Source organism: Pongo abelii, chromosome 2 (genome assembly GCF_028885655.2).
Source record: "Pongo abelii isolate AG06213 chromosome 2, NHGRI_mPonAbe1-v2.0_pri, whole genome shotgun sequence".
Classification (NCBI taxonomy): domain Eukaryota; kingdom Metazoa; phylum Chordata; class Mammalia; order Primates; family Hominidae; genus Pongo; species Pongo abelii.
In genome coordinates this window covers 91,115,964-91,260,142 of record NC_085928.1, presented here as the reverse complement: position 1 = coordinate 91,260,142, position 144,179 = coordinate 91,115,964, and the positions used below count along the sequence as shown (strand labels likewise).

At 38.4% G+C, this 144,179-nt stretch overlaps 2 pseudogenes; both read right to left on the bottom strand.

Annotated features, from left to right (window-relative positions):
* Positions 1-36,763: 36,763 nt before the first annotated feature.
* Positions 36,764-131,652, bottom strand: LOC112132652 (keratin, type II cytoskeletal 8-like; annotated as a pseudogene).
* A 1,734-nt stretch (positions 131,653-133,386) lies between these two features.
* On the bottom strand, positions 133,387-133,617 carry LOC112132571 (ubiquitin-like protein 5; annotated as a pseudogene).
* Positions 133,618-144,179: the final 10,562 nt, after the last annotated feature.

The window sequence follows — 144,179 nt, the reverse complement described above, 5'->3', positions numbered from 1 at the left end:
TTTTGGAATGGTCGATAATTGTCAACAGAAAACTGGAACACAAGAGACAACATGGCCATCAAGAAGCATCCTTAGGAATGGAAGTCATGATGTTCATGGGACCAAAGTGCTATCAAACAGGACTTTTTTTTTTTATAAAGGCAAGAGTTAAACAAACAAATAGAAAACAAATTAACAAAAACCATCAGAATAATCAGAATAGAACTGGGAATCTGGTTGCCAGACCTGGAAGTATGTTTAACGGCCACTGGTCAGAACTCTCTCTCTAACAGGAGAGAAAACCACCCAAAGAGTTGGTGCTGTGAGGGAAATAGATCCTGTTTTGGAGCCAGGACATCTAAATCTGTATTGATATGTATAAAATAACAAGGCAGTAGAGCATAGTGGTTAAGAGCTGGAGCCTGAAGATCAGCCAGACCTGGGCTCAGGTCTTTAACCGTATTAGCTGAATGATCTTTAAAAACTCTCTTCACTATCCTAAACCTCAGTTCCCCATCTGCAAAATTTAGACACCAATATTCACTTTATAGATTTAATTTCAGGATTAGATGAGAAAAATTAGCACTTAATATATTGCCTGATGCACAGTAAGCATTCTATATTTTAATTATTATGTTAAAATAATTGTGTTAATCATTATATTCAAAGCCACATTGCAAACTCTAGAATGTGAGATAACTTTCAATAAACAAGACAACAATATTGTATGATGGAGCAGAATAAGAATTCCAGCTAATATTCATTAATATGCACATTTGCCATGCACTGGGCTATGTTCTTTAGAGGAATTACCTCCCTTAATCATCACAACAACCTTAAGTGTCAGGTTTCATTATTATCCCATTTAAAAGGAAGAAACTGAAGCATTAAAATTGTAGGTACTATGGTGAAGGTCACACAAAGATTAAGTGGTAATCAGACTCCAGAGCAATAGCTCTTAATTACTCTGCCATATTGTGTTTCCCTGTTGGATACATTCCCTTTCAGTTGTGAGGTACGGAGTCCCCTTTCAGGTCAAGTCAGCCCCATATAACACTAGCAGTATGGTTGGTGGCCCTGCAGAAACATGAGGTCTTTCAGAGTTATCACATTGAGGTGTAGAGCAGGTAACTCTCCTAATATATGTAATAGAATGGTTGAAAGAAAGACATGACTGAACATGGAATGAAGACAGATTTATTTTGGTTCCCCATGAGTGATTCAGCATTTTCAAGGTGAATTTAATATGGAGAATGTTGCCAATTCCCTTTCATTGAAGACCTGGTGCCTGAGGCCAAAATCACTTAAGTGAGTCAGGAAAATTTGTCCTTATCATTTTGCATTGGATGTGCCTTTTAAGGATGGAATTGGTCTCTCACTTTGATCTTTGGCTCAGGCTGCCTCAGATGGCTTTTGAAGTATCCTCAGTGTACATTCCACTTTCTGTCCTGGAGGTGAGTACATTTTTCTGGCAGTCAAAAATATTCACTAGACCCTCACTGCTCAAAGTGTAGTCCGTGGGCCAGCAACATCAGCATTTCTGGAGAGCTTGTAAGACATGCAGAGTTTCAAGGTCCTGCCCCAGACCTACTGACTCAGAATTTGCATTTAAACAGTATCTTTAGATGAATTTGATACACACTAAGCTTTGAAAAGCACTGTTCTAGACAAATATTTATTGAAAAGCTTCCATGTGTGATATACTTTTCTAGATTTTTGAGGAGGCCAAGAAACTTTCTGGAATCATAGGGGAGGGTGTACAAGAATCAGGTAAAAAAAAATTCCAGTTCTTAATAAATGTTATGGAGAAAATAAAACAGAGAGGCTGAGGCTTCTGGGAAGGTTTGTTTAGAATTATCAGGAAGGGCTAAGAGATATCATTTGATCTGAGATCTGAATTTCATTCCCTGAATATAAGGGAAGAGGATGCAAAACCTAAGAGGCAAGAATGAGCCTGAAGTGTCTTGAGAACTGAAAGGAGGTCTGGGTAGTGAATGAGAGCAGAAGTAATAGAAATTGAGGTCATTCAATTCAACAATTAACGAAACACACATTATGCACTAGGAGCTCTCCTAGGTGCTGAATAGATTGCAGTCAACAAAACGAAGATCCTGTCCTCATAAAGGCTACATCATAGTAGTTGAACCAGGTAAGTAACAAATGTGAAAATATTCTACAGCAACTAAAGCAGGATACGAGGATAGAGAGTGATGGGAGGAGTCTTATCTTAGGGAAGGAGTTGGCAAATTATGGTCCACAGGCCATTTACAGTTGGTCTCCTGTTTTTGTAAATAAAATTTTATTAGAACATAGCCAATTGGAAATCATGTATTTACACATTGTCTATAACTGCTTTCATACAACAATGGCAGAGCTGAGTAGTTGTGGCAGAGATAGTATGGCCCTCAAAGCCTAACATATTGACTGTCTGGCTCTTCACAGAAAAAGTTTGCGGACCTCTGTCTTAAGGGATAAAGAGCATCCACTGGGGATGGGGAAGTGAAAGGGGATGGCTCTTTGAGAAAACAATAGCTGAGTAGAAAGGTAGTCAGGACTCAGATCAAATAGGACCTTTTAAGTTATGGTGAGGAGTTTGGGTTTTAAGTGTCACAGAATATCATTGGGTAGTTTTAAACAGGGAGTAAAATGACCTAATTTACTTTTAAGGGCTCACTAAGCAGTTCTAAACTACTTGAGTTGCTGCCAATTTTCAGCCAACAAAGGCACCTGGAGATAAGTGCCTAGGTGTTTCCCCTTTGATCTTGGTTCTCTCTAGATGACATGGATTTTTGGCCAGAGTAAGAACCAAAAGACACTCAATGCAGAGGCGACAGTCCCCTTTCCCACCCTTGTGTTTTCTAATAGCATTATGATAAACAGGGCTTTAAACAATTCCTTATGAGTGACTGATTTGGAACAATTCTTTGAAAGGGACATGGTAATTGAGCCCCAACTCATGTCTACAGAGAAACAAAGCTGCCTTGTTTTTAGCTTAATGCTATGATTACTTTTGCATGTCTTGGCTGCATTTATTCATTCATCTATTCAACAAATATTTATTGAGGGCCTATTATGGACAAGGCCCTGTACTTGGCAATGTAGATGAAAGGGCTATCTTAAAAAGGTCTTATTAAGTGTTGCCAGAAAGTTTGAGGAAGTAGCTGTAGGAGAAGTTGCCAGGTGACTACAACATTTTGAGGGATGAAAGAAATGTAGATTTTCTAAAAGGATTATGGGTTTTATATGTTTTTAAAAAATAGAGGTTGAAAGGGAATGTAATTGAAACCTTTCCAATCCCAAAAGGCATGGGTTCCTTTAACAAATCTAGGAATATTATAATGAGGGTCACCCAATAGGATAAGATGCTAAGAGTTCACATGGCTGACATGCAGCACTTAGCATTTTTCAGATACTGGAAAATGAATTGACTGATTACATCTTCACAATAATTCCATTAGTAAGTATTATTATTATAAGGATGATTAAACAGAAACATAAAAAATTTAAGTGCCTTTTCCAAGATCACACAGCTTATAATGGTAACTTCAGGACTGGAAACCAGGTGTGTTTGACCCGAGCTGATATAAAACGTTCCTCATTCAACTTTCATATCCTAGCCAAGATTTCCAGATTAAAAAAAAAAAAAAAGATTTGGAGCCTGGGGAGGGGAGGAACTGGAAGTATTATACTTAATTTTTAAAGCTGATTTTTAAGAAGACAACCGTCTTCCTCTACAGCTCTCCTCTTGGTACCTTTAACAGGGAATGAATTTTGGCATGATGTGCAAATCTTTATACTGTGTGGCAAAGGGAAGTTAGCTGCGTATGAATCACTACATTCTCTGGCTCACAATTAAAAATCCAAGCAGTAAAATTCCTCCTGTTGACCCAGCTAAAGGTAACTGGTGGGTACATGCCAACTCTAGGTATATTATTTACAAAAAATAATGTACAAAACATTAATAAATGTGATGAAAAAATTTGAGAAGCTAATGAATAACAAAGCTAGCTAAAATGTGTTGACTAGTTAATATGATGTCAGCGTTGTTCTAAATGCACTATGTGCATTACGTGCAACAATTCTAAGAATTATTTATTACTGTCGTGCCTGTTTTCAAGATGAAAGAACTGAGGATTAGAGGCACTGATCATGTAACTCAGAATCAGGTGACAGAATCAGGGCTTACCCCCACCTCTGCTGAATGCAAACAAAGCTAAGGCCCTTAAGCACTCTCTGTTGGACCAGTGTTGTAATTCTCTATGCTGCTGACTGCCTATTTAATCCATAGACGTATGCCAATCTGAGTTTTCAACCTTTACTCCAACTGACCTGCCAAATCCTTGGCAAGGGGGTCAAGAAAACTCAGATAAAGTGGGTTAATCTCTCTGATGTGCAACTCCTGATCAGTAGCTCCTGATACGCCTTCAGTGGTGAACTGGAACAAAGCTGACCTTTCTGTCAGTGAATTGGAAAATGAGTCAGCCTGAATTACACTCCAGAGGAGGCGATGCCCATTGCAACTCCAGATAGAGCAAGACATAAATAGGGAAAAGCAGCTTGATTAATTTTAGCCATACCATTTTTGTTAATGATGAGTTATGTTAGTGACCACAGAGAAAGAAGAGGTAGCATCTTTTATAGCTAAGCAATAAATAAACCTTTGTAAAATCCATCTTTATGGCCTCCCTTTATAAGGGTTTTATGTGATTGATGTAATGATAAATTTATACGAATTGGCTGATCCATTCTTTTATCCATCCAACCAATATTTATTAAGCTCTATGAACTATGTTCTTGTTTAATATTCTACTTCATCCAGGTCAGTGGTTTTCCAAGTATGGTCCTCAGACCAGTAGCATCAACATTACCTGAGAACTTGTCAAAAATGCAGAAACTCAGACTCACCCAAGACTATTAGAATCTAGAGGTGGGGTTTTGCAATCTGTGTTTTTACAAGCCCTGCAATTGATTATGATGCATATTAGTTCACTGATGTAGGAAACTCTTATGCCAGAAAGAATCCCCTAACCATCCTCTTCTCTTCAATTCTAAATGAATCTCTTGAAGGCAAGACCTTTTTCTCCAGATCATTGCTGGGTCTCCAGTGCCTAGCACAAGACTGGGCTCAATCTATGCTCTCAAAACTATTTATGCTGAATGAATGAATAAAGAAAGACACAGAGTTACAGATATGTTGAGGACTCTCTGTTTGATCCATCCGGTTTCATGATTTGTAGAGAGGAGACACAAGAGCAGAGAGCTGGAAGGACTTGGTTAAGATATCAACAAAATCATCAAACACATTAGGGTCCCCAGTACAAGCCTAATGCCAATGAACAGAGGATGTAGATGACTTTATTTATTACCCCTCCTTGCTTTTGGAGTTTGACACTGTGACCTAAGCCTTTTTAGAGAAATTCAGCAAGATTTTCAAAATAAACACTTTGGTCATGATTTATGATTAAATAAAGGGCTGTGACATTGAAGCTTCTAGCCATCTGTTTGTCTTACATTTCTACTGAGGACAAAGTAAGTGGTGATGTGCTTTATGTACCATAAGAGAAAACTTCTTAGAGAAGAAAAAAAAAAATCTTCCAACAATGAAAAAAGTAACAGGCTGTTTATGAGGCTCACCTATTCATTCATTCATTTATTTATTATTTTATTTACACATTAACTTAACAATATTTAGTGAGCATCCACTATGTTCCAGGCATTGTGCCAGGTGATGGAGATACATTGGTGAAAAAGACAACCACAAAAAGTGATTAGTTGCAATTAGACAAAATCCTATAAAGGAATATTATATGGTTCTGTGAAGTTTTGTAATATGGGGAACTAAGCTATTCTGGAAAGGTTAGAGAGGCTACCCTGGGGAATATTTAGTCTGGGGCCTGAAGGATGAGTTGGAGTCAGTGAACTAATCAATGTCCTTTTATTTGAAACATTATAAGTGTTCTCATCAGGATGGCTTATCTGGGTTAGAAGGAAGTTATAGGCAGAAAGGAATTTGAGGCAAAGGCAAAGTTTGCCATCTGAGCTTTTAGATTTTTCTGGTTACAGCAGTCAGAGGGAGTGAGAACTAAAGGCAGGATGTGGGCCAAGGTTAGTGCATCTTTTGTTTGTTTATAAAGGCAAATCTTGGCATAATGACCATGGTCAAATAATCAATAGCCACATTTTTAAGAGACAGAGTGTGCTGTGAAAGATAAAGATGATTTGCTTTGACTTTCTATGTCAGCCGGCGCCTTGGTTATCAAAGGTGCCTGGGGACAAAGATATGAGCATACAGACCTGTTCTGGAAATCCACAAAGTCTAGATTCTGCAGAGATCTTGCTTTATTTATTTACTTCAGAGCAAGAGTGTTAAGAGAGGCAGAGGAAATAATAAAGGGGAGGGAAGAAAGCCTAATTTTCTCATACTTCTGGTGAAAGACAGACTAGAAAAAAGATTATAATAATTATGCTCAGGAAAGCATGTGGTATTGACAGAGAATAGGACTGGAAGTGGAATGGTACTGTTTTCAGATTCAACTGAAGCATTGTGCAGTTTCTAGAATCCTGGTGCCAGTAACTCAGCTCATTATTGTACACACTGTGTTATTCCTGGGGTCAAATGGAACCCAATATAATTCTAGGCAATTAATACCTGTTACAATAGAATTTGACCATAATATGGTCATGTCCTGTGTACCAGTACTACAATTATTCAAGAAGGTTATGTGAGTATTTGTTTGCACTTAAAATTAGTGATAACTTTATAATTAGGGATAATCTTGTAACCACTGCAGTGTAGACAGGTGAGTGTTATGGTCAGGAGACAGGCTGAATTTAATTGACAAGAAAATGTTTAGCTTCTTCTTTTTTTTTTTTTATTTATTTTATTTATTTATTTATTTTCATTTTTATTATTATTATTATTATTATTATACTTTAGGTTTTATGGTACATGTGCGCAATGTGCAGGTAAGTTACATATGTATACATGTGCCATGTTGGTGCGCTGCACCCACCAACTCGTCATCTAGCATTAGGTATATCTCCCAATGCTATCCTTCCCCCCTCCCCCCACCCCACAACAGTCCCCGAAGTGTGATGTTCCCCTTCCTGTGTCCATGTGTTCTCATTGTTCAATTCCCACCTATGAGTGAGAATATGCGGTGTTTGGTTTTTTGTTCTTGCGATAGTTTACTGAGAATGATGATTTCCAATTTCATCCATGTCCCTACAAAGGACATGAACTCATCGTTTTTTATGGCTGCATAGTATTCCATGGTGTAGATGTGCCACATTTTCTTAATCCAGTCTATCATTGTTGGACATTTGGGTTGGTTCCAAGTCTTTGCTATTGTGAATAATGCGGCAATAAACATACGTGTGCATGTGTCTTTATAGCAGCATGATTTATAGTCCTTTGGGTATATACCCAGTAACGGGATGGCTGGGTCGAATGGAATTTCTAGTTCTAGATCCCTGAGGAATTGCCACACTGACTTCCACAAGGGTTGAACTAGTTTACAGTCCCACCAACAGTGTAAAAGTCTTCCTGTTTCTCCACATCCTCTCCAGCACCTGTTGTTTCCTGACTTTTTAATGATTGCCATTCTAACTGGTGTGAGATGGTATCTCATTGTGGTTTTGATTTGCATTTCTCTGATGGCCAGTGATGGTGAGCATTTTTTCATGTGTTTTTTGGCTGCATAAATGTCTTCTTTTGAGAAGTGTCTGTTCATGTCCTTCACCCACTTTTTGATGGGGCTGTTTGTTTTTTTCTTGTAAATTTGTTGGAGTTCATTGTAGATTCTGGATATTAGCCCTTTGTCAGATGAGTACGTTGCGAAAATTTTCTCCCATTTTGTAGGTTGCCTGTTCACTCTGATGGTAGTTTCCTTTGCTGTGCAGAAGCTCTTTAGTTTCATTAGATCCCATTTGTCAATTTTGGCTTTTGTTGCCATTGCTTTTGGTGTTTTAGACATGAAGTCCTTGCCCATGCCTATGTCCTGAATGGTAATGCCTAGGTTTTCTTCTAGGGTTTTTATGGTTTCAGGTCTAACATTTAAGTCTTTAATCCATCTTGAATTGATTTTTGTATAAGGTGTAAGGAAGGGATCCAGTTTCAGCTTTCTACATGTGGCTAGCCAGTTTTCCCAGCACCATTTATTAAATAGGGAATCCTTTCCCCATTTCTTGTTTTTGTCAGGTTTGTCAAAGATCAGATAGTTGTAGATATGTGGCATTATTTCTGACGGCTCTGTTCTGTTCCATTGATCTATATCTCTGTTTTGGTACCAGTACCATGCCGTTTTGGTTACTGTAGCCTTGTAGTATAGTTTGAAGTCAGGTAGTGTGATGCCTCCAGCTTTGTTCTTTTGGCTTAGGATTGACTTGGCGATGCGGGCTCTTTTTTGGTTCCATATGAACTTTAAAGTAGTTTTTTCCAATTCTGTGAAGAAAGTCATGGGTAGCTTGATGGGGATGGCATTGAATCTGTAAATTACCTTGGGAAGGATGGCCATTTTCATGATATTGATTCTTCCTACCCATGAGCATGGAATGTTCTTCCATTTGTTTGTATCCTCTTTTATTTCCTTGAGCAGTGGTTTGTAGTTCTCCTTGAAGAGGTCTTTCACATCCCTTGTAAGTTGGATTCCTAGGTATTTTATTCTCTTTGAAGCAATTGTGAATGGGAGTTCACTCATGATTTGGCTCTCTGTTTGTCTGTTATTGATGTATAAGAATGCTTGTGATTTTTGCACATTGATTTTGTATCCTGAGACTTTGCTGAAGTTGCTTATCAGCTTAAGGAGATTTTGGGCTGAGACAATGGGGTTTTCTAGATATACTATCATGTCATCTGCAAACAGGGACAATTTGACTTCCTCTTTTCCTAATTGAATACCCTTGATTTCCTTCTCCTGCCTAATTGCCCTGGCCAGAACTTCCAACACTATGTTGAATAGAAGTGGTGAGAGAGGGCATCCCTGTCTTGTGCCAGTTTTCAAAGGGAATGCTTCCAGTTTTTGCCCATTCAGTATGATATTGGCTGTGGGTTTGTCATAAATAGCTCTTATTATTTTGAGATACGTCCCATCAATTCCTAATTTATTGAGAGTTTTTAGCATGAAGGGTTGTTGAATTTTGTCAAAGGCCTTTTCTGCATCTATTGAGATAATCATGTGGTTTTTGTCTTTGGTTCTGTTTATATGCTGGATTACATTTATTGATTTGCGTATATTGAACCAGCCTTGCATCCCAGGGATGAAGCCCACTTGATCATGGTGGATAAGCTTTTTGATGTGCTGCTGGATTCTGTTTCCCAGTATTTTATTGAGGATTTTTGCATCAATGTTCATCAAGGATATTGGTCTAAAATTCTCTTTTTTGGTTGTGTCTCTGCCCGGCTTTGGTATCAGGATGATGCTGGCCTCATAAAATGAGTTAGGGAGGATTCCCTCTTTTTCTATTGATTGGAATAGTTTCAGAAGGAATGGTACCGGCTCCTCCTTGTACCTCTGGTAGAATTCGGCTGTGAACCCATCTGGTCCTGGACTTTTTTTGGTTGGTAAGCTATTGATTATTGCCACAATTTCAGCTCCTGTTATTGGTCTATTCAGAGATTCAACTTCTTCCTGGTTTAGTCTTGGGAGGGTGTATGTGTCGAGGAATTTATCCATTTCTTCTAGATTTTCTAGTTTATTTGCATAGAGGTATTTATAGTATTCTCTGATGGTAGTTTGTATTTCTGTGGGATCAGTGGTGATATCCCCGTTATCATTTTTTATTGCATCTATTTGATTCTTCTCTCTTTTTTTCTTTATTAATCTTGCTAGCAGTCTATCAATTTTGTTGATCCTTTCAAAAAACCAGCTCCTGGATTCATTTATTTTTTGAAGGGTTTTTTGTGTCTCTATTTCCTTCAGTTCTGCTCTGATTTTAGTTATTTCTTGCCTTCTGCTAGCTTTTGAATGTGTTTGCTCTTGCTTTTCTAGTTCTTTTAATTGTGATGTTAGGGTGTCAATTTTGGATCTTTCCTGCTTTCTCTTGTGGGCATTTAGTGCTATAAATTTCCCTCTACACACTGCTTTGAATGCATCCCAGAGATTCTGGTATGTTGTGTCTTGGTTCTCGTTGGTTTCAAAGAACATCTTTATTTCTGCCTTCATTTCGTTATGTACCCAGTAGTCATTCAGGAGCAGGTTGTTCAGTTTCCATGTAGTTGAGCGGTTTTGAGTGAGATTCTTAATCCTGAGTTCTAGTTTGATTGCACTGTGATCTGAGAGACAGTTTGTTACAATTTCTGTTCTTTTACATTTATTGAGGAGAGCTTTACTTCCAAGTATATGGTCAATTTTGGAATAGGTGTGGTGTGGTGCTGAAAAAAATGTATATTCTGTTGATTTGGGGTGGAGAGTTCTGTAGATGTCTATTAGGTCCGCTTGGTGCAGAGCTGAGTTCAATTCCTGGGTATCCTTGTTGACTTTCTGTCTCGTTGATCTGTCTAATGTTGACAGTGGGGTGTTAAAGTCTCCCATTATTAATGTGTGGGAGTCTAAGTCTCTTTGTAGGTCACTCAGGACTTGCTTTATTAATCTGGGTGCTCCTGTATTGGGTGCATATATATTTAGGATAGTTAGCTCTTCTTGTTGAATTAATCCCTTTACCATTATGTAATGGCCTTCTTTGTCTCTTTTGATCTTTGTTGGTTTAAAGTCTGTTTTATCAGAGACTAGGATTGCAACCCCTGCCTTTTTTTGTTTTCCATTTGCTTGGTAGATCTTCCTTCATCCTTTTATTTTGAGCCTATGTGTGTCTCTGCACGTGAGACGGGTTTCCTGAATACAGCACACTGATGGGTCTTGAGTCTTTATCCAATTTGCCAGTCTGTGTCTTTTAATTGGAGCATTTAGTCCATTTACATTTAAAGTTAATATTGTTATGTGTGAATTTGATCCTGTCATTATGATGTTAGCTGGATATTTTGCTCATTAGTTGATGCAGTCTCTTCCTAGTCTCGATGGTCTTTACATTTCGGTATGATTTTGCAGTGGCTGGTACCGGTTGTGCCTTTCCATGTTTAGCGCTTCCTTCAGGAGCTCTTTTAGGGCAGGCCTGGTGGTGACAAAATCTCTCAGCATTTGCTTGTCTGTAAAGTATTTTATTTCTCCTTCACTTATGAAGCTTAGTTTGGCAGGATATGAAATTCTGGGTTGAAAATTCTTTTCTTTAAGAATGTTGAATATTGGCCCCCACTCTCTTCTGGCTTGTAGGGTTTCTGCCGAGAGATCCGCTGTTAGTCTGATGGGCTTCCCTTTGATGGTAACCCGACCTTTCTCTCTGGCTGCCCTTAACATTTTTTCCTTCATTTCAACTTTGGTGAATCTGACAATTATGTGTCTTGGAGTTGCTCTTCTCGAGGAGTATCTTTGTGGCGTTCTCTGTATTTCCTGAATCTGAATGTTGGCCTGCCTTGCTAGATTGGGGAAGTTCTCCTGGATAATATCCTGCAGAGTGTTTTCCAACTTGTTTCCATTCTCCCCATCACTTTCAGGTACACCAATCAGACGTAGATTTGGTCTTTTCACATAGTCCCACATTTCTTGGAGGCTTTGCTCGTTTCTTTTTATTCTTTTTTCTCTGAACTTCCCTTCTCGCTTCATTTCATTCATTTCATCTTCCAGGGCTGATACCCTTTCTTCCATTTGATCGCATCGGCTCCTGAGGCTTCTGCATTCTTCACGTAGTTCTCGAGCCTTGGTTTTCAGCTCCATCAGCTCCTTTAAGCACTTCTCTGTATTGGTTATTCTAGTTATACATTCTTCTAAATTTTTTTCAAAGTTTTCAACTTCTTTGCCTTTGGTTTGAATATCCTCCCGTAGCTCAGAGTAATTTGATCGTCTGAAGCCTTCTTCTCTCAGCTCGTCAAAGTCATTCTCCGTCCAGCTTTGTTCCGTTGCTGGTGAGGAACTGCGTTCCTTTGGAGGAGGAGAGGTACTCTGGTTTTTAGAGTTTCCAGTTTTTCTGCTCTGTTTTTTCCCCATCTTTGTGGTTTTATCTACTTTTGGTCTTTGATGATGGTGATGTACAGATGGGTTTTTGGTGTGGATGTCCTTTCTGTTAGTTTTCCTTCTAACAGACAGAACCCTCAGCTGCAGGTCTGTTGGAGTACCTGGCTGGCCGTGTGAGGTGTCAGTCTGCCCCTGCTGGGGGGTGCCTCCCAGTTAGGCTGCTCTGGGGTCAGGGGTCAGGGACCCACTTGAGGAGGCAGTCAGCCCGTTCTCAGATCTCCAGCTGCGTGCTGGGAGAACCACTGCTCTCCTCACAGCTGTCAGACAGGGACATTTAAGTCTGCAGAGGTTACTGCTGTCTTTTTGTTTGTCTGTGCCCTGCCCCCAGAGGTGGAGCCTACAGAGGCAGGCAGGCCTCCTTGAGCTGTGGTGGGCTCCACCCAGTTCAAGCTTCCAGGCTGCTTTGTTTACCTAAGCGAGCCTGGGCAATGGCGGGCGCCCCTCCCCCAGCCTCGCTGCCGACTTGCTGTTTGATCTCAGACTGCTGTGCTAGCAATCAGCGAGACTCCATGGGCATAGGACCCTCTGAGCCAGGTGCGGGCTATACTCTCCTGGGGCACCGTTTCCCAAGCCCGTCGGAAAAGCACAGTATTCGGGTGGGAGTGGCCCGATTTTCCAGGTGCCGTCTGTCACCCCTGGAAGGGGAACTCCCTGACCCCTTGCGCTTCCCGAGTGAGGCAATGCCTCGCCCCTGCTTCGGCTGGCGCACGGTGCACTCACCCACTGACCTGCGCCCGCTGTCTGGCACTCCCTAGTGAGATGAACACGGTACCTCAGATGGAAATGCAGAAATCACCCGTCTTCTGCGTCGCTCGCGCTGGGAGCTGTAGACCGGAGTTGTTCCTATTCGGCCATCTTGGCTCCTCCCCCTTATGTTTAGCTTCTTGAAGGCAAGGATGATAGGTTTTTATTTTCTGTGTCTTTTACACCCAGAACACTGGTTGGCACTTTGGAGGCAGAGAATTTGGAAGAGGAAAGCATGGTGGGCAGGGTGAAGAAAGAGGAAGAAAAGGAAGGAAGGAAGAAAGGGAGGAAAGAAAGCTGATCTGAGCTCTAGACAAGTGGTTCTCAATTCTGGCTACATATTAGAATCACCTAGGGAGTTTTCTGTTTTAGTTTGTAGAGTATAACACACACAAACAGAAGTACCCACATTGTCAGTGTGCAGCTTGATTGACACATCACAAGAAACAGAACACCACTGGCATCTCAGAAGCTCCTTGTGTGTCCCTTTCCAGTCACTACCCCAAGTAAAGGATAACTACTCTCTGGAATTCCAACACTACATATGACTTTTGGCTGTTTCTGAAATTTATGTCACTGCCGTAATCAGAATATATTCTTTGGTGTCTGGCTTCTTTCACTCGACGTTATGTTTGAGATTTGTTCATTTTGTTGTGTGTAATATTAGCATATTTATTCTCATTGTTTATAGTGTTCCTATGTGTGAGTATAAAACGTATCCATTCTACTCTTGATAGGCAGGGAATTGGTTCCTTCTCCATTTTTGACTGTTTTGAATAGTACTGTGGTGAATATTTTTGGGCATGTCTTTTGGTGTACATAGGGACATTTGTATTGGGGATGTATTTCTGTTGGGAGTGGAATTTCTAGGTCACAGGGCATGTATGTGTTCGGCTTTAATAGATATTGGCAGTTACTTTTCCAAAGTGGTTGTACCACAGTACATGTGTACTTCCAGTGTGTAAGAGTTTCACTTGCTCCATATCTTGTTCATACTTGGTTTTGCATGTCTGTCATTGTCATCATTTTGGTAGGTGTGTTACTAGTATTGCTTGGTAGTTTTAAGGTGCATTTGCCTGATGATTAATGAAGTTGAGTACCTTTTCCTGTGCCTATTGATCATTTGTTTAACCGCTGTTTCAAAATCATTACTCTAGTCTTTTGTCCAACATTCCTTAGAGATTTTTGTCTTTTTCTTCTTGATTTGTAGGAGTTCTTAATACATTGTGAATATAAGTCTTTGTTGGATATATGTATTGTAAATCTCCTCTCTCACTCTAAGACTTGTTTTTTCACTTAATGCTATATTATGACGAAAGGACGTTCTTAATTTTTAATATAATCTTCATCAGATTTTTCCTTTCCGGTAGAGCTTTTAGTGTATATACATGAAATTTTTACCTATTCTAAGGTCATAGATATATGATCTTACCTTTTTTCCCCCCAAAACTTTATTATTCTACCTTCTTTATTTAGATATGCAATCCATTTGGGACTACCATTTGTTTATAGTAATCAAGTTGGGGTCAAGATACATTTATATTTTCCATTGGGATGTCCAGTTGACCTAGCTTCATTTACCTTTCCCAACTGTACTGTAGTATTTTTTCATCAAAAATCAGGTGACTAATTATGTGTGGGGTTGTTTCTGGACTCTGTATTCTGTTCCATCTTTCATTTCATATATCCTTGCACCAATACCTACCACACTGGCTTAACTATTATAGATTGATAATAGGTTTTGTTATATAAGTAAGTGTAAGTCCTACAGATTTGTTCTTCTTCTAGACTGTCTTGGTTATGCTTAGATCTTTGCATTTCATTCTGATTTCATCATCATCTTGTCAGTTTATGCCAAAAACAACATACTGAGATTTTAAATTGGGATTACATTGAATATATAGATCAGTTTGGGAGAACTGACAACTTGGAATATTGTCTTCTTTGTATTCATATACATGGCATATTTACTTAGGTTTTCTCGTATAATGTTTTATAGTTTTTAGTGGTAAACAGTCTTGTGCAGCTTTTGTTAGATTTATTCTTTGGTATTTGATACATTTGATGCTACTAAATGGTACCTGGGTTGCTTTTTAAAAATGCCAATGCTTATGCCATGTGGTCTAAAGATTCTTATATAATTTGCTTTAGTATTGTAATACACAGCCAAGTTTTGAGTACTTCTGTTGTAGATGTACCTTTTTGCTTGCTTAGGCAAATCAGTTGACCCTTGGAGCTATCATTTTATTATTTAAAAACATGCAATAAGATTATCTGCCTCACCAGTTCAAGAATATTCTGCTTTTAATTTGATGCTGAATGTAAAACTCAGAAGCATTATAATTTGACCTAGATGCTTTATTTTTAATGGTAGATGACAAAATTAACTTTATTTATAACATATGGTAAAACTGAACTAATTTGAAGTTGATTTGATCACATTAGCCTGAGGCCTCAAAACTCTGAAGAGTAAAAATAGCAGTCATCAAGACTATGTGACTTTTTCCCTTACTCATAAGCAGCCCCTCCTATGTTTCATAGGCCCTGTTTATGCTTATGTTCTAAACAATTCTAACTAGCTTGGTTATCAGAATTTCCAGACTTCAACATAATAGAAAGGGCAAGAAGAATAGTATAAAAGCAAGACCACCAGAGATAAACCCATAAACATCAGAAAAGCAACTGTGACAGAAACAGCAAAGACAAAAGAGCTTAAAAAATAGAAGGCTGGGGCCATTTGGTGTAAGTGTAGGAGCAAAATGCATCAGGGACATAACATTGGAGAGGATTATTTTATTACACACAGTTTTATATCTAGTTATCAGTATTTAAGCCTCAAATTAGCACCAAAAAAAATGCTGTGTGCTTTTTTCAAAGATGGCAGAAAAATGAGTAACATATTTCAAAGAATTTTCAAAAAGAATAACTAAGGTAGAATTTTGGCTTTTCTGCTATCTGAAAAATACACTAAAATGGTATTGCTCATCTCCTGGAAATATTAGACAAATGATATTTTCATTTACCACCTCTTATTGGGTAAAGAGATAAGCCCTTTCAAACCTGTCTCATTCTATTACATGTTATGAGAAGATGCTATTAAATACCACCTGTACAGCTCTATGGTGCGTGTGCGCGCGTGTGTGTGTGTGTGCGTGTGTGTGTGTGGAGGAGGTGGAGGGAGGACATCTGAAGTCATCTCTTGAAGAGTGAGTGTCCCAGATTTAACCCTTTTCTTTATAGCCTTATTTGTCATTTAGATGGTTTCGACTTAATGGTTATGATCTTGCCTGACTCATTCATTTGATTTCCCTATGTTGTCTTCAGAAGCAAATTTGGAAGCAGAATATTTCCATGGGAAACTGAATTATTTTTCCCTGGAGCTGCATTTCACCAATTTCTGCTCCAATACCTCTATACCAAATTCTAAAACAGAATGATCGATACTGCTTCTTATCTGTAAAATTAGACTCCATGAAGCCATTATTTACCACATAAGAAGCCAGAGCACATATTTGCTCACATTGAGATAAACTAACCCCAGATAAAAGTCCCCCACAATATCTGGGAAAATCCCAGGGATCTGGCTGACAGATGTTGCTTTGTGCCTACAAATAACAAACACATCTGCAAGAGCCAGACCTTTGAGCATTTCTCTGCTTGAAATCAGCAAACACTAATTCAGTCAACAAATATTTATTCAGCTATCTGCTCTGTGTCTGAGGCTGGAGATAGACATCTGGTCAACCGAATCATGGCTCTGACCTATAGGCCTATGAGAATGGGTTGCCAATTACCACATTGTAAAAGTTTCCCAGTATTAGCATTACAAAGAAATCTACTCAACATTGGGGTTGCTCTATTTGCTGATTGAAAGAAGCCTAGTGCCTTAGAAGAATTGAGATATGGTTCCTCAAAAGGTTTTCTTAACTGTAATTTGGGATGGCAAGTGGCATATTACTGAAAGCCATCTGGTTTTGTGGCTATGATCACAGACTCTGGAGCATGACTCCTGGGTTCTGGTCTCAGCACTAGCACTACCACCTACTAGCTGTGTGGTTGTCTGTCCATTTATAAACTTCTTTGGTTCTCGGTTTTCTCATCTATCAAATGGGAGTAACATTAATACCTTCTTCATAGTTTGTTGCTAAAATGAGTAAATGAGTTAATATATGTAAAGCATTTATGCAAGTGCCTGGTTCTTAACAAGCTATCACACGCAGTGGCATAGGGGTGGGAGAGGCTGTGGATGTGATATGGCCCAGGGGTGGGGAGAAGTATTTGATTGGTAACACTGTTTGGAATTTCTGATGCTCGATGATAAGAAATAGCAGGCTGATTTTAGTCCAGTTCATCATTGTTTTTAAATTCCTCACAGGCAACACACCCTCTTAGTGCCAGCACCTGGGCAGTCTGTACCCGTTTCCCCCAGCCCCCCAACACTAGGTCCATCAGGACCATTTCTCCATTTAAAGAAGTTGTTTTCTCCATATTTATCATCAAAATCTGTGGCCTTTAAATTATAGGTTGGTGACTATGCATAAAAAATTGCTTCAATAACTGACACTCACTAAACATTTTCTATGTGCCAGGCATGGTGTGAATTTCTTTAAATGCTCTATTTCATTGAATCCTAACATAATTTTTATGAGGCAGATAACTCATAATCCCCATTTTACAGATGAGGAAACTGAAGCCATAAAGCAGGATTTTTCCAACCTTGGCAATATTGACATTTTGGACTGGATGATTATTTGCTATGGAGGCTGTCTTGTGGATTGTAGGATGTTTAGCAGCATCTCTGGCATCTACCCACAAGATACTAGATTGTGACAGACTGTCAGCTGTGAAAACAAAAAATGTCTCCAGATATTATCAAATGTTTCCCGACAGTAGGGGAAAGGGGGGTAGTAAACCCCATTCCTCACTCCGTTAGAGAACCACTGTTATAAAGGATAAGTAGCTTCTCCATCTTCTCTCAGCTAGAAAACAAGAGAATTAGGTTTTAATTCAGGCAGTTTTAACTATATGTACTATTACACTCTCATTCAGAGCAGTGGGGTCTCAAATTGTTGTCCTGAGACCAGAAGCATCAGCATCTCCTAGTATTGGAACTGTGAATTCTTGAGTCTTGCCTCAAACATATTGAATTAGAAATTCTGAGGGCAGGATCCAGCTCCAAGTGATTCTGAAATATGCTAAAGTTTGAGAACCACTGGTGCAGTTCAATGTTTCTCAACGTTGGCTTTACATTAGAATCACCTGGGGTAGCTTTAAAAAACACTGATCTTCAGACCTTATTCCAGACCAGCTGATCAGAATCCCTGGTGTTGGACCAAGATAATCAATGTCTTCAGGGTTTTTTTTTTTTTTTTTAATTTTTAAGCTCCTCCTGGTAATTGTAATGCGTAGCCATAGTTGAGAGTCATTGGTCTTGTGGGAAAAGTACTGTCTGTTCAGGACCAGGGCTTCCAGTCTCCATCCAAATCAATCTTGGACAATATTCTTACACTTTCTGGGCTGTAGTTTCCTCATCTTTAATATCAAGGCGCTGGATTAGATGCTTCTTTCATTTTCTGGCTTACATTCCCAGGTGCTAAACTCCTTGTATTTTAAATGATTAATCATCTCCATCTGATAGTGACCCTGGATAAATTGCTTATTCTTTTTGTGCTTTGATATTTTCATCTGTAACTGAAGAAATACTGGTGTTGATTTAAAAAAAAAAGTATATAACTAAGACAGACAGAATTCTGACCAAGAAAGCACAAAAGAGATGAGACTTCTTGTTCTGTGGTTTGGTGCTCTGCAACTGACTGAATTACAGAGCAAGTGGTCTGGTTCTTTTAGCTCTGCCTGCGTGGGCTTGATGTGGGCAACATGACAGTTGGTACTGTGCCACCCAAGAGATTCAGAGGAGATTTTATAAAAACAAACACAAAACCTCGTCTGTAGGCAGTCCGGGTAGACTATGCTGTTCCGGGTGGGGCAATAGCTATTATCCTGGATAAATATTCCTATAGGAATCTTAGATAGGAGCAGATGACAGAGATCCACACCCCAATCCCTAAAATACTGAGGTGTTGTCCTAGGCAACCTGGTTAAGATTTCTTCCTTTTACATTTGTCTGATGCCCTCTATTTTTCCTTCTCAAGATGTTCATGTAGTGAGAAATTGGGCTGTATGGATGCAATGCCAAAAGAAAGAAATGAATGGAAGCCGTTTTCATTGTATTCTTGAGAAAGAGATGAAATAAAAAGGGAGACAATGGAGTAAGGGAAGGCCCATGTAGGTTCACATTGGCTTTTTCATTTCTTCCTTTAAATAAAAACATAACCAGAGCTAATGTTCTCATATACTGCTAAAGGAAATTCATTTCCAACAACGGAATAACAGTAGAAACTCTGCAGAGGCAGTGCCCAAACTTATGTGCATGAGAATCTCCTAAAAAGCTTGACAAAATAAAAGTCTCAGCTTTCCCCAGAAATTCCATTTTAACAAGTGTCTAAAGCTTTCTGAGGCTTCAGTCTGAGGAACACTTCTCTAAAACCACTTTTCTATGAAAATGTTATCATTGCAAATATTATATTGCATTGGTAATTTAAGTGACCTATAATTTCCACCTATGTGACCCTGGATGAATAGCTTCCCTTCTTTGTGACTTGGTTTTCTCATCTGTAAACTAGAGAGAAATATTGGTGTTGGCAAAGAGCATATGGCTTGGCAAGAGAATTGAAACTTTTTTAGTCTTTCTCCTTTATTAGCTCCTTAGCTACCTGGTGGCAAGAACTAGATCGTACGCTGGTAAATAGCTGGCACTTTAGACATGTTTGCCAAATGAGTGAATGGACAAATTCTTGTATGAATGAATGAATAAAAATGATGGGATGGCAGAAGCCTTAGAGCACTTTTTTTCCCCCTTGGCTAAAGCATGTCATCAAGATTTCCAAATTGTATTAAAGTTACTAGCCCACGTACTTTACCAGCTCACCTTCCTAGAGAATCCAGATAATGAACACTATCCTTTGCTTTCTTTGAAAAACCTGTTTTTATTTTACAGATCACAGTGGTGAACAATTCTTAGTAATAGTGACCTGATCATATATTAATAGACATGAAATTATTAGACTCCTGAGATACGTAAAGTTCTTAGTTCACACGTCCCAGGCAACCAATTACACATTTTTTTCTTGCTTTAAAATAGGTGATTTAAAAAGCAAGTATGGTTGAAAAGCTACTCTTTCATTGGTATATCTCAGTCTTTTAACTCTACCCTCTGATGCAACCATCACATTTTCCTTTTTTATAGCAATACATTTAAAAGTGTGTGTATGGAATACTACTTGGCAATAAAAAAGGAACTGACTGCAAATGCGCACAGCTTGGATGGATCTCAAGGAAATAATGCTGAGTTTTAAAAGTCAGTCTGAGAAAGTTACCTATTGTATGATTTCATATATTTAGCATTCTTAAAATGGCAAAAGTATAGAGATGGAGAGTATATTAGTGGTTGCCAGGTGTTAGGAAGATGAGAAGGGAGGGAGGTGGCTATGGCTATGCAAGAGGTAGCATGAAGAATCTTTACAATATTGTAAACTCTTCTGTATCTTGACTGTGGCAGTAGTTATATGAATCAACACAGATGATAAAATTGCATAGAAGAAAATATACATCCACATACATAAATGAGTATATGTAAAACTGGTGAAACCAGAATAATATGTATTGATTATATCAATACCAATTTCCTGGTTGTGTTATTGTACTACATAGAAACATAAGATGTTACCGTTGGAGGAAAATTGGGGAAGGATATACAGGATCTCTCTGGATTACTTTTTACAACTGCATATGAATTATTTTGAATTATCTCAAAATGTATATATGTGTTATGTACATGTCTATTTATGTATATCTGTATGTATACACACAATACACGCATATAAAGTAAACCCCATTTACGCAATTGCCTTAAGAAAACAGAATGTCATTACACCTCTAATGGGTCTTCATCCTTCTCCCTGATGCCGGTTTCCCTTCCTCACGTCCAAGAGAAAACACTATTCTGAATCTTGTGGTTTTCATTCTCTTGTTTAAAAATAAAAATAATTTTAACACATGTATGTACAGGAAAGATTTTACCAGTATAGCTTGAAATAATAAAAAGCTGGACATAATACAAATGTCCACCAAAAAGAAAATAACTAGTAAGTTGTAGTCAATTCATACAAAGGAAAACTAGGCACTAGTGAAATAAACTACAATTATATGAATCAACAAGGGTGAATCTCAAAAATATAATTTTGGGTAAGAAAACTAGTAGCAGAAATATATCCGTATGATTCCATTTATATAAAGTATAAAACCTGTGTGCAGCCAAAAATATTGTTTAGGATAAGCCATATTGCAATTTTACTTTAGAAACTGAATTATCAAAACTCTGCAGCTTTGGAGGAATGTGGGAGAATTGGATCAATTATCTTTAGGATGATCATGGAAGTGTCATATATATGGCTTTTAGAATTTTTCTCCTAGTGACCCTGGTTTTATTTTTAGAATTGGCTTCACTTCACTACAGAATGATTTGAAGTGGAAATGGTGTAATTTCTTCCATTTCTGAGAAGTCATTTGAAAGATAGTGCTGGTTGCCACTTGAAATTTTCTTTACTTGTTCCAGAGTGATAAAAAAATCACCCAAAGTTCATCTCACTGGATGGCTTGAAGAGTATCTTTTTATTTTGGAGAGGAACTGAGAACCTAGGTAACACATCATGTGGACTATGTCAATGCTAATATCAGTCACTATTATGTGAGCAAGATCTAGCTAGTACAGATGCTGATATGCATTGGTACAATTTTAAAAAATCATCAGTTGGTTTGTCTTTTTCAATATCAGCCTTTTTCGTTCCTCTGAGGATGTGTATTTCTGGGGCTATGACTACCTTGAGGGTTAATAATATAACAGAAACACTAGTAGGGGACTCATTACTATTCTAAAGACTTTACATATATTGGCTTACTTAATCCTCACAACAACCCTGTGGGGAACGTGAGGCTTATGCTCAAGATCAACACAGCCAGCTAGGGGCAGAGCTAGGATTTAACCCCAGGCTGGCTGTGCTCACAACAGTTATAGTCAACTATCTATACAAAGCTAAAGACATATTTGTGTGTTTAATGTGTAGACATTTTAAAAGAGATAATGGAAGAAGTCACTCTAAATGGTGAACAATCTGAAACATATATTTAACACACACTACTTTATAATTCTTCAGTTCATTTAGCTCACTCTCTTTTAAAATTGTTTTTAATTTTTGTGGGTACATAGTAGGTGTATATATTTATGTGGTACATGAGATGTTTAGATACAGCATGCAATATCTAATACAGGCATGCACATCACGGAAGATGGGGTATCTATCCCCTCAAGTATTTACCCTTTGTGTTATGAACAATCCAATTTTACTTTTAGTTATTTTAAAATGTACAAATAGTTATTGACTGTAGTTATCCTGTTGTGCAATCAATAGTAGGCCTGATTCATTCTTCCTATTTTTTTGTACCCATTAACTATCCCCACCCCCTCCCATCCCCCTACTACCCTCTCCAGCCTCTAGTAATCGTCTTTCTACTCTTTATCTCCATGAGTTCGATTGTTTTGATTTTTAAATCCCACAAATAAGTGAGAACATGCAATGTTTGTCTTTCTGTGCCTGGCTTATTTCACTTAGCATAACGACCTCCAGTTCTATCTATGTTGTTGCAAATGACTGAATCTCATTTTTTATGGCTGAATAATGCTCTACTGTACATAAGTACCAAATTTTCTTTATCCATTCATCTGTTGATGAACACTTAGGTTGCTTCCAATTTTTGGCTATTGTGAACAGAGCTGCAATAAATATGGGAGTATAGGTATTTCTTTGATATACTGAGTTCCTTTCTTTTGGGTATATACCCAGCATTGGAATTGCTGGATCATACAGTAGCTGTTATTTCTAGTTTTTTTGAGGAACCTCCAAACTGTTTTTCATAGTAGTTTGTACTAATTTACATTTCCACAAACAGTGTACAAAGGTTCCCTTTTCTCCACATCCTCGACAGCATTTGTTATTGCCTGTCTTTTGGATATAAGCCATTTTAACTGGGGTGAGATGATATCACATTGTAGTTTTGATTTGCAATTCTCTGATGATCAATGATATTCAACAATTTTTCTTGTGTCTGTTTGCCATTTGTATGTCTTGTTTTGAGAAATGTCTATTCAAATCTTTTGCCCATTTTTTGATTGGATTATTAGATTTTTTTCCCTGTAGAGTTGTCTGAGCTCCTTATATATTCTGGTTATTAATCCCTTGCCAGATGGATAATTTGCAAACATTTTCTCCCATTCTGTGGGTTGTCTCTTCACTTTGTTGATTGTATCCTTTGTTGTGCAGAAGCTTTTTAACTTAATATGATCCAATTTGTCTATTTTTGCTTTGGTTGCCTGTGCTTGTGGGATTTTGCTCAAGAATCTTTGCCCAGATCAATGTCCTGGAGATTTTCCCCAATATTTTCTTGTAGTAGTTTCATAGTTTGAGATACTAAATATAAGTCTTTAGTACATTTTGATTTTATTTTTGTATATTGTGATAGGTAGGGGTCTAGTTTCATTCTTCCGCCTATGGATATTCAGTTTTCCCAGAACCATTTATTGAAGAGACTGTCTTTTCCCCAGTTTATGTTCTTGGCACCTTTGTAAAACATGAGTTCACTGTAGGTGTCTGAATTTGTTTCTAGGTTCTCTATTAGTTCCATTGGTCTATGTGTCTATTTTTATGCCAGTACCATGCTGTTTTGGTTATTATAGCTCTCTAGTATAATTTGAAGTCAGGTAATGTGATTCCTCCAGTTTTGTTCTTTTTGCTCACAATAGCTTTTGCTATTCTGGGTCTTTTATGATTCCATATAAATTTTAGGATTGTTCTTTTCTAATTCTATGAAGAATGTCATTGGTATTTTGATAGGGATTTCACTGAATCTGTAGGTTGCTTTGGTAGTATGGACATCTTAACAATATTGATTTTTCCAATCCATGAACATAGAATATTTTTCCATTTCTTAGTGTCCTCTTCAATTTCTTTCATCAGTGTTCTATAGTTTTCATTATACAAATCTTTCACTTCTTTGGTTAATTCCTAGGTATTTAATTTTATTTGCAGTATTTAAGTGGTATTTATATTTGTGAAGATGAAGCAGGAAGGTTTGCTAACTAGAGCTGTTTTCTTATAATCTCACTAGACTTGGCTTCCCTAGGCAGAAACAAAATCATTATAAAATTGATCCTTAAAAAGCTCATGGGAAAAAAAGATCTTTAATGAGCACCTATGACAAGAAGCAACAGTAGTCAGGAATCTCTGTTTTTAACAAGTACCTTTCCTCTGACCCTGCCCAATTAATATGCTTAGTTATAGTTAAGAGCAATATGTCAGTTAATTGTGCTTCCCAAAGAGAGATCCTTGAATGGCCAGAGCCAGAGTCATCTAAGGTGCTTGTTAAAACATACTTTCCTGGGCCTCCTGAGTCAGATTCTCTTAAGAACTCTCACATGGGAGGATCACTCTTTTAGAACAAGCTCCATCTTCAGATGGGGAGGTGTGGTGAGAAATAGTCCCCATCTATGAGCAGAGTAGGGACAGGGTGTATAGTACTAGTAATACAGACATTTTCTTTATTCCAATTGAGATTGATTACCTTTTTATTGGCCTCAAAATTTTTTCACCTGTGAAATGCCAGTTACTTCATTATACCAGGTTCTATTAGCTTATTTGAAATGGCAGATGTTATATATTTTGTATTCAGCATCTGGTAAATATTTATTGAGCATGTACTATGGTGCCAGAGGCAGTTCCAGGTACTGGAAATACAACAGTAAAAAATGGCAAGTTTCCCACTGTCCTGAATGTCTATTCTATTGGCTTGTGGGGAACAGACAATAAAGTACAAAATAAATGCTGTAATATTAGACTTTCATAAGTACAATAATGGAAATTATCTCAACATAATGAGCAAAAAGTAACTAGTGCAAAGGGAATAGTTTGTTTGCTGAAACCAATCATAGCAAGTGCCTTTGGAGACAAAGTTTGGTTGAACAAGCCTGCAACTAGATAGATAGATAGTAGATAGATAGATATAGATATTTCAAATCGCTTTGCCCAGGACTGTGCTACAAAATGGGAAATAATTAAAAACATGAAAAACCAAGGTGTCTATTTTCTGAGTTATTCAGATTGAGTTGAGACATGCAACGTTTGTGTATAAGTTTAAGGTGGTTTGAATGGCAGGATTGAACAGCGTGTACTAGAACTTTGGTTCAGAATATAGTGTTGCTATGAACTAAAACAATCGGGTATAGTCTAAGTGATGATTTGACTAAAATCAGAGTTTTAATCAGGATTTTCCTCCATTAACAGGATGAAAATGCATAGGAAGAATATTCTAGGAAGAGAAAAAAGACAACATGAGCAGAGAGACCATGAGCATGGAGTGCCACCGTGCAGCACTGCACACGGTGGAAGGGTGTGGGAAAAGGGAAACAGGAGCGTTTCATGCTCTCTTCACTTTTTGTTTGACTCCCCATCCTGTCTTATTTCTCTCTTTTTTTCTTTAAGTATTTTTTCTTTCTTTTTTTTTTTTTTTCCAGAGGCAGGGTCTCACTCTGTCACCTAGGCTGGAGTGCAGTGGCGTGATCATGGCTTACGGCAGCCTCAAACACCTGGACTCAAGTGATCCTCCTGCCTCAGCCTCCCAAGTAGCTGAAACTATAGGCTACTCCCAGCCACTGCTCATTGCTAATATTTAGTGTATTTTGTTGTTGTTGTTGTAGAGATGGAGCCTCACAATGTTGCCCAGGCTGGTCTCAAACTCCTAGCCTCAAGCAATCCTCCGCCTCAACTTCCCAAACTTCTGGGATTAAAGGTGTGAGCCACTGTGTATGGCCTTTTATTTCTCATCTTGCTTTTCTGCTTACTCAAGGCATCAAATGGGGCATTACTAATAAAATATACCTTTCTGAAGTGATGAAAAGAAAACAAATTTCTCTTAAATGTGAAGGTAATTCTCTTTCATTTCATCTCACCTGTAGTGCAAACAGCCTAGAATTTGGGGATAGATTCTAACTTAGGCCCTTCTGTTTCTGGGATGTGTGGCCTTGTGAGTGTTTTCTTTTTACCTCTTGGAATCTCACTTAATTCATCTGTAAATGGGAATTAATATTTTCCTTGGATCACTGGTAGGATTGAACACATTCATGTTATGACTGTTCAAAATTTGCCACAAACACTAACTTTTCTACTGGTGAGATTTATTCATTTATAAATTTATTGCTGGAGGCCATTCTTCTCCAACCTCTCTGTTCAGTTTTGTTCTTCCAAGTCTTACTTATCTCTGTTTCTTTGGCAGAGAATCTGCTAAATACATGATAGATGGCCATGTGATGCTTAATGAATAAATGAACAAATGGAGTAGGACCACCCTGAACTCTTGTTTCTATGGAGAAGATCTGAGAGAAGATTGTGAGTTGTTGTACTTCTTCATGGGTCCCAGTTACCCATTAGTCTTTTTTTTTAATCTGTAAAATCACATTAGGCCTCTGATTACCATTCCTGCTATAATGTTGCAAAACGGCTTCCAGGTCGTTGGCTGGGAGAAAATAACAGAACTCGGCTTCAAGTCCTATGAAAAAAAAAAAGCTCTGAACAGATTCTAACGGTGTTTTATGACATTATTTCTTCCATTGTATACTGTTTTCTGTATCCTTGCTAATATGTATTGGTTAAAAGTGTCTCAAAAGAGTAGTGAGAAGAAAAAAATGAAATCATTCTAGAGTATGTCTCTTACAGAAAAAGAGACAGAGCAGTGGGAGGAGAGTAAGATAATCAGATATGAAATAAAGCAATTTGGACAAGGGACAATAAGGGAAAAGAAAAAGAAAGAACATTACAGTAGTAGGGACAAAGGAGAAATTTATGGAAAATGTTCCTTTGTCAGTTCTAAGACTCTCAGGCCCCTGAGGGAGGTTCTGAATTCTTTTTGCCTGAATGTTAAGATGAGGAGACCTAGTTTTATTTCCTGGCTAGAAGGCTATATAGGATTCTTAGGGTTGTACGGCACTGTCTGTTCAAATGATGCAACCACCAGCAGTGACATGGTCTCCTCTGAATCACCACCTGCTAGGCACCTAAGTTGTGCTTGCTTGCCTCCAATGGTGTGGAGCTCGCTATGCACAGCAGAGACCCATTTTGTACTTGTTCTTCCCTATACAGAACTGCAATCTGTTTCTCTGTCATTTCTACTTGCCAGGATCCTATGCAAACGCCAATGCTTACTGTTGGGTGACCTTGGGAACGTGATATAATCAAAGTCAGTTTTCTCACCTCTAAGACTGGGATAATAGTATCTAGTTCATTCAGTTTGGGTAAGAAATAAATGAAAACAGCCCATGTCAAACAATGAGCACCCCCAGGTCCTTACATGTTTTTTCTTCTATAGATTACCATTTTCTCACCAATCTGAAAGTCTTTTTGTTAATCTCCCATCCTTCCAAAATTCTTCTCAGTTTTCAGATTTTATCAAAATTATTTGGTGACCATCCCCCTACATCTCTCACCTAATCTTTGCATAACCTACACATGGAACTCACAGAGTTTCAAGAATGCCAAAGGATGTAGTTCACCTGATGCATTGGTTCAGGTTCCCTGCTATTAAGTTAAAAGTCTAAGTGCTGCTTGTCCCTTGCCATCCAGGTCCACAAATCCAATGAAGCCCTAAGATCATTTGGGTAAGTTACCAGTGATTTCAGAGAAACATATAGAGTGAGATCTAGCTGCTCAATAGCCTAAGTTCATATTTTATCTACTTATTTTATTTACATACTTTTAATCTTATTTTGTTAGAAAAGCAATACACAATTACTGAAGAAAAATGAGAAAATAAAGATGAACAAAATATCCAACTTATATAAAATATCCTTATATAATTGTTTTAGAACTATTGCTTATTTTCCTCCAGAATTTTTTCCCATTTGATATACAAATAGAAAATGTGTTTTATAACTCGAGATTATGTTAAACAAACAGATGAATAAATCTTCTGTTTGACTCAGCCATATATTTTGAAAGTTTTTGAAGTTCGATGTCACCATTGTCTATTGTTGGCCAACTAGGATTACAATTTTTTGATTTTATACACAACATCACAGTGAACATTCTTGTACATATATCTCTCTGCATTTGGATGACTATTACCTTAGAGCAAATTTCTTTATGTGGGACTGGTGGGTCTAAATGTATATATACGTATGCGGGAGTTTTTTGTCTATTAATTCATATTGACAAATTGACACCAAGAAAGGACACATCTACATCTACACAGTTTACAGATGTGCTTATTTTCTCATATATTCTATGACTGTGTATTACTAAATAAAAAGAACTTAAAACCATGCCTCACACAATAAATGTTAGCTACTGTGGTTACTGTCATTATTATTCTATTACTGTTGTTTTCTTGATGTTGTCATTATTTTCCATTTCTTCCCAGTGAATATCCTGTGTTTTAATTAAAATGGATTATTTGCTTTTTCTTGGAAGTATCCCACATGTCAAATCTCTGCATCTTGCTCATGGTGTTTGCTCTGATTAGAATGTCTCTCTCTTCCTCGTCTGTCAACATTCTATCCATCCTTCAAAGTCTATGTTACATAAAGGTCCTTCATTAAGCTTTTTAAATTTTCCCCTGAAGCCATCAACTGCATGATCTATCTCTTCATCTTTTGAACCCCTAATCGCATTTGGGACATCCCTTTTTGAATTATAGGCATTCATGTTCTTGGTTTAGGATGTAACTATTAGAGTGTAACTTGTTTCTTTGACTTTGAGAAATGTGTGCTTCATAGCTGCATCGCCTGTAGTGCCTAGCATCATGATAGGGACATAGTAGGTGTTAAACAAATGTCAAACTGAAGGGACCGGATGTTAATGAAGTGTGATAGTCTTAAGCATCCTTACAAAGAACCAGTTGTTTACTAAAAAGAAACGAATTCATAGGCAAATCATCACAAAATGCGTTTACTATTTCTTTTTGCAATGTATACTGCCCTTAGATACTTTCAGCAAGGCACAGGCACTCTTGATAATTGTACTTTAGGTGGCCTTTTTGGAACCTTATATCCCAGGAGACACGTTTTCGCTTCATTATCTTCCCCAGGGCTCACAAATCTGACCACTCTCCTACTTTTTTTGGCCACAGGATGTTTGCATAGAATGATCAGAGAGGATTTGTTACACAGAAGTCAACAAAAATGGCCTTTGATAACAGGGAAAATCCCTTGCATTAGCATAGACACATTGAGTCCATAAAGTGATTTCACAGATATTATTGCACAATTTCCAAGGCCAACTGAAGAGGCGTAAAACTGTGGCTAGAAATTAAAAAAAAAAGATTAACAAAGTGCTCCATTTATTTTGGTATGTCAGATAGCAGTGAGTAAAGTTTCTTAGTGGGTTCTCAGTAAATAAGGTTGTCCACCCACCAGGACCTAGAAACCACAGAGTGGCATCTCAAAAAAAAAAAAAAAAAAAAAAAAAGAACAAAAAAATGCTATGGTTACACTGATTTAAGCACTCACCCTGAACCCTAGGTTTGTACTCATTTCTCACCCTCCAGCTGAGACAAAAGCTTAAGAGTGTGACTAAGGACTTGTCAGGCAACTTCAATGTCTAATGACTTAAAGTCATTCCTGATAGCCAGAGATGGGGATCATGATGAATCCAGCCCGAAGATATGCTTTTTCAGGTTAATCTCCCAGGCTAAAGTTGTTTTTGTAATAGTAGCTGATGCACTGGGATTTTTGAAAAACCTGAAAGGAACTTAAGGGATTTAGGGGCAGAAGCTTGGATCTAGATGGCACCTAAACTCTAGCTCCAGTCCTATTATTTGATGATTTGCCATTTTCAGGCAGTCCCACTAGGATCTGTCTCAGCTTGAGAGATGATTGCCATAGGATCAATACTTCGTACTGCAGTGTTTCAGGCTGCATTCTCTTGAGTCGGGGTGGAAGGCAGCTCTGGGTGTTTACTCAGCCACAGGGAAAAGAGGGAGATCTGGAGAAGACAGTGTGATTTGTAGAGCCAGGAAGCCTTGCGGTCCCAGCAGTATTAGACAAAACCTTTATCTCTCTTCATATGGAGATGTTTTCTCTGTGGACTAAATAATTTTGAGGGAATGAATGAAATGCCCCCCTACTATGCCTTCTGTTCCTCCACAACTCAGGTAGACCCACTTTAAGAAAATGTAATGAAAGGAAGCTTCGAGTATATTAGTGATGTTTTATTTCTTATGCCAAAGGATAAGTATACAGTTTTCTTTGTATTTTATTTCATACCTTTCGCTCTATTTTGAATGTTACATAACACAACAGTTTTTAAAGGAAGAAAAGAGAAAAATATCGGGCTTTGTATATTTGGTTAATAAACAGTTAATTTGTGATGCCACAATATCTTTCCTTTACCCAAATTTCTGTTTCTGGTGATATGGAACTAGCATGGGGTGGGTAAGGGAAGTAAAGATGGGGGAAAAGCCATGGTACCTGGGGTTCACATTCATGAAGTCTCTGAAACTTGGTCATTTGAAATTACGTGGAACTAAGGTTATTTTATAGTCACAGACGTACAGTTTCAAGATCAAAAGGGAGGCTCATTTATCAATTTTGTGCTAGTTGTCCCAGCACTGAACCACATAGCCCGAAGTACACTGTGAATTGTTAATCTAAAAATTATACATATTCATAGGCACATCACTACTTAAAATTATACATTGGCATTTCTTACATTTTTACATATGAAAATATTGGAGGAGTCTGCACTTTCTCTGACTGTAAAGGAGTCCTGTTGAGGAGCTGCTACAGCACAGAGACAGATGATAAACTCTGAGTTCAGAGAGGAAGGTTCCAGTCTCAGATTCACAGCAAATGGGCCATCAAAGTCAGGGTTTAGAGCCTTCTTATCTTTTCAAAATAATCAAATGTGATGAAATGTGTGACTGTGGTGAAGTGATACTCTTTAAATAAAGGCCGTAAGCATAGATTACATGTCTTTTGAGACTGATGCACTGCTGGCTACACTAAAAGGGCAGCCTCTTGTGTATTTTAATGTTGGTTAAAGTTTCATTGAGCCCTTCCTTTGTTCCTAAGCTCTTTACCTATATTTTCTCATTTTATCTTCCCAACATCCCATGTGATAGCCCCTATGATTATAACTATTTTACTGATGAGGTCATTGAAGCTTAGGAGGGTTAAGTAACTTGTCCAGGTTCCATTATTATTAGTTTTATGAGCAGGTATTTGAGCTAAGGACAGTCTAACCTCAAAGTCTATGTGTTTAAACCATATGTCATGCTATAGACATTATGGGCAGTCCGAAATCTCTCACTGATCAATTTTTTGACTGGCATAGAGATAGAGGGCTCCAGCCAGTCCCAAGTAGAGTCAGAGACTTCTACAACCCCCTAGGTATTTTAGCACTACCTGCTTTTATGAAAATCCATTCACATTAAAGTAGAAGTGAATGGTCAATTACTAATATGATTATTAAACTGTTTGTCAAAAATCTAGCCTTTTTGTAAATATTTGGCCTGAAGTACAAGAGGAGAAGTTCTGGCTGTAGTACAATTTAGAAGACCATTTTATAATGTTTCTCTTAAGATTGTTCAAATATATTTCAACTTAGCAATAAACAAGAAGAGAGAAAAGGAAGACATTTCAATCATCTGACAAATAATGTTAAGAGAATGCATTGGGATATTTAATTCCTAACTAAATGTCATCTTTTAAAATTCAAATGTCCTTGGGTGGAATGACTAATGAAGTTAGTTCATGGGAAGGCAAGTTTAACAGAATGGTTACATATCCGGGCTGTAGAATTATACCACTCTAGGTATGAATTCTGCTATTTCATAAATGGTGATGATATAGAAAGGAGATGAATAAAACAATTCAAGCTATCCAGTAATCCAAAGCATTTGCCCTAGTCATGATTAGATATGTGCCATATGTAGCTATCAAAATTTTCACAAATATATGTAACAGAAAATCCAATTCAAACTCATTTGAAAAAAAAAAAAAGTGGTTCAGCTTTAAGCATCATGAGCTAGCTCCAAGCTAAAATTTATTTCATCAGGATCAGCAACCTGCCTTTATCTCTTGACTGCCTTTTGTTCTTTGTTGGCTCCATTCTTAGATGATTGTCCTAATGGGATGTCAGGATGGTTGCAAATGAGTTCAGTCTTAGATTCAGTTTTAAGTTCAGAATTGGAATACCTTATTTATTAGTTTTTCAAGGTACAGTAGTAGGGCTAATTTTGATTGAATCAATTGTCTTGGTCTCTGTTATATCCCTATAAGCATTCATGGAGTCAAGAGGATGGGGCGTTTCAGAAGCCAGGACTGTGCCCCATTTCTTGCAAAATCACGTCATGCTAGTATGAGGAAAGTGATTTCCTAGAGACAGTTGGAGTACTTTTACTAAAGATGGGGTTGATAAATTGTAGGCAGGCAAAAACAACAGAATTCTATACATACATCTTTTTAAAAAGATCTATGCACTACTGGATACAAATAAGGTGCATTTCCTCTCTGGGGAGGAATATGCATTCTTCCAAAAGGGAGGCTTGCCAGCCACCTGACGATGGGTTGCTGCTTTCCAGGCTGTTCTGAGCTCTGGTTTAGCTGCTGATTTGAAAAGTCCCCTCTTGCATAACAATTACACCTGGCACACCCACTTGGGAGCATGCGGGAGAATTTTCTTCATCCTTTCTTAAAGATGCAATTGTTTCTGACAGCCAGTGTCAACTGCGGTGACAGATGTCACTTCTGACTCTCATTCCCCGCAGACAACTGAGCTCAAGGAGACCGCTAGGCTCTGACAATAGGTTTAACTCTTACCTAGAAAAGCCAAAGCACTGAAATGTTTAGGTTTGTGGGATTCTCATGGTAATATAAATAGGAGGGTGAGGGTTGTTTGTGCAATAGCACACAACTCATGTACTTTCCTAGTCACCACTTATCATGTGGTCTTCAAATTATTTGTTCAAATACACTGCAATGTAAACTCTAGGAGAAGTAGACATTGAGTCTTGTGCTTTGCTTTGCCCTTTATGACTAGCACAGTGCTGGGCACATAGTAGAAGATAACTATGTAGTAGAAGATAGAGAAATATTTGTTGAATGGCTGATTGAATGACTGAATATGGGAATTTTAAATGAAATTTAGCACTAATTTGGTTATCGTGTGTGTGTGTGTGTATCTGTGTGTAATAATATAAGCAGGGCCTGTCATTTCTACCTGTTGTTCATATGGGAAATCGAGGCACAGTAGTTAGGGAATTTGTATCAATCCCAATAGGTAATTAATACCATGGCTGAAATATAGATATTTTAGCTCTATTTTTGAAATCTCTTATTGAAATTTCAGCTCTCTCAAATATTGTTAAATAGCATTTTCCAATTCATTTGTAGCCTAGTTCATTCAACATATACTCATTACATAATTACTGTTTTTCAGACATGTTTACATTCTCATTTTGATTTTGAACCTCACAGCAAGGAAGGTATTATCCTTATCTTCACCCTATATAAAAAGGTGGAGGTTCAGTGGGTGATGTGAATTTTATAAAATCAGGAAGAGAAAGGGTAACACCAAGAATCAAACTGAGTTCTTCTGATCCCAAGTCTGATGCTTGTCTCCACTGGGAAATGATGCCTTGTAGTCTATTGAGTATGTGGGCATTGGGGGCTCCCTTTAAGTCTCAGAGGCTTTTCTGTGTAGTGAACTTCATGACTGACATGCTTATTTACTGAGCTTTGTTGATGTATGGTTATAAAACAGTAACAGCCCGGCCCATTGTTTTTCACAATTATGACTGCTGTTGGAATTCAGTCTAGACTTTGCTGTTGATTTCTCATTCATTTTTTTCCGGACATAAATTAATGAAATGGAATAGAAGGCTGAAAGATAACCATATGCACAATTCTCTTTGGATCTTAAGATCTCTGAGTCACAATTTTTCAATGACGGAAAAATGGCAGGGACACAACCTTTTATTTTCATCAGCTCATCAAAAATAATAAGAGGAAAATAAATTTTGAGTACGTGGAGCATCAGATTTCTTTGTCTAAATACCTAACTTGGAATATTTTCTGCTGATGGCTCAATGCCTGGCTGTCTGACTTCTTAACTGAGGTTATTAGTAAAAGTAATATTTTTGAATTCTCAGCTCCACTGCTATGGTATACATATTTTCTTAAATATGAATGCTTTAGAATTTTTAATCATGGATGATAGAAATAATGCTCATAGTGTTATGAACAAATAAATATAATGACTTGATGACTCCATTTAGTATTTTTCTTCTAATGATCTCAAAAAAGATTTCTATAATCTATGTTATTTTTCATGTACTTTACTTATTTCCCAGGTGTGCAAATTGTGGCATGGAAAGTTTGAGAAATGTTTCAAAAGAAGATAATCAATTAATTTATTTAACTTTTAAGTTCAGGGGGTACATGTGCATGTTTGTTATATACATAACCTCATGTCATTGGAGTTTGTTGTACAGATTATTTTGACATCCAGGTATTAAGCCTAGTACCCATTAGTTATTTTTTCCTGATCCTCTCCCTCCTTCCACCCTCCACCCTCCAGTAGGCCCCACTGTGTGTTGTTACCACCCCCAATGTGTCCATGTGCTCTCATCATTTAGCTCCCACTTATAAGTTAGACCATGCTGTATGTGCTTTTCTGTTTCTGCATTAGTTTGCTAAGGACAAAAGCCTCCAGCTTCATCCATATTCCCACAAAAGACATGATCTTATTCTTTGGTATGGCTGCTTAGTATTCCATGGCTATATTTACCACATTTTCTTTATTCAGTCCACCATTGATGGGCATTTAGATTGATTTCATGTCTTTGCTATTGTGAATAGTGTGGTCATGAACATATGTATGCATGTGTATTTTTGATAGAGTGATTTATATTCCTTTGGGTGTACACCCAGTAATGGGATTGCTGACTCAAATGGTATTTCTCTTTTTAGGTCTTTGAGAAATCACCACACTGTTTTCCACAAGGGTTGAACTAATTTACACTCCCACTAACAGTGTATAAGTGTCCCTTTTTGCCTGCAACCTCGCCTGCATCTCTTATTTTTTGACTTTTTGATAATAGCCATTTTGACTTGTGTGAGATAGTATCTCATTGTGGTTTTTATTTGCATTTCCCTAATGATCAGTGATGCGAGCTTTTTTTTATTCATATGCTTATTGGCTGCATGTATGTCAAAAGAAGACACTTTAAATTCAAAGGCATGACTCTGAATTCTTTATCTTCTCCACTCTACCAGGCTGCTGGCTTTGGCTATGCATTTTTGGATATGAGAAATAGAGTCTTAATTAAGACAATTCAAATAAAGTGAATAGCAAGCTGTCATAAGGATTTTTGTGAAGGTAATAAATGCGATAGGAAAGATTACACGTAACCTCCATGGATAAGATGCTTTGTTTTGCTTCCATGATGCAGAGGTTTTGTTTTCATTCATCATCGTGAATGAAAATGTTAACATATATTTAAATGAATAATAAAAACAATAGTATGAATAAAAATAGCTACCATTTATTGAGTGCATACCATGTGCCAATCATGATGCCAAGACCCTTACATAGATCAGTTTATCCTCTTAATAGTCCAATGAAGCTAGTAGTATTAGCCCATTTTTACAGGTGAGAAAAATGGCAATTTTAGCAAATTAAATGTCCAGCTCAAGATTATACAGCTAGTAGGTAAAGGAACTGAGATGGGATTATAGAACTACAGATATAAAAGCCAGTGCCCTTAGCCACTACCAGAATCCAAAAACATGAGCTGCTGGAGACAAGCTAGATCTAGTGAGACGCTTAGTATTATCTCAGACCTTATTTCTTTTTCAGTCTTTCTTTTGGTCTCATGGACCACACACATGGTCTTCTATTGCTTTTACTAATTTTCTTCTCTTCTCTCACTCTTGACTTGCCTATTCCCTCCTTCTTCCCTGAAAGTTTTCTATTCAGACTATGACTTCTTCTTCCTTATGGACTCTGCTTCTTGATAACTTGGGATTGCAATGACCTCTTGCATCTTAACTCTATCTCAGAGGATTAAATCTATCTCATACTCTGATATTTTTTAAAAATCTATTTAATACTTTAAGCTTCAGTTCCTGTTGCCAATAACCTCATTTCTTATGAGTTTTAAAATTCAAATTATCAAGAGCAAGAATCCAATTAGTCCAGCTCCTTTTCGGGGGCCAGCCTGTGTTACTGGGAAGCCTGTATATGCATTGACTGCCTCTACATCCAGTGCCTAACCATGGTCCACTCCACTGGAGTTTGGGTAGGATTAGAGCTGGTTCAACACCTCTCTGGAGTTTGGGTTTTGTTTAGAATTTTTAAAATTAATTTCTCATAACATTTACATGACTGTAACATCATCCTTATCCACTGGGACTTTTTAAATTTTTATTTTTGTTTCAATAGTTTTTAGGGAGCAGGTGGTCTTTGGTTACATGGATAGATTCTTTAGTGGTTGTTTCTGAGATTTTAGTGCACCCATCACCTGAGCAGTGTACACTGTCTCCAATATGTAGTGTTTTTGTTTTGTTTGTTTTTTTGGCAGAGCTAGCTGAGCTTTTATTTTGGGGGAAGAAAAAGAACAACTGAATTGTTTTGTACCTGGAGGCATGGGCAAGGGGGGTGCCCCAGGCAGAAAACTCCCCCGTGGGTGGGCTGAAGGCTAGGGCTGAGCCTGAGGTGGGTCTTCTGTTCCCTGTGCTCCCCTGCACAGCAGCTCCCTTATGGGCTATGGGGCAGCCGCAGGAGGGTCAGGCTGAGAGAGGCTGCCACAGCTTTTCACTTGGGCTGGATGTCAGAGGACTCGGACACCAGGTTCCCATCGCGGGTCTCGATCATCTTCACAACCACGGCCCTGGCGGAACTGGTGCGGCTGAAGGAGCGGGACCCAGCGCCAGAGCCAAAGCTGGAGCCCAGGCCATAGCTGAGGTCGGGCTTGTGAGGTCCGCATAGGCTGAGCTCAGCACACCTCCATAGCCACTGGTAGTCTTCCTATGGATACTCCTGTTCTGCATCCCAGACTCCAGCCGGCTCTCCTTGCCCTCCAGCAGCTTCCTGTAGGTGGCGATCTCTATGTCCAGGGCCAGCTTGACGTTCATCAGCACCTGGTATTCATATTCACGCAGCTGCCACGTCATGTCCTGCTTGGCCCGCTGCAGGGCGGCCTCCAGCTCCGACAGCTTGGTGTTGGCATCCTTAACCGCCAAATCCCCGTGCAGCTCGGCATCTGCGATGGCGGCCTCCAGGGAAGCCCTCTGGTCAACATCAGCCTGGAGCTGGCTGATGTTCTCCTATATCTAGGAGATCTCACTCTGTGCGCCGCAGGTCATCCCCGTGCTTCCCAGCCAGCGTCTGCAGCTCCTCATACTTGATCTGGTACATGCTCTCGGCCTCAGCCCGGCTGCAGTTGGCGATCTCCTCCTACTGTGCCTTGACCTCAGCAATGATGCTGTCCATGTCCAGGGAGCGGCTGTTGTCCATGGACAGCACCACAGACGTGTCTGAGATCTGGGACTGCGGCTCCCGGATCTCCTCTTCATATAGCTGCATGAGGAAGTTGATTTCGTCAGTCAGCCCTTCCAGGCGAGACCCCAGCTCTACCTTGTTCATGGAAGCTTCATCTGCATCCTTCCTGATGAGGACAAATTCATTCTCCATCTCTGTACGCTTATTGATCTCATCCTCATACTTGTTCTTGAAGTCCTCTACCAGTGGCTGCATGTTGCCAAGCTCCGCCTCCAGCTTCAGCTTCTCCTGGCCCAGTCTCCTGCTGCCACCTAAGGTTATTGATGTAGCTCTCAAACATGTTGTCCATGTTTCTCCGAGCCGTCTGCTGCTGCTGCAGGAGGCTCCACTTGGTCTCCAGCATCTTGTTCTGCTGCTCTAGGAACCTTACCTTGTAGATGAAGGAGGCAAACTTGTTGTTGAGGGTCTTCATCTGCTCCTCCTGGGTGCGCATGGCCTGGATGTTGGGGTCCACCTCCAGGTTAAGGGGGCTCACCAGGCTTTGGTTGACGGGGACAGTGGTGATGCCTCCCATACTGCTGGTCCCACCATAGCCTCCACCCAGGCCACCTCAGAAGCTGCTGCTGCCCACTTAGGAGAAGCTCGAGGAGCTGAGAGGGCTGAACCAGGCAGAAATTCCAGAAGGAGTGGAGAAGCTGCTTCTTGCTCCAATATGTAGTCTTTTATCCCTAACCTACCTCCTACCCTCCTACCCTTCCCCCTTAAGTCCTCAAAGTCCATTATAACATTCTTATGCCTTTGCATCCTTATAGCTTACCTCCCACTTAGAACATATGGTATTTAGTTTTTTATTCCTGAGTTACTTCACTTAGAATAATGGCCTCCAGCTCCATCCAAGTTGCTGAAAAGACATTATTCCGTTTCTTTTTATGGCTGAGTAGTATTCCATCGTGCATATACACAACATTTTCTTTATCCACTTGGCTGATGGGAACTTAGATTGGTTCCACATTTTTGCAATTGCAAATTGTGCCACTATAAACGTGTGTGCATGTGTCTTTTTCATATAATAACTTCTTTTCCTTTGGGTAGATATCCAGTAGTGGGATTGCTGGATTGAATGGTAGTTCTACTTTTAGTTCTTTAAGGAATCTCCATACTGTTTTCCATAGTGGTTGTACTAATTTACATTCCCACCAGGAGTGTAAAAGTGTTCCCTTTTCAACAAATCCACACCAGCATCTATTGTTTCTTCACTTTTTAATTATGGTCACTCTTGTAGGAGTAAGGTCGTATCTCATTGTGGTTTTAATTTGCATTTTCCTGATCATTAGTGATATTGAGCATTTTTTCATATGTTTTTTGGTTGTTTATATATCTTATTTTGAAAATTGTCTATTCATTCCTTTGCCCACTTTTTGATAGAATTATTTGTCTTTGCCTTCTGAATTGTTTGAGTTACCTGTAGATTATGGATATTAGTTCTTTTTCAGATGCATAGTTTGTGAATATTTTCTCCCACTCTGGGGTTCTCTGTTAACTCTGCTGATTATTTCTTTCGCTGTGCAGAAGCTTTTTAGTTTAATTACATCCCATCTATTTATTTTTGTTTTTGTTGCATTTGCTTTTGCGTTCTTAATTATGGATTCGTTGCCTAAGTCAATGCCTAGAAGAGTTTTTCCAATGTTATCTTCCAGAATTTTTATGGTTTCAGGTCTTAGATTTAAGTCTTTTATCCATCTTGAGTTGATTTTTCTATAAGGTTAGGGATGGGGACCCAGTTTCATTCTTCTACATGTGGCTTGCTTAGCTGGGACTTTTTAAACTGTATATAATGTATACTTTATGTAAAAAATAATATGTAACATAGAGTTTAATGTTTTATATATATATATATTATATATAGAGAGAGAGTTTAAAAATAAAAGGAAATGTTCATGCTTGATTCAGCAGTGATACCAAGTAACAGGGACTTTCTTTCTTTTCCTCTAGCCTTATCTTCCCTTTCTGTTAGTATCACTCTCAAGTAAAATTCTTCTACATACAGCTCATAGAAACTGAGACCTTATATTTCTACATGTCCAGGTTTAGCAAAAAGAGGAACTATGCCTCTATTTTTCAACAAAATACACAAGTCCTACTAATAAAACCCAGATTGTGTCTCAAAGGCTCATATTGGGTATGGACCCATTCTTGATCCAACCGTAGTAGTTGGGTGAGTAAGGAGGCAATGAAATGCTTACAGAAGCCAAATTAATAACTTGTCCCCCATAGAAGCTGGAGTTGAGATGAAACCAATACTACATAAACATTTTGGACTCTAAGTAGGATAAGGGAGATTTTTCAAAGGAAAATTGGGGGCTCCCCTCTGAAGAGCAAATGAGTCATGGGCCTACAGATTTTCCCATCACAGCTTGGACCTGCTATGCTGGGTTTTGAGCCTGGAAAGGGAGTAAAGACTCATGCTTTCTATTCTAGGTCACCAGTAGCCTTATCATTAATAAAAGTAGTAGAGATAAAGGAAATTTTAAACTTTTCCCATGTAAACCTTGGTTTAAGACCTACAGCAAGATTTCCATTTCAGAACTTAGCAGTGTGACAGCTCCTCAGCTGAAATGAACAGGTACGCTAGGTCAGACGGCTTCAGGAAAGCCCAGTTTCCTCATCTCTCCAAAAGATGATTGGATGGGTTCTGCTCCCTATTATAGAAAGAAACGAGGTCTTTAAAGAAAATACAGATGGAAAAACAGGAGGCTGAGGTGTGAGAGGAGGCAGATCATCCGGGAAAAATGGATTTTTTTAAAGTTTTGGTTATTTTCTGATTAGTTATGTGACCTCAGGCAAATTACTTAATAACTTTGGGCACCTTCATTTGAAAGACGATGAAATTGAATTTTTTTTTATTGTTCCTATTACTTTGCTGAAATTCCCCATCTGTTCACACATCTTGTCCACCATTTATTCTAGTTTTTAACCTACATTTTATCATTCTTTAAATTCTCTATGTTATACTGCTAACATTTGGTTTATCTCTGAGTATGTCTCTATCGATTATTTCTTATACTGACCATGGGTCACATGTTCTTCCTTCTTCAGTGTCTCTCTTTTTTTTTTTTTTTTTTTTTTTACTGTGTATTACGTACTATGTGCAAAAGATGAGGAGAGACATAAGTAAGCAATATTTGCCTCCAGAAAATGACATGTTCCTTATTCTGTGTGGCAAGTGGTGTTGGGAGCTGAGTCAATCTAATCTAGTTTTAGCTTTGATGCAGCATTAGTTTGATTCAGTTCACCTGAAAAATTTTAACTTCACAAGGACTTGAGATGTGAGTACTGGTAAGACTTCTGGGATCTCTGTCTCAGAGCCTCTCATGGCATTTTGAATTTTGGTGCTGTTTAGAAATTTATTTATTTCCTACCACATTTACATGTCTTAAAAACATATTCCTTATCAGCCAGGACTTTTTAAGTTGTATGTGATAATATATATGTTATGTAAAATATAATATGTAATATATAGTTTAGTGTTTTATATATATACATAATAGAGAGACAGTTGAAAAATAAAATGAAATGTTTATGCTTTATTAAAGCATAAACTTTATGGAATTTCTCTTAGTCCTCCTGCCCCACATTCAGCCTTTGGGGCACCATTGAAAGTTGTAGAACCAACTTGTTGAAAACCTGAGATCACCTGGATGACTTTCTCTTAGTTCTCCTGCACTGCTGCTATTCATCAGAATAACACACTCAAGCACCCAGAAAAAGCCTCTGGGAAAGAACTGGAGAATGGGTGCAAAGTTTCTCTGTGTTTGAGGCTTCTTGGGATTATAATCTCTCATGATGCTTGCATCCAGTCATTAAAAATCTATTGGAAGTTAGGCTAGTTTATCTTCATTAGCATTTTACTAGATTTTCCTTCCTCCCCCAATACTACCAGGGTTAAAGTAATTGTTTTCCTCTGTTAGGAAGGTCTTACCACTTTCTGGAATTTCGCTTTTTAGGTTTCCTTGCACCCTCAGACTTCTGTAGCTTATCCAGTGTACCCTTCTTAGGGATACATTGGAAATGATGGTCTTCTACGCCCTAATCCTAGGTCATTTTGAATGATACCTTCTAAATTCTAAAGTCATTGGCAATCTGAATAAACTGTTAGAGACAATGTGGACATTAGATATTTGTGTAATCAGAAACTGCCTCATAATTTTCTTTTTGGCTTTTTGATAGTTGAATAATAGACTTAGCAACACAGCAACTAATAGGAAAAAGGGGATGATGTAAGGTGAGATACCAACACTTGCTTAAGGCAATCCTAGTCAGGACCCAGCATGGCTAAAGCACGTAGTGGTTTTGTTCTTATTGGATTTTGGCTGCTTTATTTTTGTTATGATTGTTGTTTTCTATTATAAGTATTATTTTGTTTGAGGAAAATAAAATGTCTTCTTTATATGACAGGTGTTAAGGTGGTTACTTTTGCTTTTAGCGAATGCATAGGAGGAAAATCTAAGCTACATTCTATGAAAAAGAGGTAATTTTGACCAAATATCAAGCAGTTACATCATGAGTGGAGTTAGCATCGCTGATGGGTCTCTACAGTAGAGATAGAGTTATTTTGGATCTGCTGCTGCGTTGTTGCATAGGGAAAAGAGGAAAACAAACAAACAAACAAAAAACACTTTATACCCCAGAAAAGTGGAGGACAGAGGTTTGACTGATATCTCAGCCTTGAGGCACTGACTCTCTCTTGCTGACTCAAGAATTCATGCCCCTGAGGATTCTAGGTCTAACTTAAGCTCCCAATATATTCCTGCTCTATTAATTAAATCATCCACTTTACACAGGTATAAGGAGATTCTACTTACTTTTGAAAAGCCTAACCTTTCTAGCACTTTCTCACATTTCTTAATGTTGGCCTTTTATAGGATGAATAGTTCAGTCCCCAGAAAGTCTATTAAATCATTTACAAGGGCAAATGAATGACATTATGTGCAAGGTGAGTTTGCAGCAGAATTGATTATTTTCTCAGCTGATATCAGTGGAAATCTACTGAGTCTCTACTGTGTTGGTGAAAAACAGATCATGTTTGACAAATGTGGCTGGATATTTTTATACATTTCCTCTATTGCCTGATAAGTGGGAGTGAGGGAGGTGGAATTTATCTGAATATTTGTAAAGTGCATGACACTGAGCACATAGGTGGAATGATTTATGAAACTAGTAATGCTTCCTTTCTTGGGAGAGTAGAAGTCATCTAGATCAGTGCTTAGAAATATAGGCTTTGGAGTCACTTACCTGGGTTTAAGTCCTGATTGCACCATTTGTTTGGGCAAATTTCTATGTCCTGATTTTCTCAGGGTAATAGAGGTATCTATTATTTTTCTCTTGTTGTTCTTTTGAATATGTAGAATAGTATTTGTATAGAATTTTGCACAGTGCCTGGCACATAGTTGGTTCTAAGTGGTGATTATTATAATAGGAGGAAATTGGAAGGCTTCAAGAAAACCCAATAGCTAGTATCGTAATAACTCTCAAGGACTTTCTTCAGTTGTACACTCATTTTATTCTAGCCTGGAGGTGTGATTGGATATTTTCTGCCAGTACAATTGACTAGCAGAGAATTAGTTGCTCAAAATATGTTTAGCTTTATAATGCATAAGATTTAGCCTGAGTATCTGGTTTGATATTCTATTTAGGTCCTGCACAGTTCAATATTAAATGGAGTTTCTACCCTAGCATGAAAGGAGGAAGAGAGAAAATCGGCTCCAAGAGAAATTCGGCTCCAACGTTCCCCGAATATTAGAGTGAGACCATCTGGAATTCAAAATGTTACTGTAGGTAACTGACAGCTGGATATCGGAAGGTATAGAAAATGGAACGCTAAGGGGGACATTATTTCTATGCCTATACTCAGATGAGAATGTTATCGGGGTCATGAGTTACAGATCCTGCGTAATGATGCCAAACAGCACAAAAGAACAGTTATTAATATTGTATCGGATTATTTAGCTATTTCCTTACCCCCTTCCCATTACCAAGAAGAGAGGCAAGAGGCAGAGTGTATGATGGTTAAGATAAGCCAAGAGGCTGGCACCAGGGAATCTGGATATGAATCTTTGTATTGCCTCTTTGTAGATCCTAGGCCTCAGTTTCCCCAACTGAAACACTGTAGTAATAATGCTTATATTACTGGGTTCTTGTGAGTTAAAGAAGAAAAGGTATGTAAAATATGATGCTCAATATAGCTTAATTTTTCTTTTTAATTCAGAAGAAAATCTCAGTCTTATATATTCCCCCTCTTAAGGCTGATGGTGCATAAAAAACTGGATGTCAGGTAAGGTGATTCTGGGCTATAAGCCACATTTTCAACTATATACTCACAGTGGTTATTACCTAGGGTCTGCATAGAAGAATAGAAAAGGTGATGAGGTAGCATTTCTTACTTTATTTTCTGAATTCAGGCTAAGTATCTAGCTGTGTGTAAGAGCTTTGAAATCTGCAAGGTATCATTGGTGTCAGTGCCAAGAATAAAACTGTGCCAAACCACCAATGACTGCCCTGGCTTAGCCAAGCACTGATCAGTCAAGGCTCAAGGCTTTGAGATATGGGCAAGCCAGCAACAATGTGCTCATCCTTTCATCAGGGATGTCAGAGGGTGCTCATAAGTACCAAGGGGCTTGCTTGCAGCAAATACTCACACTCAAGACATCCCCCTTTATGAGCCCTTATGTGGTCTCCCACCATTTCTGTCCAACTGTAGAGTAAAATTTCTTATTTCAATAGAGAAAGTTTTCAATTACTGGCTGCTATCCTAATTATATAAAAAGTTAGATGCCCAGAACAACAGAGTGGAATCCTAACACACTGTCTCATTTATCTTTGTGGTTCCCTTGGCTTAGCACAAAGCTTAACATACTGATTCCTTTTAAAAAATTTGTTGATCATCTCCTTTATGCTCTCGCACCTATTCATGTACAGAGACATCCAACCTAATTTATCATGCCCATTATGCAGATAAGAATATTGATTGTTCAAAGAGCGGAAGGAACTTGCTCAGGATCACATCCTTACTCAGTAACTGGGCAACGCTAGAGTCCTTTGATTGCAAGCAACAGCTATCCATTGCAGTAACTTAAGCAATAGACAGAAAAATCGACAGACAAGTAAGAAGATACTAGACAACTTGTGGAATTGAAGGGAGAACTGAAGGTTTAGGTTTGGGAAAAGATATGGATAAGCATCCTGAGGGGTCTTGATGGCAGGAACTCACAAGTAGTCTCTCCATGATTCTGCCATCAGGTCTTCCATCCTCAACCACCTCAGGTATGTGACTTCCCAAGATTCAAAATTCTGGAGGGAGATTCTGATTGTCATCACATCAAATCTTCAGTCTTCCACCTAAGCTGTGGTCAGGGACTCTGGACTCCATGATTGACATCCCTCCAGAACACCTAGGGTCAGAGTCAGGGTCAAATTCTCAAAGGATGCTGAGAAACCAGAAAGACAAACAAAAACATGTATGAAGAGTATACACTACCTGTTTAAAACAGAACAAACCCTTTCCCAAGGGCAAAAATTTAACTTTAAAACATATGCAATTTAACTTTCTAAAAAGTTTAGAAATAGGTACCTGCTTGATATAAAATGATTCCTTTAGTGAATGTAGCTTCAGACTGATGGGTAATGATCAAAGCCCTTGGGGCTACCTCCAGCTTTTCTTCCTGATGCATGGCCCTGTTTCTGTGTTGGAAGTAAGGAAACTTGCTGTTCCAGGGCTTAACCTATATCTAGAGAATGATTCAGATATAATGAAGAAAGTACCCGGTGTATAATATCTTAGCCCTTGCTGAGAATTTCAATCCCTTAAAAAATCCTATGTGCAGGATTTTTAAAAACTGTATTACTCATAGCTTGGACAAAACCAGGGTTATTCTGAAGTAAAACTTTGGCCCAGGGAGAAAGCACATTAGCCTGAGGATGAAGAGGACTGGGTTTGGGTCTGCCATTTGCTAGTTTGGACAAGGCTGCTTTACCTTCCTTGACCTCAATTTGTTTATCTATATTATTAATGAAGATGTTGAACTACACGCTTTTTATGGAAATCGTATGACAAGTGAATGTGAAGATAAATAAATGCCTTAAAACTTAATAAAACTAAATTTCACTTTACGGATCAGCCTTACTTTCATCCTTTTAAACACAATTTTGAGACATATAGAAACAGACAAGATAGACACCAATCAAACTTCAAAAAAAATTATTTAAATTGCATATCTATCCTGGCTCCCAGACAATACACATCATCTTTGATATACTATGGCCGCTACCTCTGCCCTCTGATGAACTGGTTGTTTTGAATGCCTGAGCACCCTTAGAAGCCCTCTCTCCTCACTACTACTTCCCGAAGTTATGAGTAACTTGGATAAACTGGTGGGCAAAGAGGGTTAACGGCCCACCCACCCTCTTTTTAATGACTTTCTCAGAAACAGAAATGTGAGGCAATGTTGGTATTCAATCATAACTCTTGGATCTCATTTGAGGCACTTGGGCAAGTTCCTCTCTGAATATAAACAGCAAATAAGCATAAACAAAGAGAACATTATTAGAGAGATTCTGCAAATATCATATAGAGTCTTTCTTTTTATGTGTATAATTAAACTTCTTTGGTGGTGCCTATAGCGTTTAATACTCATATTTTATTTCCATCACTGCAAGGAGATAGGAAGTAACACTGGATGTCAGCAGGTCTTCTTGAATAACCCAGACACTCTTCTGAATTCTAAGGATAGAGCCTTAAGCCTCGTTCTCAAGGAACCCACAGGTGGTGGGGTGTGGAGAGGGGGTGCTCTCCATTATCTGTTCAATGCATGATAAATAGTTGTAATCAATATCTACCTGTAAGTTTGGCTAAAAACCAGCTTCTGCAAAGCCCAGCTAGGAGCTCAAGTGTTCTGTTCCCCCAGCTGTCAATCAGAGTAGGGAGGGCATGAAGGAGACATAGGAGATAGATTCATGAAGAATACTTGTTACTTTTATATGTGATCTGCAACTTTAAGAATTTTTTTTCCTGATAATACCAAAATGAATTCATCAAAAGATAGCCTAATGATGAGACTTTTCTGCCACTTTGCTGTTATTAGACTCCAGGGAGTAAATGTCTCTCATTATTATAAAGAGGGAAATTATGAGCTTTTTCTCCATGAGCTATAAGACAATCTTATCTTCATTTTCATTCTTCCAGGTGGTTATGTTGAACATGTAAATATTCTCCCTGCTGTGAGTATTACTGCAGCTGGCCAAAGACGCTTTATTTTAAAGATGTGGATGCAGGAAGTTAAAGCATCAGAAACACTGCATGGGGTAAGACTGTCCTGGCTGCCAGGGTCTTGGTTTAGATAGTGGTAGCAATGGGACTTTTGCTGGGACAATGTTGATGCTGTACTTTGTCTTAGTCAAGGTTTGTTTTTTGTTACAATTATCATGTGTCTCCTCAAATGAGCTGAAATATTAAGGGGCTATAGTATAAGGATACGGGAGCATTTTATGGGGTGTTAATTATAGTCTGACCTCTGAAGAGTCTGAGTTGAAAAATTGAGTATCTATTCTCTTTCTCTCCTCTCTCTCTCTAAGGCCATATGGTCTCTCATTTTCATTTATTTTTGCACCTCCGCTTCATTCTTCTCTTTTTTCAACACTCCTGCTGAATCTCCATCTCTGCCCATATGGCAAAAGACAGCTGCCCCTGGCTTCCTTATTCACATGCCCTTGACATTCTCATGTCAAGCTGGGAGTGAAGACTAAAACTCTCACATCTTTTTCTTCAAGCTCCTAGGAAGCAGTCTCTGATCAGCCCAGTTGGGCCCATTTTATCTACCCATGGTTTAATCAGGAATTTCATGGAAATCCTAAAGGCCAAATACAGACCCCCCAAGAAAAAAGAATTGCTTAGGTAGCATTGTGGTGAGCACTTCATGGGCATTGTCTTTGTCTAAAGTTTATAAAAATCCTATGAGGTTGCCATTACAGTCTAGTTTTCTATGTAACAAAGCAGAGTCTCAAACAGTTAAGTAATTTGCCCAGGATCATAAACTGATTTTTATTTCTTTTAGAGACAGGGTCTCACTCTGTTGCTCAGGCTGGAGTGCAGTGGTACAATCATAGCTCACTGCAATCTCAAACTCCTATGCGCAAATGATCCTCCAGCCTCAACCTCCTGAGTAGCTAGGGCTACAGGCGTTTGTCACCACAACTAGCTAAATTTTTGTTTCAATATTTTATTTTTTTGTAGAGATGGGGTCTTGCTCTGTTGCCCAGGCTGGTCTTGAACTCTTGGCCTCAAGTGATCCTCCTGCCTAGGCCTCCCAAAGCACTGGGATTACAGGTGTGAGCCACTGCTCTCAGCTCCCTCACCTTCCCCTGCAAGCTTTTTACCACTACCATCTCTTGCTCCTAAACAAGGTTTCTCAAATTTCAGTCAGCATCAGAATCACTTGCAGGGCTCACTGAAACCAAGATATCTGGGCCCTATATTCAGAAATATTGATTCTGTAGGCCCAGGAATGAGGCTGAGAATGTGCATTTCTAACAAGCTCTTTTGTGAAGCTGATGTTGTTAGTCCAAGGTCCAAAGCTACTTGGTCCTTGCTACTTTGAGTAGTACTGCTCTAAACAATCAAGAAGTTAACATTCTCATGAATTAAGAAATCCCTTCGAATTGTAGCTGTACTCCATAAATAATCAGAATTTAAAAAGTTCCTGTGAGCTCATTTATTTGCTTTGTCTAATCCCAATATTTTGCTCATTCTGTTTTTAACGCATCTTCCTAAGAAAGAAAACGCTTTCTGACTTGGGACACTTGCAGTTAGAGGGACTCGCAGTAGTCCTGGATACATACATAATTTTGGAGGCTATTATAGAAGCCACTTACATAATTTTTCCCTTAACCCTCCACTGAGATTTTTAAAAATCACTGCAATTCTCATCAGAGAAGTAATTCTGAATAACGTTTCCTCACTAGGAGATGGCAGAGATCAGTTTCCTGAACTAGAGTATATATGAACTTCACTCTTCTAATCCCATAGTTTCAAAAAGTTTTGTAGTCAGCAAGGAAAATGAAGAAACTACTACTATACATAGTGATGAATCTCACATGCCAAGTGTTGCATGAGAAAAATGAAGCATACCTCATGCCTCCATTTATATAAAGTTTTAAACAATCAAGATCTATGGGGATGGACGTTAAGACCAGACCGTGGTTGCTGTTGGGGCAGGATAGTGACTGTGGGGCACGGGTAGGGGTTGGGGAGGTGCACTCCCAGGAGTTGGTGATGTTCTGTTTCTGATCTGGAGGCTGGTTGCATGGGCATGTTCAGTTTGTGGAAATTCATGAGCCTGTATACTTATGAGCTGAGCACTTTTCTGCGTCTGTTGTTATAGCCAGTATAAAAGATTCAGAGGCGTTTAAAAAATGAGTCATTTGTAGAAAAGCAGTATATGAATTGTATTGCCAAACCTATTGCAAATGTGCTATACTTTGACATGTAGAAAAGAACAAGCCTGAAAGGAAACATTCCAAACCATGACTGCCTCTGGGTGGTGGAAATGTGGCTGGATTTACTTTTTGGGCTTTACTGTATTGTCTAAATTTTCTGCAATGTGCATACATTACATTTATTAATATATCTTAACATATTTAGTTTTTATTTAAAACATTGATTTTGTTAAAGTAGAAGTAAATAAGAGGACGCAATCCCACCAAATTCAGAAACAGAAACCTTCTGCAAATGTCTGTTTAATAAAATGTCAGAACAAGAAAGTGGCCATGGGAATTTTGGGGCCTTGACAATCACTTTATCCCATGTAAATGGTATTTCCCAAGGGCCTCTTTCAGGTTCTATTGGTATTTATAAAACAGGATTCATGAGGAAAGCGTACTTAGGAAGCAAGGAAATGATCATTTTGTGAGGTTTGCAAAACAGAATACAAATGTCCAAGGGCCAAGTAATAATGATAAATTAGTTTTTTGACCAAAGCTCAGAGATGCTAAAAACTCCAGAAAATCCATCAAATGCTCTCCAATACTTTTAATATTTTTGACAGTGACAAAATTGAATAAAAATATAGATATGTTTATGGCCAGAATTTATCATGCATTCTTTCATTATTTCCTCTCGACACTCTAGTAGGATAAAGCTTTTCAAAGAGATTATACATTTTATGTGAAGCACCTCAATGTTTCTGATGAAAGAAACAAACTTTCTTGAGTATCAAAGAGGAAAAAAGAATGATGATGTGATCTTCAATTCTGGTCTCTAACTATTTCCTGAAATTTCACTACCCCTGACTATATCAAACACCTAAGTAAAGGAGAGGAGCCATGGATAATAGAGTCCAGTGCTAATCTGGTTGGCTGGGTGTAGATTGTACTTGCTGTATTTTGGAATCAGCCTCCTCGGGTTTGAATTCTGGCTCTCCCAGTCACTATGTATGGAACTTAGGGAAGATAATATAGCCTAGGTGAATCTCAGCTTCCTGGACTATAAAATGGGAGTAACTTTTATTCCTTCCTCATAGGGTTATTACAAGGATTATACAAAATGACATGTGTACCAGTTATCATTTTTTTGCTTTTCATCTCCAAATTTACCCTTTGATACCTGCTCTGTAATAATGGTGGGCTTCCTTTAAGCATTTCTCCTTTACCATAAGGACAATGTTAAGCTTTCTTAGTGGCAGGCACTGGAGGCACATCAGAGGAGAAAAGGGGCTCTCTTGTGTGTTCCAGGAGCTGCACTGACAGTCATTGGTGTGGAGAGGAAGACATGTGGTGGGGCTCTGCCCTTATCATGAAGCCAGAGCATGAGTCCCTCCATGACTCAGCAGCCCCAGTTAGTCTCACCTGTCCATGGTCTTTTCAACGGGGCACTGCACATTCAAGCTTTCTTCCCACACCTATCCAACACCCTCTGCAAGCTTGCATGTCCAGTTACCAGCCATATCACACCTATGCCCCAAGGTTTACTTCCTGCTTGTCCAGCAACTGTGGACCAGCTGTGACCTAGCAAAACAGCACATTTCTCTACCACCTAGTGAGTTGCAACCTTCTCCAATCAGGTCTGAATCCCAGCCTTGGGAAGGTGGCCCCCCTTCCAAGTTTGTCCTCTTTTGGGTACTCTCCCTCAGCTCTGCTACCATTTAGAGTTCTTTCATAATTATCCTTTTTTACTTGGACTCTGCAAACTTTTCTTGTAAACAATGTATTAAGTTAAACGGGGGGAAGCTCAGAGTCAATGAAAATACAGTCTAGGGACAAATGCAGCCAGTGGCTTTTTTTTTTTTTTTTTTTTATTATACTTTAAGTTTTAGGGTACATGTGCACAATGTGCAGGTTAGTTACATATGTATACATGTGCCATGCTGGTGTGCTGCACCCATTAACTCGTCATTTAGCATTAGGTGTATCTCCTAAAGCTATCCCTCCCCCCTCCCCCCCACCCCACAACAGTCCCCAGAGTGTGATGTTCCCCTTCCCGTGTCCATGTGTTCTCATTGTTCAATTCCCACCTATGAGTAAGAACATGTGGTGTTTGGTTTTTTGTCCTTGCGATAGTTTGCTCAGAATGATGGGTTGTTTTTTTTTTATTATTATACTTTAAGTTTCAGGGTACATGTGCACGATGTGCAGGTTAGTTACATATGTATACATATGCCATGCTGGTGTGCTGCACCCATTAACTCGTCATTTAGCATTAGGTATATCTCCTAATGCTATCCCTCCCCCCTCCCCCCACCCCACAACAGTCCCCAGAGTGTGATGTTCCCCTTCCTGTGTCCATGTGTTCTCATTGTTCAAAAAAGCCAGTGGCTTTTGTGCAGCCTATGTTCTAAGAATGTGTTTTTACATTTGTAAAGGATTGCTTAAAGAATGAGGAGGAGGAGGAAGAGAAGAAGGAGGAGAGAGGGGGCCACAAATTAGAAGAAAAGAAGGAGAAAGACTAGAAGGAAAACAGATCTTATTTGGCTTGCAATGCCTAAAATAATACCATCTGGTCCTTCATAGAAAAAAACATCCAAGACCTACTGAAGTATACCCTAGCAATCTATATTTTAACAAACGCTCCCGGTGATTCTGATGAAAGCTAAAGTTGAGAACCACTGGATTGAGAGAGTAGCTGATTCACTGACCACAGTGTTCGTCCTTAACCTATTGTACAAATGACTAAAAGTAATTGAGGATTTGTGTGGGAGCTGGCAGAAAATAATTCTCTTCTCTTGAGTAGTGTGGTGTGAAGTTGGAAGTTCCACAGCTGGTTTGGTACCACAGGGGGTGTCTGGAGCTGGCAGGTGAGAGGCAAGATCCTGAGGACTAAGCCAACACCACAATAAGCAAGACAAAAAGGCAGGCAGAACTCAGGGCCTGGTGGCTTCCTTGGAGCTGCTGGATCAAGCTCACCTGACTCAGGACTTGTCAGATACACATGTCCCTATAAATTCACTCTAGAGAGATGTTTTTCCACTTAAGCACTGTTGATATTTGGGGTCAGATAATTTTTTGTTGTAGGGGGTTGTCCTGTGTCTTGTAGGCTTCAACCACATCCTGGGCCTCTACTTTCTAGGTATCAGTCAGCCCAGCCCCTTAGTTGTGGCAACCAAAAGTGTCTTTGATATTGCCAAATGTCCCCTGGGAGCAAAAAAACACTCATAGTCAACAAACACTGTTCTAGAATTTCAAATGGTTTGACCTGTGCTTTTGGACCCGGCAATATAGATATTTAATGGGTCCTGTACGTGTTCAAGCATTGGTATATATTACTAATAGATTCAAAAAGTTTCTCTTAGCAGCAAATGTCCATAATCAAGGAGACTATCCTTGAGATGTTACTCCTTAAGTGAATAGACTCTGGATTCTTGCTTTGAAGAATATCATAACAACATAAATGTCATCTCAAAACCCACATTGCATATTATCCCCAGAACCTCTGGGCATTGTTTCTAATGGGCTTGTACTCAAAGTTCCTATTCTCAATGCATGTTTAACTTTGATGTGTGTCTTTCTCTCTGTTCTGTGTAACCCACATGACACTCTTTCTCATTTTCTGATTTCCATAAAATCACTTTTAGGGGTGCAACGGGCATGGAGAGCAACCCTACAAGGGCAGTCAATAAAGGATAGACATTTGATCTTAGCCAAAAGGCTGAGAATTGATTAATAAAGGATAGAAACAAGGTATGTGTGCTTACATGTATTCTATCACTGTTGGGTATGAATCCTGGTCAGCTGATTTGGTTCAAGTGAGACTATCACATTGATTAATATCCTCTGGGCTTCACAAACTGGAAGGGAGAGTAAAATGTAGACTAGTCATATTGGATAATTACCAGGTTTAGTTGGGTATGCCCTAGTTTTGCTAACTTAAGACAATTCTCTTTCTTTCTCCTTCTTCTTTCTCTCAGAGACAGGGTCTCACTCTGATACCCAGACTAGAGTGCAGCAGCATGAGCACAACTCACTACAGCCTCGACCTCTCAGGCCCAAGCAATCCTCCCATCTCAGTCCCAGAAGTAGCTGGGACTACAGGCACTTCACCACCACGCTTGGCTAATTTTTTTTTCTTTTTTTCTTTTTTTTGGTAGAGACAAGTTTTTGCCATGTTGCCTGGTCTGGTCTCGAACTCCTGAACTCAGGCAATCCACCCACCTTGGCCTCCCAAAGTGTTAGGATTACAGGGGTCATCCCCTGTGCCTGGACCATTTCATTTGCTTACATCCATAGACTTGCAAGCTCCTCTAGATTTGTTGAGTACTTTTTTCATATTTCTGGTTAGGTCTCTGTTCCACATTCTTAACATTAAGTGCATTGTGTGTTTGCTTAAGCTAATATGTGTAGAGCTTGACTTTAAAAATGTACTCCAATGGACAACATAGATACATGTAGATATGAAGCATATATTTACTAAAGGTACAGAGTAATAGGCACTAGAGGTGGGAAGTGATGCTGTAGGTTTACAAGCGGATAAATTAAATATTTGTCTCTCAGGGCTTAAAAAATCTTGTAATGTGTGGTAATTTAGGCCTCAGGCATAAGTCTTTAGCTCAATTTCTTGGCCCTCAACACTGTCCTCCAGCAAATTAAAAAAAAAAAAGAACCTCTTCTATTGTATTATGAAGGCAGTTCATCTCTCTCTTGATCACCTCTAAACTCAGTTTGAGGTCTCTTTGCACAGTCAGATATTCATCACTGTGCTCAGCCAACAGAGAACCTTCTTCTCCAGGTCTTACCCTTTGTTTCATCTCTACCAGGGAGCAAAGTAATATAATTCCACAAAATGCACCATCCTGTAACCCCTTCAAGGAAGGACATGCTGCTCAGCCCTGTGAGAACAAGGTCAGCAGACAGCCTCTAGGTGTCAGCGCCTTCAAGGTTGCCATCAGCTGCAGAGCCTCCTAGCCCAAAGTCATGCCTTTCCTGAAGAAGCCTGTATCCATTGGATTGTATTGAGCAAAGTGGAGACATAAAAGGACAACTAGTTTAATAAAACATTTTGAAAGTCTAAGCTTGCTCTAAAGATTTCCCATCAGGTTGGCCAAGGCTGTGTAGGGTCTGCGCCTCAAATCTTACTCAGCATCTGATTTTGGGGCACATAATCTGTAACAGAGACTTATGTTCCCATAACATAAAAGAATCCATGCTTATTCATTACATTTTTGAGTGCCTACTCTATGCCAGACACTGTACTAGGTAGTGAGGTTACAACAGTAAAGTGATACACCTGTGGTTTTGGTCCTGTGGAGCTTACGGTCTTTTGGAGGAAACTGACAATTCACACCCAAACAAATGAAGATGGATGGGTGAATCAACTGGAAGCCCTCTAGTTTATGTTGTGGACTAGTTGGTATTTTGTATACCTTCAGTAAATTGACCCAAGCAATTTTACTCTGGATCTTTTGACAGAATTTGCTTATAGAATATTGGACAGCCAGTTGTCACTGGGATTTCTTTCAGTTCAGTGAATTTTCTCTTTTGCCTCCTCATTCTTTATTAAGAAAATCATTCGAACTGTAGCTTCCTGGTTTTAGACATCCCCGTGGGCAATTGGGACATCTATTTTGGAGATGTAATTGAAAAGACTGAAGAATGCACTGAGGACCTTCTGGCTGATAGAAGCTGACAAAGAAGCCAAGATAGTTTGGTCAAGATTTCTGCAATACCTGAGTTTCTAATCACAACAACAAAAATGACATTTATTTCCTATTGACCCAAACAGTGGCAACGTTTTAGTCAAGGTGATTTAGAGGAGGTTAGAAAGAGAGGTGGATGCTTGGGCCATATTGAAGGCAGAAAATGGGTTATTCTGCCGTTAGCTTTAACTCGGCAATTTTTTTATCTCCCCAAAACCCTTTGAGTTGAGCTTTTTGTCCCCTGGGAATCGGACAGGCTCTAGAAATAACATATATAGATTGGTTGTATATTTTCTCATTAACCATTATCTTTCTAAGCTCCCTAGTGGCAAATTAGCTAGGTCTAAGGAGTTGTTACGGCATCTAAGCCATCGTGTATGTTTTGGGATTATGATGTAAACCAGAAATATTAACTCCCTCATGTGGGTGCCTAGAGTTTTGGCAAAGTCCCCCGTAGTTAGCTAGCCAGTGTTTGAAATAAATAATAATCATAGTTAACAATTACTGAGTGTTCACTATGTGCTAAGCAGTGTGCCAAATATTTGATATACATTTTCCCACTTAAGCCATGCAAGTATTCTATAAGGTAAACGTTATCATCATTTCCCTTTTACCAACATGGAAAATGAGGTTTGGGTGGGTTAAATAATTTACCTTAGAGACGTATAGCTCTGTAACACCATTACCTTCATCGTAAATTAAGATTCCATTCATTTGGAAGCCACTAAAAGTTTATAATATACTTGTTGCATCTTCAGCAACTCACAACATCTTGTTTATACATCACTTCTGACACCGCTCTAATCAGCCTCTGTGCCTGGAATTAAAAATGGTCCAGTCCATTTTAATTCAGTCCACTAGGAAATTCACATGGCCCATGAAATGTTTTAGTTTCTGGGGAGGGAAAAGAAGACAAAAATAAAAAGAAGCACTTTTTGCCCTCAATGAAGTCACAGTCTATTAGGCAATGCTAGTCCTTATTTTCTTTGCGTGTATGACTCTATTCTTCATTTCCTCACTATAGTTTATGGAAGTTGGACCAGGAAAGTAATGGAAAGCAAGTCTTACCCAAAGAATTATTGACGCAACTATTTAGAACTCAGTTTCTTTGCTATTTGGCAAAATACCAAGCAAGTTTTCCTGACCAGCATAGGGATAGAACCTATGGCCTGTATCTCATTAGTACTGTTAGTATTAAGTAGGCGAAGCCAGCCTGATACCTAATTAAAGTATAATGATCTCTATTTATCTGAGGTATGGCTCCAGTCACCAGCTGATAAACCCTATCTTTTGGGGGATACTGTTGTCTTCATATCCACAGAAATAGGCCCCTAGAAGTCATGTTTGAATTGCATAGCCCTATGGGCCATGGCTGGTTAGTCAATAGGTTAAGACTACCCAAGTCAAGCCAACCAGATTGTTTTCCCTGGGATTCTCAGATGTTTTACCTCTGTTCTTGCAAGTGGTTAAACCAGTAATACCTAAACTTGAGGGCAATGGGATAGCCCTTAATGTGTATGTGTCAAGGAGCAAAGAAAGCCTGTCTGTATCTAGAAAGACAAATACTGATGGGCAAAGGGAAACAGCCATAAGAAATGAAGAGCAAGTCATGAAAATGTTTGGATTTCTGGTTCTAGTCTGTTTTCATAAATTCTGGTTACAAATCATTCCTGAAGTCATTCCTTTATTCTTATAATAAATTCCCATTTTTGCCATAAGCTAGCCTGAGTTGATTTTTGTTACTTGTCATCACTGACACTTAAGTGATACATAAACTGAACAATCTTTACCAGAGTTGTCATGTACAGTTGTGCACTGCATAACACTGGGGAGTGCCAGTCACATCACTGATTGCATTATATAACCATATGCAGTCCTGACTTTTATGGTCATTGAGTTTTTGGGCAATATATTTCCTGAGTGCTTAACTCAATTCATCAAATATTGATTGAGTACCTATTCTACTTAATAAATTCTATTCTAGAGATTGTACTCGTTATAAGATGCAAAGATTAAAAATAAAAACAGGCCCTACTCCCCACATGGTCACAGTCTAGAAAAGCAGACCAACAAAAAACAATCACAACATAATGTGATATAGATGACAAAGAAGCATTTCAGAGGGGAACGTAAATACAATAACTTCCTCAGGAAGTATCAGGGGAGGCTTCACAGAGAAGCAATGCCTAAGCAAATTCCAGGTAGAAGGAACAGCATGTATAAATGTATGAGTAAATGTGGGAGGCTGAGGCAGGTGGAGCACCTGAGGTCAGAAGTTCAAGATGAGTCTGGCCAACATAGTGAATGAAACCTCATCTCTACTAAAAATACAAAGAAATCAGCCAGGCGTAGTGGTGCATGCCTGTAGCCCCAGCTACTTGGGAGGCTGAGGCAGGATAATCACTTGAACCTGGGAGGCAGAGGTTGCAATGAGCTGAGATCATGCCATTGCACTCCAACCTTGGTGACAGAGTGAGACTCCATCTCAAAAAAAAAAAAAAATTAGTATAAGTGGAATAGCATAGTATGTTTGCAGAACTGTGGATGGTTTGCAGTTGCAGAAGGTGGAAAGAGAGTAATAAATAAAAGAGCAGGGGCAAAATCACAAGAAGCTTTGCATACCAGGCTAAAGAGCTTGTACATCATGCATTAAACTAAAGCTTTTCACATTGTGATAACTGAGTAATAAAAACAAAATCCTAAGCTCCACATCTGACTGAACAAACCCCTTTTGGTCAAGGGGACCTTAAAAATTGAGTTCCCAGTAATGACTGGATAGGAGGTAGGGCACACCTTAATATGCCCCTCGTATTAGTCTGTTTTCACACTGCTGATAAAGACATACCCAAAACTGGGAAGAAAAAGAGGTTTAATGGACTTACAGTTCCACATGGCTGGGAAGACCTCACAATCATGGCGGAAGGCAAGGAGGAGCAAGTCATGTATTACAAGGAAGGTGGCAGGCAAAGAGAGAAGAGAATTTGGGCAGGGAAACTCCCATTTTTAAAACCATCAGATTGCTTGAGGCTTATTCACTACTGTGAGAACAGCATGGGAAAGACCTGCCCCCATGATTCAATCCCTCCCACAATACATGGGAATTATGGGAGCTACAAGCTAAAATTTAGGTGGGGATACAGAACTAAACCATATCACTCCTCCTTATTAACTTTTAACCAGAATTCTTTCCTAAGGAGTACACAAAAACCAGCTCTAGAAAACAAGAAACAGATGACTTATTCCTTTGTCACCTTTAGCCAATCATCTGAGGCTGTGACCAGATTCTCCCTCCCTCTTTACAGTTTCCAGGTGACAGCTCACCACTTCACAATGCATCCCTTTTTAAAGACGGACCTCCATCTCTGGGCCACTTTTGGCCAACTCTTGAAGGATGGGCAGTGACGGTTTTCATGTCCTCTGCTTCACCTTTTGATGTCAGAGGGTCAAGAATTCCACCCTCGGATCATGCTAATGTTGTCGTTTTTGAACACACCACCCATGAAGACGCATGAAGCTCAATTGCACATATGCATGCTTCTCCTTTCATAAATATTCATGACTCCTTATAGCTTATTAAATATGTATACCTGGCCACCCCATTTGGCATAAATTCCTATTTTATTTTTCCCTTCCTAGAAATGCTTGCTCTTGGCTTTTGCTCAAGACTTCAAGAGTACACTTCCCAGCCTGTGGGATGACCAGCCTGCACACTGCAACCCTTTAGGATAAATAAAGCTCTCCTTTCCAAATTTATGAATCTGGCGATTCTTCAGTCGACATAATATATGAAGCATCTTGGGAACTTGCTAACATACTGATTCTGATTCAGTATGTCCAGGATAGAACTAGCATTTTGCATTTCTAACAAGCTCTGTAATAGTGCCAATGCTACTGGTCCATAGATCACCACACTTTGAGTAACAAGCCTTTAAGCAATGGGGCATTTTAGGCTATTAAGTGGGGAATAATATGGTATTGCAGAATGATCCCCCAATATAGTGGGATGGTCATATTAGGCATAGGATGTGAGGAAGCATTAAGGCAGGAGATCAGTTAGAAAGCTATTTCAAGATCCACATGAGAACTGAAGAAGGCAGGAATTAGACTCACTATGTGAACCTGAGTGTGTAGTGCTAGGGAACAGTAAGGAGTATTCATCCTTTCCTGCTTCTGTCTGGATTTGTGCTGCAGAATAATGGAGAACTTTAAAATTGTCTTCTTTAATAGCACAATATGTTTGCTGAGTGTCTACTTTTATATCTACTGCATTCTTAAAGCCCATTTAAAATTATTTTCATTTTGACCTGCAAAATCTACTGTTGATCAAATAATTTGCAATCAAGTGGTAGTTTCCAGTGGGCTGAATTCTATGCTAAGACAGGTTTATGATGAAAGAGAGTATTCACAGTGATATGGAGCATTGTCATTTTAACTGGGGACAAATTGGCTCCAAACTGTGCTCAGAGACAAACTGTGCTCTGTGTAGCACACCAGAGATGAGGAGGCACCTTGTTTTGCATAAGAATTGTCTGGAATAATTATTAAAAATGCAGACACTTTACCTATCCTTCACCTTACCTCATCCTTACTGGGCTTACTTGGGGCTAAGACAACTGCATTTTTAACCAGCACCTCCAAGAGATTGTGACGCAGTTGAAATATCCATGAGAATTGAGAAATACCAGTCTAGCTCATTTTGGCAAAAATGAATTGCCTTCTTATAATGTAAGTCATTGCCTGTTACTAATCAATAGCACCAAACACACAGACAAGGTAAGATGGTCCCTGTCTTCTAAGAGGTTATAGTCTCAATGATTTAAGTGATCAGGGTGTTTTATAGATCTCTACTAAAGATCCTTACTTCCACACCATACTTGTAAAGACTTCTGTATCTGGCAAGGTCCACACCGGGTAACCATTGTTAATAACCCGAAAGCAATCTCAAAGAGTTTCAAACAGGTCATGAAAACTCTATTTTCCAGACCTGGATAGAAAACCTTGGAGATAGTACTTGATGGGCATCACGTAGCTGGTTGCTGGCAGAAACACTGAAGCAGAACTTGTAATATCTTCAAAACAAATGAAGGCCAGGAATCAGAAATTCTTCTGAAGGTCAGCTGCCTCTCCAGCCATCCATGAAGAGCTATGGTTCTGAATCCTGGCTAATATCAGAATCATCCTGGGAGCTTTTGAAAATCCTGATGCTCAAGTCACACTCCATACTCAAGTGGAAGCAATCATCAGTACTTTGTAAATCTCCCCATGTGCATCCAAGGGTGGGAATCCACTACATGTGGATTTACTGTGATGCTAATGAAGCTTCAGCCTCAGGGATCTTCATATTGCATGGGTTATGTACAGGGGACCGATATTTAAGTTTGTAGCCAGAGTTGCGGTTTATTTTTCTCAAACCAGGCCCCTTGTGTCAGTTTGGGTTTTCTGAGAAGTAGACACCAAGATGAAATTAGGTATATAACATATTCATTGAAGGGAGGATGAAGGAGAGAGACAGCAAGAGTAGATGGGGAGAGCATTTAGATTGTGGTGCCAGTCTGGCCTCTGTGAAAGGAGAGAAAGAAGGAATGGGAGTCAGTGTTGGATAAGAAGAGCCTCAGACTCCAGAGAAGTTTTTAGAAGGTCTTGGCCTGGCCAAAGGGGAGTCCACGAACAAGGGTAGTCACCACAGGAGTGCTGTATCAAGGAGAAATGATAAGCAATATGTTACGGCTCACACCTGTAATCCCAGCATTTTGGGAGGCCAAGGCAGGAGGATTACTTGAGCCCAGGAGTTCAAGACCAGCCTGGACAATATGATAAAACTTTGTTTCTACAAAAAATTCTAAAAAATTAGCCAGGCATGATGGCATGCACCTGTGGTCCCAGCTACTCTGGAGGCTGAGGTGGGAGGATAGCTTGAGCCCAGGGAGGTCGAGGCCACAGTGAGCTAAGATCATGCTACTGAACTCTGGTCTGGTTGACAGAGTGATACCCTTTCTCAAAAAAAAAAGAAAGAAAGAAGAAAAGAAAGAAAACCAAATGATAGAGATTTGAAACCTTTCCTGTGCTCAGTCAGTGGCTGAAATAACCAGAGGAAGCATCACTGCTCAGTGGATGTCACTGGGGAGGCAGGTGGGTAGGGTGGGTAGGGTGCAAAGGTGTTGCAGCTGGAGGCTATTAATACACCCTGGATCCCATGCCAGTTTCCCTCAAGAAGAGGTCTGAGTGGCACACCTCCATGGTCACCACACCCCCCCATTCATATATTAAGTTCATACCTCAAACCTGGATCCATCCCTTCCTCTGAATTTGTGACTGAGTTGGGGAGAGAGGGAATTAATCTGACAGCCACCAGGGTTAACTCTGAGAATTTTCAGTAACAATTCATGGGCCACATGCACAGCATTCTCTTTCTTTTTAAAATTCACTGGGAAAGCTTGGCTGTGATGCAAAAGTGTTTTCTCTCAAGTGAATAAACACTGAGTGAATAAACACCACCAAGGCTGTCATCAATCTGCCAGCCTGTTGTCTTTAGGGACCTACCATTTAGGAAAACAGGTGAAATTTGGGTTTATTCATTTTGTTAGTTATACAACGATTTTGCTTCAGTGCTTTTCTATGTGCCAAGCACTATGCAATGCCCAGTTTTCAGGATACAAGACCTGGTTCTTGTTCTCATGGAGCTTGAATTTTAATGAGGTGTGACAGATCAAAAGCCAGTGAATGTATAAATAAATACAATCATTACAACTTGTCACAAATATTTAAGATGGACACAAAGCACTATGATAGAGAGTAATGGGATTGGGAACTATTTTAGGTAGGGTTTGTCAGGGAAAGCCTCATTAAAGTGGGGGGTATTTAAATAGCTGAATTTTGGGGATTGAGGTAGGATAGGAAGGAGAAAAAGAAGTATCCCAGATGGAGGGAAGTCCTCAGTTTTTTATAACTTTTTTCTAGGCTTCTTCAGTTTTTTCTAAGTGCCTGGTGTGCTGGAGCACATGGAGTGAGAGGAACCCAAGCATAGAATAATTTTGGAGAGGTGGAAAGGTCATGGAGATCCTGTGGGCCATGGCAAGGAGCCTGAATTCTATTTTAAATGAAAGGAAAAGGCATGGCAGGATCATAAGCAATATGGTGACACTGGTGAGGGTGGAGGTGACATAAGCTAACCTATGCTTTAATGGTATCACTTTGGCTACTGTGTACAGAGTGGATTGGGGGGAAAAGAAGAGGAGAAGTGGAGAGACCAGTTAGCAGGCTCAATCCTGAGATCTGGTGTTAGTAGATGGCCCAGAGAGAAGGAGAGGACATGAAATATTTCTAATAACATTTTTCAGTAGAGTTCAGTGGCTTCAAGAGCAACAGCTAGGGTTGCTCTAGGGTTAAAAATCGAATAAGGTATCTTTTTCAGAGTGTATTTGAGGGCAGCTTTAATAAACAATACTTATGAGTTCATATTACAGATTTAAAATGTTTCCCATTGTTTTATTTTTGTTAATTTTTAAAATTTCAATTATTTAAATATCACTTAATATTTCAATATTTGTAACTGCTGGTTCAATTTTCTTAACTCTATGCCTCAAACACACTAAAACCACTGTGATTTATTGAGCTTATACTATATGCCAGGTACTATGTTATATGTTAGATAGGCATTCAGCTATTTAAATACCCCCCAGTTTAATGAGGCTTTCCCTGACAACCCTACCTAAAATAGTTCCCAATCCCATTACTGTCTATTACAGTACTTTGTGTCCTTCTTAAATATTTGTAACAAGTTGTAATGATTGTATTTACAAATACTACACTTTTATTACAAATACTAATAGAGTAACTGAGAGAGAGAGAGAGAGAGATCCTTTTTGGGTAAGAAAAATTAGCCTTAAACAATTGAGAACATGCTGAAGATCCTTCCACTTATATGATACAAATCTAGGATTCAAACCCTTGTTTACTTGATTTCAAAGCTCATTTGTTTTGAAACACTAAGATATGTTGCCCAAAGATCATTTTTCACCTTTGTTTCTTCTTGAATTACAGAAAAGAGAGTTTTCATGTCAACATGTACAAAGTATAACCTTTAAAAGCATTCCTCTGCCCAAATCTGATTCTGTATGCATTGGGAAAAGCCATACTTCCAGTATAAATGCCTGCCTCCATAAAACGGAATTCACCATCCACAGGTATTTGTTGCTGATCTTACCACAGATGGGCTGCCTCCTGAAAATGAACCATAGACTCCTTTTTTATGACAAGAAAATGAATCTCAATATCCCTTGAGATATCTCTTAATATCCCATTGGTAAAATATGACCTGCTTGGAGTTTACAATAAACTCATCCCAGAGATATATTTCATGGTTCATTTAAAACACACTCCATCTTATTCCCCAAGTAAAGTCATCTCTCTAAACACACCTTATATTTGTATAGTGCTTCACAGCTTACAAAGCAATTTTGCTACATATAATTTGATTCTGAGGGTCAAGTAAGGCAGGGGCTGTCACCCTTTTTTTAACAGACAAGAAGCTGAGTCTCAGAGAGAGAAAATGACTCATCCAAGCAAGGTTTGAGACCTAAGAAAGGTAGGACACGGCATTAGGATTTCAACACTTTTAGTAAAGAAGATGAAAATGGCTCTAAACCACTTTTTTGAGAGTAAGTTAGCCTTACATATAGATTCACCCCCATATCAGGATGAACTTTGGCCCTCCTGGGGAATGGGCTGGCTGGTAACATGTCCACAGGTATTTGCAAGAATGGTAAAAATAACATAAATGTGGGTCTCTTCTATATTTAGCTGCTTCTGGCAATATTACTGTATTGATTTCCTGTCTTTGTTTTCATTCACTGCTCCTTTCATTCACAGCTGGCCTCTATCAGGGGTTCTCTTCCTTCTATGCATTAATTTCTATTCCATTCAGAATCAACTTGAATCAAATATAACTATAGGAGGTGCCTTTTGGAAAATACAGAGGCCACGCTCAAAGAACACAAAAGGAACTGAAGTTGTGTGGATTACAAGAGAGTCCGATGTGTTCTAAATTCATTATGTAGGTAATGAATGGGATCTCATGAAAAGTGGAACTAAGCCTGTTTGGCAAAGCCTGAAGAGTGGAATCAAAAGCAATGAGCAGAAATCATTTTACCCATGCCATCCACCTACCTATCTACCCATCCAGACACCCAACAAATTCTAAAATAAAAGTAGGCAATCAGGATAATCAGTAGATTAATAGGATTTGGGGGTTCATTAAAGGCTTTCCTTTGGAAATCACATTTAAACTGAGACCTGAAAGATTTTTTCTATCATTAGCCAGATGAAAAGAGGAGATAAGCATTCCAAGCAGAGGAAACAGGAAAGGTGGAAACAAACTGGGCACATTCCAGGACCTGGAAGGAAGCAGTAGGTAGCTTAAGTAGGATGAGGAATACTTACAGAAGAGTTTAGAATGAAGCAGGAGCCAGACCATGGAGGTAGGACATGCTAGAGCAAATCAATTTTAGCTGAGTGTGAATAATACAATTATATCATACAGCTCTGCCCTAAAATTGATTTGGTTTCTGATGACCAAGGTTGTGTAAGTAGAAGCTGGAAGACCCTTGAAAAGAGCATTCATTCAAGAAATGAAGCATGAAATAGGATGGCAGGAGGGAAGAAAGACAAGCACATGGCATGTCAGGTCTCTTCCAATGCTAAAGGTCTATAATTCCATTATTTCAATAAATATCCAATGAAGCCATTTTAATTTCTAGGAAATTTAAAAGTTGCCTGTCTTCCTACACTGAATTTTACATCCATTAAATCTTCAGGCTTTAAATGTTATAAACAATAAAAAATAAATACAATGGTGAGAGGACAGGCGATGTATGATGGGAGGTAGGGAGGGATAGATGGTGTGGTATGGTGGTTAAGGTTACAGACTTCAAGTGAATGCTCTTAACTTGGGGTCCAAATTCCAATTGCTAGACATATGACCAATAATATTGTAGTCTGGCAACTGAGAATAGGGGCTCTTGTTTCTTTACTGTTGTACCCCCAGGCCAAGAACAGCACCTGGCACTATAACAAATATTTGGTGCATGAATGAATGAATGTTACTGCTATGGGTGTACCCAAATCTGCCTGTTGGTTGTTGTGAAATGACTATAGCTCCAATTCTATGCATACATTCCTAGCAATGCCTGAGAAAGGCAGAGAAAATAGAGAAATAATGAGCTTATAAGCATCATCAGCCCATAAACTCTTCATTCCCAGGGAAAGTAAATCAAGCTGTTCTTCCTCCCTTTGTGTGTCCCTGAGGCTCAGCTCTGATCATTTCTCTTTTTCTTCCAGGCTGCCTGTGATACTCATCTGACCTGATTTCTACTGCACAGTGTTGCAACTGACGAGTAGCAGACTTGCCCTTGCCTGCATTTGGGGGGATGGCTGAGATTTTCCTTATAGAAAGCCCTACTTCCAGCATGAACACTAACCCAGTTTATTGGCTCAGGGTATAGAGAGTTGCCGTGTTACTGGTGAAGTCAGATGCAGCCAGTACAAGATCTCTGCACTAGCTGTGAACACTAAGGAAGAATAGCTAAGTGAGGAAGCAGAGTGCCAGGCAGCACATCCTTCTTCAGGTGTTTCCTGCCCTGGGCCAGATCCCAGGCACTGTAGCAATATCTCTGCATGATCTAGGGCTGCTGGAAATAGCCCATTAAGGGCAAAACTCACTGCCCAGAAAACATTAGAACATTAAAAGAGCAGGGTCTCATCTGATTGTCTTGGTTTCACTGAGGCTCATTCAGTCTGTGTCCACTGGTTTCAGTCTGAGTTCTCTGCACTTTGAGGATGCAGACAGTGAAGTTCTCTCAGGGTTATAGGGGGAGAGATCATAGGAATGCTATGGAAAGAGGCCTGAAGTCAGAGCCAGCTAGTGGTTATTATTTATTAATTGCCTGTGAGGTGCCAGGCGCACATATTAGACCATATGTGATTGCAGTGAGCCACCCGGATCCCCTTCAAGCTGTTGCTGCAGTTGTTGGAAGTCCTATTGGCAGACAGCCTTCTCTCATCAGCCCCTTCAGGACTTGCCTCAGCTGCAGACAGCTGCCTTCCCCAAGATCACACCCTTCCCTGGGGACTCACAACCAATGGTTGATCCAGAAGAAACTATAAAGCCTGTATCATTTCAGCCCAATTTAGGACAGCTTCATTGAGCCATTGGACCCACATGCAGCCCAACCTCTCCTTCTACCCACTTCTTCTTTCTTCCCTTTCCTTCCACGGTGTCTGTTCCAAGCACTTGCCTTAATAAACATGTAACAGGTTAAACTCTGTCTCAATGTCTGCTTCAAGGAGAACCCAACCTGTGACAATGATAACAGATAAAAACAAAGGACATCACTTTTCCCTGCCTTACTTTCCACCTACCACTAAAAAGGGTCTTGGACTTGCCCACTCAGTTTCTTCTCTTTCTTCACTCTTTGGAGATGGTCCCACCACTACCACAGACACAAAAAAGAAAAGTTGGGAAGAGAGAGGGGTGAGAACATTTGGGGCGCACTGCAGGCCTAGTGCTAGGTGATTGAAGACTACCTGGAGGGTACAGGAAGTGACTATTTCTCCATCATGTATTGTATTGCTATAGTGACTTAAAAAACAAGTAGGTGACTTGTTTTAAAATTACTTTTCAATTGCTGGACTGTGTTCTTGGACCATGACATTATTCTTAACCCAGACTATATGGGCCATGGTTTCAACAGGATTACAATTATAACAACCTTCACATCACGTGTTATTATTCTCATTTTATAGGTAAAGAAACTGAGGCTCAGAGAGGCTGCATTTTAGGATCCACTTTGCTTCTGTGTGACCTTGAGATATTTATTTAATTTTTTGGACCTTGTGACCAAAAGATACTGAACAAGCAAGGAAATGAATTAAATGTTGAAGTGCCTTCCAATTTTAAGATTCCAAATTTTTTATAGAATTAATCATTTTAAAGTATTTTTCCACATTAATTTTGACATCATGATATGACATTAATAAGGTAATTGCAAAATTAGTTTTATTACCTTAAGGTATACCTAGATTGCATAGTTGGATTATCTTTAGTCCCCTGTGAAATATGTAATGATGTACTGTTTCCCCAAGTTACATTTGGATAAGCCAAGGCTCAGAGAAATCAAGTTATTAGTGTGAAAATATTACCACTTAATGTAAGATCCAGGACACAGACTCAGATTTCCTCCCATCTCTTCTAGTACTTTTCCTATACTACTACACGGATTCCTTTTGGCCTGAGGTTCTTGTATTGTTATCTATCACTACATAATAAATAACCTTAAAACTGAGTTGCTTACAATAACCAACATTTACAATTTCACACACCTTCTAGGGGGTCAAAGAGACGCTTAACCTGAGTGGTTCCGACTCCAGTTCTCTCAAGGGGTTATAAGCAGATGTTGTCTGGGGCTGCAGCTGTGAAGGTTTGCCTAGAACTAAAGGATCCTCTTTCAAGATGGCACACTCTCTTGGTTGTTGACTGAAGGCCTTTATTTCTCACTGTCCAGAGGAATCTCCATAGGACTGCTCAAGTGTGCTCTCAACATGGCAATTGATCTCCCCAAAAATGAGCAATTCAAGACGAAGAGCGAGAAGAAAGCTGTAGTGCCCTTTATGACCTGGCTCAGAATCACACATCAGCACTTTCTCCATATTCTGTTCACTAGTAACGATTTGCTAAGTCCAACACATATTCAAGAGGAGTAGAATAAAGCTCCAAATCTTGAAAGGAATAATATCAAAAAATTTCTGAACTGTGTTAAAATGACCACAGCTCTGCTCTTTGGGTGGCTTAAAATTTCCATATTAAGGGTGGGAAGTGCTTTTTTCCCCCAGGAAATTCAAGACAGAAGAGTGAACCAGGCTAGAAAAACTTCATTGCATAAGAAGTTTATTCAGGTGTCACATTAGATAGCAGTTTACAGGTCTCTTTATTTCTTGGTTTCTTAAAAATGTCAGACAATACCATAGAAATAATGCAATGGTAGACGAACATCTGCAGTTTTTGCCTTCTTGGGATCCATTCCTCTTTCTGCTAATTTTACCTTGGGGAACCTCCATTCACTTCTCTTAATCCATATGGAACTGATTATTTGAATCCACTTCATTCAGTTCCTAAGATGGACATGTGAGCCAGGCCTGACAAATGAGCATATTTCATTACCCTGGCCATAGTGGTTAATACTGGGACAGGCATAGAAAGTACATGGGTTCAATTAGACTTAAAATTTTGTTGGAACTATTGGGAACAGTTTTCTTTCTGTAGGGTTTCTTATGTTCCTTCTATCGTATTAGGAGGATTTGCCTGAGAATGAAGTCAGCACAGAGGAGAAATAGCACCAAGAAATGGGGAAAGGGAAAGAGACAGACAGACAGAAAAAGACAGAGACATAGTGACAGAAAAAGAGTATGTGTGTCTTGGTGGTATCATTAATCACATCTAGAAAATCTAACATGACTCAGGCCTGCTCTATTGCGGGAGTTTTTAAGCCACAAGCCAATAAAATTCCTAATTTGATTATGTTAGTGGCAATAAAAATTCTAACATACAATTACAAGTAATAATATCTATCTCTTTTTATTACATATTAGGACATGTGCTAAGACCTTAATACCATCTTATTTCTTAAAATAATAACATTTTGAGGGAGATACTATTATTCGTTTTCAAAGATGGGGTTCACTGAGGGTGAGACACTTGTCATCAATCATCCTTCTAAGGAATAGATAAGTTGGAATGAGAACCAAGTCTTGTGTGACTCGGAAGCCACTCTCATCACTGTGCTGCCTTGCCCATATTTATTGGGGAATTTTCAAAAACCTACTGATCCAATTATTTAGGTAAGAGTAGTGATTACTACCAATTACTCAGACCCTGGTCTTCTGCTAAACTTATATGCATTGTCGCATTCAATCCTCACATTGACTTTAGGATGGAAATATTACCATGTTCATTTCACAGGTGAGGAAGCTGATGGTCAGAATAGTTTTGACCCAGATATATCTGACAAGAGTCCACAAATATTTGCTTGAATTCCAGTCATGATTCAACTAATAGAGTCTGTGGCTATTTTAGAAAGAACATTGGGATCCAGTTCAAAATGGGTTTTTAAAATATTTCCTTTCTATTAGAATAACCAACTTATCTCAGTTTTCCCAGGACTTTCCCAGTTTTAAAACTGAAGGGTAAGCTGTTCACCCCACCTCCCACAGGCAGTGGCAAATGGAAGGACTAGAACATTTGTCCGTTGTTGGCAGATATTTTAAAAAGGGAATTAGGGGCCAGAGACTGCTTCCTACCCAATCAAGAGAGAGAACAGACCTCCTTTTAGGATTTGGGAAAGGCAAGAAACCAGGAGAAGCCTGGCTTCCTTAATAACTCATCTACAGGATGAGCTTAAAAGGTTGAACCTGGGGGTGTTCCAGTAATGAAGATGCCCTGAACATCTGTTCCCAAATTTCCTGCACCTAGAAGACATGCTTTAGTTAATCAGCACTTTCAGTCCCAGCAGGTGGTGGCCTTTGTCAATACATGAACCTTGTGAAGTGGGAACCTTTCTTTAGAGTAGCTGTAGGTGATAGGCTGCAGATCACAGAGCCAGAAGTCTTAGGTTTGCACCAGCTCTGTCACTAACTCTTGTGTCACCTCTCAGCCTTGGTTCCTCTCATCCTTAAAATAGGTTGGGTAGTGAGCACCTTAGAGTTTTGTAATGTAGATTAATGAATTAACATGCAATGATGCTTTGAATGCTGAAAGGTTTTTGAATACAATGGATTCTGCTAATGATCAATTTAAAAAAGTCTACCTCTTTGAAATCAATACCTCTGTAGCTTAGGTTTTCATTTATGTTTTTTTAATTATGCACACTTCTGAAGGATTCCATCCATAGACTGCAAATTTGCAAATAACTCTATATGGCAGGAAAAATATTATCCCTCACAAATGTCCATGTCCTAATCCCTAAAACCTGTGATTCTGTTACTTGGCAAAGGAGAGTTAAAGTTGCGGATGGAATTAAAATTGGTAATCAGCTGACATTAACAAGCGTCCTTAAACGTGGAAGACAGAGGTGGAAGAGTCAACGTCAGAGTGATGTGGCATGAGAGAAATGTGACCGACCATTGCTGGCTTTGATGGTGTAGGAAGGGGTCATAGCTAAGGAACGCAGGCAATCTCTAGAACTGGAAATGGCAAAGAAGTGGAATCTCCTCTACAGCCTACAGAAGAAACATAACTCTGGCGACACCTCAATTTTAGCTCACTGAAACCCATTGCAGACTTCTGAACTCCAGAAATGTAAGATAATAAATTTGAGTCACTTTTAGTCACCAACTTTGTAATGATTTGCGACGGCAGCAACAGAAAACTAATACTCTCTCTAATCAAAATAATCCACAAGAAATATATGTAGGATTGTCATGGGAAGTGAAGCAGTCACTCATCAGGAGATGGAGTATTTACTCATGCTTCTCTGAGCAGCCTGGGAATGAGCTGTTTCAGAACCGAAGGCATGATGCTTAATGGATGCATCTCCAGCATCTTTTCTAGGCTACTGTGATCCATAGGAAGTCAGGAAGACCTCTTTGAAGGTAAAGGTTGATAAAATCTGACTGGGCGTGGTGACTCATCCCTGTAATCCCAGCACTTCGGGAGGCCAAGGTGGGCAGATCACCTGAGGTCAGGAGTTCGAGACTAGCCTGGCCAACATGGTGAAACCCCGTCTCTACTAAAAATACAAAATTAGCCAGGCATGGTGGCACGTGTCTGTAGTCCCAGCTACTCAGGAGGCTGAGGCAGAAGAATCACTTGAACCCAGGAGGCGGAATCTGTAGTGAGCCTAGATCATGCCACTGGACTCCAGCCTGGGTGATAGAGTAAGACTCCATCTCAAAAATAAATAAATAAGTTCAGGCGAGATGGCTCACGCCTGTAATCCCAGCACTTTGGGAGGCCAAGGCGGGGGGATCACGAGGTCAAGAGATTGAGACCATCCTGGCTAACACAGTGAAACCCCGTCTCTATTAAAAATACAAAAAATTAGCCGGGCGTGGTGGCACACACCTGTAGTCCCAGTTAGGAGGCTGAGGCAGGAGAATGGCTTGAACCCAGGAAGCAGAGGTTGCAGTGAGCCAAGATCGTGCCACCTCACTCCAGCCTGGGTAACAGAGTGAGACTCTGCCTCAAAATAATAATAATAATAAAAAATAAATAAACAAAGTTGGTAAAATCTTCACCCATTTCACTTCTAATGTATACTTCCAAAGCCGTCTAAACCACTCTTGGCTCCCCTGTCTAGGTTAACTGGGATCAATGTTTGAGAATAAATGACAAGGCAGCTGGTGTTTCTTGTGAGGTAGTTTGAAATGTGGCATTTTTCCCATTTTCTCTAAAGGAGAGGCAGTGTAGCAAAATAGCAAAAGGGGTGCAATTTGAAATTCAACTGACCAGGGTGAAATTGTACCCCCAACACTTACAAGCTGAGTGACCTTGTGCAAGTTACATAGCATCGCCAGTAATGTTTTCCCATTGATAAATTTGGGCTGCTTAGAAAACCTCCCTGAAGATGGAGGGAAATTAAACAAAATAATGAAAGTAAAAGGTTTTTCATGATGCCTGCCTCATGGTAAATTCTCCAGAAATATTAACTATTTTGCTATTGCCCACTTCTAATCTGAAGGATTAGAAAAGCAAATTAAGAAGGAAACAATGAAAGCAACCCAGCATGCTAAATGTCCTGTGAGAGAATGGGCACAGCAGGATAGTAAGAGGCTGACAGTGAAACCCAGAAAATGAAGGGGAGTAGGCAAATACCAACTTCGGTGCTGGCAAATCTTTGCAGTGTGGCTGACTCAATCCTTATGAAAGGGTTGCTCCCTCTGCCATTCTTTCCAGGCATATCAAAACCTGTGTTAAAAAAAGGCCAACTATGTGTTTGTGTGTAGTAAGTAATCATTAAAATTCATTTGCAGCCCCGCGTGCTAGTTTTTTACTAATGTCTTTAGGCTGTTAAGAGGATTCAAGGGTTCTATCAGGGTGTGCATAATTTAGTGGGCAGGGCAGGGCAGGGGCTTTGGAGTCACACAGACCTCAGTTCATATCCTTACTCTGCTACTTTCCAACTGCCCCTCCTCTTGTCTATGAAAGGGAAGTAATGTTACCTACCTTCCAGAGATCTTTTCAGGATTAAATGTGATACATAGGTGAGGGGCTTGCATATTACCAGGAGTGCTTGGCATAGCAGTAGTTATATATTACTGGTATGAATTATTTGGGATAAAAAGGCTTGATTCTAGTACCGGCTATATTACTTAATATGACCTGGGGGAAATCCTAAACCAATTCTGAGGTACAAATAGGATAATGAAAAGTGCTACTTTATGAGGCTGTTGTGTGTCAGATTAGGCAATGCTTGGATATAAAAGTCTTACGTTTTGAGTAAATTGGAATATAAATTTTCCTACTTGTACCAAAAGGCCCCGTTGTCCCCATTTCTCTCTCCTAGTACCCTGCCTCATTGGCTGGCACATCCACCACTGACTTGTGTTAAGGTGGTGAAATTCTAGCACTTAAAGTCTCCTGGATAATGCTTCATGTGGTTGAGCTCCAAAGACACAGGTGAGGAAGCGAAAGAAGTGTAGGGAGAGGGTAAAGTGAACAATGATGTCCTCTTCTGTAACAGGCAGGAGTAAATTTCTGGATTCTAGCGGTAGAGCAGGGGCTACATTAGCACAAGTAACATAAAGGCCTGGATACACAAGGAACTACCAGGAATAACTGCATATGTGTCTGGTACTACATCATTTACTTTCCCCAAATATAACCCCACTTAATCTTCGCAACTACCTTTTAAACTAGAAATCATTTTCCTCACTTTCTAGCAGAGAAAACTGAGGCCCAGAGAAGTTAAGTAAACTATCTACGATCACACAGAGAGCAAAGAGTAGACTTAGGATGTGTTCTGGCTCCAAAGTTGATGCTCTTTCCACTCATCTATATTGTATCCCTGAAGTTCCAGTTTGATTATATCATGACTCTTCTGAGATCCGGGTTAACTCAGACACTAATAGGATTAAATTATATAAATAACATGCTTAAACCATTAAAGTAGATAAGTTTAGGGAACATATTAAAACTGTTGATGTACTGTAAGACTTGTAATAATCTTAGAATTTCTCACTTGCCAGGTTTCATTGGTTGTAGTGTGCAATCACTGACATTTTCCACATAGCATTTTCTAAGGTATATCCCATAAACTACTATAATTATTAATGACAACAAAAACTACAACTGCCACAATTAAACTACAATTAAACTCCACAGACCAAATTTACAGAGGGTTTATCATAAGCTAGGCACTGGTTAAATGATTTAAATGGACTACCTCATTAAATACTTAAAATGCTCTTTTGAAGTAGATGCTTTTATCTTCATTTTATAAAAGAAAAAAACAAGTCTTGGAGTAATTATTCATCTGAGAAAAGTAAGTTACATTCTCAAATATGTTTTGGACCAATTTAATTAAACCAAGTTGAGACTTGGATGTCAGCATGATAGAATAGTTGGTCTCTTGCTCACATCTCCCACGCAGACAACAATCTGGTAGCCATTCACAAGCAAGAGTGCCTTTGTGGGAGCTTTTGAATTTGGGTAGAGGTTGTGAAACCCTGATGAAGCCCCAAACTGAGAAGAGCTGATTTGAGAATGGGGACATGTAACCCTGGTATTAGGCTTGCCAAACACGGTCCTAACAACAGACTGAAAGCAGCCCCATCTCCTCCATTTGATTGTAGTCCTAAAACCAGTCCCATCTACCAAAGGGCTCTGGAAAAACCACGCCTGTCCATTACCTGTTACAGGGCCACTCGTGGCAGACCTAACCACAGATACTGAAGTAGCCCTGTGAGCAGCTCTAGCCTTCTCTTTGTCCTGCCCACCCAGGGACCTAGAGAAACGCATCTGTGCCTCTAGTAGCAGACTCACTGACTTCAGTTCCAACTGTGAATGCTGAATGCAGCCTTAGCTGTGAACCCTGAAGTGGCCCAAAGACTTGGTTCCAGCCTTGCTCTACCCAGGGGTCAGTCCTGTCCACATGGGGATTCAGCAGAAACCATGCCCATTTATGACTCCAGTAACAGGCCTACCAACTCAGACCTGGCAACAGCCCCATGCCCTGGCTGTAGCCCCACTTAAATGTGATCCCAGAAGCAGTTCCACTCATCTGGGGACCTGGCATAAGAACATTTTTACCTATTAAAACCATCTGTAAAGATAAGAAGAGATGTTTGCTCCTTGAGATGCACAGACATCAACATAAGGCCACACAGATCATGAAGAATCAGGCAAACATGACAACACTGAAGGAAACTAATAATGCTTCAGTAATTGACACCAAAGAAATGGAGATCTACAAACTGACTGAAAATAATTCAGAATAATTGTTTTAAATGTGTTCAGCTAGCTGTATTACTTCATACGACCTGGGGGAAATCCTAAACCATTTCTGAGGTTGTTCCTCCTTCTGTACAAATAGGATAATGAAAAGCGGTACAAGACAGCACAGATAAGACTCCACCAAAAAACTGTTGTAACAAGTAAATTCAGTAAAGTTGCAGGATATAAAACCAATATTAAAAAATCAGCTGTTTCTTTATACTAACAATTCACTTATTGAAAAAAAATTAAAAACAACCCCACTTACAATACTATCAAAAACAAAATACTTAGGAATAAATTTAAGGAGGTAAAAGATTTGTATACTGAATACTGTAAAACACTGATGAGAGAAATTGAAGAAGACAAAAATAAATGGACTGATATCCCATATTCGTGGTTTTGAATAATTAATATAATCAAAACGTCCACACTACAGAGAAAAATCTACAGGTTTAAGGCAATCTCTATCAGAATTACAATGGCATTTTTTCACAAAAATAGATAAAATAATTCAGACACAGAAAGAAAAATACTGCATAATCTCACTTATATGCAGAATTTTAAAAAGCTAATATCAAACGAACAGAGAATGGAAGAGTGGTTACCAGGGTCTGGGGGAAAAGGGGACATGGGGAGATGCTGATCAAAGGGTATAAACATTCAATTATAAGATGAATAAATTCTAGAAATCTAATGCTTAGCATGGGTACTATCGTTGATAATACATTGTATATTTGAAATTTGCTGAGAGTAGATCTTAAATGTTACCACACACACACACACAAATGGTAACTATGTGAGGTGATGAATATGTTAATTATTTAATGGCTTCATTATGGTAATCTCTTCACAATGTATATGTATAACAAAAAATCACATCGTATACCTATAGTATATAAAATTTTCATTTGTTAATCATACCTCAGTAAAGCTAGGAGAAAAAATAAGTTGAACTGGTTGCAGTACTTTTCAGAGCCTTCAATATGATAGTGGACCCTATGAATCTCCAAAAAGGGGACACTTATTCAGTGATTGCCAAATGTATCTGACATGGGATGCTTTCTCTACTGGCCATGTCTTTGGGAAATTCTGCCCTTCTCTGCCTGCTAACTTGTCTGTTCTCTCTGATGAAGCAGAGCTTTTGTATTCTGCTTATGTATTGCCTGCCTGATCATCTTTTAACAGGCCATGAAGTTTTTTTCTCTTTCCCCAAACTTCATGTTTGTCGACTCTAAGAGGGGTAGAAGGAAGTGTGAATTGCTTTTTATAGAGAATTGAGTCACTGATAGTTTGTACTTAACATATGAGGCAGTGGTTGTCTGTTTCCTTAGGAGACATAGAGCTTAGGTCTGAAACAGGAGATCAGTTATGCGCTCCATCTTTCAAACCACAGAAGAAAGAATAGGAAAAATGAATTTGCAAAGGTTGTGAATGTGAATGATGGTCTGGGAATATTTAATCCTTAAGGAAAATTGTGGGCAGGTATGATTTTTAAAAATCCATTCTAAATTAACTTTAGATGGTACTTATCAAACATTTCTTATACCCAGCATTATGCTAAAGATAGTGTGGAAAATAATAAGGGGTGTTTTTGTTCCCTGCCCTCAAAGACCTTATGATTGTAAGGGTACATGCAAAAAGTAATGAGGGGAATACAATTATTTAAATCTTCCTATTTTTAGTTTAGATATATTTATAATAAATGTAAAAATTAAGAATTACCTGCTTGGAAATCGATTGCCTTTGCCACTTAAAATCCATTTTCTGAACTTCTAGCCTTAAGGTAATTATGTAAAATTAACCTCCTCCTTTTGAAAATCACTCCCAGAACATAATGGAATACAGCAATACAAATTCCATCTTATATCAAATCATCTTCCATTAAATTAAATATATAAATCCCAAAGTATAATGTATGAAGACAGAAGGCAGATGTAGGAATGGTAAATGACTAAGCAGAGTACAGTAGTCACTTACTCAGGTGTCAGATTGCCCTGAAGAGCCTCATAAAGGCTTAGGAATTAAAGGAATCTGATTTTTCAGATGGTGGTAGTCAAGTGGTGGCTAAAAATAGGGAGGTATTTTGAAAGTCAGTGGGAGGAGCAATTGTGCCCGTAGTTCTCTAGACTCCTGCCTTCATGACCCCCTCACAAGATGGAAAGAATGGCCGCTGATAGAATTAAACCACAGAGGCTTTAGACTTGGAATCCCAGGGACAAAAGAGGGTAGAGGGGAGGTGTAAATGGAAAATAGAGAGCTAAGTGAAAGCCTGCCTTTTACAATAAGCTTCACAGCCCCATACCTCTGTCTAATTCAAAGCTATTACAAGCAGGCTTATACCCTTAGCCCCACAAATAAAATTGAGGATTCCTTATCTGGAGAAACTGAATGACCCCCCAGAAGGATTTGCTTGGGGGAATCCCAAATGAAATATTCAGCTGGCCATGAAATCTAAAATTAGCCCACCAGATGATAAGTTTCAACCATGCACACAACAATTCTCTTCACTTTTTTAGCACTTAACTAAAAAAAAAGGGAAAAGAAACTCAAGGATCACCACATATTCAAGAGAAGCCGTGAATTTATGAAAGAGAGGGAAAGATAAACTAACAAATATTAGAATAAACAAAGACAATGCAAAGAAAGAGGACTTAAAAGAAACTTTTAAAAAAATCTTCAAATAGATAAGACAGTGCATCTATGAAACAAGAAGAAATACCTATTAAAAAAAAGAACATTTCTCAGAAATAAAAACTATGATGGTGAAAAAAATAGTTAAAGGGTTAGAATATAGAGACAGGAAATCTCTCCCTCCAAAACCAATAACAATCGCAACAAACAATAAAAGGTGGACATCTGGGGGTAAACAATAAGAAAATTAGAGGCCCTATTCAGTAGCCCCATTAGTTGATTAATTAAAATTCTAGAAGAAGAGAACTGAAGATACAGTAGAAAGACACTTGGTTTGGGTTCCCTTGGAAACTGACTCTTAATTATGGGTTTGAGTTCAAATCATTTTTGGGACATGATCCCAGGAACGATAGTAGGATTGTAGGACAGTGAGACAGGAAGGAAAGAAAGCTAATAAAGCCAATTGGGAAGGAAAGAAAGCTATAAAGCCAATTATTATGATAGGCAACTGGAGCTCAATCAAGTTAGGAGAGTTTGGAATAGACATGAGAGTTATCAAAACAAAAGATAAGGAAGGTGTGGCATTAATCCACCACTTCTTTTATGCCACTGTTTGAGGGAAGCTCGCAGGGATATTTGGCTCATTCTTAGGCAGGCAGAATATGCTCCCCATGGCCAGTAGGGGAAAAAAATCCCTTGTGCGTGCAGAGTTACAGGAGTCCAAAATCAGCAAATAGATAAGTTTCTTAGGTCTTCTGTAACAAATTACCACACACTAGCTGATGTAAAACAACTGAAATTTATTTTCTCACAGTTCAGGAGGCCAGAAGTTTAAAATCAGTATGTCAGTATGGTTGGTTCCATCTAAAAGCTCTGAGGGAGAAATCATTCCATGTCTCTGTACTTGCTTCTAGTGGTTCTTGGCACTCTTAGGCATTCCTTGGCTTTGTAGATACATCACTTTAATCTCTGCCTCCAGTGTCACATTGCCTTCTCTGTGTGTCTCTGTATCTCTGTGTGCCCTCTCCTTTTCTTATAAGGACAGCAGTCATTGGATTTAGGGCCCATCCTAATTCAGTATGATCTCATCTTGATCCTTCACTAATTGCATCTGCAAAGACTCTATTTCCAAATAAGGTCACCTTCTTAGGTTTTAAGTGAACATGTATTTTGAGAGAATACTATTAAACTCACTATAGTAGTCTTTTGCATGGAGGTGATGATGCTGAGGTGGTATAAACAGGGAAATACTACCTGCTACAAAAAATTATCAAAGAATAATGTAAGGAAATTTTCAAGGTCTTGTGAAAACATGATTTAAAGAATTCACTAAGTACACATCACAATAGAGGTAAATAGGCCTACACTGAGATATACCATGGTGAAAGTTTTCAGAATCCAAATGGAGTCACTAATGTTAAGAAAACTCTAACACATAGAGCCAATGAAGGCTACAAAGAGAGGGTTCCCATGCTTATTTGCCTGATAACAAACTATCATGAAAGACTGCAAAAAGCACAACCTTGCACAAAGGCCATTGCAACCTTACATCAAAAATACTTTTGATATAAGGACAAAAATACTTTTGCAAGGACATCTACCCAGCAATCACCTGTTCAACCTCAGACTGGCATCACCATTTTCATAGCTAAGGATAATTATTTCAAGACAACTGTGTAGTCCTCCTAGGTTTTTCCTTTATAAACTTCGTTTTCCTTTACTTCTCTAGTAAGTTTACCATGGCATGTGTATTCCCATTGCAATGTTCTAATCCTAAATACATACACATATATATATATAAAAAACAAAGAGATTATAATTATATATAATATATAATACATATATAATATATAATACATAATACACATATATAACAAACATATATAACATATATAATACATATATAACATACATATACAACATATAATACATATATATAACAAATACATATAAATAACAGAGAGAAGCTCTCTAAATATGTATATACATTTAATTCTATTTAATTTCTAAGGATTAGAATTAAAATTCCATTACAATTAAATATATATATATTTAGAGAGCCTCTCATTTAATTCTAATCCTAAGGATTAGAATTAAATTTATTAAATAGATTTATTAAATTAAGTAGATTAAATAAATTAAATTTATTAAATAAATAGATTGTAATGGAATTAAAATTCCATTACAATCCAAACAGAGCCTCTCTCTGTTTATTATTTAGATTGTCATATCATAACATTTCAGGAGACCAGAGATAAAAAGAAGAGAATAGAGTTCTCCAGAGTGAATACAGAGACATTTCACACACACACACACACACACACACACACACACACACATATAAAATACATATGTATGTATTTATTTGGGACCAGAATGACATAGGATTCTCAGTGATGACACTGAAAGCTGAGACAATGAAACAAGAGCTTCAAAATTCTGGGGAAAATTATTTTCAACCTAGAAATTTATGCCTTCCAAACAATCAAGGATGAGGATAAGAAAAAAAAAGAGTTTTTTAGACTTTCATATTTCAAAATAATTACCTTTGATGCAGCCTTTTTCTTTGTTCTAGTAAAAAGTAAGAATGGACTAAAACAGAGGAAGAAAATCCAGAAAAGCAGGACTCCAATCCAGATTACAGGAATTTCCAAAATGGTGGCTGAGAGAAAACCTGGGGTTCAAGTCATGTTACAGAGATGGTGTTCCAGATTAGAGCAGAATAGTGGGCTCAAGAAGAAATGCCTTCAAGAAAAGATTGAAACCAAGACACTACAAGTTTGACATTGGAAAAGTTGAATTGAAAAGTATTTTGAAGAGTTGTTGGAAGGTATGGAAAGAGTTTATTGATTTACATAAAACTGAGCAATAAAAATTGAGAAGTCAGTTTTAACTCCAGGTGAAATAAAAGTGGTATAAGAAATTAAATGTAATGATGGTACACCGTTTGACTGAGCATTGAGAAATATTTATAGAGTCATAATAATACAAACACTGATGTGTAATCAAAAATTGTGATAGAATATGAATGAAACGGTAGAGACAAGGAAAATGGAATGTAAAAGAACTAAAATCTTCATCTCCCTAAAAAGAAGTCAGTAGACGATGTCTAAATTTGAGCATTCAAGAAAACAGTGTCAGAATTTTTGTAAAAAGAAATATAGGGTAATGACCAGAAGAAACAGCTAAAGGGTTTAAAGTCATTGCCCCTAGGAGATCAAGAGATAATAAGTAAATGTGTCTTGGAAGTGTTGAGTATGTCTTGGTGATTTGGGGTTTCTGGTTCTCTTCTTTGAGTCCCAGGTTTCTGAAGCTCTTCTAATTCTGTGAGCTGCCTCAGTTTCTTCCCTGATGATTCCTAAAATATTCTTTTTCACTTAATCCACTTTGAATTAAAATTCCATTATAATTAAGAGCCCAAGCTATTGCAATGATCGATGTGGAGCCCATCGATGTATCTATCCTGACAATTCTATTTAAAACGTTAGTCCTGATCCATGCCTAATGCACAGTCTGTTCTATATACTGTGTAGACCGAGATCCTTATTATGGCATGAGGTTAGCCATATTCTGGCATCGTCCCCTGGCTTACCTCCCACCATTCCTAATCTCATGTCACACTCCAGCCACAATGAACTTCTTTCAGTTCCCTGACCCTGCTCCCATTCCTGCTCTTATCCCCATTATATCCTCCCCCACCCTCACCATCACCATGCTTTTTATAACCACTGTTCTTTTTTACACATGGATAATTCTTACTTATTTTTCCAGACTTAGCTGAATTGTCCCCTCCCTCAGCCTTCTCTGATTTAGTAAATTCTCCTTAACTCTCAGTGTTAGCACTTAAAATATTGCATTATAATTTTGCAATTCTACTTTTGTAATTTCCTTCAGACAAAAAAAACTTCTTAAAGACTAGAACTGTGAAACAATCATATTCGTACCCCCAGCACTTGTAGTTGTTGCTCAATAAGTGTGTATTAAACTGAACAACTTGTGTATACACAGCAAAGATGAATGCGATTATGTTGGTATTTCAGTTATCTATTGCTGCAGAAAAACCACCCCTAAATATAGTAGCTTAAAACAGTGTGATGGTTAATTTTAGGTGTCAGCTTGACTGGATTCAGGATTATCCAGATAAGTGATAAAGCATTATTTCTGGGTATGTCTGTGAGGGTGTCTCTGGAAGATACTTGAATCATTGGACTGAATAAGGAAGAGCTGCCCTCAGTGTGGCCGGGCAACATCTAATCGGCTGAAAGCTTGGATCGAATGAAAAGGCAGAGGAAAGGTGAATTTTCTTTTTATCCTGGAGCTGGACACCCTATTTCTCCTGCCTGTGGACATCAGAATTCTAGGCTCTGTGGCATTTCAACTGTAAAACTTGCACTAGTAGCCACCTGGTTTCTCAAGTCGTTGGCTTCAAAACTGAGAAGTACAGCATTCTCTTCCCAGGTTCTGAAGACCTCAAATGGACGAGCCATACTACCAGCATCCATGCTTCTCCAGCTTGCAGATGGCCTATTACAGGACTTTTCAGTCTTCATAATTATGTAAGCCTATTTCCTTAATCTTCTCTCATCTATCTACCTCTATATATCTCCTGTAGTTTCTGTCTCTCCAGAGAACCTCAACTAATACAAACAGTAACCACTCATTTTCTTATGATTCTGAAATTTGGGCATGGCAAGTGGGTACAGATTCTCACTGCTTTGTGTGGTGTTGGCTGGGGCCACACATGTGGATTCACTGAGCTGAGAATTCAGTGAGCGCTGAAACATCTGAAATAGTTTCACACATGTGTCTGGCACCTCAGCTGGGATGGCAGGAATGGCACAGGCTGGTTGGCCCTATCTCCCTGTCCATAAGGGTTCATGTGGTCCCCCATCAGTTGGTTATATTGCCTGAGTTCCTTCACATGGGATCCCAAGAGAACAACAACAGAAAGCTGCTAAGATTCTTAAGGTCTCATTTCAGAATGTATAGTGTCATTTCTGTTGCACTCTGTTGATCCAAGCAACTCACAAGGCCAGCCCAGATTCAAGGGAGAGAATAAGTTTTCAGCTCCTGGTGGGAGGAGAGACATGTGCATTCAAGGATGGCAGCTCTTGTTGCGTCCATCCTGACAATCTAATTTTGATAATTCAATAGTGTAGCTTAACCAGATAATTTCAATCTTAAATGTTTGAACTAAAATATTTATTTTTATGGATTACATTATTAGATTATCACTACGTAAGTCAAGCAGTGTGACTGGGGCGGAGGCACCTTGTTTTGTAGAAATTGTTATTTTATTTTAACTTCAAAGATAAAAATCAATCAATGAATCATGATATTTTATGAGTGATGCTCAGCCATGGTGCTGATGTACTTTTCTGCAAATTATAAGATGATTTGCTCCTGTAGAAAGCTAATGGAGAAAGAAGCAACTAATGTGGCTCTAGGATAGCAGAAACTTTTCACTGAAAATTACCTAAATGAGATTTCTGAAAATATTAACTGTCTTCAGCCAAAATTTAAAATAATGTGTATGTTTAAAATAATCCATAATATTCAGCCAGTCTGTCCTGGGACATACTTTTGCACATTAATGTTTTAGAAAATATGGAACTCTAACAGAATAGTGAATGGCTATACCTGCATTTTAGACATGTCCATTACACTAATTAGAATCTAGTATGGGCTGGGTGTGGTGGCTCACGCCCGTAATCCCACACTCTGGGAGGCCAAGGCAGGTGGATCATCTGAGGTCAGGAGTTTGAGACCAGCCTGGCCAACATGGTGAAACCTGTCTCTATTAAAGATACAAAAATTAGCTGTGCATGGTGGCACGCACCTGTAATCCCAGCTACTCAGGAGGCTGAGGCAGAAGAATTGCTTGAACCCTGGAGGAGGAGGTGGCAGTGAGCCGAGATCAGGCCACTGTACTCCAGCCTGGGCAGCAAGAATGAAACTCCATCTCAAAATAAAATAAAATAAAATATAGTATGGACACAGCTTTTTAATTACTTTCCATCATTGCTGCAGTCAATGAAGCAGCTTCATTACCCACTATAATGCCTTGCTTGTAATAAATCTTTATAAAACCTAGAAAGAGTTTCCAATTCTAAAATTCTAGCAACAGGCTCTTCTGCCTAGCTTTGCTTGGAGCTGAATGCATAAATGAGCCTTGCTGGCTTGTTACGTGATAAGACAAATGATGCAAATAAAACAAGTAATAGAATTTACGCCGTTTCCTATTTTTATTTGGATATCCTTTTTTTTTGCATTTCAATGTATTTTAAATTATTTGTTAATAACAATTAACCACTTGTACAGAAGAGTCAAGGCATTGATTGTGGCTTAAGAAAACTAGAGAAAACGTCTGAAATCTTGGGTTCTTAGTTTGTTTCTGCTGCTTTCTAGCTGTTCCTCAGCCTTAGGCAGGTCTCTTAAACTCCCCGAACCTTATTTTCTTCAGTTGTGTAAAAGGGATGAGCTCAGATTCTCTGCTTTTTTCACAAATGAGAGAAAGACAATGAAAAGGTTTTGCAAACTATAAATCTCTAAACAGATGGGAGGAAAGGAATTGATGAAACAATAAATGAGACAATAGAAACCATAAAGAACCAAAGGTAGGTTTGGACATTCATTAATTTACTCTTGTAATATTTATTGAGTAGCTTGTATGTGGTAGGTACCATACTCAGAGCTGGAGATTAGTGATGAACAAGACAGATGAGCTCCCACACCTCACCACATCTTGCTGCCAGACAGGAGAGACATAAGTTACACATGTAAGCAAACAGTTAATATCCCTATAAAAAGTGTTATAGAGAAAAGGAGCAGGACACTAAGAGAGAAAGAAACAAGGAGAACCAACACAGTAAATTTTTCTGGCTGAGGAAACTAAGCCTGGAGGGTGGGATGGAGTTAGACCAGCAAAAAAAGGGGTATGCAGGAATGTCCAAAGCAAAAACAACTCAAGGATGACAAGTGTGGCAAAAGCACTTAACAGGCAATTGTGATAGCAGACATGTAAGCTATGAAAGGGGTTTGACTTTGATTCTAAGTGCAAGGAAAGCCACTGAAGGCTTTTAAGCAGGAGAGTGATGGGATTTAGAATTATGCTTTAGAAAATTTGTTTTTACTCTTTGATTGTGAGGCTCAAGAATGGAAAGAGGAAGCTACTGCAGAGGACCAGGAGAGTGATGATGATGGCTTAGATTAAGGGACAGGCTTTTCTGTCTAGTTTTACTTGGAGCAGAATGCATTAGTGAGCCTTCTTGCTTGTTCCCTGATAAGACAAGCAATGCAAATAAACTAAGTCTAAACAGAACGTATGCCTTTTCCCATTTTTACTTGAATATTATTTTCTTGCATTTCAATGTATTTTAATTTCTTTGTTAATAACAATTAACCACTTGTACAGAAGAGTTGAGGCATTGAGGTGTAAGAGAACTAGAAATAATTCTCTCATAAGCAGTAGAAATAGCAGGAATTAGACAGGTTCAAGACACATGTTGCAGGTAGAATTAAGAGGATTTGTTGATAGAATAATAATAATTGGGAAGGAGAAAAAGGTAATTCTAAGGTTTCTGGCTTGAGCAACTAGGAGGGTGGTTCTGCTATTTACAGAAATGGGGAAGCTGGAACATGTTTCTAAGGGAAATAAAAATGTACCTTTATGGCATGTTAAATTTTGACATCCAAATGAAACTATCAACAAGGCAGTTGGCTAGGCAATCAAAGAATGAGCTAAAGAAATATGAGAGTCGTAATAGTACAGACGCATTCTTCCAACTGCCCACTGGCCTAGATTGGGTGAAAAGCCATCAACCCGTGTCACTTTTGGCTGCCAAGCTTAGACATGCCATGCATGATTGGCTGAGTAAGTGGTTTTCTTTTCAGGCCAGGATCAAGCCTTTTTCATTTCCTTTCAAATGTCGCTATCCAAGTTGCCACCTCTATTCATATACCGTTGACATCAGGGTAGGGCATAGGTTTTAGATAAGTGTCGTATTGCTCTGTTTGTGGAACAGGCAAATGGTGGAACTTCTCCATCTATTTTTTTTTTTTCTGAACCCAAGGGCACTGGGTTAAGAAGTAATAAAAATGGTGGCTGGTTATAAAGGCCAAGGGTAAGCTCTATTGGACACTGAGTGTAAAGGCAGAGGCATGCTATGCAAATTTCAAACATGTTTTACCCATTCTATGAGTCTGTATGTTGGGGTAGAAAATAATTATAGCCTTCTGTATTTATCTGTGCATAGGTACCACTTGGTGATTGTCTGCATTTCTTTTGCTAATCTTATTTTATGATTGAGTTAAAGAAAATTGATTTGAATGGGAGCACTTGATTGTTTCCCATATTCATTTTTTTCCTGATCCAGTTAACATTGGTGCTTTTCTTTATATGATACTGCTGAGGACTTAAATGACAAAGCTTTGTCCTTGAGAAAACTCCTATGTGAGTCACTCTTGGTCTGGATCAAAGCTCAAGCACTTTGTTGTACAGTATGTCTGGGCCTTAGTTTTCCCATTTGTGAAATGGTGCTAAGTACGTTGCACCAAAGAAATGAAATATACATGGTCTTAGCATGATGCTTAGCACAGTGTTAGGAGTTTATGGTTATTATCATTAGATGGAACCTAAGACAGTGATTAGTTTTGGGGCTGCATATTTCAAGATACTAGAAACTCTGGTAAGGAGCACAAAATCATCAGGTTAACAGCCATCAGTGAATAATGTGAAGTAAGTTGCTATGGTGATGGGAATGAGGCTGACTTGGGAGGGCATAGTGAAAGAGGTTGTGATAATCAGAAAAGTCTAATCTGTATAGTTTTTGAGAACTTTCTCCAATGAACTAAAGCATTGCCTACTCCCAAGAAGGCAGGTGGCATCTTGAAGCTAGTACTGTCTCCTAGGATCCTCCAAATCAGATTGGTGTGCAAGTTTACCATGTTACCCTGCTAACCACAGGGAGGAAGAAAGAAGACCCATAACACTAGTAAGCTATGAAAAGAAATGACAGACAAGAAAAGAGTTCCTTATGATCTATAGCATATTGAAGTTAGAAATGGCCATAATCTGCTATAAAAAACAATTTGGACATTTTAAATTTTATTTTAATTGACAAATAATAATTGTGTAGATTTATCGGCTACAATGTGATATTTCAACCCATGTATACATTGTGGAATTATCGAATCAGGGTAATTAGCATATCCATCACCTCAAATATTTATCATTTCTTTCTGGCAAGAACATCTAAAATCCTCTCTTGTAGCTATTTTGGAATATATAATACATTATTATTCATTACAGTCACCTTGCTGTGCAGTAGAACACCAGAACTTATTCCTCCTGTCTAACTGAAATTTTGTACTGATGAAACAACATCTCCCCGCTCCCTGTTCACTATTTAAATTTTTCATCACCCTTTCCTTTTGTTTGAGGATCTTCCCTTCATAATGCCTTTTTATTCACATGTAATCCTTAATTATCTTACAAACATTTAATGAGCACCTATTCTATACCTAAATCTGCACCTCACCGCAGTTTTGTTAGTAGGCAGGGCAGGTTGGGGAAACTGAGTCTCAGGGAAGTGACATGACTTGCTTATCAGTGTCATGTCTGTTCAGTACCATCATTTTGTTTTTACTCTCAGTGCTATTTCTAATGCCTTTGGGACTAGCAGGAATGGAATATAGTACACTCTGGGGATTCAAAGTTATCATTTGAGTTTTTGACTACTTATGAACAACTTGAAGCTCCATGACTTTTGTGTGTATGTGTGTGTGTGTGTATGTGTTTATTTTAATTTTGCTGAAGCACACATCTGAATTGATGCAAGGCTGCTGTGCGGGAGTGTGTATGGCACAGCTGTTGTTTTTCCCTGCCTGGCACCGATTCTCCATTCTTCAGTAAGAGCTCCTTGGGTTTGCTGTGCTGTTTCTCACCCATTGGATGCTACCTAAGCAGTGGGAGTGTCAGTTAAGAGACCTGGCCCTCCCCTGAGAAGAGTCTGGCCATGTAACCCAAGTTTAGTCAGTCAGACTGTCTCTCCAAAGAAATAGAAACTTGAAAATAGAGACACGTGGGTTGAAAAATGACTGGGGAAGATCTAGCCCTGCCATGATACCGTGAAATTGCTGTCTATTCATTCCCATTACACAGAACAGACTGCCAAGCCTTTTCTGTAAAAGGCCACATAGTAAATATTTTAGGCTTTGTGGCCATAAGGTCCCTGCCTCAATTATTTGGCTCTGCTATTATAAAGGGAGAGCAGCCATAGACAATGTGCAAACAAGTGGGTAAGCCTATACTCCACGGAAATTTTATTTATAGAAACAGATGGCAGGCTAGATTTGCCCTTGGGTCAGAGTTTGGAAACCTAGAGCCTCAGAGCTGTATCAATTCCTGCTCTTTTGTGAGTCTAGTTTTTCAACTCTTCCTTTTTGTGTGCTCCCCATTTATTTTTTAAGCAAATTTCTTTTACTATTCAATGTTGTCAGAATTAATTTCTGCTGCTTGCCACCAAAGAACTCTAACTGATACAGAGTGAGCCTCTTGGCTAATGAGTGAATCTAGCTGAGTACCTAACATCCGCATACCAGGGAAGCTTTATCTTTTTGCTTCCCACCAGCATTTGGGATAACATTTGGGAAGCAGTTGATAAAACAGTGTCTCAGGAAAAATAAATAGGCTTAGTGATGTAAGTAAAGATGACATGAAGAGTCTACAGAAAAGAAGATGGTCCTCAGACAGATGTTTAGGATAAATTAAAAAATAGAAAGTTGAATTTGGCAGTGGCTCAATTCTATGATTTGAATTAGCCCTTTAAAATAAAATAAAAAATGGTGAGCTTATAACACTGTTTTAATTAGTTTTTCAAAGAGATTTTTAAATGATCAAGAGAGAGATTTAAAATGTTTTCTTTAAACAAGCTTAAAAAATGTTAAAATGAGGTTTATTTGTGGTCTAGTTTAATCCTAGGAAACTTGAGCTTTTCATGTTGGAAAATTTGAAGTCTGTGCCCACCATTTCTTGTTGTGAACCTGGCGTTATGTGAGCGTCTCAGAGTCTATTCTTCTATAGTGAAAAGATTTTACTTCTGTCAATGATGCCCATTCGTTTTGTCCCCCACTGTTCTAACAGGAAGTAAATACCGTTGAGCATCCTATTTAGATCAAGAAGATAAAGTCATCAAGTCTTTTCATAGCCTGGCACTGGAGGATACACAAAATGAGCACTGTCCCTGCCCTTATATAAATGTCCACCTAGCTGAGATGAAAACATTACCCAACCAGGAAATCTTGAGTAGTCCAAAGTGGTCAGTTCAATTCCACAAAGAATGAATGGGTCACTGTGACCGATTCTGTGACGGTGCAGAACAGAGACACAATAAAATATTCTATCTCAAGCAGTATCAGAATCCTTGCATTCCAGAGATAAAAGGGATCTTTAGAGCCCAGTTTCTTCATTTCACACAGGAAACACCGAGGTCCAGGGAAGCTAAGTAACCTTGTCTAATGGCCGATCTCTAATTAATAGTGTCCGTGTGGCCAGAGCCTGGTGTTCCTAATTCCATTTCTCCAGTGCTCTCCTCTAGATGTAGAAGAGCTGCTTTTAGGAAGTACATAGACCTAAGACTGAATCACAAAGTGAAAGCATTGTTCTGATTCTATGAAGAAAGTCTCTGTCTAGTTCTAGATCTCTTTGAACCTTTCTTGGGTACTTGAAAAATTCTCTTCGACACATGCACACATATGTTTACTGCAGCACTATTCACAATAGCAAAGACATGGAACCAACCCAAATGCCCATCGATGATACACTGCATAAAGAAAACGTGGTACATATGCACCATGGAATACTATGCAGCCATAGAAAGGAATAAGATCATAAGCCATAGAAAGGAATAAGCTGGAAGCCTTCATCCTCAGCAAACTAACACAGGAACAGAAAATCAAACTCTACATGTTCTTTCATAAGTCAGAGTTGAACAATGAGAACACATGGACACAGGGAAGGGAACAACACACACTGGGGCCAGTCAGGGGGCTAAGGGGAGAGAGGAGGGAAAACACTTGGACAAATAGCTAATGCAGGAGGGGATTAAAACCTAGATGATGTGTTGATGGGTGCAGCAAACCACCATGGCACATGTACACCTATGTAACAAACCTACACGTTCTGCTCTTGTATCCCAGAACTTGAAGTAAAATAGTAATTAAAAAAAAGAATTTTAAGAGCCAGAGCTCAAACTTAGGTTTACATAATGATTTTTAAAGGCTGGCAAATATAAAAATTAAAGAATAAGCTTATTTCTAAAAAAAAAAAAGAAAAAAATTCCCTTTGAACAAAATATAAGCAGGTTTCAGGCTCATTGTCTTCAGCGTGTAATCGCATTTAGCTGAATTTTGATAACATTGCTTTGATTTTGTTGTGTTTATTTTTAACAGTTATGGTTTTTCATTTATAGACATGGTATGAAGTCTCCTTTTAAGATGAATGTATCTAAGCTTTTTTAAAAAAGGTCAATTTAATTTAAAGGAAAGTATTAAGCAAAAAATAACAAACACTATACCCAAAACAAACCTTAGTAAATTGGATATATTAACTCAATTAACCTGACAGTAATCCTGTGAAATAAGCACTATTTCCATTTTGCAGATCAGACAGGCACTGCACATTTAAATAACTAGAAGAGGTTAAGCAGGTTTCAGACCCAGGCTATCTGGTCCCACATTTTGTTGTTGAACACAAATCTCTACTTTGATGCAAAGTGTGGGGAACAGTGAATTATGTCACATTGTGTCCAGACACAGTTTTGAAATAATTGATCTAGAGGAAAAGTCTATTGAATATAAATTTCCTGCTAACAATATAGACAACTTCAATCAAAGTAGGTCTTAAGAATGTATCTGGTAGATGCCTGCTATGCGTGAGATCCTCTGCTAGGTGTTTTGCAGACAATGTATTTGATTGTCGCAGCAACATTGCAAACTAGGTATTATTTTATTTATTTTCAGAGGAGAAACTCGGGATTGATTTGTTCTAGAACACCTTAGTAATGAATATCAGAACAGAAATTCAAATCAATCTCAAGCTGGTTCCAATGTCTATGTTCTTTGCTGCCTTCCAAATTCAAGACCCTGTTTTCTTCAGTGCAATGCTCCCACTTACTGAGCATTTTCTATACCTCTACTCTCATGCCTGTAATCATAAATGAGTTGAATATGCTTGCTCAATAAAATGCATCCTATTCCAGCCAAGTAGCTCAGTCTCCCAAGATTCCTCATTACCAAATTAACCAGTATTAGGAATGGAAGTCAGACAACAAACCCCAGTGCACTGGATTAAAAATTACAACCTCACTGGGCTGGTGTGGCTGGAAAAATAATGTGAGACACACAGATAATAAACAGCAGATTTTGGACAGAAAAGCATGGCATTAAATAATTGAAGCCAGTGAAAGTGGAATGTGGGGCCAAGTCCACACAGCTATTTATGAAACTGAGAAATGGAATATTGATGTTTTGTACCAGAACTGAGAGCTTTCTGGTTAATTACATTCCTGGGTGAATTCAGAGAAAAATATGATACTTACATTTTTCAGGGAACAAAATAATTTTCAGTCATTTACCGGGAAATCAGTTAACTCTAGTTCACCTGCTTTCTATAAAATCTAGAAAAGCATTCTGTTGGCTGTGAAATACTGAAACCTGTGGTTCTTATATGTTCTACTTTTATTATAAATTTATTGGTCACTTGCTATGTGCCAAAGATGTTTCTCAGAGCTCATAGTTTGGTGAACAAACATAGAGATTATTAGATCTAGCATATAAAAACTACTAGAATAAGATCCCATTCCCTTCCCTATCAATTGCTATCTTATAAAGAAAAATTTTTTACACAGGACTCATCAGTACTGAAAATCGTGTGTGTGTGTGTGTGTGTGTGTGTGCGCGCGTGCATGCATGTTTGCTTATTTGCCTACCATCTGTCTCCCAAAGTAGAACGAAAAGGCCAATGAAGCAAAGACTTTTGCCTATTGTTTCCAGCACCTAGAATGGTCCTATAATACATAATATAATAAGTATTAGTGCCAAATGCAATGGAGGCCACAGGGGAAGAAGTGAGCAGATTTGTCCAGGGTGTGCTGGAGAAGGAACCAGAGGAAACAATGTTTCACATAGGGACTTGGAAGAGGCACAACAGTTTGTGGAGGAGTAAGGCAAGAGCATTGCAGGCAAAGGGAAAGGTAGAAACAGAGGGAGGGATGCATGAAAGTGCATGATGTGTTTAGGCAGTGATGAAGCCAGGAGTGAGTTGAGGAGAGTGACTGTGAACAATATGTAGCATGGCAAGGTGATGCCAGCACATACAATCTACAGCTATGATACAATGTGTCAGTTCCCGCTCATCTGCTTCCACCTGACAGGGCCCCACCCACCTTCCCCAATGCCACCTCATTTTCCAAAGGCACTTTATCAAGAAAGTCTCAGCACCATTGGCTGGGTTTTAGTGTGTTGACTAAGCCTGCAGTTCTCCTTGGCAATCTCTGTTCTATTTCCTTCAAACCTGGATATATTAATTATTTGCTCTACTCGTCATATGGTTATAACAAAATAATTTTTAGTTGACTCTCCCAGTTTCAGAGCTGAGTTAAATTGCTTTTAGTTGTGAAGGTTTTATTAACCTAAGATAATTAGCCAGTGTTTGAATAGATATGTGGAAGTATAGGCAGTCTCTAAATATGTCAAAATCCATCATGTGTCACTTTTTGGCTTATAGTCTTTTTCTTTTGGCTTTTTTACTAACATTGCCTTTTGAATGAGTATCAAGCTGTTTATAGTTAAAAACTCTTACTTGTAGTTAATAGAAAGCAATGAAACTCAAATTATAAGAGGGAGAATTACCGAAGAACACTGTGTTATGCATGAAACCCCAAAGCAGCTGGGCCTCCCAAATGATTTGAAACAGAAATTTGAAACTCAGGCAGTTTTCAGTCTCTCAGTCTTGCTCCTCCCTGCCCTCACCTCTCCCTTAATCTTGGCCTCTCATTCTGTCTGTTACTTCTCTCTGTTTCTTCCTCTATTCCTCTCCTTCCTCCCCATATGCCAGTTTTTCCCTCTGTTGGCCACTCTGTCTCTCTTATCTCTCTCATTCTTTCCTTCTTTTTCATTGTTATCCTTTCCACTGGCTGTATTTGCTTTTTCATATTCACGGTAAAGCCTTCCTCACAATTCTTCGATTATATTTCCTCCATTTAAGAGACCAGCTCAGATAATTGATTAGTTCCCTAAGTCCCCAAGTCTCTCAGATTTCAAAATCCATAGAAGGGGATCTGATTGTTCCAGTTTGACCTAGGTGTCACCCCTGGTCCAGTCAAATGTGAGCAGGGGCTTAGCATGATGGCTCTCGCCTGTAATCCTAGCACTTTGGGAGGTTGAGGTGGGTGGATTGCCTTGCCCAAGGAGTTTGAGAACAGCCTGGGCAACATGGCAAAACCCGCCTCTACAAAAAATACAAACAAATTTAGCCAGGCATGGTAGCATGTGCCTGTAGTCCTAGCTACTTCAGAGGCTATGGTGGGAGGATCACCTAAGCCTAGGAGGCCGTGGCTGTGGTGAGCCGTGATCTCACCATTGCACTCCAGCCTGGGTGACAGAATGAGACCCTGTCCAAATAGAAAAAAAAAGTGTGATCAGGAAAACATTCACAGGATACAAATGTGCCTGCAGAGGAGGGGTATGGCAGCCCTATGGGTTGTGGGGATATCTCTGCGACTTTAATACATAAGCTAAAAGATGCCCAGTCCCTCTAATCACAGTGTCTGAGTGAATATTAATGGATGAATTAATATTCTCAAACTAATGTTTGTTGATCAAGATTCCTTGATGAGCAATACTATACAGAAATTTAGCACTTCATGTGGAATGATTCTTCCTTGGGAAAGTTGATCAGACTTTTTGAAAGTTGGGCCATTTTATAGATTTGTAGTGTTCACATTCCTACGTCAACAGCATTGTGGCCTCACCAAAAGCCAGAGAAGCAGAATTGTACAACCCAATGTCGCTTTTGGGGAAACAAAGGTACCCATTAGCTGTCAGGCAGATGTTCTTTTCTGGTAATGGATCTTGCCGCATCTTCTTTGTAAAGTGGTTTCTCTCCTGTCCTTTGCTTGCTTGTCTGTAAAATGAGGGGGTTAGATGTGACAGTCTAAGTTCCCACTAGTTCTGATGTGCTGTGATTCCCAGTGGAGGCAAGAGAGACCCCTCAAGTTCTGGGCTAGACTAGGATGGAGCTGCCTGACTGGTCACAAATCCCATAAACACTTGTGCTTGCCAGGCCCTCTGAATCTTCCTCAAAACTGTTCCAGCTGAACTCAGGATCCTATTTTTATTTTCTAGGTAGTTCTGAAATTAGATTTGCCAACTTTGCAGCTCCTGTCAAATGTCTGCTCCTCTAAGGAATGGCTTTTCTGACTTTTAGCAAAAGATTTTCATCTCTGAAGGACTGTGGTTACCTTTTCTCATCTCTCAGGGCAGATCTTTGAAATCACTTGGCCCTCTGAGTAGGGGCTCTTGGCACTTCTTTTCCGGCTGTTAACTGCACCAGAGATGCTGCACCAAAGTACAGAATGGTATACAGCTTTCTCCTTTAACAGGTTGTCAGCAGGAGAACCCAATGTGATGAAGGGGAGACTGTAAATTGTTTTACCTGGAAATGGCCAAATTATCTAAGTGTTCTTGTGATTACACTCAGATTCATCTGGGCATTTGGTGGAGGGCATAAAAATAAAGAGGAAAAAAGAATGGAGATGCTGGCAGTGTGAAGGCATCTTTAATTCCTGTCCCTCCCTTGAAATGCTTTCTTTATTCATTATACAAGCATCCATTGAGTACCTTGTATGTTCTAGGTACTCTTCTAGATGCTGGGGAAGCAGGAATGTAGACAAAGAAAAGATAGACTGGCAAACACATGAACATTAGTCTGGGGTTGGGACAGGGATGTCTGTCTTCTCTCTTGATCTCCTTCCTTAACTTCTCATTTCCATTAATCCTGTTCCTGAAGCCCAGATGGGACCTTTATGGGAAAATAATGATGTTGGTGGTGGTAGAGGTGGTAGAGTGCTGATGGGCATTTTTGGATTTGGAATTCAGGAGAGCATTTAAGCTTCTAGACTAAGAAGGTGACAGGATTTATATATATGCTCATTCTGGGATACATGTGCAGAACGTGCAGGTGTACATGTGCAGTGGTGGCTTGGTGCACCCATAAACCCATCATCTAGGTTTTAAGCCCCGCATGCATTAGATATTTGTCCTAATGCTCTCCCTCCCCTTGCTCCCTACCCCCCGACAGGCCCTAGTGTGTGATGTTCCCCTCCCTGTGTACATGTATTCTCATTGTTCAACTCCCACTTATGAGTGAGAACATGCGGTGTTTGGTTTTCTGTTCCTGTGTTAGTTTGCTGAGAATGATAGTTTCCAGCTTCATCTGTGTCCCTGCAAAGGACATGAACTCATTCTTTTTTATGGCTGCATAGCATTCCATAGTGTATATATGCCAAACTTTCTTTACCCAGTCTATCATTGATGGGCATTTGGGTTGGTTCCAAGTCTTTGCTGTTGTGAGTAGTGCTGCAATAAACATACGTGTTCATGTGTCTTTATAGTAGAATGATTTATAATCTTTTGGGTATATACCCAGTAATGGATTGCTGGGTCAAATGTTATTTCTAGTCCTAGATCCTTGAGGAATCGCTACACTGTCTTCCACGATGGTTGAATTGATTTACACTCCCACCAACAATGTAAAAGCATTCCTATTTCTCCACATCCTCTCCAGCCTGTGTTGTCTCCTGACTTTTTAACGATCGCCATTCTAACTGGCATGAGATGGTATCTCATTGTGGTTTTGATTTTCATTTCTCTAATGACCAGTGATGATGAGCTTTTTTTCATGTTTGTTGGCAGCATAAATGTCTTCTTTTGAGAAGTGTCTGTTCATATCCTAAGAAGGTAATAGGATTTTTATAGATAAAAAGGAGCAAAGGCATTCCAGGTAGAGGAACTGGCATAAGCAAAAGTGTAGGGCACTAAAACGTGTGGAGAGGTCATGCAGGATGAGAAGCCATGTGGAGAGAGACAGCAAGGAACCCCAAGACACCAGACATGTAAGTAAAGAAGTCATCTTGGAAATGGATCCTCCCTGCCCCAGCCACTCAGCTGATAAATAGCAGAGTCTTTCCACTGTAAGCAAAATAAAATGGTTGTTTAGGGTAGTATATGTTTGAGGAAGCAAAAGGATAGGGTGAGAACAATTCATTGCAAGATTATAGTCCATATCTCTTTCTCTTGATTACTGTCTACTTGTACAGTAAATGTTTGAGCACTTGTCTGTTTAGTTCATATAAATTGATGTAAAAATGTAAACATGATAGTATATACATAAAAATATACCAACCCAATCTCATTGTATCAGTCAGGGTCCCCATTTTATGCAGTGTAAAGCAGTTTTGGCTAACTTCAGCAAAATTAGAATTTGTTAAATGACACTGAAAAGTTCACATCATCACCAAGAGAACCAGGCTTGGATACTAATGCTGAGGAATAATGCTCAAAATCAACAAGCAGAAAACAAACAACCACATTAACAAATGGGCAAATGACATGAACAGACACTTCTCAAAAGACACAGATGTGGCCAAAAAGCATATGAAAAGATGCTCAACATCACTAATCATTATGGAAGTGCAAATCAAAACCATGATGAAATATCATCTCATACCTGTCAGAATGACTGTTATTAAAAAGTCAAAATATAAAACAGATCCTGGCAAGGTTGGGGAGAAAAGGGAATGCTTATACACAGCTGATGGGAATGTAAATTAATTCAGCCATTGTGGAAGCCATTTGGAGATTTCTCAAAGATCTAAATACAGAAATACCATTTGACTGATCAGTCCCATTACTGGGTATATACCCAAAGGAATATAAATTATTCTACCATGAAGACACATGCATGCATATGTTCATTGCAGCACTTTTCACAATAGCAAAGACATGGAATCAACTTAGATGTCCATCAATGGTGGACTGAGTAAAGAAAATGTGGTTCATATACACCATGGAATACTATGCAGCCATAAAAAGGAATGAAACCATGTCCTTTGCAGCAACATGGATGCAGCTGGAGGCCATTATCCTCAGTGAATTAACACAGGAACAGGAAACCAAATACTGCATGTTCTCACTTATAAGTGTGAGCTAAACATTGAGTATATGTGAACACAAAGAGGGGAACAATAGACCCTGGGGTCTATTTGAGGGTAGAGGGTAGAAGGAGGATGAGGACTGGAAAACTACCTATCAGGTAACATGCTCACTACCTGGGTGATGAAATCATTTTTATACCAAATCCAAGATATATGCAATTTACCCATGTAACAAACCTGCACATGTACCCCTGAACCTAAAATAAAAGTTGGAAGAAAACTAATCAGGACTTGAAATAGGAATTGATCCCACAAGGTGTTGCAGTTGCCCCTACTAGAGACAAACACAACCTCATCTCATGGACACCCCAGAACTTGTACCATTGGACACTGCCTCTACCTTTGTCACTGAGGCCTCCAGCAAATGGTAGTGGCTACCACAACTACAATACCTTCCTGGGAAGGTGTCAGAGCAGTTCTTCTACACAGTACCAAGATTCTGAGTCTGGGATAGCACATCTGATTGGTGGCATCTAACTTATGTGCCTATGTCCCAGCTCCAAGGAAGGCTAGGAAAGCCAGTAACTGGCACTTTCAGATAACTTTGGGAAAGACTCTGCCATGGGGAAGGGGGATGATTTTTCCCAATCACAGTAATGGATCATAGGTGCTGGGCAGCCAAAAAGAAAAAATAAATTAAAAAGAAGGAGAAAGGCAAGTGTTAAAAACACCCGTGTTTCAGTGGCAATGGATGCTATCTGTTTATTCACCCAGATTTACTTTCTTATGTAGTTAACATTTGTACAACATGGGTTTGAACTGTGTGGGCCCACTTACATGCAGATTTTTTTTCAATAAAAATTAAACTAAGTGTGCCTGCCTCTCCTGCCTCTTCTGCCACCTAGTCCATCTCTTCTGCCTCTGCTACCCCTGAGACAGAAAGACCGACCCTTCCTCTTCCTCCTCCTCCTCAGCCTACTCAATGTGAAGACAAGGACGAAGACTTTTATGATTATCCACTTCCACTTTATGAATAGTAAATATATTTTCTCTTTCTTATGATTTTCTTAATAATATTTTCTTTTATCTAGCTTATTTTATTATAAGAATACAGTATATAATCCATATAACATACAAAATATGTGTTAACTGGCTATTTATGTTATTGGTAAGGCTTCCAGTCAACAGAAGGTAGTAATTAAGATTTGGGGGAGTCAAAAATTATACATGGATTTTCAACTGTGTGATGGGTCAGCACCCCTAACTTGCATGTTGTTCAAGGGTCAACTGTATATATATTTTTTAATAATACAAATTGAATTATACCTGAGCAGTTACAAACTGTTTACACATAGAGCTTACAAATTGATTCACCCCCACAAATATGTGCTTGGCTTACATAGTTCTTTGGGATTTTTTTGGTTCATTTTAAAGAATTTGGTGTGAATATTTTATAAATTACAATATTATTACATAAAGACCCAAATTTCCTTGTGGCAACACAGCTGGCATTCTGAGGTAGCAACAATTAACTGGAAGTAAGTAACTGCTGTCACTTGAGTTTTTCATACTTCTCACCCCACTCTACTGTAATCCATTCATGCCGCTTCACCCATTTGCATTAACTGTCTTTGAGTGCAGCTCTGGAATTACTCAGATCATTTTGCTATGTCAGTACATACTTAAGCTACATAACTATATCTGGTGGCTGCATATTAGTCTGTCATCCATTAAACTAAGTTTTTGTCTTCTTCCCTGGTGGTACACTAAGGCCTGAGTGTCTGGAGGCCCAGGATCTAGGCTACACTTTCTCATTTACTGCCTCTCTGATCTTGAACAAAATACTTTGCCTATCTGGACCTTAATTTTCCCTTCTATAAAATAATCTGTTAGAATTAGATAATTAATAAGACCTTTTCTGATTTGATAAATTCATAATTTAGGTTAATGTCTGCAACAAGTAGCTTTTCTGGTCCCTAAGACCAGAATTTATTAGAGAATTGGTTAACTCAATCAGGATATATCCATGGAGTTTAAAACTAGATAGCTATTGAAAATGATATTGTATAGCAATGTTGATAAGGAAGGATGTCATCATATGTTTCAAGTTATTTTTAAACTTTTAATTTTGAGATAATTTACATTCACATGTAGTTGTAAGAAACAATATAGAAGGGTCCTGTGTACTCTTTTTCTGGTTTTCCCTAATGGTAACATCTTACATAGCTATAGTACAATATTACAGAAATTGACATTGATACAGTCTACCAACCTTATTCAAGTTTCACCATTGTTACATGCACTCATTTGTGTGTGTGTGTGTGTGTGTGTGTGTGTGTGTGTGTGTGTGTGTGTTGAGTTCTGAGTAACTTTGTCACATGTGTAGATTTGTGTGGCCACCATCACAGTCAAAATACAGGACAGCTCTATCACAAGGTATTCAGAATATTTTAAGGAAAAAAAAATCAACTCAGAAAATAGTATTGTACGTATTTTTAAAAACAAACAGGACATGTAAGCACTAAGAAATTAAGCCTGGCTGGCTCTGAGTGCTGGGATGGTAGCTGACTTAAATCTTCCTTTGTGCTGGTGTGCACATCCTCAGTGTTTTCCAGCGACTGTGTAGGTAAGACATTTTTAGTCAGAAAACTGCAACTATTTTTCTAAGATATGGAGGTATTGCGGTAGGAACATTAGATTTCAGAATGTACACGTCAACATATGTTTTGTGTTATCACATTATGGGTTTATTTAAATCCACTTTTCCCCAGAGAAATGAAAAAAAAAGATTAATCATAACTTTCTACCACTCTAAGGAATTCTCAAAAGCCATAGGCCTCACAGTATGGCAAATAGGATTCTTCCAAGAAATGCAGGTATTCCTCAGGGAGGCACAGGGCCTGCTATTTTGTAGATGAAATGGGTCTTTCTGGATAGTCTAGGTTTTCAAAGGCCTATGAAGAGACACAGAAGAGTTGGGTTGAGTCTCCAGAGAGCCTTGCTGGTCGTCTTTGAAGAAGGCCAGTGCCCCTTACTCTCCAGCCTGGTTGTCATGAGGGGAAGCTGTGCCCTCTAGCGATCCTCCCCTGTGGTCTGAGTGCTGTGCAGATGCTCCTTGGGTCTGCTCCAGCTATGATCCCCAATGACTGTGTCTTGAGGAAATGCCCAGGCTGCCTCAAAGGCCCTTTCAAAAGCTGCCACTAGCACTGCTTTGCTCCATCCCTCCTTTAGTGTGTCTTGGATGCAAACTGTTTCTTCGTGCAGGGAGAGGCAGTCACCTAGAACAGAAGAAGCCCCTGGAGTCAGGAGACTTCGACTTGGATCCCTGCACTGGCAGTGTAACCCTTGCACATCACATAGCCAGAACTGGCTTCAGTTACTTTCCCCACCTGGAGACTCGGGGTCGGCCCCTCTTCTGGGCTGGGCTGTGCTTTGGCATCACTGAGCTTCAACTTTAAACAGATCAGAGTTTCAATCTTTGCTCTAACACTCATGTGACTTTGGGCTGACTCCTCAGCCTGTTTGTGTTTCAGTTTTTAAAATATGTATTATAAAATTCATAATGTTAAGTCACAGCATTGTTGTAAGGGAAAATCCTATATAAGCAAAATTGTCTCCTTGCTATTTCAAGTTGTAACAGTTGCATGGATTTTCCACCCGATTTGGATCGTCTGTTAATTAGATGGTCTGATTTAAATTGTAAGCTATATGGCATATGCAGGATTCATTTTGGGAAGTACTAAGGAGCAACTGGGAGAGAAAAGTCATCATCAGCCCAACCATCTCTGATATTGAGGAATAAAAGGTGCACATGCCTGCTGAGCTTAGGGGCATACCTTGTGAGTTCGCATAATGCAAAAATAGAAAACAACAACGGCAAAACCCAACTGTGTAGTATCAAATATGAACCCCACCCCCACCCCACCACCTAAAATTCTCCAGGGCAAACTCTCCTAAAAGCAGACATTGATTTTTGATTATATTGCCTGGCATATGGGCCCCTCTCCATGGCATGTTCCAAGGGTGAGAAGTAACTATAAGGGCAAACACACACTGAGCATTTACTGTGCTCCAAACACTGTACTAAGCACTTTACATGTTATATCTTTTTTACTCCTTACCATGCCAGAAGGTGGTTATTGTCATTACTCATCCTATGCAGAGAAGAAAGTAGCAGCCAGGGTTTATTTGCCTATCCCTGGGGTGAACAGGTAGTAGGTTAAATAAGTCTCTAAGCACAGTTAGTTACACAAGTCATTTAGCTGAGTGCTCAGAAACTAGCCGTAATTATTAATGAAGCTAGTTGGAAAGCAACTTATTCTAATACCACATGAAAAACAGTCTTCTGTGCAAAATGTTAGTCTTGATTTTGTACAGATTCAGAGAAGACATTATAGAAGAAAGGACATCTGAGCTGAGCACTGAAAAATAATTAGGATTTTCCTATGAAGACAAGAGGGTCAAGGTTTGTGTAGGGTGAAGGTGTAGAGGCAGCAAGAATGGCAGAAGCAAAGGCATACAGGCAAAAGAGTGCAGGATGTGTTTGGAGAACTGCACGCAGTCCCAGGTTGCTAGAGCACAGTACACTGCAGACCTCCTGGGGCTAGGTTGGGAAAAAATCTGAAATTTATCTTGTGGGTCACAGGCCTCAAATTGGTGAGCCTCTGATCACATCTGGCCAACATATATCTTTTGTTTGTGTTATCCAGAGTTCTTTTATAAAAAATTTTGAATTATCAACATTTTAAAATATGATGTTTTTATCGAAATACCCAATTTCTGGCATTTCTTTAAAAAAATGGAACTATTTGGCCATATTGATCCTCTCTTCAATATGGCAATATCATCTGGGGCTGAAAAGCCACTGCCCATTTAGATAGCTTACTGCAGTTCCCACCCTTCCCTATTATTGTGCTCAGGAAACTTCCCTCCTTTATATTGCCTGCCCACTTCCTGTAGGCGTATGAATTGCCAGTGACTGCTGTGGGCAATATGGAGTCATTAAAGGCCATCGAAGAATGAATTATTATGTAGTTACTGCCTACCCCTCTACTAGAGGCAAAGAACTTTACTCATCACTGTTTTCTTTAATAAACTAAAATTCGGGCCTGGGAGGGTGGCTTACACCTATATATCCCAGCACTCTGGGAAGCCAAGGTCAGGAGATTAAGACCATCCTGGCCAACATGGTGAATTCCCGTCTCTATTAAAAATACAAAAATTAGCTGGGTGTGGCAGCATGCGTCTGTAGTCCCAGCTACTCCAGAGGCTGAGGCAGGAGAATCGCTTGAACCCAGGAGGTGGAGGTTGCAGTGAGCCGAGATTGCGCCATTGCACTCCAGCCTGGCGACAGAGCAAGACTCTGTCTCAAAAAAAAAAAAAAAAAAAACACCTAAAACAAAAAACAAAACAAAACAAAACTGAAATTCTAGTGCTGTGTTTACCAACATTTTAGCCACTTGCCACATGTGGTTATTTAAAATGAAATTAAATAGAATTAAAATTCCATTTCCTCAGTTACACAAGCCACATTTCAATGGCTCAGTGGCTACATGTGGCTAGTGATGACCGTGTTGGGAGCAGATATAGAAATTCTCTTCACTAGTTAATGGGTGCAGCACACTAACATGGCACATGTGTGCATATGTAACAAACCTGCACGTTGTGCACATGTACCCTAGAACTTAAAGTATAATAATATAAAAAATAAAAGGTACTGGGACAACTGGGTATCCTTATGATAAAAAGTAATATTAGACATTTACCTCTTACCATTAAAAAAAACAAGTCTAGGATTATGGGTCTGAGTATTAGAGGCAAAATAACTAAGCCTTTAGAAGATTAAAAAAGAAAAGAAAAGAAATTCTCTTTACTACAGAGAGTTCTACTGGACAATGTCATTCTAGTGAGCAGCCAGGGCTGACAAACATTAAACAGTCAGAGGAATATACAACATAAAAGTGGCAACCAGTTGGATTGGATGCATGCTGGAGGGGCTAGCTGCAACAGTGAAGGAAGCCTCATGAAGGATTTAAACTAGGATGGCTAGGATTAGAATAGAGGAGAGAAAGTGGATAGGGTATGAGTAAGGACTAAAGGGAGATTCTGTTAGAACTGCTTTGGCTGCAAATTATAGAACAAATAACTAACAGTAGCTTAAACAAATAGAGAACTGATGCTGACTCTCACTATATTAATCTGAGAGTAAACTGTATTAGCTTTCCATTGTCACCATAATAAATTACCACAAACTCAGTGGCTTAAAACAACACAAATTTATCATTTCACAGTTCTGTAGTTTGGAAGTCTGACACAGATCTCACTAGGCTAAAGTCAAGATGTTGGCAGCACTGTGTTCCTTTCTGGAAGCTCTAGGGAGAATTCATTTCTTTGCCCTTCCCAGCTTCCATAGGCTGCCCACCTTTGTTGGTTTATGGCCCTTTCTGGCATCTTTAAGCCAACAATCTCACATATCTCTGTGCCTTTCTTCTGTAGTTACATCTTCCACTGATTCTCTTTTTCCTCTCTAGTCTACTTTTAAAACCCATGAGATTGCAATGGGCCCACCCATATAATCCATGATATTCTCACTCTTTTTTATTTATCTGATTTAGCAACTTTAATTTCTCTTTGCCATGTAACCTATTATTTTCTAAAGTTCTAGGAATTAGGACGTGAACATCTTTGCACATAATTCTGCACACCACATGGATGTTGGAACAAACTAATTGGAGAGCAACCCTGAAATTCCACTTTTGGGAATTATCCAAGAAAATAATAAGTATTATGCTTTGGAATTGATGGCACAGATATTTATAACAGCAAAAAGTTAAAAGGAAAATCAATGCCCATGAAAAGGCTGGTAGTCAAACGAATTATTGTTCATCCATATGATGGAAAGTGCCCAAGCCATATCTATGTATTGATATGAATGGTGTCAATAATATGTCAAGTGAAAAACACAGAATATATTGAAAGTATTTGATACATATGTCAAACTATTAATAGTAGTTATTTCTGAGAGTGGTCGATTTGGAATGTGAGAGATTTTCACTAGGTTATTGATGCTTTTTATAATAATCATTGATTATCACAGAAAAAATTATGCCATGTCCTTTTAGGAATAAAAACCTCAAAGTTGTAAAGAACTGTTTGATCATGGCTGAATTATTTACCAGTAAGTACTTCTATTAACAGAAGTTGTTTTCTTTTTTTCCCAATTGTATCCAAACAATTAGGTCTAAAAGAAAAACAGGGCACACTGCCATGAGGCATTCTGTGTCTGAATTCAAAAATCATATAAAATCTTTGCCGCTTTAATTATCTGACTCTTATGGGTTTTAATAATCTTCCAAATGCTGTTCCCATTTATTAGGCCAATGCATCAGACTTCATTTCACTTAGAGTCTTCGAGTTCACTTGCTTGTCTCACTTATGAAATAGATTGCAGTTCTGAAACCTTAGGCAGCTTGACACATTCAACTTCAGGTCTTTAGACAGATGCATTCACGGTCTCAATGACAGACAATGAGAAAGGGCCTACTATGTGCTAGTCATGATGCACAGCAGGTACTGTCCTGGGAGGTGACATGTTAAGGGAGATACAAAATGAGTTAATTGCTGGATGTCAAAGAAGGCAGACTAGAGATTATCATACATGGAGGTGGCCTGACTGTCAGGCCTGCTAAAGTCTGGCTGTCATTTCTGTGCTTGATTCATGGGAGATATTCATGTATTTTTCCCTTAAACTTCTTTCTTGCATTAGTTAGCTTGAATATATTTCCATTTGTAATAGTATATATCCTAATTAAGACAGTCAGCATTTCCCAGTTGTGTTTCTCAGAACTAGTGCTCTCTGTACTGTTGCTGGATGTTCTGTTGAAGGATCACAGTATTAGAAAGATTCAGCAAAGGGCAGTGGCTAATTGTGCCACACCCAGGAGTTAAAGCAGTGCTCAGCCTGGACTCAAAGTCCACCCCAAATCCTCTCATAAGCAAGGAGACACACCTCAACTGTGCATTTCCACTGTGCAAAGCAGCTGGTTCTGTTCATCCCAATCAACAGCTCCACCTAATTTCAGACACCCTCCTACAACCCAGATCAACTGCTGAACTCACATAGTAATACTACCTGGCCAAGGAATGATCTTCCTGTGGTTTGGCCCAATCTGAGGTAATTGCAGTGCCTACCCAGCAGCTCAGACTGATTTCAGAATTCAGCCAGTTGTCTCACTGGATAGCAGAGCCTAGGCAGCTTGTCCATATGAACTCAGAGCAAAGGCAGCAGTCCAGCCATCTAGAGAACCTGAAAGCAAGTTCTATCTCCTCAGGACTGTCACCAACTGGCCCACTTCGAATCATAGACTAGACTAAATAATGCAAGTCTATCCCTGCCAGAGCACATCTATAAAAGCTGGGAAAAGTGGCTGTTTCCTTAAATGCACAGACACCAACGCAAAGATGCAAGAATTTTAAAGACTCAGGAAACCATTACACCTTCAAAAGAAACTAACAAAGCTCCAACAATAGGACCTAGGAAATGACAGGTGAAGAATTCAGAATAACCTTCTGAAAGAAGTTAACTGAACTACAGAATATATGGACAAAAAATAAAATGAAATTTTGAACAAAACATGAACACAACCAAGAGTTTGACAAAGAAGTAGATACAATTTTAAAAAAGAAATCCTCAGGAGGCTGAGGCAAGAGAATCACTTGAACCCGCGAGACAGAGGTTGCAGTGAGCTAAGATCACGCCACTGCACTCAAGCCTGGCGACAGAGTGAGACTCTGTCTTAAAAAAGAAAAAAATGAAAAGAAATCCTAGAGATTAAGAATACATTGACTAGGCTGGGCACGGTGGCTCACGCCTGTAATCCCAGCACTTTGGAAGGCTGAGGTGGGCGGATCACCTGAGGTCAGGAGTTTGAGACCAGCCTGGCCAACATGGTGAAACCCCATCTCTACTAATAATACAAAAATTAGCCAGACATGGTTGTGCACGCCTGTAATCCCAGCTACTTGGGAGGCTGAGGCAGGAGAATCACTTGAACCTGGGAGACAGAGGTTGCAATGAGCTGAGATTGCACCATTGCACTCCAGCCTGGACAACAAGAGTGAAACTCTGTCAAAAAAAAAAAAAAGAAAAAAGAATACAATGACTAAACTAAAAATGCAATAGAAAACTTCAAAAGCAGGCATGATCAAGCTGGAGAAAAAAAATCAGTGAGCTTGAAGACAGAACATTTGAAATTACATTAACAGAGGAACAAAAAGAAAAAAGAATGAAAAAGCAATGAGAGTTAAAAATAATTTATTGTATATTTCAAAATAGGTTGAAGAGAACAATTGTAATTTTCCAACACAATGAAAAGATAAATTATTTGATCATTACACATTGTATACATGTATCAAAATATCTATGTATCCCCAAAATATGTACAGCTATATCAATTTTTTTAAATACAGAAAAAAGAAAAATAATAAGGCCTATGGGAATTACGGAACACTATCAAGAGATTTAATCTACACATACTGGGAATTAAAGAAGGAGAAGAGATAAAGGGCCAGAAAGAATATTTTAAAAAATAATAGCTCAAAACTTCCCTAATCTGGAGAAAGATGCCAACATCCAGCCACAGGAAGTTTGAAAGTCTCCAATCACACTCAACCCAAAATGTTCACAAAGACACATAATGATCAAACTGTTAAAAATAAAGACAAAGAAAAAATTATTAGAGCAGCAAAACGTAAGAAACACATCACATACAAAAGGATTCCAATATAATTATCAGCGGATTTCTCAGTAGAAGTCTTAAAGCCAGGAGGGAATGGAATGCAATATTCAGAGTGCTGAAAGAAAAAATACACCTACCAACTAAGAATACTCTACCCAGCCAATTACTCTTCCTGAAATGAGGGAAAAATAAAAACTTTCCCAGATAAACAAAAGCCAAAGGAGTTTGTCACTACTAGGACTGCCTTGCAGAAGTTTCTAAAAGGAGTCCTATAAGCTGAAATAAAAGGCTGTTATTTAATAAAATAAAAGTGATGAAGGCAGAAAATTCATAATAGCAGTTTATGAAGCAATGTTATCCCTAGTACAAAGGTTAAAAGACAGAACTACTAACAACAGCTATAGCTAAAATAAATTGTCAAGGGATACATATTATAAAATGGTGTAAATTCTGATATCCAAAACATAACATGGAGGAAGGGAATAAAAGTATAGAGTTATATGCAATCGAAGCTAAGTTGTTATCTGGTTGATATTAAGTAGTATCAGTATAGGATGTTTTCTGTAAGACTCACAGTAACCACAAAGCAAAAATGCATAATAGATGCACAAAATGAAAATAGAAACAATTCAAAGCATATAATAGTCCTCAAACCACTTTGGAAGACAGCAAGAGAGGAAGACAGAAACGAAGTATATGCAAAAAAAAACCTCAAATAATATTATATCTCACTGAAATAGAAAAAGAGGAACAAAGTAAGCTCAATGTCAGAAGCAGAAAAAAGATAACCCAGTTCAGAGCAGAAATAAATGAAATAGAGATTAGAGAAACAATACAAAACATCAATAAATTTAAATTTAATTTTTTTCTGAAAATATAAACAAAATTGACAAACTTTTAGCTAGACTGAGGAAAAAAAGAGAAATGATTCAAATATATAAAATCAGAAATGCTCTACCAAAAACTACAAAAAATTAGCCAGAGCATGGTGGTGCACATCTGTGGTCCCAGCTATTCAGGAGGCTTGTGAGGTAGGAGGATCACTTGAGCCTGGAAGGCGGAGGTTGCAGTAAGCCGAGATCACACCACTGCACTCCAGGCTGAGTGACAGAATAAGCCTCCATATCAAAAAAAAAAAAAATCAGAAATGAAAGTGAATACATTAAAGCTGATACCAAAGAAGTACAAAGAATCATTAGAGACTATTATAAACAATTATATACCAAGACATTGGATAACCTAGAAAATACGGAAAAATTCCTAGATACACACAACCCACAAAGACTGAATCATGAAGAAATAGAAAATCTGAACAGACCAACAATGGGTAATGAGATTGAATCAGTAATAAAAAGACTTTCAACAATGAAAAGCCCAGGACTTAATGACTTCATGGCTGAATTCTACCAAACATTGAAAGAACTAATACCAATCCTTCACAGACTTTTCCAAAATATCAAGGAGGAGAGAACACTACTAAACTCTAAGGCCAGCATTATCCTGATATCAAGGCCAAACAAAGACATAACAAGAAAGAAAACTACTGCTCAGTATCCCTTATGAATACAGATGCTAAAATCCTAAGCAAAATACTAGGAAACAGAATTCAACAACACATTAAAAGGATCATTCACCATGATTATGTGGGATTTATCCCTGAAAGGCAAGGATGGTTCAACATACACAAATCAAGAAATGTGGTACATCACACTAACAAAATGAAAAACAAAAACATACGGTCATCTCATTAGATGCAGAGAAAGCATTTGGTAAAATTCAACATCTTTTCATGAGAAAAGCACTCAACAAATCAGGTGTAGAAGAAGTGTACATCAACACAATAAAGGTCATATATAATAAGTTCTATGCTAACATTATACTTAATGGTGAAAAATTAAAATCCTTTCTTCCATAATCCATAACAAGACAAGGACAGTCAGTTGCACCACTTCTATTTGACGTTGTATTGGAAGGCTTTGCCAGACTAACTGGGCAAAAGGAAAAAAAGTAAAATGCATGCAAACAGAAAAAAAAAAAGAAGTGAAACTGTCACTCTTTGCCACAATATAATCTTATACATTAAAAGCCCTAAATATTCTACCAAGAAACTCCTAGAATTAAGAAATGAATACAGTAAAGTTGTAAGATTAAAAAAAAAACACACAAAAATCAGTAGTTTCTATACACCATCAATGATCTATCTGAAAAAGAAATCAAAAGAACAATCCCATTTACAGTAGCTAGAAAAATAAATTATTTAGGAATAAATTTAAATAAGGAAGTGAAAGACCTATGCCCTGAAAACTATAAATGTTAATGAAAGATCTGAAGAAAATACAATTAAATAGAAAGATTATCTTGTGTTCTTGGGTTAGAAAAAGTAATATTTTAAAATTTCCATACTACATAAAGCTAACTACAGATTCAATGTAATTTCTATCAAAATATCAAAGTTAATTTTTTGACAGAAATAGAAAAAACAATTCCAAATTTCATATGGAATCACAAAGACCCCAAATAGCCAATGCAGTTATGAGCAAAAATAACAAAGCTGGAGGCATCACACTGCATGATTTCAAACTATACTACAAAGCAGTAGTAATTAAAAGACCATGGCACTAGCATGAAAATAGACTCATCAACCAATGGAACAGAATAGAAGTGGAAAGATGATGGTCAAAGGGTACAAAATCTCAGACAGGAAGAATAATTTTTTCTTCAATATTGTACAGTGTAGTGAATATAGTAAAGAATAATGTATTGTTCATTTCAAAATTGGTAGGAGAATAAATTTTAGATGTTCTCACCATAAAATTGATAAATATTTGAGATGATGAATATATTATCTTGGTTTAACTTTTTCATGTTGTATTCATAAATTGTAACATTACTTTGCATTCTACAAGTATGTACAACCATAATTTGTCAACTCACAATTAAAAATAAAATTTAAAAAATAAATCTATAGAATTATTTCCTTCTAAGTTTTTCTAATATGCATGCATGCACACATATAAGCATATATATTTCATAAGAAATAGAGGAAACTGACATGCAAAATGTTAGGCTATTTCCAAGAACAGCAAAAAAAAAAAAAAAAAAGTCATGAGAGGCTGCACCCAATTCACCAATGCATGATATTAATCTGTAAATTGATGCTTGAGACATACTTCCTAGCTCACTCTAGACTGGTATCCCATCCTACTGATCTCTGTTATGTTATGTTGCTTTACATTTTAACATATTTGTGATGTCACTTAACATTTACTATATATTAACAGAATGAGCAAATGATAATAGTTTCTTGCCACAATTACTTTATCTGCAAGAACATTTTAATATTATTATGAATTATGTTTTATAAGCATTTGATGCTACAGCAATTCATTTTCATTTTAGGAGTTCTATGGTCAAATCTCGAATTGTTGGCTACAAATCAGAGATGTAAAGTTTAAGAAAGATGCTGATAGGTGTGTACATGAGAGTCATAAAGACAGTCTCATAATTACACATTACAGTGGTACCCAGGCCTGACCACAGACTGGACTCATCTGGGCAACCTCTGCTAAAATACAGATTCTCAGACTCTAGATCAAATCTAATAAATGTGAGTCTCCTGTGGAAGGAATCCAGAAACCTGTCTTGCTCAGATGATTCTTCTGCAGTATGTCCACAGACCTGGTTCATAATGTACAAGTATATTCTAGCTTGTCATAGTTGTAAAGAAAATTACACAAGATGAAAATAAATTAAGGCATTTACAGACTTGAAGGGTAGAGTGATGTAATAAAAATACAGCTCTTGTTGGAATATACAATAAATAATTATTATTATTACAGCATGTTTGATACTTTCTATTGAAAGTTACAGCCTACAACACAGGCCTTAATCGAAGTCTGTTTAAATTATACCAGAAAATTGAAATGCACCCATCACAGCAACTTAGAGATAATTAACTATATTATCCCAGTTGGTTTCGTAAATCATTGTAGCTGCTGTGAAAAGTGGCTTGGCCATATGTGCCAAGGGCCTGAAAAATATTTATCTTTGCACCAATAATTTTCACTGCTAGGTAAGTCCTCTAAAGAAATAATCAGAGAAGTGGACACATATGAGTATTTAAATGTAGTAATTTCATTTACAATATCACAAAATGGAAAATAACCAAAATGTATAACTGTAAGGAACTGTTTTAATAAATGATAATGTATACACATGGTCACATATTACAGTCATTACAGTTACACTTATGACAAATATTTAGTGGCAAGGGAGAAAATGTTGCACAGTCTAATCCTGAGGCAAAAGCTTTAACACTCAAGGGATGCCTAAAGCTGTTGAATTTGCTACATATAATAGAAAGCTCTAAAAAAGAAGCCGGATTTTATTTATCTATGTGGGATGACGGGACATGAACCAGAAAGAAAATGCAAAAGAGTCAAAGAAAACACATTGGGAAATAAGGGGAAAAAATGAATTACGGGATAGATGGAGCATTTACAGAGACCTCCCCCACCCCACCACCATTCTATCATACACACACATCTAAAGATCTAGGCTAGTTGTTCTCAATCTTATCTGCACCTTGAAATAATCTTAAACATTCTGTTCAGTTCCCACCTATGAGTGAGAACATGCGGTGTTTGGTTGAACAATGAGAACACTTGGACACAGGAAGGGGAACATCACATACGGGGGCCTGTTGTGGGGTGGGGGGAGCAGGGAGGGATAGCATTAGGAGATACACCTAATGTAAATGACGAGTTAATGGGTGCAGCACACCGACATGGTACATGTATACATATGTAACAAACCTGCACGTTGTACACATGTACCCTAGAACTTAAAGTATAATAAAAATATATACATATTAAAAAAAGAAATAATCTTAAACATTCTGATGCTGTGTCTCTATCAAGCCCATTAAATCATAATCTCTGGGAGTTAAAACCCAGTCATCAGGTATGTTTTTTTAAAGTTCCCTAGATGACTCCAATATGCAGCCAAGTTTGGGAACCTGATTAAAGACATTTAACAGTGAGAACTCACCCCTTGTGTAGTACAAGGAAGGGGTGTAATTAGGTCATAGCATTGAGTATTTCTTTTCTCATTCCACTATCCTGCCCTATCAGTAGAGCTTTGAAACAGTATCTGGAGCCCTTCAGTGAATAACTGCTTAAATTTTCATCAAACTTATATCCTGGAAAAGAGGAGTGGAGTTTTACCAAAGCCCTCCCACTTTAGAAGCCCCCCTTATCATGGATAAGAGCTAGAAAATGAGCCAGGCTTATCTTCTTAATAGTCCCCTCCTCAAAGGCAGCTAAAGACATGTCCTGGGGAGTCCAGCTAAGTTTCAGGCCTTAGCGTGCCATTAGGGTTACAGCCACATTGATTTACAAATTCCCTACGATGTTAGATTTACAAGAGTCATTTCATAGTCCGCAAACTGGTCCCAAGTGCACAAACAAGCTTGGAATTCAACATTTCAAACTCCAGGATAACATATCCACTTTGCCCTTTGCTTCAATAGAATAATTGGATCTTTGTCATAAGGAACAATTGCACTCATATTAGTACAAAGAAATATTGGAAAGATGGCTCAACAGCAATATGAATGAATGAAATAAACTGGAAATTGTTGTAAAGTGGAGATTCATTGCTCCCCTAAATGAAGACTTGCAAACTGGCATCCCTATGCCACATCAAGCCCAAAATGTATTATGGTAATCACATGCAATATTTACAAAAAAATTGAATTTAAATCCCTTTAAAGGAGGTGTGCAGTCTCCAGCCCATCCCATCACAGTCCTCACTACTAACCCCAGGCCACTTGAAGCATTTTTGTGACATGCTTAGCCTCAACAGTCATTGAGTGTCTGGTTGATGACCACTAAACTCTCTGTTTCTTGGTATTTTTCAAACTTGTGGGGGTGATTTTTGGCTTCTTTTTCCCTTTTTGTGGAGAACAGGGTCTCACTATGTTGCCCAGACCTGTCTTGAACTCCTAGGCTCAAACTATTCTCCCTCCTCTGCCTCTCTAAGTGCCAGGATGATAGGCATGAGCCACTGCACCAGGCCATGGTATTTTTAACTCTGGCTTCTCTACAAGGGTTGACATGTAACATTAATCAGTGTTGCAGAGATTCCAGCTAAGAGCCAACTTCTCTATCCTTGAAGAAGTGCGGACACAGGCTTGGACCAGCTTGTGAATTATTGGCCAATGTGACTCTGAGAAACAGATTTCCGATTTTATAGATAATAACCCAAACAAATTTTGAGATTCACCAGGGACAGGGTCTGTAGCTCCATTTGACATCACCTCATCAGAGTACCAGCTGCCTGGTTCTTTTTTTAGCCACAGTGGTTGAGCAGCGGATCATCAACAATTGCACAGCAGAAGTAAGACAAGAGGGAGGCAGAGAGAGCCATCCAGAGTGCTAGTCGCCTGCAAGGGGGAGCCATCATCTCCCATGTGAAACCTACTCCTTTTGCACAGAGGTCCACATGGAAAGTAATACATCTCCCCTTATTTAAGTAACATAAAACTTTGTAATTTTTACTTTCCTTTTTGGAGAGTCCATAGAAAGGAAATGTAAATCTTCATTTTCTTGTTTGCTCTTTGTTCAATAAATAGAATTCAATATAAACATGGTTTACAGTGGCAACATTGTCTCCCCACTGATCCTAGAACATTAATTCATACCTAAAAATCTCAACAAATATTAGCTGAATGAATGAATGGGAACTATATAGAATCTTCCCTGTCTAGCCTATGTACTCAAGCAGCTATTCCTCAAGGCTGCTTATCTGAAATGTTTCATAGTTGCTACAAACAAAATCTGCCACATCTTTGGAGGAAAAATATTCCTTTTCGCTAGAGAAGGTTGAGAATAATTTTCACAGGAAGTGGTATTTGAGCTGCACCTGGAAGGATAAGGAAAGTCACAAAGGAAGATGTGCAAATCAGCAGGAATGGAGTAGAACAGAATATTTTGAGAGGTATACAAGGACCAAAGGAAACTGCTATCTCATTAAAGGGAATCCACTTAAAGCAAGGACCAAAATTTCATAGTAGGTAATGCAGAAAAATCTGGTTGGAAATTTATCTCATAAATAAAACAAAAACTTTTTTTAAAGTTTATGTTTTACAACTTTTCAGTTATAATCACAGGTATATTCTAAACATTAAAACACATGAATCAAAGGTGGGGTGTGTGTGTGTGTGTACATGTGAGACAGACAGAGAGAGAAACTCTTTTGATACAATTTTATGGTAACATGAGATGACCTCTTTCACTTTATACTTGACTTTCACAGGTTGGTCATGAAGAGGTTTAGCTGAGACTATTCAGGCTGCTATACCAAAATACCTCAGACTGGGTGGCTTATAAACAACAGAAATTTATTTCTTATGCTTCTGGAGGCTGGGAAGTCCAAGATTAAGGCACTGGCAGATTTGGTGTCTGGTGAGAGCTTGCTTGCTGGTTCATAAACAACACCTTTTTGCTGCATCTTCATATGGCAGAAGTGGTGAGGAAGCTCACTGGGGTCCCTTTTATAAAGGCACTAATCCCATTCATGAGGACTCCACCCTCATGACCCAATCACCTCCCAAAGGCCCAACTTCCAAATACCATTATCTTTGGATTTGGTTTTAACGTATAAATTTTGAGGGGAAAGAAACATTAATCCCTTTTTATTAAAGAAGGTGATGAAAAATATTTAGAAGAAGTGGAATTTGAACTGCACCTGGAAGGACAAGGAGAATCACAACAGGAGGATGTGCAAATAAGCAGAAAAGTACAGAATATTTTGAGACATAAACAAGGACCAAAGAAAAGTGCTATCTCATTAAAGAGAATTCACTTAAATGGGGACTAAAATTTCATAGTAAGTAATGAAATGAAATTTAATTGAAAATTTATCTCAAAATAAAACAAAAACAAAAATAAGTTTAAATTATATTTTACTACTTCTCAGTTATAATCATCACTATATGTTATTAGGCTGGGGCAAAAGTAATTGTCTTTTGCCATTAAAAGTAATGGTAAAAATGCAATTACTTTTGCATCAACCTAATCTTAAACAATGAATCAAGGGTGGTGTGTGTGTGTGTTTGTGTGTGTGTTTGTCTGTGTGCATGCACCCATGTGAGTAAAATACTTTTGATACAATTGTGCAGTAACATGAGATGACCTCTTTTCACTTCTTACTTGACTTTAATGGATCACCACGAAGTGATGACACTTACAAAAATATTTTAAAAGCTACAATAATTTCTTCTACACCACTTTTATCAACCTCATAAAATGTCACATCTTTTGCAATGCTGACAATTCCATTTGCAATCAGTTCATATTGTATGAACCCTGTATTGTGAAAAGCTGAAGGAACTGATAATCATGGAGAAACAATCATGGAGAAACCAAGAGATTGACTCAATGTGCAGAGATGTTAGAGGAGGTCCTAAGTTATAAATGTTTTCTTCATTGGTAAATCTTTATCGACAGTTATAGCTTTGACTTCTTTTTGCAGTATGATCACTTTTATTGTTATCAGAAAGGACTCATTATTATCAGACAATTTCTGATAATAAATACTCAGTAATAAGAATCTCTTGTAGTTGACCTTGCCTGGATATAAGAAACAGGTTGAGAAGTTCTGGGAAATAAGGTTGGCAACACTGATTGGTGCCTTGAAATCTGAGGTGAAAAGAGAGGGCTTTATCATTTACTTAATAGAAAGTCATTGAAGGTGTTTGAGCTTAGAAGTGAAGTGAACAATGCTTAGAAGGAATATTTGTCTGGCAGTGCTAGGGAAGATAGGTTGCAGTGAAGGCTACAGTGTGCATACAGTCAGGAGGCCAATGTAATCCATCAATACTTGTGTTTCCTTACAGGATGTTTGTCTATGAGGAAAGGCAAAGTTTCCTCGTTTATCAATGCTTCCTGTCTTCCTTTGACTTACATTGCAATTGATGGTGATGTGTGCCTTCATTTATCTTTGTAGAATGAGAGACATTTTTTTTTCAGAACCATTTGCATGTTTTAAGGAGCCCACACAGAGACTAATGTGATTGGCAATTTGAAACATATTGTCTCTATTTAGCTCCAGCATCATGCCTGAGAGAAGAAGGGTTAAGTAAGAAGGAAAACAGATTCTCCCCACTTTTTCCTACCTCTATGAAAACTTGAAATTAATTTTTTCTTGTGATGTTTACTTTAGAAGTTAAAACAAATGAAAAGGCTAGACTTTTAAGACTAAAGCCTTGGTTAAGTTTCTGAAATTAAGAAGATCTGTGAAGAAAGTCAATGGTAGCTTGATGTGAATAGCATTGAATCTGTAAATTACTTTGCGCTGTATGGCCATTTTCACGATATCGATTCTTCCTATTCAAGAGCATGGAATGTTTTTCCATTTGTTTGTGTTCTCTCTTATTTCCTTGAGCAGTGGTTTGTAGTTCTTCTTGAAGAGGTCCTTCACATCCCTTGTAAATTGTATTCCTAGGCATTTTATTCTCTTTGTAGCAATTGTGAATGGGAGTTTGCTTATGATTTGGCTGTTTGTCTGTCTATTGTTCGTGTATAGGAATGCTTGTGATTTTTGCACATTGATTTTGTATCCTGAGACTTTGTTGAAATTGTTTATCAGCTTAAGGAGTCTTTGCACTGAGATGATGGGGTTTTCTAAATATACAATCATGTCATCTGCAAACAGAGATAATTTGACTTCCTCTCTTTCTATTAGAAAAAAAACTACTTTAAATTTCACATGGAACCAACACAGAGCCTACATAGCCCAGACAATCCTAAGCAAAAAGAACAAAGCTGGAGGCATCACACTACCTGACTTCAAACTATACTACAAGGCTACAGTAATCAAAACAGCATGGTACCTGTACCAAAACAGATATTAGACCAATGGAACAGAACAGAGGCCTCAGAAATAACACCACACATCTACAACCATCTGATTTTTGACAAACCTGACAAAAACAAGCAATGGGAAAAGGATTCCCTGTTTAATAAATGGTGTTAGGAAAACTAGCTAGCCATATGCAGAAAACTGAAACTAGACCACTTCCTTACACCTTATACAAAAATTAACTCAAGATGGATTAAAGATTTAAACATGAGACCTAAAACCATAAAAACACTGGAAGAAAACCTAGGCAATACCATTCAGGACATAGGCATGGGCAAAGACTTCATGACTAAAACACCAAAAGCAATAGCAACAAAAGCCAAAATTGACAAATGTGATCTAATCAAACTAAAGAGCTTCTGCACAGCAAAAGAAACTATCATCAGAGTGAACAGGCAACCTACAGAATGGGAGAAATTTTTGCAATCTATCCCTCTAACAAAGGGCTAATATCCACAATCTACAAGGAACTTAAACACATTTGCAAGAAAAAAAAAAACAGCTCCATCAAAAAGTGGGCAAAGAATATGAAGAGACACTTCTCAAAAAAAGACATTTATGCGGCCAACAAACACATGAAAAAAAGCTCATCATCACTGGTCATTAGAGAAATGCAAATCAAAACCACAATGAGATACCATCTCACGCCAGTTAGAATGGCAATCATTAAAAAGTCAGGAAACAACAGAGGCTGAAGAGAATGTGCAGAAATAGGAATGCTTTTACACTGTTGGTGGGAGCGTAAATTAGTTCAACTATTGTGGAAGACAGTGTGGTGATTCCTCAAGGAACTAGAACCAGAAATACCATTTAACCCAGCAATCCCATTACTGGGTATATACCCAAAGGATTATAAATCATTCTACTATAAAGACCCATGCACACGTATGTTTATTGCAGCACTATTCACATTAGCAAAGATTTGGAACTAACCCAAATGTCCATCAATGTTAGACTGGATAAAGAATATGTGGCAAATACACACCACAGAATACTATGCAGCCATAAGAAAGAATGAGTTCATGTCCTCTGCAGGGACATGGATGAAGCTGGAAACCATAATTCTCAGCAAACTAACACAGGAACGGAAAACCAAACACTGCATGTTCTCACTCATAAGTGGAAGTTGAACAATGAGAACATATGGGCACAGGGAGGGGATATATGAGATTATGAGATATAGAGTGATATTTTGATACATATATAATGTGTAAAGATCAGGGTAATAACATATTATCACCATAAATATTTAACATTTCTTTCTGTTAGAAACATTCAAAATCTTCTTCTAGCAGAAAATATAAAATAAATTATTAACTATAGTCACCCTACAGTGCTATGGAATCTAGAACATATTCCTTGTATCTAGCTATAATTTTGAACCGATTAACCAACCTGTCTCTATCCTCCCTCCCCACTACATTTCTTAGCCACTCATAGACATAATTCTACTCTCTACTCCTATCCACTCAACTTTTTGGCAACCACCTATAAATGACAATGTGGTATTTATCTATCTGGGCCTGACTTATGTCACTTAATATAATGTCCTCCAGGCTCATTTATGTTGTTGTGAATGACAGGATTTCATTCTTTTTTAATGGCTGAATAGTATTCCATTCTGTATATATACCATATATTCTTGATTAATTCATCTCTTGGTAGACACTTAGGTCGATTTCATATCTTGGCTATTGTGAATGGTGCTACAATAAACATGAGAGTACAAACACTGCTTCAATGTACTGATTCATTTACTTTGTATAAATACTCAGTCGTGAGATTGTAGGATCATATGGTAATTCTATTTTTAGTGTTTTGAGGAAGCTCCATGCTATTTTCCATAGTGGTTATACTAATTCATACCCACCAATGTTGTATAAGGGTTTCCTTTATTCAATTTTCTCACCGGCATTGTTTTATCTTTCTTTTTTATAGTAACCATTCTAATGGGGGTGAGATGATATCAAATTATGGTTTTTATGTGCATTTCCATGATGATTAGTAATGTTGAACATTTTTTTCGTATGCTTGTTGGTCATTTGTATGTATTCTTTTGAGAAATATCTATTCAGGTTATTAGTCCATTTTAAAATCAAATTATTTGTTTTATTTGTTTTGCTGTTGAGTTCCTTGTATATATTCTAGATATTAGTGCTTTCATCAAATGAATAGTCTGCAAATATTTTCTCCCATTCTTCCACAGGTTATCTCCTCATGCTGTTTATTGTTTCCTTTGCTAAGTAGAACTTTTTTCCTTTGTTGTAGTCCCATTTGTCCAGTTTTGTTTTTGTTGCCTGTGCTTTTGAAGTCTTTTTCATAAAATCCTGCCTAGATCAATATCCTGAAACATTTCCTCTAGGTTTTCTACCAGTAGTTTTATAGTTTGTGTGTTGCATTTAAGTCTTTAATCCATTATGAGTAGACTTTTGTCTATAGCAAGATGTAAGGGTCTAGTTCCATTCTTCTTCATATAGATATCCAGTTCTACCAGAACCATTTACTGAAGGGGTGATCCTTTCCCCAGTGTATAATCTTGGCACCTTTTCCAAAAATCAGTTGACTAAAAATGAGTGGATTTATTGATAGGTTCTCCATTCTGTTACAGTGGTACATGTGTCTATTTTTATACCAATAGCACATTGTTTTGATTATTATTTCTTGGTAGTATATTTTGAAGTCAGGTAGTGTGATGCCTTCAGCTTTGTTCTTTATGTTCAGTATTGCTTTGGCTATTCAGGGTCTTTTGTGGTTCCATACAGATTTTAGAATTGTATTTTCATTTCTGTAAAGAATGTAATTGGTATTTTGATAGTGATTTCACTGAGTCTGTAGACTGCTATGGGTAGTACAGTCATCTTAACAATATTAATTCTTCCAGTCTACAAAAATGAGATGTCTTTCCATTTTTTGTGTCTTAGTCAATTTCTTTACTCAGTTTTTTGTAGTTTTCATTGTGGAAGTTTTTCCATTCATTGGTTAAATTTATTCCTATGTATTTAATTTTCTGTAGCTATTGTAAATTGGATTGCTTTCTTAATATCTATTTCATCTAGTTCTTTATTGGAATATAGAAATGCTACTGATTTTGTGTGTTTATTTTGTGTCTTGCAACTTTACTGAATGCATTTATCAGTTCTGATAATTTTTTTGGTTGAGTCTTTAGGTTTTTCTGTATATAAGATCATATTTTCTGCAAAGAAGGATAATTTGACTTCCTCTTTCTCAGTTTGGATGCCTTTTATTTTGTTCTCTTGTCTTATTGCTCTCACTAGGACTTCCAATACTATGTATAAGTACTATGTAATAAGAATGGGGCGTCTTGTTCTGGATCTTAGAGGGAAAGCTTTTATCTTTTCCTTGTTCACTATGATGTTAGCTGTGGACTTGTCATTTTGGACCTTCAACATGCTGAAAATGTTCTTTGTATACCTAATTTGTTAAGAGTTTTTATCACAAAGCGCTGTTGAATTTTATCAAATGCTTTCTCTGCATCTATTGAAATGATCATTTGGTTTTTGTTCTTTTATTCAGTTGATATGATGTATCAAGTTTTTTGACTAGCATATGATGAACCAGCCTTGCATCCCCGGGATAAATACCGCTTGAGTATAGGGTATTATCTTTTTGATGTGTTAGATTTGGTTTGTAAGTATTTTATTAATAATTTTTGCATCTATATTCATAAGGGATATTGACCTATAGTTTTCTTTTTTTTTTTTTTCTGTGTCTTTATCTTGTTTTGCAATCAGGATAATGCTAATGCTGGCCTCATAGAATGAGTTAGGAAGAATTCCCTCCTCTTCTATTTTCTTTTGAGAAAGGCTAGAAGGGCAAGATCTTATATTTTATATTTTTAGAACAGTTTGAGAATAATTGGTTTAAATTCTTCTTTAAAAGTTTAAATGAATTCAGCTGTGATCCTGTCCTGGGATTTTCTTTTTGGGGAAACTTTTATTATTGATTCAATCTTGTTACTCATTATTAGTTTGTTCAGGTTTTCTATTTTTACTTGGTTCAGTCTTGATTGCTTATTTGTGTCCAGGAATTTATTCATTTCCTTTATATTTCCCAATTTGTTGGCATAGTGTTGTTCATAGAAATCTCTAAAAATCCTTTGTATTTTTGTAGCACCAGTTGTAATGTCTCCTTTTTTTTTGTTTCTGATTTTATTCGGTTCTTCTCACTTTTTTTCTTAGTCTACCTAATAGTTTCTTGGTTTTGTTTCTCTTTAAAAAAACTTTCATTTTGTTGATCTTTGTGTGTGTGTGTGTGTGTGTGTGTGTGTGTGTGTTTGTCTCCGTTTCATTTATTTCTGCTCTGATCTTTATTATTGCTTTTCTTCTACTAATTTCAGGTTTGTTTTATTCTTCCTTTTCTAGTTCCTTGAGGTGCACCATCAAGTTGTTTGTTTGAAATCTACTTTTTTGATTTATATGTTTATTGCTATAAAATTTCCCATTGGCACTGCTTTTAGATTTTGGTATATTGTGTTTTTCTTATTTGTTTCTATAAATTTTTAAACATTTTCTTAATTTCTTCATTGACCATTGATTGTTCAGGAGCATGTTGTTTAATTTCCATGTATTTGTTCAGTTTTCAAAGCTCCTCTTGTTAATGACTTCTACTTTTATTCTATTTTGGTCTGAGAAGGTACTTGATATGATTTCAATATTTTAAAATTTGTGGAGACTCATTTGGGAGCCTACCACATGGTCTCTCATGGAGAATGTTCCATCTGCCACTGAGAAGAATGTGTATTCTGTAGCTGTTGGATGAAATGTTCTGTAAATGTTAGGTCCATTTGGTCTATGGTGTGGTTTGTCTGATGCTTCTTGTTTATTTTCTGTCTAGATGATCTGTCCAATGCTATGAGTAGGGTGTTAAAGTCCCCAACAATTACTGTATTGCAATCTCTTTAGCTCTAATAATATTTGCTTTGTATATATAGGTGTTCCATTGGGTACACAAAATTAGCAATTGTTCTACCCTTTTGCTGAATTGATACCTTTATCATTATATAATAATCCTATTTGTCTCCTTTTACCTTTTTATTTTTACTTAAAATCTATTTTGTCTGATATAGCTACTCCTGCTTGCTTTTGGTTTCTGTTTACATGGAACATAATTTTGCATCCTTTCACTTTTAATCTAGGTGTGTCTTTATAGGTGAAGTGGGTTTCTTGCAGGCAACATATAGTTGGGTCTTAAAAAAAATCCATTCAGCCAGTCTATATCTTTTATTTGGAGAATTTAAATGGTTTACATTAGACATTATTGATAGGCAAGGATTTACTTCTGTCATTTTAATTATTTTGTGGTTGTTTGACTTTTCCCAGTTTATTGACTGGGGAAGGGTCCATTTCCACAATCTCACTCACTTTGATAGTCTTCAGTCCTATGGGCTCTTGGCTAGCGATAACAGTTTCTTGCCATGTGAACCTCTCCACAGGGCTGCTCAAGGACATGGCAACTTACTTTCCTAAGAGCAAGGACTCTAAGAACTAAAAAGAGAGAGGAGAAAGAGGGAGGGAGGGAGGGAGAGAGAAAGAGAGAGATAAAGAGAGAGAGAGAGAGAACGAACACATGCACAAGAAGCAAACCAGAATCTTTTGATAATCTAATCATGGAAGTGACATCTCATTAGATCTGAGTCACTGAGTCCAACCTATATCCGAGGAAAAGGGATTATACAAAGGCATGAGTACAAGAAGGGGTGACTGGTAACAATTTTAGAGCCTGCCTAAAAAAAAAATTTTTTTTTTTTTTTTTAGAGCCTGCCTAAAAAAAATGTTTTTAAACAAGTATGGAAGTCAAAACAAGTTTTTTATCAGACAACTATTTAAAAAACTTAATATTATACTTTGGAGTTCATGATTCAATTGAACAGTTCATTAAAAAGTGATTAGAGTTAAAAATAACTTCATTATTAAAATGTAAAAATAACAGAATAATAATGCTAATCTGAAATTGAAAGATTCAAACTGACAAGTGAAACTTAAAACATGCAAATATCTTTCTATTACCTTTCAGAGCAGGTTCTGATTTGTCTCATTCTGCAACTGAGGGCACTGAGGATGAGTAGGTAAGGCAACTTGCCCAAGGTCAACAGCAAGTAAATAGAAGAACTGGAACTTTAACATGGAAAATATAACTCCACAAGCAGCACTCTTAACAATTTTGCTGAAATCCTAAGATCATTGGCAAAACAAACTTTTCAGTTAATCATAGGTTGCCAGCTCACCTGTGAAGAGATTTCCCTATACCTACTATTGAGGTGCACTAGCTGAGAACCAGACAGGCTCATTTCTACTTTCATTTTCCTTCAACCCAATGGCACCCAGTTTGCACTAGCAAATAATTAACCTAAGGGTACATCTCACATGGACACTCCTGATTTATGACACATTTCACCATTTAATTGTCCAATCATCCATTTATTCAACCATCCATTCATATACGCATCCATCTATTCAACACTTTCAATTCATCTACACACCTGCCAATATATTCATCTACCCATTCCCTCATTACTTCAACACTCCTAATTTATCTACACACTCACTCAACCAACCATTAATCTACTCATCCATTCACCCATTATTTTTTATCAAGCGTGATTACTTGGCTTAACTGTGCTATATCCTAAATCATAGTTTCTCAAACTTCAGCCATTCATACTCTAGCCTCAATATTTATAGTTATTTCTGCATGCTTTTGTCTTCTTTTAATTTTCACATATCTATTTTACTTTTAAAAATATAAATGTCTCTTTTGGCTTCATTCTAATATTTGCAAAATTGAGGGCTTTATGTGCAAGTTAATTTTTCTCCAAATATACTTTAAAATAAATTCATGAGTTCATTTAAAAAATATTTTATCTACCACGGTTAGCAAACCTTGGGATTAAATTTATTCCTGTTCTGAAGTGTTTAGAAAGCAGGGAAACAGATGCCCTCACCCCCCAACCCACCTTGTCTTTATTTCAGGACCTGCCCACCTAGTAGGGGGAAGAATCTAGATCTAAAAATCTACTTTAAGGCTGTGGTTGAAAGTAAAGGAAGGGATAAAGGGCCATCTCCCTCCCCCACCCACCCACCCTCCCGTCTGTCTCTGTGCAATTGACAGGTTTGAAACGAGATTGCTTTCCTAACTACCTGTGGGGCCACCCGTGAGTCAATATTTCATATTCATTAACTAATGAACAGCTGGAGACAGTAAAACCTTTCAGTGAAGGCTGGTTTCAGAGCTTGCTAAGTCAATATCCCTCCTTTGATTGTTCTCCTATCTCATAGCAGCATTTGCTTCCCTCCTAAACATTCACTCCTAGAAGTGGATATTGTAGCCTATGTTGACATTGTCTGATGCCATTTTGCGGCTTCTGAAATAAGTATATTTGGACTGTTGGAGTGTATAAAAACAGAGAAAAGGTTGGTCACTCCGATTCATGAAGGGTTTTTTAAAGACAGCTCAGGAGAAGTTTTTTTTGTTTGTTTGTTTGTTTTTTTCCAATCCTACTCCTCTGCTTCCAATCCCTTTTTCTTTGATGCTCTGCTCTGTCCGCTCATTCTTCTCCATTCCTCCCTTCCCCCCCTTGCATTAGTCTGTTCTCACACTGCTAAGAAATACATACCTGATACTGGATAGTTTATGAAGGAAAGAGCTTTAATGGACTCACAGTTCCACATGGTTGGGGAGGCCTCACAATCATGGCGGAAGACTAAGGAAGAGCAAAGGGACATCTTACATGGAGGCAGGCAAAACAGTTTGTGGAGGGGAACTCCTATTTATAAAACCATCAGATCTTGTCAGACTTATTCACTACAATGAGAATAGTATGGGGAAACCGTCCCCATGATTCAGTTATCTTCACCTAGCCCTGCCCTTGACACGTGGTGATTATTACAATTCAAGGTGAGATTTGGGTGGGTAAACAGCCAAACCATGTCACCCCTCCTTCCTCCATTTCCTCTATCCTTCCCCATATTATTCCTTATTTTACCTTCATCTTTCCTGCCTCCTTTTTTATTCCATCTGCTTAATTTAATAATGATTTCTTAAATGACTTTCCTGTTTATTTCAGGTCTATTAATACTAAGAAAACCATCTGGATTAACTACTAGTTAAAAATGACTGGGAGTTAGTGAGTGCAGCACACCAGCATGGCTCATGTATACATATGTAACTAACCTGCACATTGCGCACATGTACCCTAAAACCTAAAGTATAATAATAATAAATAAATAAATAAATAAATAAATAAATAAAATGACTGGGAGAGAGAATCGCTTAGTTACTGGAGGTTTGAGGAAAATTTTGAGTACCTACTTTTTAGGTTGTTATAGAACATAAAATCATGTTCATAAAACATGTGTTTGGCATATAGAAATTGCTCCATAAAAGTTAGTTTTATTATTTCCTTCTCTGACTCTCTCTTCATATCCAGTCAATAGAAGCAATAGTTTCTGATCACTCTTTTTCTCTAAACCATTGTGACAATCAAATTAGGTTATGTTTGGAGGAATATCTTATTTCTATTATCGTACTATCTGTCACGTGAGATAGGAAGCTTCATTTTAATTTTTACCTTTTTCTCAGAGATTGACTTAGGTACTCTTAATCTTTGTCCCCTAGTCATGTGGCTCCGTAGAAAAATTTTACTTGTAAAATTGACCGTGCTTTGCTTTACATGGTTGAGAGAAAGCATTCATTGTATTTAAAGACGTTAGAGCTGCTGTCTGCAACTACTAAATATTCTTAGGGTGCCCCCTTCTGTTTCCTGACAGTAACAGTGTAATTTATTTTTATTTTAGTCTGTTAAGTCTAATGCTGTTATTCTTTGTAGGAGATGTATTAAGGTGGGATAGTGTAGCATCAACTCTGGCTGGCCAGGGAGCCTATGGACAGGGGGTGACCTAAATGGTCTACACAGAGTTGTCAGACCATCACAACAATCATACTGCTCATTATCTCTGGCAAATACCTTAATAGCCTTAGGTTTTTTTCTATAAATTCATAATATCGGCAGGGAAGAAGAGTATTAGGATACAATTATTACATGTGAGAAAGCTGAGACTAATTGTTTCCATTTATAGACCCTTCCAAGTAAGAATTCCTTGATTACTTAAACCATGGGTAGGTGAATATTTTACCCACATTTTTAAGGATCTTTTGATTTTAAGCAACTGAAAACAACTAGACTTCACTTGAGCAAAATAAAGGAAATTATTACAAAGCACAGGGGTTCCTCACAGAACCCAAAGACCATGGGCCTTTGGCAAACAATGGAATTTGGCACCATTTGCCATAAAGACTAATATTCCAATCCCTGCTATTTCTCACTCAGCTTCCCTCTGCCTGGCTGCTGTCTTCTTTTTCTGCTTTCAAGTTTTCTCTGGTGCCTCCAATTCTAAGTCTGCATGTCTGAAACCACTGGGGCCCACTCTTTTCATTCCAATTACAAATTCCTGGTAGACAAAATCAGTTTGCCTTCCTTTGAGTTAGGTGTCAGGTCCTGAGCAGATATGGCCAGAGGTACAGTGTAATATAGCAGAAACATGGAGCTTACTCCTCAGACAATTCCTGGAAAGACTTTCTGGACAGATGACCCAAAAACTGGCACCTGAGCTACCTGAACAACTGCCTGTGAAGGCATATTTCTTCTGTGCTTTGAGGAAGAGCTTGTGAAGCTGACAGCCCCACTGCTTCATTTCAGGCTAGCTCTTGAAAAGGTAATGCTCTGATGGGTGGGGCCACTTAGGAGGGCGCCAGAGACAGGGGCAATTTTCATAGGCAGCAGCTACCGACTCATCAGTAGCTCCAGTATACCTGGAGACATAGTCCTAGAACCACCAGGAGAATAACAAACGGCTCTTATTCAAGTCTGGGAGGTTGTTGAAGGATTACTGACAACTTAAATAGAAAGAGCTATTTCTGTGGGTTTATCATTTTTCCCCAATGATAATATATTATTATTTTATTACAAAAGCAATGCATATTTGCACTTTTCTCAAACCCTATGGAAAAGTAACACAATAGTAATTGAAGCCCTTCCTAATTTCTATCCCATTGCAAGAAACAACAACCAAACACTTACAAATATATCATTCCAAAATAATTTCCCATGAGTATACCAAATTATAAGTTGGAATTTACCATGAATTGTAGTACAAAACCTAAGGTGCAAGAAATATCACATTCCTTTATTTTTCTAACCCAATTCGGCCACTTGTCAGGGTTGATACAATATCTGGTCTTGGGCATTTTGATGTCATTCCTTGGAGGAGGTGGGGGGTAGGTGGGAAGGTGATAAGTTGGGGTAGTTTTATTTTTCTCCTTTTCTTTTTAAATGGGGTATCATTCTGTTACCCAGGTTGGAATGCAGTGGTGTGATTAGAGCTCACTGCAGCCTCCATCTCCTGGGCTCAAGTGATTCTCCTGCCTCAGCCTCCTGAGTATCTGGGACTATGGGCGCATGCCACCAAGTGTAGCTATTTTTTTTTTTTTTTTTTTTTTTTTAGTATTTTGTAGAGAAGAGGACTCACTTTGTTGCCCAAGCAGGTCTTGAACTCCTGACCTCAAGTGTCCCTCCCGCCTTGGCCTCCGAAAATGCTGAGATTACAGGTGTGAACCACTACATGCCGCTGAGACTTTCTTTTTCTACCCTGAAATCATACAAAAATGTTTGGATTTATTTTGTCCAGGAGAAAGGGGAAGCATGTCTGGTTCCATCAGTGTACTTCTCCTTGTTGTGTCATCTTGAGCTCCACCTTTTATGCCAAGCTTTGGGATGAGGTTCTTGAAGACTTCAAGCTCCATGATCTAGAACCAGTCTCCTTGGGACACAGATTTCTGTAGCTTTCCTCTTTCAGGATTTTGTAACATGTGGATGGTTCAGAGGAGTGGGCTGCAGGTCCCTACCATTCCTATACCCATTCAACACCCAATTTGCCCAAACTCTGGAGAACTGACTTTCTTCCTCAAATAAAGTCATTCCATATATCCATGTAAACCACTGTGACCACTATGCTCTTTGGATGATAACTCAGGCTTGCCCATAAGACCTCTTGAAGGAATAAGCTTTTTAATGAATTATAAAACCAGGTAATTGGACTACATAATCTAGCTCTACTCTAACTAAACTCATTTCTCTATATTATGGGCATTTAATAATTTGTCATTTTTTGAATGCCCTGGGCAGCATATAAATGATTACTTAAATGTATAGTTTTGTGTTAATTATATTAATGTCAACCATTTCTGAAACTCCCCTATGATCCAGACACTATGTTAAGTTCTTAACTTTCATTTACTAATGAAGAAAACTGAACTTTGGTAATTTGCCAAGGTTATGGAGCTGTGCTGCCCAACATAAATACAATGTGAGTCACACAGGTAATTTTAAATTTATTTTATTTTTATCTTTTTGAGACAGGGTTTCACTCTGTCACCCAGGCTGGAGTGCATTGGTACAATCTCGGCTCACTGCAACTTCCATTTCCCGGGCTCAAGTAATCCTCCCACTTCAGCCCCCAGAGTAACTGGGATCACAGCTGTGTGCCACCACGCCCAGCTCATTTTTTTATTTTTTGTAGAGATGAGTTTCTCCATGTTGTCCCAGGCTGGTCTCAAACTCCTGAGTTCACGAATCTCCCCAATTTCTGCCTCCCAAAGTGCTGGGATTACAGGCATGAACCACCGCGCCTGGATGCTTTAATTTTTTTTTTTTTTTTTTTTTTTTTTTTTTTTTGAGATCAAGTTTTTCTCTTGTTGCCCAGGCTGGAGCACAGTGGTGCAATCTCAACTCACCTCAACCTCCGCCTCCCGGTTCAAGCGATTCTCCTGCCTCAGCCTTCCTGAGTAGCTGGGATTACAGGCATGCACCACCACGCCTGGCTAATTTTGTATTTTTAGTAGAGACGGGGTTTCTCCATGTTGGTCAAGCTGGTCTTGAACTCTTGACCTCAGATGATCCGCCTGCCTCAGCCTCCCAAAGTGTTGGGATTACAGGCGTGATCCACCGTGCCCGGCCAATTTTAAATTTTTTAGAGCCACCTTAAAAAGTATTTTTTAAAGGTGAAATTAATTTTTAAAATATTTTAACTAAATATAACCAAAAGATTAGCATTTCAATATGAAAATCAATATAAAATTGAGATGTTTTACATTGTTTTTGCCAAGTCTTCAAAATACAGCTTGTATTTTTTCCATTTACAGCACCTCTCAATTTGGACTAGCCACTGTTGAGGATGAAAACATGCCTTCAAATAGTTCTGCCTCATGGCTAGGCCAGGGGCATTTTTCAGTCTTTGATTTTGCTTCTGTATGGAGTAGGAGAAAGAAGATGATTGCCTGGGAATTCTAGAAGGAGAATGGAATATATAAAAAGCACGGTCTAAGGTACTGAGATATAATATTACCTCTCCACCTCAAACTGATGGCTGTTACTTAACACTAAGTCTTAATTAGTACATTTTTCATTGAGTGGCCTTGGTAATTCATCTTTCTTGTACACCTGATCCTTAACTCTGCTCTTATTTTCTTCCTGTGATTTATTCTGGCAAAGAAGCTGATCTTTTGCAACAATTGCTGAGTGTAAGGCCTGGCAGGGTCCTAGAAATGTTTGCAATTGTGGAGCATTGGTTTCTCCTGCCAGTGCTTTTGAAATACAAAGACTAAGAGAAGTCTCAAGGAGGAAAGTGCCCAGAAACCAGGGCAGCATCTGAACTGCATCACTCACCTGTTGAGGCTGGGAAGAAGCTGTGACATGGAGACAAGAAGTGCTCAGTTGGGCCTGGGTGGGTAAGAGGGGAACTCAACGTGGAAGGTGAGAGAAAGTTGCTGTTTCAGGAGGGTATTGCTGCAGCTTTCACTGATGTTCATGGCTGTATGTTGAGGCCACATGGAGGCGATTAAGGCCTGGTAGGCCAGCAACTCAATAAGGCCTCACTTAGCCAATGAGGTTGCCTCAGATAGGGACTTCAGCTATTTAAAGCTGCATTCCTTCAAGGAATTGTGTTGAGCCCAGAGGCATTATTTTATTTTTATTGAGATATAATTTATATACAGTGAAGTTCATTTTAGTATACAGTTCTATGGTGTTCTATATATAACACCTCCTCCCAAATTCTCATGCCCCTTTACGGACAATCTCCTACTCCCACTCCTGATCCCTGGAAATCGCCAATCAATTTTCTATCCCTGCAGCTTTGCCTATTCCAGAAAGTTCTATGAATGGATTCGTAGAGTGTGCAGCCTTTTGACTCAAGGCATTTTTCACACAACCTAATGCTTTTAAGACTTATTCATGTTGTTGTGGGTATCACTAATTTGTTCTTTTTATTGCTGGCTAGTATTTCACTGTATGGATTTCCCACTTTTCTTTATCACTAGCTGAAAGATGTTTGGATTGCTTCCAGTTTTTGACAATCACAAATAAAGCTGCCATAAACGTTTGTGTACAAAACCCAGAAGCATTCTAATTTTAATTTAATCAATTCCATATTTCCACAATACTTCAATTACATGTTATACTGGCCTCCCCAATGTGTCAAATTTTATATATATATATATATATATATAAAAATACACATATACACATATGTAAATAACATGCATACCCATATACACCTGCTAAAAAAATGTTAAAAAGATTAAAATATTTTTCATCATTGATTCTATAACATCTAGTCCAGGATCAGCAACAGCTAACCACTTGGGGTTTTTAGCTCATTCATTAGATTTTTTTTCCTCAAATATTCCTTTCCCAACTGATATTCACACAAACCAGTAATATTATAAATGCTTCCCTTTGGTTTCATTCCACATCACATTCATCTTATTTTCTAACCCCTGTGCTGCTCTAGACTGAGGGCTGAGATGTTCAATCTTGATGATTTACAGCTTCCTGTTGATGTTTCGGTGGAGGAAAGAAAAACTAGAGAACCCTCTGAAAAAAGTACTTTATTTTTTACCCAGGAAACTATTGATACATCTGGTAGATTTCATTTTAAGTACTTTTCACTGAACACAAATCCAGGATTCCTATCTTTTCTAGATATCCAAAAAGAATGACATTGAAAAGTGCTGTTATTGTCAGGCCAGCCAGTTGGTTAGGATGAAGACAAAAGCTTCCCCACTGGTCACAAGCCTAAGTATCTTTAGTTTTGCTCTAGAAGAAAAATTGGCAATTGAGCTGAAATAAGCATACTTTACAAAATTCACATCTCATGTGTGAAGACCACAAGGCATAGACTGTGGATGTCTTGATAGCTGGAAATATTTCCTTGGATTTGTCCCACCCTACCAGTACTCAGTGCATTATTTCCTGACTGCTTAATGGAGGGGGAGGATTCATCAGCGATAAGGATTTTCTTCTTCTTTTGTTTGTTTCTGTACCTAATCATTGGGTTCCTGTTATGCATTTTTGAGTGTCGGAGGGCAGAAACTCTGATTAGAAGTGACTCAGACTTGACCTTAAGTGTTGAGAAAAAAAAAAAAGAACAATGATAATTGATTCCATCTGTTCAACATTTGCTCCTTGCCTGATATTGTGCAGAGCACTATGTATTAATTACAATATTTATTACTCACAACACCAACCCCATAAATTAGATACTATTATCTTTCTTACACAGATGAGAAAATTGAAGCTCACAGACATACAATGGCTTACTTAAGATGGTGCGGCTAGTATATTTCAGAGCCAGAACTGGAAATAATTGTATTTGACTTGCTGTTAACCATCACATTTTATTGCCTGTCAAGTCTGTCCAGTATCCCCATGACTTTCTTGTCTGTAGGTAACAGTGGAATTGATGTGACCTACTTGCTGGACTGAATATTTTGATTTTATCTTACGTCCTTATGCACGGACATAGCCCCTACTATGACATTCTATGGAGTGCACTTCTTTTCTATTCTGTATTTTCCCCCAAATGCTTTGCTTTAAAGGCATTTCATTGAACCCTAGATATTAAATAGATTCTGGATGAGAGATTCTTTTAGGTTAAATCGTCACAAAGAACTTTCTTTTAGACACACAGCCGGCATTTGATTTCTGAAGTTACCATGGATTGAATGCTGAATTCAAAAGGAGCCAGAAAAGCGAAGGTAAAGTGTATAGGCTGAGAGCTTTGATGTGCCAGAAACCATGAAGGATATTTTGTAAAACTTCAGTTGCTCTTCTCAACATTTTCAGTACATTTTATCAATCCTATTTTACAGGTGAGGAAATGGAAACTCATGAAAATAAAGAAACTCATCCAAAGTTTCTCTGCAAATACATGGTGAGATCATGATATAGACTGGTATGTCTCTTTCTAGTTTGTCAATCTTTCCCTACATCACGCTGTTTCCTGAATTAGAGAAAGGATATTGACTCTAACTTCTTTGTGATACTATCATGAAAGGGGTGGCAGCATTTTGAAGCCAGCTCCCTAAGCATTCTAAAAGATTTATCTGTTTTCTGAGATGAGAGAATACTGGGAGCTGGATGTGTTTTTAGTTTAGCCCAAGTGTAATGACACCAATGGGCTGTCTCAACAAAAGAAGCAAAATGGGCAGAGAAGAGCTGGGTGGGGAGAGGTAAATCTAGATGTACCCAGGCAGTGCCATTCCTGTTTAATCTGGAAATTACACCTGGAAATGTATTTTGTATGGATTAGGTTCTAAAATTAGCTACTAAGTAGAATATAGCATAGAGCCAAAATCATCCTTTAAACTTCCTTAAAAAGGAGAAATAAGGACTGAACAACTGCCTCAAGATTCTCCTTAGCCTGTTTATGCTTCAATATTGTAGCAGATCGCTTTTTCTTCAGTTGATTATAAGATAAAGAATATGTCTTGAGGGAAGGGGCCATGTTGCATGAACATTACCTTTCTTGAAGTGTCTGCAATATGTGTTCACCAGCAAAGGCATCATATTTAGTTCTCCTAGCTCAAAGTCATTCTGGGCAAAGTCATCTGTACTGGTGCCATCTTTCTTTCTGCCTTTACCTATCACATTGTCTGAAAGGTTGCTGCTTAGGTACAGAACCATGTCTGCAAAATATGTGTCTCTGTGGGACAGACAGCAATGACAAGGCAAGCTGAAATCTACTTCCATAAATGCATTAATAAGGATCACTAGTAGGATAACACTATAAAGAGTGGAGACAGCAAAACATGATTTTCCTGCCTTAAATATGTGGTACTGATTGGGAGATATCTTTCTACCTGCTTTATATTTACAGATACTTGATGGAAGGGAAGGAGACAGAATAAAAAACAAAAGCCAAGGGAGATATTTTTCAGAGTCATTTAAAAAAATCTTATTGTTTAAAATATTTTAAAATATGTTGTTTAGAAGAAAAAAAATTACACCAAAAATAAAGAATTTATAATAAATACATCAAAGTGTCAAGAGGAATTATTTTTTGATAATTTCAAGAAAATTATGTATGTGGAGCAGAGATAACCAGAACATAAAACTTGAATTATAGGCTATTATTTTTACTATTTACAAATTTACCCTTCCCCCCTTTTTTTCTACTGAATTGGTTACTTTCACTCACAAAAAAAGAGGTATGTACTGGTTGAGATTCTTCAATTAGTTAGAATGCCTTTTTGATTATATTAACTATTAATATCTAGATTCAAATGCTGCCAGGAGTTCAGTAAGTTTTTAAAAAGCCCCAGAATATATATTCAAAAGAAAGTGGGCCTGGGATTGAACACCTCTGATCTCCTTCCAGCTGTGTGATAGGATCAGTTGTGTGGTTTTGGCCCGTTCTCTTTGGCTATCTGGACCTTAGTTTATTTATGAGCAAAACGAGCATTTTAAACCAAATGACTCATAGATTCCTTTCCAGGTACAACATTCTCTGTATTGGTGATAATGACCAACATTTTGAAGTTTGGGGATATATGTTTCACATCACATTTGAATATGCCATGTTTTTTAAAGCGGTGTTTTAAAAATGGTTCATAAATGTTTTCTCCACACCCTGCTTGCAGAATTGCTTCAGGGCAGATCTCTCAAATGACGCCCAGATGGGAGAAGAGAAGGGGAAGGGAGATTTGAGCTTCAAAATAACCATCACTTCACAGATTGTCAGCAGTTATCCCTCAGTGGGCCGTGAACATAGGCAAGAGAAAAATTGCAGAGCAAAATTTAAACTAAATATTGGGTAGAATTTCCTGGCTCCAAAAGTGGGGTGAGGATATGAAAAGATTATTTTTAAAAACCTCTCTGCCCTGCATTTTCAAAAGTGAATTCTTTAGAATGTTAACAGGTAATCCCAACTATGGTTGATTTGGGTTTGGCCCAAGGATATTTCATAATCAAACACATTTGAGCATTGGAGCTATGCTCTTTCTTTATCGCAGGACTTCCTAGAGATTTTAACATGTTAATGCACGTTTTGACTCCCCAAGAAAGAAGAAAGCTCCCAAGGGACTTAGAACTTCCAAAATTTACTTGACCATGGAATGTTTTCCAAAACAGATTTCTCAGAACTTGGGTTTCTTGGAACACAGTTTGGGAAAGTTTGTTTCAGCTGTCCGGTATTAATGAATACAGAAAATTTGATTTCTTTAATCTGTGGTAATTGGGTAGCTATTTTGGTTCTTTGTTTTTTTCAATTTTTAAATATAAATATAAATACATACATATATATTTGCCACATCTAAGTCTTGGGTGAGTTTTTAAAAACAAGCATCTATACCAGTGTTGGGGGTAAGGATGTGAGGATGAGAGAGGACAGTGGGGCAGCAGAAATATTAGAATTCTAATCTATTGAAAATAAAGCTCCAGGTTCATCCCGTCATGGATATCATGGTCCCCCAGAATTGTGTGGTCCTTAAAAATCATGTACCATTTCTTCAGGATAATCTTTTTACAATGGGTGACAGCTTGGGCTGCAATCAGTGTCTTACGGTCTCTTAAGGTCTCCAGTGGTGTCATCTATGTCGCATTTAACATGGACCTGAAGCCCAGACAGTTGTTGCAAACAACCTCCATCATCCTAGCTAAAGCTCAAATCACCTTGAATCTGCTGATGCCACAAGTTCCTCACCCGAGCGCTGAACCCCAGTCGCAGTCAACGCTGGGAACCGGAAGCTGGTGACTATTTTGAGATATCAATGATTTGGAATGTTGGTGGCCTATCATTCTTGCCTCCTTCTAATTCATTCACTAAAGAAGTCCAGGTGACCTTTTCTAAAGGTGAATCTGATTTCTCACATGCGGTAGACACCACTGCCTCATTGCTTAAAAATGTTCTTTGGGCCAGGTGCTGTGGCTCATGCCTGTAATCCCAGCACTTTAGGAGGCCAAGGAGGGCAGATCACCTGAGGTCAGGAGTTTGAGACCAGCCAGGCCAACCTGGTGAAACCCTGTCTCTACTAAATAATACAAAATATTATCTGGACGTGGTGGCAGATGCCTGTAATCCCAGCTGCTCCAGAGGCTGAGGCAGGATAATTGCTTGAACCTGGAAGGCAGAGGTTGCAGTAAGCCGAGATGGCACCATGGCATTCCATCCTGGGGCAACAAGAGCAAAACTCCATCTCAAAAACAAAAACGAAAACAAAAACAAAAAAAAGTTTGCTGGCTGGCTATTGCTCTTAAGAGAATCACCTTTAATAAGATCATCAAGACCTTATAGGGCCTGGCCTGCTCTACTCTCCAACCTGGTTTAACATCAGCCTACTTCACCCCCATGTTAGTTTCCTGGGGCTACTATAACAAATTGCCACAAACCAGGTAGATAAAAAAACAACACAAATGTATTTCCTCACAATTGTAAAGACTACAAGCCCAAAATCAAGATGTTGGGAGGGCCATGTTCCCTCCGAAGACTCTAGGGGTGGGACCCTTCTTTGCCTCTTCCAGCATCCCCAGGCGTTCCTTGCTTGTGGAAGCACAACTCAGAGCCCTCCCTACATCTTCACATGGCCATATTTCCTCTGTGTGTCTCTACCTCCTTTTCTTATAAAGGCACTGGTCTTATTGGATTAAGGGCCCACCCTACTGCAGCATGATCTCATCTTAATCAGTTCTATCTGTAATGACACTATTTCCATATAAGGTCACATTTTGAGGTACTGGGGGTTAGGACTTCAACTATCTTTTTAGAGGGATACAGTTCAACTAGTAACAACACATTTGCTCTCTCCTTTAGTAGGAGTCTTCATCAACTTCTTGAATTACCTAGATTCTCCACTACCACAGCCTCACCTAAGACCTTTGCAAATACTCCTCGAGGGATTTTTTTTTTTGAGACAGTCTTGCTCTGTCACCCAGGCTGGAGTGAAGTGGCATAGTCTAGACTCAGTGCAATCTCCACCTCTTTGGTTCAACTGATTCTCCTGCCTCAGCCTCCTGAGTAGCTGGGACTACAGGCATGCGCCACCATGCCCGGCTAATTTTTGTATTTTTAGTAGAGATGGGGTTTTGCCATTATGGCCAGGCTGGTCTCAAACTCCTGACCTCAGGTGATCTGCCCACCTCAGCCTCCCAAAGTGCTGAGATTACAGGCATGAGGCACCACGCCCAGCCAGAGTGATTCTTTCTCTGCTGACTCTGACTGTTCCCTCACCTCTGTTTCACCATCCTTTTCTGACCTCTATAAAGGGGTCATTTCCCTACTTTATATATTTTGTAGCATCCCCCAAATTTATTCAACAGACCTTGCCAGACTTGTAATTTTATACTATGTGTGTGATTATTGTCTTTGTGTTTGTCTTTCTCACCTTCCTTTTTCACAGACAGGGGCCATGTCAGTTTTTGCATTCTATTATATCCCTAACACTTAGCAGACAGTACCTGGGAAAGCTTAATGAAAATGATCCCTTAATATTTTTTGCACTAACATTTTTGAATATGCAAACAAATCAATAAATTTCAGAACTTTTCCAAGCAGATGTCCCTACCTGTCCAAAATATTCTCTTCTACCATTTTCATGTAACACCAATTCTACCTTTTCATACTTAGCCTAGTGCCTAAAGTGAAGCAAAAAAACCTCCCTTTGTATGATATGCTCCCCATCACTTATAGGGAGAAGGGTGCCTCTGAAATTTTGGAGTTGCTGTTAAACCCCTGTCACTGTTAAAGGTGGCTCTTGCCAAACAGAATGAAATCATCGTCACACTGCTCTGCTGCTGAGTAAAAGCTCATTGACATAGCCCTTTGTAGAATGTCTACATTCTTCCCTTGACAGGTGCTTGGAAAGGAAATCTGTATCATTCAGCTGATCTCTGAGAATAACTGAGCTCTGTTTGGGAAACTGGCTTCATATTTTCATAACCTGTATGCGCGACAGCTATCTCTATTTTGTTACCTGCTGACAGGAGTATGCAAAGTGTTACTTGCCTCAGTTAGAAAATACCCTCATCTGAAATATGATGTTGTGCATCTTTTTATGGAAATAGCTGGACATTTCTGGCCATGAATCCCCAGAGCATGTTAAATATAGTGGTGAAAATCTACTGAAGAAGTTTGTTTTCAGGATGAAGTTTTGACAGTTCTCCTGTTGGTTCAGGAAGTTTATAGCAAGGAAAGGATTCCTCAGAAACGATGCTGGTTTTCTTCTGTTTTCCCCTCTATAGAAGACCCTCTGTCAAATTTGTAGCCCCTGTTCCTTTTTTGCTTGTATGCAATCTAGTCTGGTGTTTCTCAAACTGTGACCCACTTACAACTGAATCACCTGGAGAGCATATAAAAATCTTTATTTCTGAAGTTCTCCCCAGACTTATTTAGGCTTTCTGAGATAGGGGAGAATTCTCATTTTTAATAAGATCTATGGGGGATTCTTAGGTGCCCTAAAATTTAAGAACCACTTGCTTAGAATTACCAGTTTAGGGGGGGAAAAGCTCTGAAAAGATTTCTCCAGGGGACATTTGTGAACATATCCCAATAGAAAAATCACACAATATAGGCTAGGCACAGTGGCTTACACCTGTAATCCCAGCACTTTGGGAGGCCAAAGTGGTCAGGTCACTTGAGGTCAGGAGTTAGAGACCAGCCTGTCCAACACGGTGCCTGCAGTCCCAGCTACTTGGAAGGCTGGGGCAGGAGAATGGCTTGAGCCCAGGAGGCGGAGGTTGCAGTGAGCTGAGATCACAACACTGCACTCCAGCCTGGGTGACAGAGTGAGACTGTGTCTCAAAAAAAAAAAAAAAAAATCACGCAATGTATTTAGGTTTTATGTGATTCATTCTATTAATTTAAATTTTGCATTATATGACGTAAAACTTTTTGAATGTGATACAGAGATGTATTCAAATTTAGATGTGAAAAGGCATGAAAAGTATAATGGACATGTCAGTCACTTAGCATTCCTGGCCTCTCCTTGTGTGGACAGCATAACACATGGGCCATTGATCCTAGGCATAGCTAATGGTACTAGAAGTAGACACCTGAGCTGGGCCAATCAGATTCTCTATTCTAGAAGATTGAAATTAGGTCAAGATCAGAAATTAGAGTTATGAGAATCTGGGGCTGTGCTGGAGTTGTTGTTATGGCTATTATCTTGCTCTAATTGCCTAAAGAAGTAGAGAAAATGGTTCTGCAGAAACAGAACAGAACGAAGTTGACATGCATGCATAAAGAGAAGCACCAGGCTCTCAGGGAGAAGGAGAGAGGAAGTTTGGTTCCTGATGTTTCAGGTCCTATTGGCAATGTGCAATATTTTCTGGTAAAGGAATTACACTTAGTTCTTGTATTCTTGTCATTCTTGTAACCCAAGTTATAGCTAGTAAAAGTGCAGAATTTAATGGGTGATGAATGAGGTGGGAAGGCCGGAGGATCAACAAATTTCATTGAGTGTTTACATTCAGTGATGTGTGCTGGGACCCACGTCAGCTTGACACATACTCAGATGTTCTGACTCAATATTAATTTTCCTCTATAAAGCATTTGGGCATGATTTCTCCTGTCATTTTATCTGATAGTGCTAATTCTCTTACAAGTAGATTTGAAATCAAGAACCAGAGCAGGTGGATGTAATCTTTGGTTTGACTAGCTCATGAAGGCATTGTCACCAAAGGGAAAATGACTCATAGGAAACATTTGTCACTAACATGATTGAACAATTTGGTAAGTATTCATGAGTACCTTTTATGTACTAAGAACAACTTCTTTATATGCACTTATCTAAAATAAGTCATCTTCTGTATCCTTCTAAACAAAATCACAACACAATAGCCATAACTCAATATAATATGAATCATGAGGCTCTACAAGGAACAGAACTCTTGAAAGTCAAATAATTCATTAGAAAGGAAAACTCTGAGATACTAGAATCAAAAGGAAAGTCATCTTCTCATCTTTCTAACCCCAATAACACAAAATCTCCTGTCTAGTTACCATCTGCTGCATTTTTTTAAAAAATGAAAGAAAATATTTTGATGTAAATCTCAGAATCAAGCATGTTGCACTTTAATGAACCTAAAATAATATAAAACCCAAGAGGCTTCTTCACTGCTCAGCTCCAGTAAGATGTCCATTCTCTCCAGTTATTTGAGAAAAGCCAATTTGGTATTCATCCTCCTAGAAGAGTACTTCAGAGAAGATCTTGGTTTTGAGATGGTCAGAAATAAATAGATAAATAATTAATTTTTCATTAGTTCTACATGCAAACACACACACACACACACACACACACACACACACACACACACTCATAGAGTCAGTAACTTCCAGAATATACATCTCTTCCATAGTGAAGAGATGGTTGTGTTAATTAGCCTCACACCTAGAGTGATGCCCTTCTTTGAATTAAAACTTCATCAGCATAAATACTACTACAAGACCCAATTATTGTATGATTGGCATGAGGTTTAAATTGTTTGGGAAGGATTAACTGCTCTGCCTCCCGAATTGGGGTATGAGGAAAGATGTGGGCTTCTGATGCTCCTCCTGAGAACTCCCTGATGCTGCTGTCAAATCTGGCAGAGAATCAGTGAGCATTTCTCACTCTGGGGCACATATGGTCTTCTAATGTTGCTGATGCTTCATTTATTTTAAAAGGCCACCCTACCACAGTCATCTGGTTTGTCCTCTAGGAAACAAAGCCGTGTCTGGCATTTTTAAAAGTACTTTCCCACAGAACTCAATCTAAATGTTTTGGAGATGTCTGGTACTGATTATTCTAGATAGGACTAACAAGTGTTTCCCAAATACTGTTCCATGAGATGCTCTGCTGAAAGAGTATTCTGTACTCAAATAGGTTTGGGAAGGCCTGCAAACTCTGTTTCTCTCTTGGGGGATTCACAACCCTTGTTGCATAGACTGTTAGCTCCGTGAAGTCAGAGACCATGTCTTTCAAAGTCATCCTATATTCCTGGGCTCGGCACAAGATTGGCATAACCGGTTAGTAAGAAACATTGATTTGGTAGAATACTAAAGGCTCTGAGAAATCCCTCAATAAAGAAATCTATTTACCTTTTACAATGTACTATTTCCCTCAAAGGTTTGACTATAGAAATCTTTTGTTTTTTAAGGTAACACTTTTATTGTATCCACAGGATACAATTCCCAGGTCATTGTCACTCCATTCTCCTCTAAGGTTTACCTTATTCCTTGATGAAAAGAATGAAAAAAATGTATAAACTCATGATCATTAAAAACATATCACTCATCTGGAAATATAGGCATCCTTTTATGTTTTAAACCATCCTGGCTAACACAGTGAAACCCCATCTCTACTAAAAATACAAAAAAAGTAGCCGGGCGAGGTGGGAGGTGCCTGTAGTCCCAGCTGCTTGGGAGGTTGAGGCAGGAGAATGGCATGAACCCGGGGGACTGGGGGGTGGAGCCCGCAGTGAGCAGAGATCGCACCACTGCACTCCAGCTTGGGTGACAGCGAGACTCCGTCTCCAAAAAAAAAAAAAAAAAAAAAAAAGATTGGGAAACAGTAAACAATGAGTGAAAGAATTAAAATGAACAAGTCCTTATATCCCAGAATCAGCCATGTCACAAATTCAAGTCTTTGATGATTTTCATATACAGTCCAGAGCTTACTAAAGATTTTCTGAATAGTCTGGGGGTGTTAATTTAAACAACAAAGTACAGCCATTATCAGCCTTCAAAAACCTATAGGTCTGTGCCATCCTTTAAGTTAATCCTCATGATTAGGGTTTAGCCATATTGCTTTTCTTTAGTTTTACCAGCATGTTCTGCTCCTTCTCACTTTAAAGTCTTTAAATAAGCTGCTTATAAAACTATTCTCCCTCTCCCTATTTACCTCGTTAATTTTTCCTTAACCCTCACATATGGGTTCAAGCATAATTTCTTTTTCAAGGAAGAGTTCCCATGTCTCTAACTTACACACGCTCATAGCATTCTAAACTTCGACATATTGGCATTCATCACAATTTTAATCAAATAGCTAATTAGGCAATTAGTTGCTTAGCATCTGTCTCCTCTAAAGATTGGAAGCTCCATGAAACATGGAAGGTGTTGGTCTTGCTCAGTGCTCCCTATAATTGTATTCTGGATGGGTGCTTGAGAAATATTTGTTGGATGAATTTGGACTGTATTTTATAATTAAATGAGGTTTAGAAAATCTCACAGAGTCCATATTAGCTAACATTTTTTTTTTTCCAAACAGGACATTGATCTTACTAAGAGAACAGTCAAGTGAATATAATTGTGGAAACTATTGGAGTATTTAACTAAATTAAGAGTGTTAGTTTTGTGTAATTAGAGAGATTCAATTCACTATGTAGCTCTATTCATTAATGAGAATAATTCTTTACTTATATATCTTGGACAGTATTAGTTGTTAACTACATTTCTTTAATTTAGATGCAGGGCCTACTGTATGCTGGGTGCTAAGAATGGAGGAAAAGCTAATTTTAGTGGTTTCTTTCCTCAAGGAGTAGGTAATACAGCAGAAAGCTAGCAGAGTCTTCACGGGAGTTAGAACCAATCAGAGCCTAAAAGAAATTTGATTCCATCTAACTGAAATAGATTGTGGACAAAAGTGATTTTACACAGGACTTTCCTTTTAGTTTCTTTTTCCTCTTTATCTGAGGATTATTAGTTGCTCTAAGCAATGTTTGCTGCAAGCAAAGTTGATTTGGTTGGTTGGTCTGGTTTCCTACAAACCTTACTTGTTTTCCGTTTTCTTTCCCTTCTTAGTTATTCTCACAATCACCACTCCTAACTTTTGATGCTCCTGTCCAGAAAACTGAGCAAAAGAGTGGCTGAAGAATAGGAATGATGAAGAGAAGAAGTAAAAACACCTGGTAACTATTAAACAAAAATTATGCCATCCATAATTATCTTCTATAAGTTGTTTCAAACTATCTTTCCCTTTCTTTCCTTTTTCTCCCTCCCTCCCATCTTCCCATTTTCCTTCCTTCATTCCTTCCTTCCTTTCCTTCCTCTCTTGTTCTCCTCACTTACTTTTTAAAAACTACTAAATTAATTGTATACTAATTGTAGTTGAATATCACTTTGGGCAATTCACCTTCATACCTGACAACTTCATACATTCTTTACTGGTTCTTCAAATTTAATATGCAACAAATAAACTCTTGCTGCCACTATTAGCCTCTTCTCCAGATTCTGCTAATCTAACTAGATTTGTTTTTATAAATTAGGCTGTTGGGAAAGGTACCATAAGACCTTCTTTTTTGTTTTTTGAAATGGAGTCTCACTCTGTCACCCAGGCTGGAGTGCAGTGGCGTGATCTTGGCTCACTGCAACTTCTGCCTCCCGGGTTCAAGCAGTTCCCTGCCTCAGCCTCCTGAGTAGCTGGGATTACAGGCACCCACCACCACGCCTGGCTAATTTTTATATTTTTAGTAGAGATGGGTTTCACCATGTTGGCCAGGCTGGTCTTGAACTCCTGACCTCAAATGATCCACCTGCCTCAGCCTCCCAAAGTGCTGGGATTACAGGCATGAGCCACCACGCCCGGCCAAGACCTTCTTTTACTTCAAATTTTTCTTCATGCTTTAGAATGATGCTATGGCACAAGAGCAAGGAGAGTCAAGGTTACAGTTTTTTGCAGAAATAGTATTCTGTTGAATCTTTGCAAGTGCTCACTATCTCTCTATAGGCTAATCCTGCTATTATTTTGTTATAAAGTTGTTCTCTCCTCTAGTTTCCATCTGCCTCAGTAGATGACAAGGACTTTAGAGAGTTCAAGCTGTTTTCAATTTTAAGGAAGGAGAAAAATTAGCCTGCCATTTCAGCTTCCCAGGGTCAGTAATGAAGCACTCTGCTGAGAAATCAGGTTTTAAGAAGAAGCTTGAATCTTTCTTTAGTTGGGGATTTATGAGGACAGATTCCTTAAAATGTGTTGTGGTCTTAGAAGGGCACATTGTTAAATGAGAAGTTCATTAGATTTTGGGTAGAGTTCTCCAACTCCACCCAAAAGCATTTGGTACACTATTTAGTATTTGGGCCCACTTAAGAGGAATTGCATATCCATGCTCTCCAGTATCCTTAATAAGAGAAACCTTAGATACTTCAATCCTTATGTCTATAAGGATTTCTTACAACACTTATTGAATACTGTTATTTATTTCTCTCTAGCTATTTCTTTGGGGTTGATTGTTCTTCCACAGCTAAGTTTTAAAATTCTCAAGGGCAACGGGAGGTGGAGGTTGCAGTGACCCAAGATTGTGCCATTGTACACCAGCCTGGGTAAAAGAGCAAGACCTTGTCCCAAAAATACATAAATAAATAATAAAATAAAATATCCTCAAGGGCAAGGCTATGTCTAATATTTACAGGAGGGTGGAGCAAATACTAGAAATGAAAAATTATAAATGATATATTAGTTGATAACCCTGTTCACTGGCAGTCAATATAATCCACACCAGGGTTTTGCTATGTTTCTCCATTGTTCTCCAAAAGTTTCTAGAAATATATTTCTCCAATAGAGGGATGAAGGGAGTAGTTAAGGTGTGGGAGGAACATTTATTGAGAATCCACTATGTGCCTCACATTGCACCCGGTGCTCTGTATGTTCTATTTCTTTGTGTTCTCCAAACATTCCTGAAATGTTGGAATTAGGATCTTTATTTTATAGGAGAGAGTTAGAATTGAAATCCAATCTCTTTATAATTCTAAAATCCTACCTTTTCCTCTAACCTAGGATGCCTCTCAGGCTATAAAGTGAAATACCTTTACACCCTTTGCTTTTTGCCTCTTAAGAAAGTAAAGCTTCTGTCTCCTGACTTCTTGATCAGTCCCGCCTCGGCCTCCCAAAGTCCTGGGATTACAGGTATGTGCCTTCTGCCTGAAAGGTGTTTTTTCGTAAAGTGATACAAAGGGCCAGAGAGAATGCCAACTGAAAGTCTGTGTTCCGCAAATTATATTAACAGGACATGAACTCTTCAGGAGGGCTGAAAGATATTATGTTAAGACTAGTTCTGCGGCTAAATAAGTGTGAGTATTGCTGGGTTAAACAACACTAACCTGACTCCTTGGAGCTTTTAATAGCTTAAAAATATTAAAATTTTGCAAATATTTATGGAGCACTAGGTATGATGCTATATGCAGGAATATAGACATGATCCCTGCTCTTACAGCAGTTCTTGCTTAGAGTCTAGTGAGAGAGACATCTGCTTACCAAGAAAATAACCAAGTAAGATATTTGCCTAAAATTTTAAGTCAAGATAAGTTCTATGAAGGAATTGAAGAGAAAGAAATGGCAGAGACTAATGAGGGAGAGGACTTCTTGTACATGTATAGTAGTCAGAAATGGGTAATGACATTTTAGCCCAAACCTGAGTAGTGGGATGGAGATGTGCCAAGCATGAGTTGAAGATCTTTTTCTCTGAAGCCAGAGGAAAAACAATGTTGTAAGTCTGCGAGCAGGAAAAGATTTTGGCATGTCCAAGAAACTAAAAGTTGGCCAGTGTGTCCAGAGTACAGAGGAGGAGGAGGACACTACTATGTTGCAAGGTGGGCAGCTGTCATCAGGTTATGCTGTGCTTTATACATCATGGAGAGTTTGGCTTTTCTTCTATTTGGTATGGGAAACCTTTGAAGAGTTTTAAGTAAGTACAAATAGAAATATACAGTTGACCTTTCAACAAAATGGAGTTAGGAGTGCTAACCTCCCACACCCAAAAATCCGAGTATAGCTTTTGACTCCCCCAAAACTTAACTAATAGCCTACTGCTGACCAGATGTCTTACCAATAACATAAACTTGATTAATGCATTTTGTGTATGGTAAATGGATTATATATACTGTATTATCACAATAAAGTAAGCTAGAGAAAAGAAAATATTATTTAAAATTCATAGGGAAGAGAAAATATATTTACTATTCATTAAGTGAAAGTAGATCATGAAGGTCTTCATTCTCATTGTCTTCACATTGAGTAGACTGAGGAGAAGGAGGAAGGGCAGGCGTTGGGCTTTCTTTTGCAGGGGTGGCAGAGGTGGAGGTGAAGGATGTGGAAGGGATGGCAAGGGAGGTAGGCACACTTGGTATAAATTTTATTGCAAAACATCTGCATATAAGTGGATCCATACAGTTCAGAACTGTGTTGTACAAGGGTCAATTGTATTTTTTAAAAAGCTACCTTTCTGCTTTGTGTCAATGTGAGTGGCTA